Source organism: Myiozetetes cayanensis, unplaced genomic scaffold (assembly GCF_022539395.1).
Source record: "Myiozetetes cayanensis isolate MyiCay16 unplaced genomic scaffold, myiCay2020 scf23, whole genome shotgun sequence".
NCBI lineage: Eukaryota > Metazoa > Chordata > Aves > Passeriformes > Tyrannidae > Myiozetetes > Myiozetetes cayanensis.
The window spans coordinates 6,384,309-6,491,937 of NW_026087445.1; the positions used below are offsets into that span (position 1 = coordinate 6,384,309).

The window sequence follows — 107,629 nt, forward strand, 5'->3', positions numbered from 1 at the left end:
AGGTATTCCTGCCTCTCCCGAGGCAGCCGCCGCTCCTGCCTGAATACCAATCACTGCTCTGAGCTGAGACCACTACAAACCATGTTTGGGGCCGGGGTCTGCAAAAGACAACGGTGTGTTTGCACCATTCGGGGGTGGCTTTCCTGGATGCAGAAAACTTCTGTTCTTGGAATAAACTTTGGATGCTGCCAAAACCTGAGAGGGGTGAAGGGCTGGATGGAAATAGCTGGAGAGCCGGGAAGGATTGCCAAGAGCATCAGGCTCAGCTTGTGAGTCAGCAGCATTAGCTCTCACCTCAACAAGCAATCTGCAAATTGTGCAAATCTGCTTTTCACAGTTCACCTAACCTGCGAAATGGCCTCAGATTTACAGCCCGGGTGTTCACGCTCAAAAACAACTGCGTTAATGAAGGAGCAGAAGGGAGGGGGGAATTACACAAACACGGGAGTTTGGGGTTCACTTGGAGCGAGGGTTGGTGCCATCCCACGTGAGGGACGATGCTGGGTTTGCAGTTAGGCCCCCAGAAACACCTGAGCCTGATTCCTGAGCTGGGCATCCCTTTGACCTCCCTGTTTTTCCACCTGCTCTCTGCAGCCCCCACCTGAAGCCCTCACCGTGCAGGGGGATTCTTTGATAAGGTAAAGATTTCCAATCCTCCTGGATTAAAACCCTCCCATCAACAGATGCAAAACGGACAAGGGGATCAGTCTCTGCAAGGAGAAGATGAAAGGGACCGTGTTTCCCCTCCCTTTGTAAAGTGGCGAGATCAATACCACGTTTCCACCGGGATAAAAGAGCCAGCTTGGCTGTGGGGAAATTGCTTGGGAAGGAGGAGGCAGAAGCAGAATGAATCGGTGGAATGAGCCACCCCAGGGTTTACCTTTAAAGTATTTTTAGCACCGAGCTTGGAAGAAAAAGCTGCAACCCAGTAGTTCAGAGCAGAACAAGTAGAGGACATCTGCAGATGGAGGAGTTACCTTTGTGCACAGGTCCTCCAGCAGAGCTGGGAGTGCAGAGGGAGCTGTGGAGAGGAGAGAAGGTTGTGACAAGTTCATCTGCTTCTTGTGCTGAGCTTCTGGAAAGGGTGTGAAAGGAGGATGGTGGCTTGGGAGCGTCTCTTGGGAGATCTTTCAAGATGGCTTTTAGACCTTTAAAAGAAAATCCATCAGCTCTTCACACAGTGTGAGAAGGCACCTGTTAGTCCCATGCCTGTGAAATCCCAGTGTTCAAGAACTCCTGGGTGATGTGCTGGATAATCTCCAGCATTTCATGGAGCTGTGCCACCACTTGGCCCCTTCATCCCCATCCTGGCCTCAAGGCTGAGCCACCTGAGCAAGGCACAGGCGCCCACACTTTGCTGCCAACCTGTGCACCAGGGGCTTTTCCAGGGGAACTAGCAGTCACTCACCTTTTCCCACAGAAACTGGCACTGTCAATCCCATTCCTATCCCAACTTCAAATGGCATTTGCTCTCTTTCCAGATAATGTCATCTCAGTGTTCTCCCAGGGGCTGTTATTAATCTTGTGCCGCAGACGGACGGATCATTATGGATGGGGGAGTGGGGGATCTGTAGCACAGACTGATCAAGCCCCTGACAAAAAAGTGGTGCGTGATTTATGTCCATATTACACCACATATCTGGGTATTTCTATAGGCCTTGTATTGCCTGAGCAAACACAGTCTGTGCCCCCCACACACTGGTGCTGTTCCTTTAAGGAGCTGTGTCACACAAGGTGGAGACATTTCATGGGGTGCCACCAAATCCTGGCTGGAGAAACACCTTCCTACAAACAGTGCTTGGAGAAGAGGAGAGGCCAGTGCTCCTCAGCCTGTACTGGGGACCTGACACCTCTCCATCCCAGTGCTGCCTGTGAAATGTGAGGGATGTCAGGTGGATCACCCCAATTCCTCTTCTTGAGGTCTGGACCCCTTCTCTCTTTTTCATTTCCCTTCATTTCCCCTTCCCACACAGTGCAACTGAGAGATGAGCATCAAATAGTACATCCCTTCTCATCCAGCATCCCTGATCCCAGACCCCATGGAGCACACCACCCCTCCCATGTCCCAGTGTTGCAGATTCCATCCCCCTCTTGCCTGTGAGCCTCTGTGTCCAGTACATCCCATGCTCAGATAGAGGCCGCAGGGATACCTTTGGAGGGGTCATTAAATCAACAGTGGGATCCAGGCAGTTCACCCAAACCCATCTTCAGCCTCTTACTATTTCTGGGGTTCACAGATACAACCTGTGAGCCACCTGTATTTTATCCAGGCTGATAAAGCACCTCCTCTTGTCCTAGAGCATCACCTCGTGAGGTTTAACAGCTGCTGCATCCCCTCCAGGGATCGCTGCATTGCTGCACCCTGGGCCCAGTCCAAGATCTATCAAAGCCAGAGGAAAACTCCCATCGACGTCAATCAATCCGAGATTAAAAAGGGGTTGTAAAGCCTGTGATGCCTCAGGGGTGAAAGATGTGAACATAACTATTTTTTTCCAAAATTTACATTTTAAAGAAAGTCAGTTTTCCATGACCAGTAAAAAACTGGCATTGCCTGTTGTAATGAGAATCAGGAGATCGTTCTCCTGATTTCAGGAGACACTGAGCACAGGGGGAAAGCTGCTGAAGTCTGAGCACAAGCTGAGCTCAGACTGAGAGAGGAGCACACGTGCCAAAACCCACCTCAGAACTCAGTCTGAAGGATACTACAAGTCGGAGACTCTTCAGCCCCAAAGGCCTTTGAGTACAGTAAAGAAAAACCAAGAAAATCTACTTTTTTTGCAGTTTCCTCAAAATAACAGGAGAGGACAATACCCCAAAGTTATTTCTTTGAACTAGGAGCCTAAAAAGGAGTAGCTTTATCTAAAGGTTGTAAAACAACAGAACTCAAATGGCATTCAAGCAGACCAAAAGCATGTTACTCTGTGCTAAGAGCCTTAGAGGAGAAAGTTCTGGTTGGCAGCACCAATTTAAAGTGCAGCTTAAAAATCAGTGACTTCAAGGTGGTTGGGTTTTTGAGGTTTTTTCCCTGGTTTGTTTTATTTAAAAATTTAATTACTTTGCCTTTTGAACGCCCTTCAAAAGCTTTACTTTCTCTACCCAGCAGTTCTCACACGGTGCTTTGTGCAGAGCCCTGTCGGCACTAGACTTGGGAAAAACTAAAGCAAATCCACTTTTAATCTCAAGGGCTGAAGGTGTTAGGTTTTGTTTATATCACCACTATTTAATGTTGAATATTTTCAGCGCTTCTGATACACCCTGGGTGAGGGTGTATCGATTTCTGCGCCTCGTGCTAGAAGGTGCCTTGTATTAAAAAAGAGATAACTCAGCTCTTTTCTAGCTCTGAGTCTGAGCCTGCCCATGTTTGACTGCTTTTTAAGTAGTGCTGAACCACCCCTCTTTCCCAAGAAAACCCTCTAAAAATGTTCATAGACGAAAATTAAATACCAACCTCTCTGCTGAGTTTTGTAACAGTCCACGGACAGAAAAACAGCCAAAAGGATTACTGACAGCAGCAAAATAAATCAGTTTGGAAACTGAGATGTCAAATGTGGGACTATACCTGGGGATTAAAGCTGAATTTGTGAAGACAATGTACAGTTTTAAAGCCTCTTGAGCAAGTTTGGGAATTTCTGTCTTGCAGGGGGCACCAGCCACAGAAAACCTTCGAGCTCTACAGGTATCAGCTGTGATGATATCAGAGCTCACCTGATTTTCCCAGCACAATTAGCACAGCTGACAGGTGAGTTTGGCAGGACTTCCCTTCCTTACTGATCCCACACTGCTGCTTTAAGGAAGGCAGAATGTCCTGTCACAGCAATTTAAGTGTTTCCAAGCCCGGCCTCTCCACTCTCTTACCTCAGCAATTCGCAGCTTTAATTTCACGGATGTCTGTAATTACAGCGAGGGGCACAGTGAAAACAAAAAGCAGATCTGAAGAGCTTATCAGCTTTGCTTCTTGGAGGGTTTGGTTGAATACTCTGGGTTTAATTTCCTCCTGTTTTCCAGTAGGAGAAAAATATTTAATACAAAGACACTGATTTGACTGTAACCTTCCATGGGTGTTGCCTCAGCCCCGGGTGCAGTGGTAGGAACCTGAAATGAGCAGGGGGGTGAGACCAGGAGCACATTGTGCAGCAGCATCAGTCACCTCATCCACAGGTACAGGGGGAACAGCCACCCAAAGCTCAGGGAATTCACGCAGTGCCTGAGCAGAGCAGACCTTGATGTGAAGGACCCGGTACATTTTCTCTCCCTCCCCTCCTCTGGGGGCACATCTCAGCTTTCTGTCAGAAAACCAGGGCTTGGAAAATTTAGGAAGAGGCATTCTGGAAGCACGTGAGCATTCCATCAGAGTCACCTCTTGGCTCAGGGGGAATTTATCACACGAGTAGGATTTATAGAAGAGCTGGGTAACACCTCAGAGAAAGAAAACAAAATATAATTAAGTCTCCTGTTAAGGTCCTGTTTGAGCAATTTTTGCTCAAATTCAGCATTTTGGGACATCACCTGCCCTTGCCTCACCCTGCCCCAGGGGCTGGGCTGCTCTGTCCCTCCCCACCTTTATTCCCTCCCGTGGGATGCAGCACCATCCGGCGCCTCGGCAGCGCTGCCATTCTCATCTGACATTTCCCTTCCCTTCAGGTCCCCCAGCAGGTTCCAGCCTCTTCAGCTCCAGGATCTGACATCTGGCAGACTTTTTCATCCAGCAGAAAATGAGCAGTGGCCACAGGTCACCCCTGCCCATGGCTGCTCTCTGGATTGTTCCGAACCGAGGGGAACCCACAGCCCATTGTCACCCCCGAGCCCCAGCTGGTGACACCTTCAGTGCCTTTAAAAAGACACTCCTGCTTTCTTCTCAGCATTTTAAAGAGGGATTGTCAACAGCAGTGAGGCTGTGAGGAAAGAAAAAGGGCTAAAAATACCTTAATAAACCCAAAATGCACGGAGGAAGCTCAGGTGGCGAGAGACAAGGGCACGGCAGCGCTGCACAAGCACAGGCTGCTTCTCCCCTCTATCAGCTTCATTTTTATACCAAGGCTGCACTGAAATTTCCTGCTCATAATTCTTCACCTGAGGATGCCGAGCGAGCAGCCTGTTGTGAAAACTCGATAGCTGCAATGTTGCTACCAGGGGTTAATTGTAATTGGGTACATAAACCGCAGCCCGCGTCACCGTCCGCGAGTGCGACTCTTCTAATCACATCCTCGGCGCAAATATTTGTTCTCATGAATTCGAAATGATCTCACTGTTAATATTTTTCCACGTATTTGTTGTTTTTGGCAACATTCCTGGGCTGATCTGCATGAAATGTTGGAGATGTTGAGGATCAGAGAGTGGGGCACTGAGGCGTCTTTCAATCACTCTCAGCACCCGAGTGACAAAACTTCCCCGTCCTTGATCCCGGCCCTCTGGTTTTTGGAACAACTTTTTGATCAGCACAACCCCCTCTATTACCAACTACAAGGACTCTCATTTTAAATTAGCCTCCTTATTAACATAAAAGAGTAAATAAAATGAGAAACGCTCATCTGTCCCCGGGTTCTCCCAACTCAACAGACAATAAGAGCCAATTTACATTCCTGTGCCAAACTTCCTTGTTTTTTAATCCTCCTTTCATTTTTAGGACACAAACCCACTAATCAGGTATTAGTGCTGTTGTTGAACTTTACAGAGGATAATATGCCAGATGATAAAAAACCTCACTTGCTGCAGAGACACCCCCCTGCCCTCCCAGAGGGTCACCACTCTCCTCGTGTTAACAAGGGCACTTCTAGAAACGTCTCTCGTTTTGATCATTTGCTTTTAAAAGGGAAGGAAAAAGACAACCTCAAAGATTCTAACGAGTTCATGACACACACGTGTCTTTATAGGAACTAATTATCTGCTGTTGGAATCCCTGTCCCTCAAAGCAAGAGAGGCAACACAAACCCCAGCGACTCGGAGCCAGCTTTGTTTTGGGGCTGCTGCTTAAAAAGCAGCCAACTCCATCCATACCCCGGCTGCTTCCAGCCAGGGAATGGCCATGGGAAAAACAGCTGATGTGTGATGTGAAGAAACCCAGCCAAATTGACACTTCCCATGTTTACTTGCAGCAAATCTCCTCAGTTGAAGGACACCAGGTGAGTTTGGAGCAGAAGCCCTGCCTGGCTGTTTGTGATAAGCCAGGGGAATTGGAGACCTCGGCACAGCCTGTGGGATTCAGCCTTGGTGAGGAGAAAGTTCCCCCCTGGAGGGAGCCCAGGACATGGATTAAGGCCCTATTGCATGTATGTGAACCAAATCCACCCACAGATCTGTACAGGGGTCACACCGCTGGAGGTGTGGGCGGCAGGAAGGACATTTGAGGTTTCCCCAGCGTTTGGTAAGAGCTGGAGTGGGACCTGGAGCCTCCTTCCTCACCCCTTCACTGCCAGCACCTGCAGCCACATCTCCCACCTCCAGGGGCTCAGCTCTGCGTGTCTTGTTCAGAGCAAGGAGTGACTAATTCCCAGATAAATGTTAGTACAAAGACCAGTCACAGGGGGTGAAGGTGCCTGGTCCTGTCACTGCTCACATGCAAACTCTCCATGGACAACAGCTGGTTCCTTTGGAGGGTTTTGCACATCTTTGTAATTCACACATCTAGAGACACCAGAGAAGCTCGAAATGGGGATCCTGACGCACCTACAACCCAGTATTCATGTTCTGCCTAGAGGACCAGCACCTGAGACAGGGCTGCAGCACCACTGCACAGCACAGAGCTCCAGGGCTGCCAGTGAGAGACAAATATCCTCATATTTAAGCTGCATTTTTACCTTGAAAAGCAATTTGCAAGCGCACGGAGCGATTCTGACAAGCCTCACTGAAACCACATGCACTGAGTTTGCAAGAAAGATGCTTTTACCGCCCTGCCAGCCCTGGGATTCGGGTTGGATTAATCTCCATTCACTTTATCATCATCATCAGGGCTTCAAAGTGCTCTACAAGGCAAACTGGGTCTCGGGTTTGCAGAACTCCAGTGGGTTTCAGAGCGTGGATCTGGGTTTGGAATGGGACAGCACCTGGGCTTCCTGCTCTCCATTACTGCATTTTTGGGTTAATATTTCCCTGTGGGTTGTTCTCTGGGGTGCACAGTGCCAATTAACCCAGGGACTAATTAAAAAAATGCATTTGTTTCCAAGCAGACATTAAAAACTTTAGAAGAAGGCAACAAATATCCAAGAAAGGAAGGGGAACTAAAAGGCTTTGGTTAGAAAATTAAAGTTGTTTGCCATGGCTTGATGGCTTAATCAGTCGATCAATATTGTTCACAGGGCAGGCAGGGAGGGAGCCATGAGCTGTGATGAAAAATGCATGAGGGGACAAGGGAGACCTGGGAGTAGAAAATTAAAAAGTCAGCCTGTTACATTTGTCCAATATTGGCAGAGAAATTAAAGTGGTTTGGGGAGGGGTGCGGGGAGGGAAAGGGGAGCGGCTGCAATGTGCTCTGCGAATCTGCTGCGGGTTCCCTTCACCAGAGAAACTTTCACATTAATTAAGTTGCTTTCTTAGCAAAAAGATGGATTTTGTAACCTTTAGCACTCGCAAGCACCTCGAGCGCAGCAGGAGGGGTTTGCACGGGGGAAAATAAAACAGGATTTTCTTGCTGTCAGGGATGTGAGAGAGGAGCACGTTGGGCTCAGGGCAGGTGACACCAAGTGACAGTGCCCAGGGTGAGGGGCTGCACCTCTCCTGCAGCATGAGGGGAGCTGGATGTATTCCTGCATGGAAACAGCCACGCAGGGATGATGCAGCTCCACCACACACAGCCTGAGCCACTAAAGCAGCTCTTGTTCCTGCATCTGGATTAGTTTCCTCTCGTGTTAAATTTGGCCACTCCCGGTTCCGCAGCAGCTCTCACCTTGCAGGAGAACTGCGGGTCTGGAAGATGCTCTGGAAGAGGTGAGAGCCAACCATTCCTTACGGATCACAGTCCTTGCTGTTCGCCCTGGAGATCAGAACTGCTTTAAAAGATGCAACAAACTTCAACAGTAAAAAAGAGACAGGTCACCCATCCTGCAATTTAAATCACTTTTGGTCACCCATCCCTTCTAATTAAGGCTGAAGAATAAAATAATCCAAGTGACAGAGCTGAGGAAGAACACTGGAATGTTGGACTGTGAGAAAGGCTCTGCAAATAGAAGTAACCTCCCAATTTCTATCCTTCACATTCCAACAATGTAGGAGTGACCTCCCAATTTCTATCCCTCACATTCAGAACTCAGAGCAGCTTCTGCTTGCCTTGGAAATCCACAATCTCAGGGATAATCAGGCACTGCCACTGAGCTCATGGGCTGCCAGGACAAGCAGCGCAGGCTGCATCCAAACTGCTGGAATTCCTACGCTTTGCAAGAATTTAGACAGTTGAATTCCACTCCCCAAAAAGAAAATATTGCAACCTGTTGCCCTTAAAGGCCTACAGGGACAGAAATCCCTGCTCCTCCCAGGGCCTCAGAGAAGATTCCCCTCCGCTGGAGGGAAGGAACGTGACAAACAGCTTTGTGTTGCACTTCAGTAAGACAATTATTTTTGTGCCGAGGTACCTACCGTGAATTGTGTGACTTTCCATCAGACTCCCCAATTACAGGTTTAAAATTTCAGGCTCAATTAACACACAGACTTGGACGATCCTGTTTTGCTGCAACTAATTATCTCCAAGTGCCAAGACACGATTCCACGTGAAATACTTCTGTGAACTTCAGGATTTGCTTTCTCCGCCATTATTTAAGCATAAACAGAACGGAGCAGCCAGCAGTGCCTAAGGCAGGCTGGATACAGTATTATGACCTTTATATTAACAAAAAAAATTGCTTACACTATCAGAAACCCAGGCCTTCTAATTAGCACAGGAACAGGATGGAGAGAAGGGCTGTTTATTTCCAAGGCTCGGGCTCATCGAAGATGCAAAAGTCGTTCTGTCTTGGGTGATCTTTGTACTGAGGGGGCTACTTGGGTCAAATAATAGCACAGAAAGTTTCTATTAAGTAATTCAACTGCAGCTGGATTTGAAATGGCCATTATCCCGCTGCTATGGCAATTCGTGTCCGGTGATTGGGAGTATTATTATTAATAATGATAATAGGGGGAAAAAATAGAATTAGATCTCATTACCAATGTCCTCAAACACACACACATGCTCAAGTCTTCACACACAATGTTGTACCTCTGAAGTCATACACGTTTTCTTTCAATTCCTCTTTCGTAGGAGCCAGTCCTGCACAGATTTCTGTGCCTAAAAAAGCTGAAATTCTCACATCACACTCTTGTCCCCACGGGAAGGAGCTGCTGGCTTTGGGAGCTCAGTCTTTTATGTTACCAGCAAACACAGTTAATTTAGTACCCCACAACTACACCCCCCAGACTGTACACTTTTCAGTTTCCACAGCTCTGAAATGGGCTGTTTCCAAATGCTGTGTGTTCAAATTCAATTTTTGCCCCAGGAGGAGCAGCTTTTCTTTCTGCAACAGAAGCTGGTCCACAGGCAGAAGGAACCTTGAAAATTAGTCTGCAGTACTGTACCTTAATGCCTATTTATTTGAAAATAAACACAGTGACAAAGGCTGTCCAGAGCTCCCCTTCCCAGCTCCACAATCCAGATGATTACTGAAGACTCTGTGGCTTGTAGAGGAAACAAGGGTGTGCTGGTGGGGATGACAGTGGAGTTAATCACATTTGCCTTCAGGAAAGGACAGAGGAAACGTGGAGTCCTCAAACAATATGAGAGAAGGCACTTCATGTGATACAACCCCGGGCTGGGACAGGACCAGGGACCTTCCCTGTCTGTGGGGGAAGGAAAAACATCCAAGGCTTGTAAGAGCAGAACTCTCCCATCCATTCCAAGCACAGCAATTGCTGGGAGGGATCCTGCTCTCCTCCAGCGTGTTCCATGTACATTTTAAATCATTTAGGAAACACGCTGTATGTCTGTGCTGCAGAAACTCTGCTTTAGGGCTGAATTATTTCGCTACTTTCAGTTCTAAAACACGACTGTCACTGCTCATCACACGTTTTCTAACCACTTAATACATGCAGATTTTGTTAACATTTCTCATTACAATTTTAGTAAAGGGAAACATCTGTTTCCCCCCGCCTTAGAAAGTACGTTGCATCTTCCAAGCTGCCACATGCCTTTGAAATTCCACGTTTAATCAACGCCATAATCTCTTCCACAAAAATACCCCCAGCACTCAGATAAGCAGCCATGCAACCAACCACCAGCCCCCCACCATTTCAGCATGGGTAAATGTTTCCAGTTTCCTAAAGAACAGAGCAGAGCTGAAAAACCCACACCAAACCCAAGGGTTTTGCTGATCAAATGACGAAACAACCAGCACGAGTTTGGGAATACAAAATATATTTCAAGCTTATAAAAGTCTTCAACGTTGCAAATTCTGTCTCAAACCACAAACTGTACATGGATATTTTCATTAGGGAGTAGATTGTTATGATCAGATCTCACTCAGTCTCACATGTGCCCTGCAGACCAACGGCTTTTAAAGAGTCAAAGGTATTAGTGCAACCTCAGTGCTTCATACAGGTGAAAGGTTCAGAAATGGAACCACCTCCCAGGCCACCAGTGCCCTCCCAAGAGCAGAGTGTTGACTCCTCACGGTCTCATCTGGGCTACTACTGCCTGCAGGTGTCATGAAAAGCTTCCAGCGTTCGGAAATCCCTCCACGTGGGTGGAAGGCCATCCTGCAGAAACTTTCCGCAGCGCTGGCACGGAGCCTGGAACAGCTTTATGTAACTTCTTAACCAGGTCTAAAAGGAAAAGGGAGAGAAATTAAAGAAAACTGGCTATGGATGTTCCCCTTTGTCATCATTCTTGTCAAACAGCAGCAGCAAGGACAGAGGATGTACTCTGGCGAGGCCCCAGCGAGGTAGGCGCTGATTTTATAAACAGAAACACACCGAAGATTACAAGGTCAGTGAATAGCTGAATTCCCACTTTATCAATCATCTTTCGCTTTTTTAGTCACTTAAGCAGATTTGTTAATAGAAATTCCTGCCCTCCGAGTCTGCAGCCCGAGAATCACAAGGAAAGGTGGGTGTTGTAACGCGCCTCATGTTTTTACTGGAATATAATTGTTCTTGATCAGTGCCTTCTCCAGCCAAATATTGGTTTGTTTGTTCCTATGATCATCCATCACTCCCCTGATGCAATCACACTGTAAAGGGCTGGACTCCTCAGAGCTGGAGACAGAAGGGCTCCCACATCCAGCCTAACGAACTTCCTCTCTAATGGGATTTTAGGATCAATACTCATTGGTCATAAAAAGAATGAACCATTTTAAACCTGATTACACTGATGACTGTATATATAAAAAGGCTGAACAACACAGACTAAGCTCAGGTGTTCCCAGGTAAAGTTCCTGCCTCTAAGTGGGTTGTTCCCATCGTCATACACAGCGATGAGCGTTTACATAACCCAATTCCCAACTCCAGGAGATACACAGCTGAAAACCCCCCTAGACCAGCAGATTTATACTGTGAAGGATGCACATGAATCTTGTCATTTAAAGTCCTATTGAATTACATCGATAAGAGAAAATTGTTCTCTGAAGAAGAGGTCAGCTGAGTTTATTGAAACAAATCCTTCCATCTTCATCAGAGCCTTCTCTATAGCAACCAAACCCTCAGCCGTCAATAACTCTCCTCCAAAAAGAACTGGATCTTCTCTGGGTTTAGCAGTAAATACAGGGGCAAGGGCAACACAACTCTACAAGTAAATTGCTGTTATTTACTTCAGCTTGGATAGGCTTTGCTTGCACTACAGAGAAATCGAATTTTCTGAACCGTAACACAAAAATAGGTAAATGAAGTTAAATTGTGCACTTGAGACATCTGTTGACAGGAAAAGAAAAAAGAATGGGTTCTTCATTGCCACCAGAGAATTAGGGCTTCAGAACATCCTGCCATGTGGATTGCACAACTGACATGTGAAAGGCCCAACATATTGACATTTGTGCTGTGGGGCTGGTTTTGCTTTGTCAGAAGTTTTAGTGTTTTCTCCAGTCAATACGGGGGGGCCTTGGCTCATGCTCTGCGAAACATTCATTTTCACAAACATGTTGAACATGGATCTCACCAGTTACTGCTGCTTTCACCTTTCAAAACCTATTATTTTGCTCTCCAAGAGAAAAAGGCCTTTGCAAATCTCTCATCTCAGCGGCCTTTTCATTAAATAACCAATCCAGCACGGCTGGGAGGGGAGTCAGATTGTTCTGCAGTTACACAGTGGAAATTAAGGATGTAAAAGAACCAGTGCTGAACACACCTCAAGACTGGGAATGGCAAAATTAGATTATTGTTTTACAAAGCTTCAGTTGCACTGCTCCAGGTGAAGGGGTAACATAAGGGAAGGCAATGAAGGAAAAAGTCTGAATTGCAGAGAAAACAGCAAGAGTCTCCACTGCCAAAATTCATCTTGGTAGAAGGAATTCTGAGCAATAAACACTTCTTCTCACCCTCTGATTAACAGGGCTGCTTATACACAAGTTTATTTCACAAATACAATTCTAAATACAAACAGAATTAAAGGGGATAAACTTAAATCTGCAGGTAAAGCAGAACGGTATTGGATTAATTTTATTCAGTAAGAAAAGACCTGAATACTCCAATATTTCCTTGATTCTCCAAGGCACCTGCTGCTCTGTTGGGCAAGTACATGCAATTCCATAGGAACAAAGTTTGGGCTGGATGTGGATACAGCAAAATGAAACCTTCCCCATCCTGTTCCTGCCTCTCACCATTCACTAAATAATGCCCATCACTTCCCATACTGGACAAGCTGCCTCAGCTGGAACAACCAATTGGGAATTTCCTCTTACCAGGGAACTTCCAGTGGAGCATTCTGTACATCCAGACCTCGGCTCCTGGCACAGTAGGAACAGTGTGAAAGGGCTGGGCCATAAGGAAAGAGTTGGGTTGGGAGAGTTTTTTCCCAACATTAATTATCCCAAGGTAATGAGAACCAGCCCTTCATCCCTACCCAGATAGGAGAGACAAAGAACTACAGTCTCCACTGTCCAGCTCCTTTAAACAGGGGAAATCACAGCTCTATCAGAGCTTCCCTTAAGCAAACTCAAATCTAGCTGGAAAAAATGTCTTTTCCAACACACTCACCATGAAGGACCTGACCACCACATCTGGCATCTGAGGCAGCTGGTAGTGCAGCAGGGCAGTGGTTGCATGATCTGTCACCTGCATCAGGCAAAAGGAGAAAATACCTTTATTCATTCACCTGTATCACACAAAGCAGTGTTAACCTGCAGAAAAACTGTATGGATTCCCTGGGGAAGCAGCAGTACAAGGATTACTCAGTTTCATTTCCTCTGAAACCAGGAATCAATTAATATGATTATGGTTGATAAATACTTGCATTACTAAAGCGTTTGTGATAGAAAGCTTTTTTATTTCCCAGACAGAGCCATAACAAGATCACACATCCAGGAACTGCAGCTGGACACAACAGACATAAAATAGGTATTATAAATATACATTTACAATACGTAAGAATAATTACAAAAAAATCAGGAAAACTAACCATTTCTTTAAAGAGACTCTAATTTTTAAATTATTCTGGAAGGGCCCAGTTTCTGACAGCTATGATACAATTCTCTAACAGTATTCAGCCTGTCAGCTTCCTCACTTATCAGTACAGTCAACAGTTGCTGCTTCTTAGAAATTCTAGACTAAATGGAAGAAATCACTGGAAAAAGTCCTTGGGCTGGACTATTAAAGAACTCAAACCAACAGAACCACGAGAGCTCTTTCACATATTTTAACTTGAAAATCTCATAATGGTCCTCATCAGTAATATCAAAGTATCCAACAAAATACATGACTGCATAGAGAGGGATTGAATTGTTCCAGTTCTAACATGAAGAAGAAGTGCTCTTCTCAGGGCTTGTCTATGTACTACAGCAAATTTTGAGTAAGACAAAGTGTGAACTGAAATTCCCATTGCTATTCCCAGCTAACTCCAGCTGTTCCCAACTTGTAGCTGGTCTAATTCAGCAACGGGAGTTGTGCTGCAACACTCCCAACTTTCACTAGAGGAAAGAGAAGCTCGTGCTTGGAGCTATTCAGGGAGGTGAATCTGTCAGAGAGATATTCCTGAATAAATCCATGTATAGCCAGGCTCTAATTCACACTGCACAAACTTCCTCCACAGAGCACCACACCACCTCAGTGTGGCCCACGCTGGATCCAGTTCTGTGTTCTGCTGCTATTTTAGAAACAGGATCTGCTCCCACAACCGACTCCCAGAGCTGCTCCATTCAGCAGGAGCAAGGACATGTGACTGACTCTGACATTTGGAAGGGAAAACTTTTGGGACTGTGCACATTCTGGTGAGTTCAAATAAACTGTTCACAAAGTGGACCTCAGCCTCTTTTAGCCATTTATATGCTAGCATGTAAAAAATGAATATGAGAAATAATGTGATTAAGAGTGGATTAATAGCACAGCACAACTCCCACCAGCCATCTCCTTTAAACACATCTCGTGTAGTGTGCCCTACCAGCTATCTGAATTTTTTTCTTTTAAGATGCTGTTTTTACAGGATAGTACCAGACATGTCAAAGAATAGAAAGTTCTGAAGATATTTATGAGCAGCCGCTCTCCTTCTGCTGTATTTCTACTTCTAACAAACTGTGGTTTGTTTTTTTGGTTTTGTTTTGTTTTTTTTTCCCCCAAACAACAAAGTTGTTTTCTCTTGGCACTGAAGAAAGTTGCTTAAAAAAAAAAACAACAAAACTGCTATTAACAAATTTAAATTGACTGTCCACTTTGGCAAAGTTACCCATATGCTGTTCCTATTGTAATGTGGAGCTAATGAGATTCCTTGGGGAGATAAAAGCCATCCCAGCATTGCTGGAACACTAATAATGCTTCCTGAACAAAAAGAAGGCGATTTCTACCATAAGCAACTGCTGGTATCCAAAAAAAGATCAAAGTGGGTGTCAAATCTGAGGAAGAGGAGTAGGGGAATGACCCCTCCCTCCCTCCCCAACCCAGAAAAGAGCTGGGCAAGGGATAAACCAGGAGGGCATGGGAGTGAAGAGAGAATTAACCCCCCAAGATAACAGAGATGATGAGAGAAAGCACAAACCAGCCATGATTAAAAAAGAAAAAAAAAAAAAAAGGGAAAAAAAAAAAAAAAAGGAGGGGAAAAATAACCCAAAAAGATCAATACCCAGCTTTACTAATGGCAATAGGATTTCACACCAAAGCAAAGCAAAACAAACTGCATATGTGCCAGCTCACTTCGGGGACACACTTTTCTTCCAGCCAAGCTGGAATCAGAAACTAATTTATTCTGGGTGTAGGATGATATTTTGTACTTTTCAGGGTTTTATTTTATTAACTTCGCTTTTATGGCTCTGCTGTACCCACTGCTATCTAAGTTATGGGTCACTTTCTGATTTCTCTGCCTGTTTTTATAGGGGAACAAATTCTGGAGAGCACACATCGATTGGGACTGAGCTGCTGCTCTGGACCTTGAAATGGATTTTCAAGAGATCTTGCAGAAAAGTTCAATATTTCACAATTCCTCTATTGAAAAGCACTTGCATTTCGTGTCTGAAAAAAGGTAAAACAAGACAATCTCCTGCAGCACAATTCTGCTAAATAAAATAGCTACTGTTTAACTAAGCACCTGGAGAGTGAGCAGAAGGGACTTCAGTGACATGGGAAAAACAAATTCTGGCAAAGAGACTCAATTTTTCACAGAAAGGGTTGCAATGCATTGGAACAGAACTGCTCTGCTGGAATGGGCTTTCCAAAGATGACACATCCAAAAAATGACTTTATTGGGCTTTGATGACACTGGTTAGCCACACAGCATTCCCAAACCTGGAAAATCCATTAAAAAAAATTACAATTCTACAATTCACAGGTGGACAAAGCTGAGCAAGTGCTTCCTGTAACTGGGATAAGCAACATAAAACCAAAGGCCTAAGACACAGCTTTGCTCTACCACAGACCAGGTATGCTCCATGGATGCATTAAGCTATAACCTGACCTAAAAACTAAACAATAAAAACACAAACATCACATGACTAAATTATAACACCTTTCTCTCCTAGTATTTTCTCTCACTGCCAGGAAATGCACTTTTCAAAAGTAGGTGCAAAGCTTCCTTTAAGAGCCACAACTTTCCTCGCCACTTATTACTGGTTTATTCCCCTGGCAGCACTGACGACTCCTTCTCATATAAAGGGATTCTCTAAATCCCCTGGAAGGTTTTTAATTTTTTTTTTTTTATCCCTTGTAAGTTCATGGCCTTAACAGTAGCCTGTAGCAATGAGCTCTGCAGGCTGATCACAGCACTAAGAGAAAAAAAGAAAAAAGAGGAAGTTATTTTATTAGTGTTTAGACCTTTTACGGTGTGGAAAACTGCACGAGTGCCTTTGCTCATTTCCAAGGATTCCCATTACTTAATTTTCTCTCCAAGAACACATCTGAGTCTCTCTGGAGGAATGTGGTGCCAAGAGGTGCAGGGAAGGATGATGGATGGAACGGATGCTGATGAACTCACACAAATCCTTCCCCACTCCCAGGTCAGGAAAGCACTACCAGACCTCTCTGAAATGTAGGATTTATCCTTCGTTTTCAGACCTCAGAGAATGTTTAAGTTATTATTTTGCTTGTTCTGCTGGTCTGGACTGGGTCAGTGAGGTTTTATTTTGCCCAGGGAGGTCTTTGAACAGAGCCAGGGACCGATCCTGCACAGGAGCATCCGAGCAGGTGACCCTGGAACAGCCCATCTCCTCTCCTTGAACAGCCATCAGCAGCAGCCCAGAATTCCTCATGCATGCATTCATCCTGCACGTGATTTCACTCTGAGATTATTGACAAGAATACATCTTCATACATTACAATACTTATGTGCCCTTGTAGTGGTGAAAGTTCCATCACTGGGATCACGCAGCCCACAAACAGCTGGACAGGCACAAACAGCTCCTCAAAGTTTTGGTTAAATAAAACGTGCTTTGGGGAGAAGCATATCAAGCCAAAGCAAAACCTGTTTGTGACATGATAAAACTGGTAGGATATCTAGGTGAAAATCAGGATGGGACTCTGAGATCAGAATGAAATATATGGGTTTAAAGCCTTTACATATGACTTAAACAGCCAAACTGATCACAGGACCCAGCAACACCAGCTATGTTGCTCATAACTGAGCAGCTTGGTAAATGACAATTAATGTTTGACACCACCTCCCATTTTGATCCACTCACAGCAGTTCCACTATTCAATGTTTTTCTCCCTCTTGAATGCAGAAGTATGAGCATTTCACCATTCTCTACAGTATGTATTTTTTTAACCCTCTGCACAATGACCTGCAATTGTGCAGCCCTCATGTGTCCCATTCTGCCCACCAACATTTAAGCCCCCAAATCATTCCTTATTTCCTGTTTTATGCCCCTTCTTGCGTTAGTGGATCAGCAGACACGAGGTGTTAAAATAAGGAGGTTTAAGATGAAAACAGTCACCGCTCCTGCGGAGCTTAAATGTCACCCCAACATGGAAGCCTGAAAAACCTTTTCTTTGCTCCTTGTGCTTCTGCCCTTTCAGCCTTTCCCCCCTCTTTATTTCTCAGCTCCATTCTCTGAATCTAACCCTGCTGGTCTATTCAATGCCAATAAGGCTTATTCACCCCAGGACCAGCTTCAAGGAGTCTCCAGGGAACTCGGGAAATGACTGCACACTTTAACAGTAATGGGCCCTCGGGGAGCCGGCCCCCATCAGGTTATACACACTCGGGTATCCTGCCTAATAAGAAGCAGAGAGAAAAGCCTTGCTGACACAGCCAATGTTTGCAAACAAAAAAGTCAGGACAAATTTAGCTTCGTTTGACAGGGTTGGATTGAAGATCAGAGGTCTCTGGTCCTTAACCTAGAAAGTCGTGCTGCAACCCTGTGAGAGTTTGACAGGCCTGCAGCTCCCTCCCAGGCAGGGATCTTGTGAGCTCCAGATGTTGTTCTATTATCACTGAAAACAGAGACTGAGAACTTGGTGCAGGTTTTAAAGAGAAATGGCCCTGCCCTTCAGAGGGGGGATGGATTTTACAGCAGAGTGAAAGCGCTACCCAGCCTCCTCCTCAAGGGGAGCAGTTACTCAATCCCTACTTTTCCTTCTCAGCACAGCACTTCCACATTGCCATACTGGTGACTGCCATGAGAAACACATTTCAGGAACATTCAGATGTGCTGTGACACATTTACCGATGATTTTTTAATGGCATGAAAACCTGAAGATGCTGCAGTACAGATCCTACACTACTAACAGAGTGTAATAGTTCCTGTAACGCTATTTTATCTTATTTCCTTCATTTTGCTAATGGTAAATCATCACTCCTGGGTATTATAAACAGACACAAGTGAAGCTTCAGAGAATAAAGAGAAAATCAAACCAAGCACAGCACCACAGAGAGAAAACTTACTATGCTGAACCACAGCACTTTTCGTCACCTGGGTGAAAACCCGACATAGGTCCTGGACTTAACTTCTTCAACTATCAGCTCAAGTGTACAGAATCTATTGATTAGAAAGTGCCATCCCCTTGCATTTTTATCACATCTCTCAGGCAAGAATCTGAGAGCACTGTGGAAGCAATTCAGTGAGAGCTCCTGTGAAGTCAGCAAGTATTTATCCCAACATAAGGGATGCAGAAACTCATCCAAAGAGAGGTTAAGTTGTCCAAGGCAACAGTGACAGAGCTGGGAACAAAATCTATAAAACTACTATAAAAAAACCCCACAGACAGCTGTTCAGCTGGGCACAGGCCACCCTCCCTCTGAAGCCTTTCTGGATTGGGGTTGTTCTTGGTAAATATTGATACATTCAGTGTTGTTAATCAAGAGAGAACTGGAAAACAGGAACTTAATATTAAGGTCTTATCATATTTTAGAGACTTAGGAAGAGAACAAGCAGTCTTTTATCCACTCTGCAGCCACAGAGGCATGAGTAAGAGGGGTATTTCATGTTTTCTCATTGACCTTTTACACTCCTGATCTGAAGGAATCACTTGGACCTGAAGAGAAATCTTCTCTACTTATTTATGCTCCCCAAGTCCTGAATTGGACTAAGCAAACTCTACACTTACTCTACTCTGTTATCTTACTAGAGATAACTAAAATTATATCATCAAAACCTCATGATTTATTATCATTTAGCACAAATTACAGCAATTCCATTTTACCCTTCCAAATTGTTCTTAAAAAAAACATCCAGGAAGACAATCTGGTGCCCAAAATTGAGCGTCCAACCAATGCACACAGTGGGAAATGGAAATAATGCAGGTAATTACAGAACCTTCAATTCTTCCACTGCAAAAATTGCTTTAAAGCACCCTGATAGACAGATGCTGGTTTACTTCCCACTCGTATTACCCTGCTCGATGCTAAAAAAGAAAGAATATTTAATCCACTAATCTCTGGGGTAAAGAATCAACTGCAGCAAAGTTTGGCTTTAATGCTCAGCAGAGAGGGAGAGCAACCAATCCCCCAAAAACTGTCCTTTGATCTCCAGCAGGTTAAAATCACAGGTCAAACGCCTTCCCTGCTGACTGCAACTGAAATCTTGGAAGGGAGGTGCACAAATACAGCCCATATGCCCCATTTCTGACCCCTGTTTTTATGCCCTTTCGAGTCCCTGACCCCCATTTGTTTCACAAACCACAAACACAGATGAAAGGAAAGCTGGAGGCTCCAGCTCCTTGAACTGTGGCTTGAAGGTAAGGAAACTGGAATTTAAACCAGGATCAATCTGAACTTGTAGCATTTTGACAAGAGGCCTTCAAAAGAAATCTTGTATTCCTCGAAAATAGCAAGATATAGATCTTTCTAAAATACACTTTAACCTTCTTAGTAGTTTTATTTTTATTGCTCCTGTTCTCTCATTGGTTTTTTCTTACTTTCTGGCATGGAATTTATTCCAGTAAGTGGCTCCTTTTGCTTACACCATCACGGGAAGAGGAGCAGCCAAAATATCATCATGGAAAAAATCTCCAAACTTATTTTGGAAAGTGAGTTCTGCTGAGTTATTAAAGTCAAGCCCCGAGGAGAGGGGGGCAACTTAACCCCAATGAAAACAACAAAATCTAAATAAACCTGAAACAGCCCTCCCTTCCTCACAAGGTTTAAACTAAAGAGAGAATGCTTGAAGATTCCTCGTGAAATTTTAAAGTTAATGTAGTATAATCTCCAGCTTCCTATTCCAAACCATGGACTGGAACTGCGATGGGAAACAAATCCACATTAAACAACAGCAGAAGTGATCTTCTTTTCTACTCACAGGTTTCCATCATTGCAGATTATTGTTTGTCATTTGCAAGTTGTGATGACAGAGAATAAATTCTGAATTTTTTAACGTGAGGCCCCAGATATTTAAAATGAACTCCACATATCTCCTGTATGCCTTAGGTAGAGAGAAATGGTGTGAGACTTACCTTCTGAAAAACTTGATAGTTGGATTTAGACCATATGTCAAGCTATGGGAAAAAAAAATAAATTATATATTACCACACATAAAGAAGCAGCTGTTCAAATTAAAAGAGCAAACAGATCGACAGAGATGAAGCTCTCAGTTCACTCTTTTGACCCAAGAGCCTTCACCTGCTGCAAACCAAGAAAGGGAATTAATAATGTACGATGTCCTTTGTATTGCAGTGAAGAATGAACATAGTTCAGCACAGTTTCAATAGAAAAATTATATATACGAGACCTGTTGAATTAATGTGTTCTCTTTAAAAAGCAAAATCTTCATTTGTATGGGGTTGTGGCTGATCTATGCAAATATTCATCAGCTTCAGTCTGTTTCTAAAATGAGGGCATTTTTACTAAGTTTATGCTTGTCTTGTGTTGAATAAGTGATTCAGTTACAAACGACACAAAGAACGTTTAGCTGAATTAAGCCAAAGCTCTGGTCTGCTGGGGCTAAATAAAACATCCCTCAGGAAACTGCATTTACATTTGCAGACAAAAATCACACTAGAAGAGATTTAAGGTCGTAGATAACTGCACACATCCATGACTTAAATGTGTGCTCAGCTATACACGAACTAGAGGAACAAAACTGAAATGTAAATTTTATTAGCCCCCAAAGCCAGAAGGTAAGTCTGGGTTAACAATCCTTGTTAAGCAACCCAATGGCTCAGTGTTAAACAATTACTACTGACCTGCCAATGGCTCAATTTGCCCTGTGCAATATCTTGTGTTCTAACAAGGAAAAGCAGCAAGGAGAAACAAGAGAAATTTCCAGTCCCAGACTTGTAAATCACTTCTTTTTTTTTTTTTCCTACAGATCCCACTATACCCAACAATCCTGTGTGCACAAAACTTGTCACAGCAAAGGTGCTTGATACAGCATTAACCTCAGGAATCTCAGACTAGACAGAGGAAGAAAATATTTGGAGTGAATTTATGAAGCAGGGATGACCCCTCCAGTGCCCTCTAGTTGGACATGTATTCCCAGATTGGGGGTTTATGTCCTTTACTGGTACAATTCATTATTTCTGACTTAGGTACCCATTAAGTTCTAACTGACATTACAAGTCTTTTAAAAGGCACAAAAAGAGTCTGAAATCAAGGAAATCATGCAAAGTGAGTAAAACACATTGTAGGGGAGAGAAGAGGGAAGAGACAGGGAAGGCTCTGAACCCACATGATTAATTCACAACGCTAAAAAATGTTCAGAATGCTAAAAGCTCTCATTCTTTTAAGAGTAACACTATTAAGTGGCCCATGTCCAACTGCTGGTACAGCTGAGACTCTTGTATCCCCAGCCCTCAGTCTGGACAGGAGGTGATGTTAAAGACTTCACAAATCCCTTCAGGATCGATGTTTCGTGGCTCAGCACCGCTGACCTTGCCAGGAGACAAAAGGCAGCTGAGGTCTCAATGCCTTTTCCAGGCTGGATGAAGACACAAGTACCCTGAGGCACATCCCTCCAAACCTTTTTATATTCTGGTTCTTGGGGTGGGATCAAGAACCTGTGTGAACACCAACACTCAGAGGGTTCAGCCCAGACTTGGACCCAGGATTGATTCACATGGTATTGTTCAACCTGGGCCTGCTGGGAAGGCAGCACTGCACTTCCACAGTAGAAAAATCTACATTTGAAAATAAAAAAATAATGTATATTTTAAAAAAACCACCGTTTTCATGTAATCTAAGGCTTCCTTTGACCACAGAGCTGCTGTAATTGGAATATATATATGGTTTTGCTAATCTCCAGTGATCAAACCAAGTATGTGATCCTCTCTAGTTAGACTCAAAAAAAGTCCACTTCAGATGCTGCTTTAAGATGAGTCCAACAGGTTCTGAATGTTCATTAGTTGGCAAGGAGATGGAAAAGCTGAAAAAGTAATGAATGTCAGTCTTACAGACGTGATGTTCTCCATGATAAAAAAAGAAAGAAAGAAAAAAAGAAAGAGAAAAGAAGAAAAGAAAAAGCCACCAATCCCCCCCCTCCATACATACATCCTAAATGAGTGCCCACCTTTCCCCCTGAAGCTGAGGATTAAGGCAGAGGCAGATTAAAGAATGCATCGTTATAGGTCTATTATTCTTCAACTTTTCACTTTCAATCAAGACACACATTTGTAACTAAAAAAACTGCTGAAAGCACAATTTCAGGGCATCCTCTGCATGTGAATTAAACTGGGGCTTTTTTTCCCAGTGCCCCCTCTCCCCACCCACCCCCAGCAGCTGTAACAAGAGGCCACTTTCTGAAGGTCGTCTGAACGATTTCAAAGGCGATAACAAATCAGAACGTTCCTGCATCTGATATCAAACAGGTCCGGTGCCAACACTTATTAGAGAAATCGGATTCAACCCCCCCTTCACCCAAACATACACACATCCAGCTTTGAAGTGGTGAGAATGCAGGGATCAGAAATTACCCGAGAGACAGCTCTGCCTGTCTTTGAAGCTTTCCTTTGATACGACTATTTCTTTTCCTCTCTTACGCTAGGAGGCTAAAAGCTGCCTTTTCTTATTGATATGGGGTAATTAATGAAGCCATAGCATTAACATAACCCGAGTTCCTTATCATGAGAATTCAACTGAGACACTTGTGTTTCTTTAGCTAAGTCTAAGGGATGCAAAAAACGGGAATTTGGCAGTGATGTGAAGTACCCACTCCAACTACGCCCTGTCAAGGTGGTTCTTGGCCTCGACTTACAAAGGAAAGCATGGAATTATTATGCCCAAGATTCCCAAGATGTTTTTATTTTTAGTGGTAGACTAGGGCTTCTAATGGCTCAGCTGACCATCCACCTGCCCCTGTGAGACATGGCTTCATTTATTCCAGAATTGGGACAACACCAGTAATTAATTTACTACCCATGGTTAAATTCCAGTGCACAATGAGCATGTCACAGTTTGAAATTAAGGGTGGCACTGTGCCATCACTAAAATCACGAGGCTAATTAAAATGCATCAAGTCTGTGGTGGACATGATGGGTTAGGATGGTGAGCAAGAGACTGCAGAGCGAGCAGGTACAGCACCCAGACATGTCACAGCCTGCCAGTTCTCACCTATTGTTTTTGCAAAGTGTCACCAAAAATGTCAAAGTTATGCAGCTGGCAGCTTGGCAAAGACATATTCTGCAGGGTCTGTGAATAATTCACGAGAGAAGTACACGAAGCACTTAAGAAATGCAACGATTCTGTCTGTATAAGCAAAGCCTGAAAATAAAACCCCAGAATGGAGTGTCTTGTTTTACTCGCTGCAAGCTTGAAATTTCTATTTTTTCACCTTAATTCTGAAAGTATTTCAATCCATAAGAGGGAAGACCCAATTTAACCAGACTTCACAGCAGAAACCACGTAAAGCTTTCCTGTAAGTACCTGTCAAACTACACAGCACAACATGTGAGGAAACAGCAAGATAAAGCAATGTGGAAAATGCAGTGTCACCTTTCCTGGGTACCTGCTGGTGTGTCCCCACGCAGTTCCCCAGCTATGAGAAACTCCCATATTTGTGGACTTTTCTCCTAGATTTGCCTGACTAAAGGACCAGAAGGCTATAACACCTCTGCTGTTTGCACTCATCTCTTTCCTTTTTCTTCCCAATGATGCAAAATTTGCTAAAACAGTGTATTTTCAGTAAGAAATGATGACTGCCTTATCAGCAAGGAAATCTTTGGCCTATTTAGCACAGTCCCTTTCTCACTTACTGTCTGTGTGACCAGTGATTCCCAGTTCCTCTTTTGTTGAGTACCACTGAATAAACATCTGGTTGCCCCAAACCCCGCTGTGCTTGGACAAAGTCCCCCACTGAATTTCATTTTTTTTTTACTTAAAGGACCTTCCAACTTGTGCAGTTTGGAGGGTGACTCAACAGACCTTCATCCAGCTATTTTACTTAAAAAGCACAACTACTTATCCAGTGTCACTTCTTCAACGTGGCTCACAGAAAAGACAGGCACTTCAGCACTGCCATATTGTATGATAAGCACCTAGTTCATCTTCTCACTGCTGTTTACAAATATTAAATGCTTCCTGGGAATATATAAGCTAACTCCCAATTCGACAATAACTGTTTAAACTGCTCACTGGAAAAACGATCACCTCCTACTGTGTTCCTGAGGGTTCTCCATATTTCTGGTATTTAATAAAGATGATACTCACTGATGTTTTTCTTACTCTTCCGTGTCTCTCCTGAATGCTAGTGCATTTTTCATGCTACCAGGCTACAAACTGAGAAGTCAGAATCGTATGGTGAAACCTCACTGAAGTACTTTCCCAACAGCATCTGTTGTGACAGGGGAGGAATTGCAATGGACTGTGTTTGTAACTCACTGTAATCGCTCATTCCCAGCAGGCACAACGAGGAAAGCAAATCATTGCAAGAGCACAATCTTATTCTTATTCTCCAATTACCAGTGTAGTTAATTAGGGGAAAAAAAAAAAGGAGCTCACTGTTTGTCAATATGTGCTCCAGTTGGCAAAACGAGCAAGCTACGCATTTATTTAATCTTCCAAGCCAAATTTACTCATGATTTAAGCGGCTGCAACTGCAATTCTACTTAAGTCAAATGAAATGTTCCTATTTATACCTGAAGCACAGACCTTCAGGTTTGCAAAAGCCCCGGGATGCCCAGTGGAATAGCAGATTGCCACGGAAAGGTCGAGGGAGGGACGCCCCTGAGAGCAGCCTCACAGCCCAGGGTTGGACACAGAAAGCTAAATCAGTAGAAAACAGACTCCCTTGCAGACTGGCTTAAAGCAAGAAGATAAGCCAGGTGTTAACACTGATGCTCTGGAGGAGCTGAGCTGCTCCCCACTGACAGCAGGCAAAGGTTAGTGCCCCGTGCCCAGAGCTGGCCTTGGCAGGTCCTGCTCTCCCCACGCAGCAAACGGCGCCAGAGGAACAGTGTGGGGCTCTGGGGAGAGTTAACCTTGAGCTAAACAGAAGCCCAACGCCAGATGCTGAGTTTCAGAAAGGAACTCCTTACTTAGCTTTTCAGCACATAGAGCATTATTGTATTTCAAGGGAGCTTCAAAGGAAACTGGATTCATCAGAGAAAACGAGCACACCCAAATGAAGCGTGACACAGGAGTCCATCACGCACTGTCACTGCTCTTTTGGGAGACCATCATTGCCCTTCTGTGCAGAACTTGGGGTGAACAGGGGCTGGGGCTGTAACTCTGTATTTATATGCTAATATAGAGGGAGTGCAGAGCAGCTGCTTCTGTGGCAAACTGGTATTTAAACCTGCACATTTGAATAATGCAAATCAAAATCCAGCAGTTTTTATTTTACGACTTCTTAGGCCAGTCCCCTGCCCTTCGAGGGAGAATCTCTCACCTGGGAAATGCAGCTGCACTATCTCCATCAGCAGCTCAGCTCCTGGCCTTTTCCAGAGAACAGAGGCTCAGACTCAGAGCCACTGAACTCTGGGTCAGTACACAACGTGATTCTGTGTGCTAAAACACAGTTATCACTTCTGAAAGGAAAAGAAGTCTCACCTCATTATAACATGGCCTATGGGTGCCAAATACTCATCTTGACATAATGAACTTTTTATTTTAATAGGCTTTATAATCAGAAGGGAAAGCTCCAGAGAGACCATGTGAAACATGGAGGTATTTAGTGCTGTCACTGGCAACGGAGAGTCCTGGCGGATGTCCCTGTAAGAGAGACCATTCCACCCTGGAAAGAGAACCAAGCGGAGCTGAAGGCCGTCAGGTCCCGTTAACATCTCCTGATGCACTAAAGAGAACCATATGGAGTGTGTGCAGGGTTCAAGCAGGGTGAACTGTTCACAACACAAATCACTTGTGGAAGCAGGTAACACTTGCTTTAGTAGCTGCCACTGACGGGCAAATTAGTGGGGACTCACCTACGCAAGATCCTCTCTTGTGTTTGTTGAGCACAAAACCAGCCCAGGATTCCCCAGTGGCTCCCAGAAAAGAGAAAGCTGAACCTTGGGCTGTTGATGTGCTGCTACACTGCAAAAAGGTTTTCTCAGCAGACACTACTAATGCAGCAATGGGGGTCTAAGGTGATAAATTAGAAATTCAAGCAAAGGCTTCGGTGCTCAGAAAGAAGCCAGAGATTTGGGTATGCAAAATTCAAGCAAAGCACGACAAACTGAAACCAGTGCATTCTGCAAACACCCACAGCCTTTGCCAGCTTTATGTTTCCAGGGTACTTGTGAGGGGATCCCTGATTTCTGCCATGTAAATACCAGGTAAAAATGAGATGTGATGTGGCCGGATGTGCAATAACCCACCTTGCCATCTTCAGTGTAGACATTCTCGTTGTACCCTTTGACGATTGTCCGGTCAATGAAGAGGCTCCTCATCACCACTATCACTTTTAACACTTTTCCTAAGGTAACCTGGGAAGGAACAGGAGAAGGACAAAAACAAGCTGAAGGCGAGTTGATGGTGTCTGAATTCATAAGACCATCAAGCTAACAGCTTAAGTTGATGCAATTTCAGTTTTCAATATTTTATAGAGAGACCAAAATAAAAGATCTAAAAGCAGTGTGTGTTATGAGGAGGAGAGAGACTATAAAGTGCAGAACAAACAAACATTCATTTGCAACTGAAAATGTATGAGTTCACAGAATTCCCTTGTGCAGACATGACACTGCCAAGCAATTCTCTCCATTTTATTAACACCACAACTCAATAACTTGTCAAAAACAATGGGCAAATGTGATTATTTTCGATGAATTTGATATTCTCCAATATAAGTCCACTTAGAGAAGCACAATTTGAAAGAAGAATCGGACTCTCCTAATGCTGGCTTGTAAAAGCATGCCATGAGTTTAATGGAAAACATTTTTGGTCCAATAAAAATGTAAAATTATTTCAAAGGAAACTACAGCTTAAAGTAAAAATGTTACATTTTCAAAGGTTTAATTTTCTCCTGTCAAAGTGCTAAAGTGCAAAGCATAAAACTAGTATCATGGAAAACATATAAGGTCAGTTGGAGTGTAACAACAGAAATAAGCCTAAATTGTATTATTGACAAAAATGCAATAATGAAGGCATTTTAATCTAAAAATCAATTTACATTTCAAAGATGAACTTGCACTTCAATATGGTTAAGATGTGTGTCTAACAAGAATTCTTTGTGTTTTGTTATACAGAGATTATTAGAGAGTTTTTCCTCACCCACAAAAGCACAGAACCGAGAGAAAAAAGAAACAATTGGTTCATTTTAATATTTCCCAACCAGCAGCAGCTCATTTTCTGTCCATGTCACAACATTTCATCCTGTAGAGATTAACACACCCTAGAACAACTGTGGTTTTTCACTGCTGACCTCAGCAGACAAATCCACACCCGAAGGCACCAGTCAATATTCATCTTTAATGATTTGTTACATGTTTTTGCTTTCTAACTTCTGCAATTGCTTCCTTCCCAACACCTTGTTCCAACACAAGTAACCCCAACCTGGTGCTGAATAACTTAAAGGCTCTGAAGTGCCAAGATGCTTTTCCCTCTAAGGAGGAGGATGGAAAATATGGCACGAAGGCTCCACTCAAACCAGATGCAGGAAGTCCTAGAGGAGGGTTGGGAGGGGAAATGGGGGTAGGAATGAGGTGACCATACAGAGGTTTGCAGAAGTTACCCAGACTACTGTAAATACTGCATTTATAATCACAAAACAGCAAGGCAGAGCTACAAATCCTGATGGGAAGCCTTTGGCCTGGGACAGGGAGAATTCTAGTACAGAGTCTAAACTTTGTCAGTCAGCTCATGAACTAACCCTCAGAGTGAAGAGTGGAATGTAACAAGCTGAAAAATCCCGTGTGTGGCACTCCAGCTATTTTGTACCACTCCTGCCCTGAGCAGGACTCCCATAGATTTTCCGCTGGCTGGGAGACAGATCAAGACTTTCAGATGATTTTTGTAGGACTGCATCATTAGTTAAGTGTGACAGAAGCAGAAATTTTGTAGAACTAAGCGTAGCTCAGAGAAATTACAGTTCATCATTTTAACAGCACCGAAAGAATGAGGGTAGTAGTACAAAGAATGAACAACAGCCTGTCACCAGACCGGAGGATGCTGTTGGATTTCAAAGCCAAAAGCATGTTCCACAGCTATTTTCAGGGTGAAAACCATTCCATATTGTATACACAGTAAATGCAACACCCTTTATTTTTTCCTCTAGTAATCAAGATTTGTAACTATTCTCAGGACTTGATGTTTCTGTTCGACTCACACATATTTTTCAGATCGTGTTTTTCAGCAAACCATTTTCTTTCAATTCCTGCTCTACGTGGCTGCTTGGGCTCTGTGTTCAGAAAAGATCTCTGTATGGAATCAAATTTACACGACAGTCATACAACTGTGTCCCTATGGATCACCTGAAAGAAGGCAATAACAAACCAATGGCTTTGGTAAAACAGTAATTTGATAGCTCTACTCCAAGCTCCAGCAGTGCAGGTTTCTCCTGGAGGTCAAGACTCATCCAGATGGTCCCTATTTAACAGGCACTGAAACGTCCCTGCATTTCCACAGGTACCAACTGAAAGAAATTTCTTTGCTTATACAGAAAAGATACCTCTCAATTGTGACAAAAAGGCAACAATTTCCTTTCTAAGCCACCTTTTCCTATTAAATTTCAACTTCTCCTGTCGATATCCTGTTAAGACAGCACTTGGCTTTTTAATATTTTGCCTGAAGGATATATGCCAACTCGTCCTTGATGTACAAAATTTTAATTCAAATCAATACATGTACAAGGTCACTTTAAAATTCAATTAATATGAATGAAAAAATATGCCCCACAGTTCTGTGTGCTGAAAATGGAACAGTTGCAAGTTAAATACTTCTGCAGCTTCTGTTTTGGGCTCTGTGTAATAACAATGTATTTCTAACTTCCTTTTAACTAAAGTATACTAAATTCAGGCAGTTAAGTTATTCATAAATCCCCTGCTTCCTAAAATGGAAAGCTCCAGAAGAAGGTAGGACAGGCAGCTGATTGAAATCTGCAATATTATGCAGCTTTTCTGACAAAGATATATAAAATAAAAATCTTCTTGAAATATCCCAGTTTTAAAAATATTTTGTCTATCACCAAGATAAATCTCAAGGAGCATCTGACAGACACAGTATGCCAAGAAAGGGGGAAGGGGAAACGGAATAATCAGGGAGGATGACTTAGATAATTTCTTGTAAGACTGCTAAAAAAGTTCCTATTTAACATCACTTATAATGGGAAAAGAAATAAGCACCTTTCCAAGTAAGGCAGAACCAGGGTCCAAATGAGAAAAGGATGAAAATCAATTTACCATGGCACAACAGCTTGACCACCTCCCCTCCTTTAATTTTGCCTCCTCACTGAAACCAATAGCAAGTGAAAAGCCCTTTTATGAACCATTTAAACAACGCATTAACAAACGTTCTTTCTTAAAATTCATTTAAGTTTGGTATCAGGAAAATGTGTGCTGACAACACCAAGAGCTCCAACACTTTGCAAAAAACTCCCAAAGCTGCAGCTTTCCCCTCAGCATTCCAGGGAATTTGCTGCTGATTTGAGCTGCAGATGCTCTGCAATGCAGAGCTAAAAGAAAGAAAACATTCTTTTCGGTTAACATGGGCACCTCCCTGCTTCTATAAAAAGGAGCACAAGTTTGTGTGTGGTTTTTATTCACCTCAGAAATAAGGCAACATCCAAGCAGAGACAGAACCAAGCTACAGATTTCCAGCAAAAGGCCAGACACCTGCTCCTTGCCACAGAACCAGCCAGAAGCTCATCCTCCCACTTGCAGATCTTTCTTACTAATCTCTACAATGCGTGGAAATCATATTTATACACGCTGAAAAATAAGGTTTTGTATTAAAAATAAAGTTAAAAAACCCCCCAAATACCCAGACTTTCAAACTAAGTTATTTTTTCCCTCATTTTTTTATGTCTCATCTGCTGCTGGTGTGAAGGCTGAGCTTCCCCTCACATGCTCATTATTCTTTAATGATGCCTATTTGTAAATAGCAAGATAAGATGCAATTAAGCCATTAGAGTCTAAATAAACAAACATACTAATTAGGTTCTTTACAAGGATTTCTTTTTTTATGCAAGGGCTGGAATTTACCTTTCATTAGCCTAACCTAATTGCAATAGTGCCTGATAAAAAGTCAACATAAATGAAGGACTTTAAATGATTTCACCATATTAGGGATGAGCTGGTGCTCTTCTCCCTCGGTAACACTCCATATTCTCTTAATAAGGCACAAAAACCTGCCCCAGGATTTTGTTCAAAGGTTCAAGGACAGATTTTGCCAGTGGCCAGTGACATTTACCAAAGGGTCACACCAGTCCAACTTTGCTAAAGGAAATGAAACTTTTTTCCATGCTAAATTACAGCACACTGGGAATTTTACAGAGATGAAGCCCATGTTTGATCTTGCACAGTGTAAATCTATGGGAATATCAATACACACCTGTGAGGCTTTAGGCACAGTAACCCCGTGGAGGGAGCAAAGCTGAGGACACTTCTCACACGCCTTGTTCCCTTTCCCATCAAAAGGTCATTCCTCATCTTACTCATTCTTATATTAGACAAGCAAAGAATGATTTACAATTTACTTGACAACCTCTTTGTTAATTCAAGACATCCTTGCCCTGCATATTTCACCTCAATTGCTGGTTTTAATGCTGTTCAAATGCTGCTTTTCCCTCTTAAGGCACAAACTCTGAAGCCACTGCAGTCACGAGTCCCAGTGTGAGCTCAGGAGTGATTCCTCCAGCTCACCCAAGAGATCCTGAAACATCCCAGGAGTTCCATCAACCACCACAACCAAGCTAATGTCTCCAAGGCAGTAAATCCCTAAATGAATATTCATCCTAAGGGACTAAAAATGAGGTGCTTCAGCCACCAAACATGACCATCAGATCCATATCCCTTCCATGAACCTGCCTTTTATCCAGTGCTCTGGTTTTCCTAATAACCCATCCTAATAAACAGGCAAGGAGAAATGCTTACACTGCAAAGAATTTTGGAGAAAAGATTGTTTTGGAAATAACAGCACTGAAGTGTTTCCAACCAATACAACACCAGTATTGATTTCAAATCACTTTGCAAATCCTCCCTCCCTCCTCCCCAGTTCTCCAACATCTGGGTCTCCTGCACAGAAATCAGTTTGGAGCCTTTCTTAATGAGCAAATAATAAATTTCAGGATCCATTTTCCCAGCAAAAATAATGATTTTATGTAAAACACTGATAAACAAAAATGAGACACAAGGAATTATTCAGTGAACAGATGTCTGGCCTATTTGCAATTAATACAACCCACTGCCATACAATCAGACTGCTTAAAATGCTGGGAACAAGATCTGAAAGTTCAAATGCAAATGTGTCTGATTTTATGGAGAATGAATAAAATCGTATAAAAACCTGTTTCGTATTTTTATATGAGAGGTCTATTAAAAATCTCAGCAGCAACAGCAGAAATTCATAAAAATTAGTTTAGAATCAAAAATTTTTAAGACAACCTGAAGAGAAGAAATCATCATTTCTGCCATGACTTTGACAGAAACAATTCAGTTTTTCCAACTGGAAGTTACTTACACATATCATTATGCTTTAGAAACAGAAATTGCAGAAAACAATTCAGTTATCTCCAAAACTATTTACCCAGTTTGTAACTTTTGTAGGAGTTCTTTACAAATACTGGGGATACAAAGAACTGAAAGACAAAATAATTCCCAGATGTAGACAGGAAAATAAGTTTCTACCCCTGAGCAGGAGTAGCTGGGTACATGATGTTAAGGAAGTCATATTTGTCAGCTGGAAAAGTAGGGCTAAATTTTACTGTTTAATAAAGCATTTCTGATATGGATGAATGAATTGTACCCAGGATTCTTTTCACATAAAATAATATTTTAATTTTGGTAACAGAAACAAAGTGTGTGAAACAATCCAAATAATTTGATGGTGTGACTACTGTATCAGAAAAAAAGTAGTATGTATCTAGGGATACAACTAATTATTAACTAAAAGTAATAATCTAGGTGTTCTTTGTTAATTAAAAATCAGTTAATGTTTTCTTAATATATAAGATGAAGTTTATCTATTTACAATCTGGCATTTCACCAACGAAATCTCACAAAAACCTTAAGGAGTCCACAGTTCCCTCTGCTGCTGCTGGAAATTAATTTTGCATAACACAGTTCTTAAAGCTGATATAATTCTATGTTTAGTCTATTTTATACTGAGTGTGATTAAAAGCTTAATTGAAAAATCACTCCTGAAGATTGGGATTAAACAGCACCTTGAAAAGCCACGATAAACTGCCTTTAAAATCAGCCCAGGATTTCACAGGGCTCTGAAAAGGTTCAATTATTTATGTGCTTGGCCTGTGCAGCACAAATCCAGAGTAATGAGGAACAATTGCTGCGTGTAAATCTGAAACATAAAAACCCTCCTGATTGTCTGAGGAAGCAGAAACCTTCCAGGACTGGCAGGTTGCAACTTTTCAGGACACAGCATTCATGATCTCAGAAACAGTTTATTTTGATTTTTGCTTAGAGTTCCCAGTGTCTGTGAGAGCTGTGCCCTGCTCAGGAGAGCCCAGCTGAGCACAAGGGTCACTCATCAGCAGAGTCTGACCAACAGGCTCCCAAAGCTGCTGATTGTTACGGACTCACAGAATTTTTGGGGTTGGAAGGGACCTCTGGAGATCACCCAGTCCAACCCCCCTGCCAGGGTAGGGTTACCTGCAGCAGGTGACACAGAACGTGTCCAAGTGGGTTTGGGATGTCCCAGAGAGGGAGACTCGACGCCCTCCCTGGGCAGCTGTTCCAGTGCTCTGCCACCCTCATCATAAAGAAGTTCTTCTTCACTTTGAGGTGGAGCTTTCTGTGTTTTAGTTTATGGCCACTGCTCCTCATCCTGACACTGGGCACCACCAAAAAGAGCCTGGCACCACCCTCTTGGATGAGATGATTAGTGAGATCCCCTCTCAGTCTTCTCCAGATGAACCAGGCCCAGCTCCCACACTCTCTCCAGTTCCTTATTCATCTTTGTGGCCTTTGCTGGACCCTCTCCAGTAGCTCTTTGTCTTTCTTGAAGAGAAACACATCCTCTTGAAACACCAGATGAATCTTACCAGTGTGCAAGTCCCACCTCTACAGCTGAGGACGTGAACTGATTTCCCTGTGCACGTGAAGCTGTAGAGCCCGGGGATGGAACTTGCTGTACTGGGTCTTTTCCCTAAAGATCATTTGTTTGGCAAAGGCCCCAACATTTCTGAAGTTTCAAGGAGTCTCCCTTCTTCCCCATCCCCTTCCAATCATTTACACATTCTTAAGACATGGATAGTGCTTACCAGTGCCTTTGAAGATGAATACATGTTCTTTTTTCTGGTAGCTGGAATGATTGTGTTTGAAGATGTCATGAAAACCAGACTTTTTACATCAAGGACTTCCATGAGCAACATCAGGTATGACATGAACAGTGCAAGGATGAAAATGGCTGAGATTATACAGTCAGTTAATTAACTCTGGGCAAACAGGATGGTTGTCAAATATTTTTAAATAAAATGAGCGCTATCTGAACACTTTGGTCTTGTGGTAAACCACCCTGCTGCAAGGGAGCAGCTCCAGATGTAACTTGGGCTAAGTTCAGAGTGAGAAATCACAAGTGGTGATGAAACCTTCCTCCTTCTGGGGGTGGTGCTCTCACACTGCCCATCCTGCAGCACCTTTTCCTGAAGGATCTGTGCCTGAAAACAGCAAAAGCTTTTGTAGCAGTCAGGGCCAGATGGAAAGTGCCATATTGGCAACATCAACTGAGACAGATGGGGAAGAGGGAAAACCTGCCTGAAAGAAAAAATGATAAACCCATCACACAACCACATACAAAAATACTTTAAAAACAATCTTTTTGATCTCTGATCCAAGGGAAATATGCATAGCACTGGTTCAACACGGGGCTGCGATCTTGTAGCAACAAAAATGTCCTTGATTTAGGGAGCAACTGCCACATGGAATTCACTCCATTACTGCTGCTGGAAAAAGGGGCTTCCTTTACACTTACCACCCTACCTTATTCCTTAGTCACATCCAAGATAATTTACCTTATGTCCTAATTGTGCCTGAATCTTGTACAGCATCATCTATCTATTTTCTGACCTCAAAAAGCCATCAGAAGTACAAGGGACTTCTATATGCAAAGAGGGGCTCTCAGAGAATGGAAAGGGTTTCCAAAGAAGCAAACCCAGACATTTTTCTATAGCAAAAAGATGAATATAAACTCAGCTTAAGCAGAAATGCAAAAACTCCCAAGACTTATAGCTTCTTAAGGCTGCACTGATGGATTCCATTCTTTTCTGGAATATATTGTTCCACTCGGTGAATCCAACAATTGCAGATTAAATGTTTTAATGCCAGCTGTTTATTTTAACCTCTGACTCAAGTTAATCTCTTGTGAATTTGAGGCTGTTCAAAGAAAGTTAATAACGAGATGTTAGACAGTTGATTAATTAAAACCAACCACAATTCAAAATAATTTAAAATTAAAATTAATCACAGCAAGACTTACTATAGAGAAATCAACAGAGAAAAATACAAGCAAAAATCTAACCATAGTAGTGTTTTACAGCCAATAAACTCACAATATAAAATTTGAGGCGCAGTCCTAACATTGACTTACATCGACTCATCAGTTTTGTTTTGACAAAATATCTGTGTATATGGTGTATTTTCCAGTTTCATTTAAAATTTGGCAAAAGATGTGACTACTTGGAGAAAATCAGCATCCACCTGCCACACTATGGACTCCACTTCCACGCTGCTGCCTCAGAGTAGGAGCTTTACAGACTTCTCCTGTATGAGAACAACAGCTGCCCATGGAAATGGATGTGAACAACGGGTTCCTCTGGAATGAAATCCTGCTTGGCCAGGCAGAAATAAGTCGAATGTATTGGTCTTGTTTATCTCTAGACCAGCCTTTACTGCTCATTTACTTCAAAGGCAAATTCTTAACTTCATCATAAAACAGAAACTCACTGACCCGAGAACAATGTGAACAAATTTAAATCATACTGGTTTCCTTCTTCTTTTCTTCCTCACAACACTCTCTTCCTTCTTAATTATCATGATTAAGACTCACTCATTGCCAAGTCTGCTGAAAACCACGGTGAATATTTGAGTTTGTGCTCATATTTCTACAATCACATTTAACAATAAAAAAGGCAATAGATCTTTCATTGAAAGGGGAAATTCTTTTTATCACTCATTTGCCTAAGAGCAAGAAAGAAGCTGCACTGCTGTGACAAATAAATTGTATGTTTCTAAAAAAAAGAAAACAAAAGGAATTATCTTTAATAACCAGCATTTTAGGGACAGTGATTCAACCTGTTCAGAAATTCAACTCAAGGGGGGATTAAGCGATCCAACTCACCAGAAGCATTGCAGAGGTTCCATTTGGCCGGGATAGCTGGATAGACATTTCAGGGAACATCCTATCAATCCGACTGATCACATCATCAACGTATCTGCCAACCAAACCAAAACAGCAGCATTAGCACACGGGCTCCTTCTCACACACAGGGATTATTACTCCTTTATAACAATGTTCATGGGACTTTCCTGAATTAATTCTGCTTGTTTTTCAAAAGCACATGCCAGTATAATTCAAGGAGTCATTGATAACAGGAAACAAACCAAAGCCCTACGCAAGTGGTTTTGAAAATTAATTACTCTGCCCTTAAAACCAGGCAATTTTTAGTCCAAATCTGTCAGACTCAAACTCCTGCCACTGTATTTCTATACCTTCTCCTCAGGGGGGTCGAAGGACACATGATCAAAATTACTCTTCCATCATAGGAATGCAGAGGCTGTCACGTCCTTACTCTCTCTTTGATGAACTAAACTGATAGAGGTTTTATCAAAGTCTTTAGACTATTCTTCGGGGTGCTTTTTTTTTCCCCCGAATCTTTCCAATTTATTTCATGCACTGGTGACTCTGAAATTGCCAAGCACATTGCAGGAGTTCCTCTGGAGTGATCAAACACAAAGGTAAAATAACATCCTTCCCTGCTGGGTATAACCCTCCTGCTTCTGCAGGCCAAGGTGAGCCAGCATGCACTTGTCTTGTTCCCTGAGATCAAATTAAGAGCTGACATCCATTAACACTTAGGGAGACCTGGTTTCCCAGGGCACATCACCCCATCCCATGGGCAAGCCTCAGATCCTTCAGCCACTCCTCTGGGCACATTAAAATCCAAATATTTGCTTTAGCAGAGAGTATTTACAGGACAGTCTGTGCTCGGACCTGTCCTCTGGTACTGTTTTTGGTTCTCCTGAGGTACCCAGCAGAAGGGAGGAGCACCTCCCTTGTTATCACAGAAACACAGAATGGTTTGGTTTGGAAAGGACCTTAAAGCTCATCTCATTCCAACCCCCTGCCACGGGCAGGGATGCCTTCCACTAGAGCAGGTTGCTCAACATTCATCTGCAAACTCTGCAGCTTGATCAGATGCATGAATAAATTCATCAATAAAACTGTTTTCATGCTAAGCCACATTTGTGCTCTGGGAAAAAAAAAGAAAAAAAAAAAGAAAAAAGACTTTGGAAAAAATTGGTTGCCCGAGTTAGATTAACAGTAAAACTAAAACATCTAATTGTTTCCCTTTAATCTGTTTAAATAAAGGCCAAAAATATTGAATTCTTGCTCTTCAGTGTAATTCAGTTCTAATGTTAGTGCTAAAACCCCCTATGCTCCAATCGCTGCTTTACAAAGCAAAGGATTAAAATAACCAGAAAAAAATAAAATCAAATCAGGAAAGCTACACTTCCACAGCTGGTTAAATCAGCCCACTTTTAAAAGTAACTAAAGAATGAAATGAGTTATGACAACTTTGCATAAAATCCTTAATCCACGCTGTGCACAAGAAAGTTCCCCCATTCGCTGCAGTGACTCATTAACACTTGCTGCTGATAAGCAAAGCCAAAACACCCAGAAGCCAAGAACTTCCTCAGCACTTGGGAAGAGGAGGCACGAAAGACACTGCTCCAGGATGAGCAAACTACACATCAACAGCACACACCCAACTGACTGGAAACGTTACTGAACCCCACACTTAGTTTAGAAAGCATGAGAGTTGATGTTGTTTTGTAAATGCAATTACTCCAGGCTCCACAGATAAATTAATCTCTTGCTTGTGGGGAGTGGACAGAGATGACTGACTGTGGTACAGGAGGGAGAGGGTCTGTGGTTCTCCATCAGCACAGCCTCACACACCACAATGCAGATTATTGCACACCTTAAGTGTTCCAAAGTTCTTCCAAGCTTTGGGCAATAAGAAGTTAAAGACAAACAAAATATGAAGTTGCATAAAACGAGACACTGACACAGTGCATTAAGGATGGAAAATTCAAGTCATTTTAAATCACGTGAACAACAGCTGGACTCAGGCATTTCATCTGCTTAATCCCAGCAGACATCCTTTGAAAATGGGATCCAGGCTGGGTGGAGGTAATCAATTCTTCGAAATCTTTCTTAGATAGGATTATTTTTAAAATGTAAAACTTGTCTTGACCACGAGGCTTAAAACCTGACCCAAACCCAACTGTCGCCCTGTACTACCTGAGCAGTATAAGGTGGAACAGGGAATTCACAGAGAGCTGTGAAGTCTTCCCTTTAAATGAAATCACACATAGAGCAATCCAAAAATCTTTTCATTTGTATTAATCAGCTTCTGAAACCACTTACAGGTGACTTACCACAACCTTCTGGGCTCAGAAGCCTGTTAATTTTGTACCACTTTTCACAGATCAGCTGACAAAAAAGAAAATTAAACCCAGGTGCTTCAGGAAATACTTTGGCAACTCTATCAGGACCATCCACACTGGGAGCATTTTCCTTCTCAGTCATTGGGATGTCAGAGAAGATCCAAGGCCAATAGGATAAAAGAGCATGATACATGTAGCATTGTTTTGCCTTTTTTCCAAGTAGACATCAGGCTTTCCTGAGCACTCATCAGAACAGAAGGATTCTTCAAAGATCCATATATAATTACTAAATTAGCCCGACTATGTGGTGGCCTCAAATATAAAATGACAAACAACCTAATCTAAGGCAAAATTCTTCTACAGATTTGCCCTTCAGAGAGGACATCTGGTAAAACATCTTGCGAAGGGATGGATGGATATGATAAATCAGAAGCAGCAAAGTAATGTAAAAGTGTAACTAGTGATGACTTCAGAGAAAAAAAACTGAGGAACACATGATAAAGACAAGATAAAGTGCACTCCTGAGGCTGTCTGGAAAAAGGGTCAGAGAAAAAGATGCTGTCTGGAACTTATTTTGCAGAACTGAACCACGCTAATTTAGTGCCAAAATAAGCAGAGTCGCAACTTACACATCTCTGTCCAGTTTTAGCTCAAAAATATGATAGTTCCTATTTATGTTCCAGAACCTCTTGCCCAGTCTCAGAGAAGTGAAGCACTTGAGGATGGAGAAAAGTCTAATTTTACTTTGCCAATGAGCACTTGTAAGTTCTGACGTCCTTCCCATATCTCAGCTCTCTCCTACATACAAAAGATGCTGGTTGGAAGGAGCATTTACAAACCCAGAAGGAATAATTCAGAGCAGGGAAAAGCAAATGGAAATAGATTTGCTCAAGCATTTGGCCTATTTTCCTCTTAAGAAAAAAGGAATTAATGACATTCTCAGAATTAAGCACAAGCTGAAATTTTGTGTACTAGAACAGGCATTGTTTCACCTACAAAGGGCTGAACAGAGTGTCTAGACACACCTCCTCTGATGCAAAGGGTGCTCAAAAAGGTCTGAAGCCAGACTGCAAAGGATCATACCCAGTAATTCCTGTGTTACAGCACAGTATTTAAACTCTTTACAGATAGAATTTCATATTATTTATTCTTCTAGGCCTCAAAAGGCAACTTGTTGCAACACTCAAAGTTAGTCCCATTCAATTCAAAAAAGCTTCCAGTAACTTCATTAATGCCTGAGTCCCACTCCAGATCCATGTGCATCTCCTAATCCAGATCCATGAGCATCCCAGTCACAAAAGAACAATGGACTTGACCAACAAGACTCCCCTCATTAAATCTTACCAAGTATTAAAGCAATAAAGTAACAGAGACACTCATTGAAAAATATCTCTGCCATTTTTCCAGTAAGTGCATCCATAAATCCTCTGGTCTCTATTAGAGGAACAATGCCTGGACCAGACAAGAAGACATTTCTGAAGCCAGTTAGAAAATACTGTTTAGAAAGGCCTAATTATCTATGCAAAACACTCACTGAGAAGTTTCAGTGCTAAAACATCAGGCTGACAATGTAGAAATAATCCAGGAACCATTTCTGCAGATAAATGGTCTGGTGCCATCACTTTGATTCACATAAAGGCCCCCCCAAAAGACATCAGTATAGAAAAGGAATTAATTATAAATGCCTTTCAGTTCCACACTGGACAGATGGCTTAGCTCTCTGATGTGACCTCTTTTTTTTTATTTTTTTTCTAATTTTTACTGGATTAGATCCAGCAATCCAGTGTTAGTGTGATGTTTAACAGCTTAGACAAGACTTAAATGGCATTTATCCCACAGTGTTTCACTGGCATGCTGTTCACTTTATCCACTCAACACAACAATTTCCAGATCAGAAATACAGGTATTAATAAGCATTTTCCAAGGAGGTCTTTTGGAAGAAAGAAAACTTTGCTAAATGATCTTGGTAAGATGGAGAAAAAAGGGTGGATGGGGAAATACTCACTTGTAATATGAAAGAGGGTAAACTTTCCTCCACACTCAATGGAAAACATCACATTTGAGATGAAAAAAACTCCACAATTCTGTTGAATCAGGATTCATGATATTCTGGAGAGCAACAGGGGTAACTCTCCACACATTCTCTCACTTACTAGCACAGTATTTACTTGCTCCAAGATTTTTTTTTTTTTTTTGGCTTTCAGTTACTATTTTCAACCCAGCTAATAATTTCTTTTCATATGTGTGATATTTCAGAAGCATGGGCTGCTGAAGGCATCAGGACACAGAGCCTGCCTGCACTCATTCCAAGAACCATGGAACAGCAATTTTTTGCAGAACCAAAACTCAGCATACATGTAACCTAAAGCTTTTAGCAGCAACAGGATTTAAAATATTATAGATTTTTACAAAGAGACTCAATAGTTTTCAGGCAACCTGATTAGAGAAATAGTCCATTTTAACACATACAAGGTAATCACAGTTCTAGCGTGATTTATTCATCATGGAATTAAAGTTTTAATTTGATTCAGCTACCTGCTAGGCAAGTCTCTGCAGGTAGCAAATTCAAGTTGATAGAAGGCTTTTCAGAAGCATCAATTAGCAACAGTTATTAAAACAGTGACCTCTGCCAGCTTTGGTGAGATGACACTTCCTGCTTGGATAGGCAATGAAGAGTGTGAAAAGAAATTCAACACCACTCACGCTGCGAGAGAGACTTCAAGCCTCGAGACTAAATTAGACAGCTGGCACAATCCCTGACATCTGCACAACAATCCTGGAAGTCTCTGCCTCGTCCCACAAATTCCACAGGTTTTGCTGGTTGTTTGGTTTTGTTTGTTGGTGTTTTTTTTAATTTGTTTTGTTTTAGTTTTTTTTTCTTTTTATTATTGTTAATTCAGGCTCTTGCTTTTTAGTTCTGTAGAACCTCTATAAGAATGCTTGTGTTTCCTGGCTCCAGTACTAAACTTGCTTGTTTTGAGCAACTTCTCCTCCAGCTATGTTTCCCTGCCAGGCTGTTTTCTCTTACAGTTGTTACCACCGTCCTCTTGTCCTTTTCTGAACAAAGTGCTTCAGCAGTTTTCTCTCTCTTCTCACCCAATTTTTAAGTTTCTCCTGGTGGAAGGCTCCAGCCAGGAGTCTGTTTCTTCTCATCCCTTCTCATCTGCACATTAACTTGGTCTCTGCTACTCCTTCAATGCCTCTGCTCCCCCTGTAAAATCTTTATTCATGATGCATTAAAAAGGGAAAACGTTCTCTCTCTCAAATAACTGACTTCTAACTACCACGAGGTAAACTGAGGGCAGAAGGAGTAAACCTGAGCCTCTAGAGTTGTACACAGTTCTTCAGTCTTGGGGCTAAAACAGAATGAGCAGGAGGGAGTTCTGACCAAAGTCTTGGTAATATGAAGCCAGAAATGTGGGAATAAGTAAGGCAGAATGTGTGGACTACAGGGAACTGATTTGCTCAGACACCCTGAGCAAAGGTCCTAAAGGAACAAATTTGCTAAGATTCATGCCCAACATCAGCTTGCCCTGCAGAGGGAAAGCAAGACAACATACATTTGAAAGCACTGAAAGACCCAACCCCATCCCTGAGAGAAGGCACACTTCCACTGATTCTTACAAATTCACTTGCCTTCAACTTTGCTACGGATGTTATTTTGGTCATAGAGGAGTTTTATTATTGAGTGGATGCAAAAGATTAAGTTCTGTGCCTAAATAGTCTAGCAGTGTTTACATATAAACACAGGGTGGTCTGCTGCAAAAGCATATGCACACAGAGCTGTATCAAACACTTACCATCTGCACTTCTCACTCACAAAAGGCCAAACCTGGTACAGCACTTAAGGATGCATGTGAAGTCGTTTGGACAGTTCTCTAGGAGCCAAGGCAGGGTGTTTAAGGGTTGGATTTACACAGGCATTTAGAAACCTGAGGCTGTGATTCAACAATTCTCAGCCTTCAGCACCACCAGTGCCATAAGGCACTGACACATCCCCTCCTGCACATTGCAGCGCTCAGCCCCCTCAGCTGTGCTGTGCTGGAGGAGCTGGAGCTCACAACTGAGCTGGCTTGGAAAAAAAAAGAAAGTACTAGTTTAAATCTAAACCAGTTTCATGACTCAAGTCCCCACGTGCCAGCACAATTCCTGCTGGGATCACGCATCACCAGGCCAGGAACACGGAACACCAGGGTCCTTCTATTACAACAACAAAATATTGGTTTATGGTAAAAAGTGTTACTTAAACTGCGTTGTTTGTACAGCAAACACGACTCTGAATTCTTCAGTGCTACCGTGAGTCCACTGCTAAGAGACATAAACCTGCAAGGAATGTCCTCAAAGGAATGAGCTGACACTGAGGGTACAAACACGTGCAGGTTCTCCCGCTGAATGCTCCTGGAATGCAAACCTGCTGCTGAATCAGTCTTTGGACACCTGCACACCTACATTAAACATGAACACTTCTGTAACACACTCTGAAAACACATGTTGTCAGTGCATAGTTTGTTTCTTAGGACAGAGCAAAAAGACAGCTGTTGACGACACTGAATTCCAGTGAACCACCCTGAAAAGTGTAACTTTAATAAGGAAAAGTAAGTTACAAATTGGCCTTGCAGTCCAATTCCCAGAGCTATTCTGTTATAGTATTGGAATAGTTTTTTCTTTGTACTTATGTGGAATGCTCTTCAAAGTGCCTTTAATTCACAGCAGTAATCATGAAAGGAATATGGATATTAGAATGTGTGAAAACTGGTTAACAAAACAAGCATGAATCTACTTTACAGTCATCACCAGGATCCTGCCTGAGCCTGCACAAGTCCGTGCTTTATGGAAAACATTAACTCCTTTTATACATACCTTGAAAAACAGCCCTCCCTTAACCATGCAGCATCAGTGATAAAATAATTTCAGAACCAATCCTTCACAGCACATATGTACTGTTTATATTTCCACTTCTTCACCAAACTAGATGTTGCTCCACAGCCCAACAATAAATGCTAACAACAGTCATTTTCAGGGGCTTGGATAAGAATCAGAGTTATTACATCAGTGTTTATCTACAAGATGGTTCTTGAATTATTCCTGACTTGTTGAGCGATTTGTGCCCTACACATCAGCCTAAAATTGCACGTGCACATAACATGTTTCCATACAGTAAATATATATTTCCATGTAGCAGAGCTGTGCCAAAATTCCTCAGAAGCTGCCCCCCACCCAGTGTTTCTGAGCTGGGTAAGGTCCACCTTCTCCACTACCTGTGGCTGAGCAGGTCACCTGAGGATTCAGTCATCTGGGAAAGGTCCCACTGTGTGGAGAGACCACCTGATGGGATGCTGACACTGTGCACTGCTCCACACTGTCAGTCCCAAGTTCAGCCTCCTCAAGCCAAAATTCAGTATTTTATAACATGTTATTTTCAGCTCTGCTATTGAAAAATTACTGCAATAGCAAAGCCTTCTCACTTACTTTCTTTGTACTTTATTTCTCCCTCAACAGAGCAGAAATTACAGTACTCACCTCCTTTCATGAACAGAAGATGCATGATACCTATTATTTATTCTACATCTATGAAAAGCAGGAAGATTTTACCTCTGGGTGGAGAGACTGATGAACAGGAAACAGAGGATGTTGTGCCCAGTTAGACCTTTCTTTACACTGTGTTTGACCATGACAGGCACTGCTGGAAGGAAGAGATCTTTGTGATCACTTCTGCCATGTACAGCAAGTCCCAGAACTTTGTGAAGGCATCAAAAATTCCAGAGGATGGGAGGAAGGAAGGATTAAGGATATAACCCCCTGGAGAACAGCTAACATATCAAATCAGGAGAGCAGAACAGACCATTTCATACACAGGACTGAAATACACAGAATTAGCAAGTAAAAATTCAAATTTTAGGCCTCATCAATAGACTTCAAACAGCCACTCAAAACAAGCATCCACTTCAAGATCTAGTGCTTTGTTAAAATTATAAACTGTGATAAGAACAGGCAAGTCCTAATAGCACTAGTTCTAAGGGTACTTAGGATACTTGATATCAGCCTTTAAGGACCCTTAAGATCGATTTGTTATTCTGTAATTAAGAGAAAAGTAAAGGCAAAGAAAAAAGTAGGAAAGATGAGATACAAATGATCACTTGCACAGCCCAGTGCAATTTATTACATCACCTTTTACCAAATACACATTTCAACTTTTGTGATCACCTACTTCAAGTTTTCCTTGGGGGAATTTCATAATTACTCCTGATTTTTAGCTCTTCACAATTATGCTCTGACCAAGTATTTTGATCTGCCTGTGATACTGCAGAGATAAAAATCTACCTTAAAACTCAGGGGTTTATCAAAAGACTCCTTCAAGGTCATCTTCACACTCCAGTACAAAAACTGGAGATAAGAAGTACAATTAGGCATTTATAAACTCAAGGCTCTCCCAGTACAATCATTCAGGAGAGAGAAGCCCTTCAAAACATTATTTGCTAAAAAATACATTTTCATCACTCCTTCCTCCAGCATGACAAGCTGTTCCTCAGGTTGGGAGTTTTTATAGGGCTTATGGAAATTAATTGCGTGGCTTCCGCTGTAAGTCAGCGTGGGGGAGGAGGGCGAATTCCCTTGAGGAAACTCTCTGGAAAAAAAAAACCACACCTTTCTCTTTAAATAAGAGTTGGTTAAAGGACAGGGTTTATCATGGCAGTTACTCCTGGGCTTGCTGAACACAGCACGGCAAAGCGACCGCAGGAATTCACGGCGCCTTTTTGGCCGTTTTCCCGCTCTTTTGGCCATTTTCCCTCTCATTTGTTATTTCCCCTCTCACAAGGATCACTGTGCAGCCACCACGGAGATCAGACAGGCTGTATGTTCACTATGGCTTTCTAAATGCTGGAGCCTCAGTGCTCCCTGTGTTCTGCCTCTGCCCTGAACAGGTAGAGCAGAGTCTAAAATCTTTCCTGGGGCTGAGGCCTGGACTGAAGCCAAGTCCCACTGTAAGCAAACACAGAAGTTCAGAAGTGTAGTTGTTTTACATTACCTGTAGAGGTTCCCTGAAAAATAAAACATAAACTAGCATTCATGCCAAATGTATCTACCCCTTTAGAACCACCACGTCTGCAGCTATCTGGCAGAAATGTTCAGCTTATTAAAAAATAATAGCATTCTGTTTATGTAAGTGTTCTAGCAGAGAAAAGTGCCTAAGTGACACCCAAGGAATGAAGATCTCCTTAGGTAAATACAAACACGATTATTAGCACTGCTTAGCTTGGTTCCTAGTTATGTTTCCCTAATTCCGAGCAACCACTTCATGAATATCGAGTTGCAAACTTGTGAAGAGCAAATTCCTTCAAGGTGATTATTCAAAGTAAAGAAATCCCAAACTGTCAGACAATTTCCAATAGTAAATAGGTACAGATTAAAAAAAAAAAAAAAAAAAAAAAAAAAAAAAAAAGGACAGTCTTGAGTGGCATGAAATAATCCACCTGTACCTGGGACTGTACTTGGTCACAAGCCAGAACTCGGACTCTGCCAAACAACATCTCAAAAGTGCTGCTACAGACAGGCAAATAAAAGATTTCTTGCAGCCCCTGCAGACACCACCAGCCTGATGAACCTTCCCTGATCTGCAGCCGGGGTGTCTGGCCCGTCTGTCAATGCCAGTGGCTCTCAGCAGGGAGTGCTTTATTATTCCAAAAGGAGGCTCCAATAAGAGAGGGTCAGCCCTGAATCACTGCCGTGAGAAGATTTAATTAGATTTTTACACTCACTAAAGACAGTCCCTGCACACACACCAAATATTAAATATGGAGATAAATGATAGTCTATTTTAAGGCAAGGTTACTTCTGTGTTCTGTTTTAAACTTCCTGTTTATATTTTTCCTTTTCCTGAGATGGCTCTTTACATGATCCCGTTACACTGGCCAAGCTTAAAGGTTTCTTGGGAAAAAGAGTTCAGTGATTTTTTGATTAAAACCTCTCTAGGCAGATCTGCTGAAGTATTCCACCCAATACAGAGCTCTATCTTTTCCTGGGAAAAGCTCTGATGCATCAAAACACCCCAACCATACCAAACTAAAGAGAAAAAAACAACAAAACATCCCAAATCTGCATCATCACACAGTAGAAGCTGCAGAATCATTTGATACCAAACACAATATATACCAATGCAACATTGTAATACAGTGTTTTAATTAAAAATGTACTGGATAAAGAAGAGAATGGGACTCAGCTATATTAATACACACAGCTGCAAACTATCTGTATTAGCAGACAGAATGTTCATTAAGAGCAAAATTATATCAAAGATCTTTCTAAAAGCCACCAGAGGAAAGCTGAAGTCAACCACGAGGGCCAGGGCTATTAGGGCTGTTTCAATCATTAGGAAACCATTATCTCAAAATCATGCTGCTACCAGGATACAGGTTCACCCAGCAACATGACAGTAAATTATATGATTAATTAGCTCCCACATAGCTGCTCTGAGTCAACCAGTTGAAACTGATGCCCTAAAGAAACAGATAAAATATTACTAAATGGTACCTATTGCCTCAAAAGGCTGTCCTGCAGTCATACTTCCAAACATCAGTGGAGTTGCAGATGTTTTATGGGGGCTCTCCATCCACACTCACTTTGCATTCACTGCTCACAGCCCTGACACCGATTGGCATTTCTGTCTTTGATTTTGCTTCCACCACTTAATTATTTTCGCTTTTTGCCTAAAATTGCAGTCATCAAGTTTCCTGTAGATTCAAAACACAAACTACACTTGCATTCATCCAGTGTCAGATCCATTCTTAAGAGCACTTCAGAGGCATTTTTAAAAAGGAGACAAAATATTTGCCATTGATTGCATTGTGTAATTATTTGGCAAAAGACATGAGACAAACATTGCACAATATCTCTGAAAAGAAGCATGAACGTGGGAAAGCTGAAAAAGAAAGCTTGACTGAGAACAAAACAAATGTGGCTGAAGTTGCACCCACCACTGAAAGCTTTACTGCTTTGACTGGTGTCCTGCACCCCATCCCATCAGACTGAGTCAGCTGCACTCAGCGAGAGGGCAGCAACAGCAAAAGCAAAAATATGGGCAAACAAAACAAAGGGCTCATTTTACTCTTTCCAAAGGCTTTAAAAAAAACCCCAAACTCCTAAAGCATGAGCTTAAATGCACGTGTGTACAAACATTTCCCAGCATCACTGACATGCCAGGAGAGGCTCTGTGCTCACCCAGAGCATCTTCTCCTTCACACTGAGCATGTGGAAATGAATTACTTGATTAGGATTCGAAAGCAAAGAGAGTCGACTGTGGACAGACCTTATCTGAGAGGAAAAAACCTCTTTACTGAAATTCTCTGAAACAACCAGCCAGAGCAGGTTAACCTGAAAATGAAGGACCATCCAACACCCAGGTTCTCTATGTACCTTCTTCACACCAGCATTCTTAAGATGTGTCAAGAATTTCAGCACAAGGTATTTGAGAGATATTCAAAACACAGACTTTTAAGATCTAGTAGATGCTGACACTTTAATAAAGCAATTAATGCAAAACCAAACAGTGGCTCACTTGCATAAAAGCTTTTTGGGGGAGGACTAAGACACACAGAATTAAATGGCTTAAATACATATCAGCACAGAAACAGCTGATCCAATCATGGCACTGCAGAGAGAGGCAAAAGCACAGAGCAGGAGAGAAAGGATATTACAACACTCAGGCTTCAATACTGGAACCTCTCTCTGCCTGTCGATGACTTAATAAAAAACAGAGGGAAAACAGCAATTGTAGAACAACAGAAAGAAATTAGTAGCAGCAGATAATATTTTAGTTGTACTGGCAAAAATTATAATTGATTTTCTGTCTGTGGTGTTAGAGCTGCTATCTTTGCACTGAAAATAAATTTTCATTTTTAAAGCGTAATCACATGTTAAAATAGTTCTACCTGGCATTTTCTGTCCACCAGTTCATTTTACAAGGGGCATACAAGAGCCACCATTGCTCTGTCATGTCAAGAAATCCATTTCACTTCCTTAGGAATATCCAAGATTAGATAGCATTAGATTTGCTTATCATCTATTAGGCTGTAAAATCACGTTGCTGAAGAAGGAACCTTTTTGTCTAAATGAAGAGCAACTTTCACAGCAGAAAAGATCATGGAAGTATCAACTCAATGAACTGCTTTTAAGTCAGATTTGAGATTTAAAAAAAAAGGTCATACAACTATTATTTTAAATGCCAAGCACTCCTCCTTACAGCACTCCTTTTAGTTAACTCATCTGCTTCCCATTGTGGTTTTTTAAGCAGGCTACTCTAATCTACATTATCACTTAATGCAGTTTCTCCAAAAATATCTGCTTTTTCCTTCCATCAGCCACCTCCCTCAAACCCTCCTTCCCAAGGGTTCGCAAGAAGTGGGTTTTCAGCAGACAAGAAGCACTAACTGGACCTCCAGGACTGCTTTGGTGACAGCTACAAGTGCAGCCTTCCATCTCTGGAGGTTTCAGGATTCAGCTGGGCAATGTCACGGCTCATCTGACTGAGCTGTGACAAAAGACCATCTCTGAAAGGGAGGATGGACTCGATGACCTCCCCAGGTCCTTCCAACTCAATCTCCAACTAGAAATCAGAGAGGACTCAGAGTTGAGAGGCTGAAGCAGCCACTGCCACAGCACATTTTTCCATTAATAGCTACTTGGCTGGGAAATACAAAGAGCTGGAGCAGGGAGAGGTTGGTGGAGGCAGCACCTGAAGAATAAACACACAGGAGAACAGCTGGAATTACAACTACAGAGTCTGTTCACTGTGCTCCATGGGCACATCACACCTCAGGAACTGAGACACCAAACCAGTGATTATCAACCAGGAATTATTTCCTAAACTTTCAGATTTACAGGTTACTTGCTAACAAAACACCTCAGCGACAGCCACCTAGTCAGCCTTATACCTTCCTGACTTCAATTTAAAATTGAACCATAACAAGAAGTTAAAAAGCAATAAATGTTTAAGCTTAGGTATCATTTGTAATAAAGGTAATACTGTTAGATATGACTATGGCTCTTCAAACTGTGAATCTGCCATGCAGCTGATTAGCCCTGAATTTAGATCCAACTTCGATTTGTCTTTCAGTCCTTCACTAAAGGCTCTTTTTCAGACCTGTCTACAAGGCTCATACAAATCTGTCATGAGCAAAAGCATCATCTCTGCTGAGCAACTGTCAAAATGCAAAAGCCAAAATGAAAGAAGGTTCTGCATGTAAAACAGGGAAGTAGAAAAGCCTGGGTTTTGGCTTCAGGGGAGCTCAGTTTTATAGTGCTATTTTGGACGCAGATATTAAATTCTGACTTAAAATGCATCAAAACAGTCGGGTGTTTTTTGCCACTTCGAGAGCACGTTTGATTTTAACACCAAACACCGACAACAATCAGCAAAAGAGCCCAACAGTTTAGAGACTGCAGAAGTTTAAGGAGCTCGACACAGACTGACAGGCTCCAGCCAGGCTCGGTGTGTAATTATTTCATGTGTCGGCACTTTGTCTTCCATCAGTGAAATGAACACCTAAAGGCAAGAACACAAAGGATACAGGATAATCCATCAGCACTCATTTATCAGAACAAACCTGACAGTGGATACTGGGAGCTTCCTATTAGGCCTTGCAAGTAGGAATTATCTGGTCATTCATTCCTCACAGCGTCTCACTCGCCGACTTCGGGTTTTGTAAAAAATTAACTGGTTTTGAACAACTGACAATAAAAGACAAAAATCCAGACTCTTCCCCTGGATGAAAGCATCTGCCTTATGGTTAATGCCTTCTCTTATCTCTTCTCTTATCCCAGCTTTGTACCAATATTACTCGAGGCACTCTCAGCATCCCTGCACAGTTTCCAGATGATACAATTCACACCCTTCACGTGGGGAAACTGAGGCATAAAACAACCCTAAGAAACAGTAATCTGCTCTGCAAGAACTTATTCTGGAATCTCTGTATCTTAAAGTGCTTTCAAACACACATGATGCAGAATGAAAATGCTGAATGCTACCCCACAATCAATGTGAGGGATAGAATCAAAGCATTTCAGGCAATAATGGAGCATAATGATCATACACAGAATTTAATCTTTATTTCACTTCATTCCAGGAAAGCTCAGTAAAGGTTAAATAAGTGATTCACTACTTTACCTCTGTACCAAACTCTTACTTTCTTTCCCAAAAAGGAATTTGTAAGAACAATCTTGAGCAACACAAAAGAATAAATTCGATTTCAATGCAAAAACTGCTGCATGGAGATGCTTTTGGTGGCTAAAATTAGAAGGGCTTACTACAGGATTCCCCTGGCCATGACTCACAGACAATAAAGAAACTGCAAGCAGCCACAGGAAAAAAGTCAAAACTAAGTCTGCCAACGTTAATAAGGTCTTCCCTGTCCAGTATTTCACTCCTTATGTTACCCATGCAAAGGTAAGAATCAGGTAAATAAACTAATAATGAGGTGAATGTACCTATGTCTAATTAGAAATGTGCATCACACCATTAATACACTTGTCTTCAAAGTAATATACACATTCTGCTGAGTAACATCACTGAAATGGAAAGGATGGTGTTACTCTTTAATAGGTAAAACCTGCACAGCAAAGAGAAAATGCCTTGAAAAATTAAACCATCAGGAATGAAAATAACAGTAGAGCAGCACCTATAAAGGGATGAAAAACGAGTCACTTCACCCAGTGAAACTTCTAATGGTGCCATTTCATTTATTTTTCCCACTGGCAGTTGGGAAAACAGGACTAGCAACATAAGTGCACCAAAATACTTCAAATGATTACAAATGAAGATTATATTTAGAGGGGAAAACTATGAAGTCATCAGCTGGAATTTGCTACCCAAGCTTTTTTTCATTTAACCCATCCATAGGGTTCCTTGTAAACACATGAATACCCAGAGAATGCCCTAAAGTGAAATTAAAAAGTAATAACAGTTATTTTTAACATCAGGTAAAGAAAGCAGAGCAAAGCAGTTCTACTCTGTATCCTTTGTAGTTAGAAAGGGCATTTAGGTGTCCCCTCAGACCCCATCGTGCAGTTCATCACTTGGAAAATGTTTCCCCTTTGTAGAGTTAGTGCTGAAACTCCAGGGGACTTTAATTGCCTTTATTTCCAGGTATGACTTGCATTTTTGAGATCTTTTTACTGTGACACACACCAAGGGCTTCCTCCTCCTCAGTGGCTCACATTTGAAATCACTTTTATCCCCCCTCCCTGTGCAGCTGTTTAGTTTTCCTCTCAGATAACCAAAGGTTACTTGGAATCATGCAGAGGTAAAGATATAAAGCCATTAATAAATACACTCACAGTAAGTGCACATCACTTTATACAATAGGATTATACAATAATGCTGGTCTGGTTAAGCCACCAAAACATAGAGATCTTCTCCCTCCACCTTATTCCAGCTCTGCTCCTCGTCTCTGACAAGGGAATATACAAGCAATGCAGATGGAAACACTTGCTGTAATGCATTTCTGAATTTGGCAAGCAGCAGTTTTAATTTATTCCTTTCAGATTGATTGTCTGCTGCAGCAAAGCAGCCTCAAATCCCCATCCCCCAAACAGGAAAGCTAAAAAAACACAAAAAAAAGAAGGGGAGGTTAAAGCAATCAAGTTATAAAATCACAGCTTTAGCTAAAGCTTTGATATCATTATTAGGTTCATACAAATTTCCTCTCTTATCCAACTTGTTCTTCACTGTCTTAATTAGTTCAACCACTCATAGTTTGTGTTCTCCTTTTTATTTTTTTTTTTTTGACACAGAAACAAGCAGTTAAACTAGTATTTGCACTCTTTAATTACACATTAAAATCTTCATCCTTAACTTTCTTTTTTTACTGAAAGTACAGGGATTCCCTACAGTGCAATATCAATGTTCTGCTCTAAATGCTGCAAGGGCATCTTCTAATAGTAGGGACTGTGGAACAACTTTTAATTAATTGCCACCTTTTAATGGCACAGTTTCACACAAACATTACCTTTAAGGCAAACATACATCAAAGAGTCACAAATTTATTCTTCTACAACAGAGCTGCAGATCCCCATCACACTAAACTCACTAAGGGTCTGCTCTGGATCTGTGCATGTTCTGGAAAATGATCATGTAGATCAGGTAAAACATGCCCCAGAGTTTCCAAAAAGGTTCAGCTTTTTCACTTCCCAGCTACGGAGTGTTCCAACTAATCTTCCCCAAAGTAGAGGGGAATGATTTCAAATCACTGCGATCACTCACACAGGGCTGCACATCACACTCACAGCAATCCTATTTGGGGGATTATCTGTGGAATATGACACCAAAATATCAGGAGTCATCAGCCCCAGGTCCCTTTTGGCTCACATCTCCACAACAGGCACGTGCACGGAGCCGTTCACATCAGCCCACAGTGATGGCTCACAACCTGCAAGTGAAGCTCCACGCACTGTAAAGGAATCATGAAACCTCAATTTTACATGCACTCTCTTTCCATAAGTAGCTGGTTAGAATAGTTGCTGACAAGTGAATAAATAAAACAGGTTTTTGCTCCATGTTAAAATGCAGTGTAAAGTTTTACATCACAGCTGATGTTTGCTGCCCAGAGCAGCTGTGGCTGCCCCAGCCCTGCAAGTGTTCGAGGCCAGGTTGGAGCACCCTGGTCTAGTTGGAAGATGTGGAATGAGATGAGCTTTAAGGCCCCTTCCAAACCAAACCAGTCTGTGATTCTCTAATGGATATTTTAATAATTAACTGCAGAAAAAGCAACATCCAAGATCCTTGTCTTTCGTATTGTATAGATAGAAATTATTCTCGTATTAATGAATATCATAAGGGACACCTAGTTTTAGTCAAAGTATTTCCTTTGGACAATCTGTGTTGATCAATGCCTGCTGGTTTTTTTGTAATTACTTTGTAAGAAACTATGCAGCTGTATAGTACTTAATGGAATGAAATTAAATTCAGCATATAACTACAGCCAAAAAAAAAAAAAAAAAAGGCATTGGTTTGGCATAACAAAACAAAGATTACTGCAGAACCCCCTGCTGTCAGATATATCAACATATTAGGAGATTAAATCAAGATTAAAATGTTTAAAAGAACTGTAGTTCTGAAGATGCACAAAACAGCAAAGGTTGTCTTCTGTATCTTTAGCATCTAAGCAGGTTCCAAAGCACCTGTAAGGTTCCAAAGTTAACACGACAGATAACCCAAGTGAACAGCACTGAAAACAAAGCAGAGACATCAAGCAAATTAAGAGCAGCTTATTTTAAAATTTATCTTTTACACTGAAATAAAAAGTTCAACTTGAATTACCCCCATCTCTCTTTTTTGGAGCAGAGTTTAATAGGACATTTTAGGCTACAAATAGTAAGATGACCAATGTTATATCCCTGGTATGATATTGGATATGATCTCCTCAGAGTTGTCTGATAAAGCTCCTCATGAATTAGAACTGCTCTGTGCATTTTTTTCTTTCCAGTTACATTATATTGAGTACTAAACAGTAAATACCACATGACACAGGGAGACAGATTACCATCACATTTAATAGCAGGCTGCTTTTCTCCCCCCCAGTATTTACACAAAACACACACAAAGCAGCAGGATAAAGGAGCAGCCGGCCCATCACTGCCCTGTGCCTGAGAACAGCTCTGGAAGCTGGAACAGTTGTCACTGCTGTTGACATGGGCCAGGAGGAACAGAAAACATCTGCCTTTAACAGCTTAGAATCATCCCTTATCCAAATGACAGGGAGGGGCGGACTCACCTGTGTTACATCTGAAATCCAGACAGGAAAACACAACAACCCCCCCAAACACACACACAGCTGTTCTCTTGGGAAATTCAGTTCAGGACAGGTTAACTGGGTGTTGTCACCTTGGAACTGTCCCTCATGATTTGTAATACAGGTGGGTTCAGTCAAGGCAGATGCTTCCCCAGCCTTAGGATCTGAGTGTTCTGGCTACTGAATCTGAAAGAACCAGATCCAAGCTGTCCATAAATGTCTGCCATTGAGTCTAAGAGTAACTTAGATCAGAATTTCTAATACCGTACTTTGTAGTAATCCGGACTTCTCAGCTTTCAGTGGTGGGGAAACGCCATTAAGAGGAAAATTAACAAACTGGGATTACAGAATTACAACTTTCCTCCTGTGCCCCAGGATCCAACCTTAATACTTATTACTGTGCTTCAGAGAACCAGAAGTACCCAAGGGTCTCACTAAAGCGAGCCTTTCTCTATAAAGGTCGGGTTTCTTTCCTGTAAAACAACTTGTCTAAAAAGCAATTGGTGTCATCTCTGCTTGGGAAGCAGCAGGGAAAATTGAAGAAAAAATCCCAAACAAACCAAACATGGCTGTATCATAAAATAACTTGGAACAACCATAGTTTCAAGAGCTGCCGAAATTCATTGTGATCTGAATTCCTCAGCACTTATTTTCCTGTAACAAAGCTGTCACAATGCTGGTTCCTGTTTGCTCATTATTCTCTATTATATTCTACATGGTTTGGAATTTCACTTGAGGATGCTGCTGCTCTCTGAAGCAGAGCTGTAGGTGGCAGTTTGGATATTCTGCAGTTTTCCTTTAGAGAAACTAAATACTACATATACACTATTTGTATTGCTGTGAAAAATTCCAGAGGAGCAGAGACTGTCCAAGCACATCATTACACCAACCCCCTCCAGCACCACTGTGTTTAGAACAGGAATGGAGCAATAATCCAGCATGGATTTTAGAACTGAAACACATTTGCCTCCAGGGAATGGACAAAGCTCACAAACCCACCTGCTTCAAGAGCACAACCAGTTTTTTATCAGAGGTTACAAAGAACTGGCACTCTACCTAACTAGACTAGCTTAGGTAGATAAAATACCAATATCTGAGAGGGGAAAGCCAGTATTTTTGACATGGGCAAAATTAGGAAGCTTAGTAAAAAAGCAAGACAAAGAAACCTTTAACAAAGACTGACCACATATATCAACACCAAATATATGGGCAGGAAGGAAAGAAAAAAGCAAAGAACCAATTGGCTGAGATTCTTTGAAATAAGGGAAAGTAAGAGTTACTTAACAAGCTGGTGAAGTACAATATAGAAGGTACTAAAGGTATTTTCTATTTAATTGAAGTATGAGACTTGAGTATCAAAAGATCCTGCATGTAACCCCTGAGCCCGCTGAACAGAATGGCAGTGAGGGATAAATGCAATGTCAGTGCATGGCAATACCCTGGAACTGCCACTGAAACAGCTCCACAGAACAGCTGGGGAACAGGTGTTCAACAATTTACTAAAAATAAAAAGAAAACAGCAGAATGGTGTGATCCAAACTGTGCACAAGACATCAAGTACTAAAATTAATGTTCCGCTGACACAGTACATGGCTGCAAAGTAATTAAACTTATTCTTGTAAATATAATTGTCTTACAATATAAAGAACTAATTTTTAATCTTTTTTCCTTCATATGAAAAGGGATTAATTTCTGGAGCAAAAGGGTCACATGTTTCAGCAACACATTCTTTTACAGTTCCTGTTGCACTGTCTTGCTAAAACCAAGCTAAAGGAATTCCATGAGAAACTTAAACATGAACAGGGATATGAAATGAGCTCCCAGTATTGAAAGTTATTGGAAACTGATCTCTTCCTTATTAATACAATTCCCCATCATGTACGAAAAGATATCTCCATGTTCCAGAATGCAAACAGAGTTTTAATCTTTAATTATATTCTCAACCTCAGCTCTTCTAGTGAGAAGTACAGATGTGGGCCTGAGGATTATTGCTTTATTACATTATCATCTCCATGGTACTTAATGAATATTGATACTTAATGCAGCTTTGCCAGTACAGGGAATGAAGAATTTCACAACTGCACGAAAAACTTCGGATGACTTTTCCCAAAAGGGAAAATACAGCCCCACACTTGGCTCTTCTACTCCTGAATACTTCAAGAAGAGGCTCAGAGGTTGGAGTCCAGCTCACAGTACTGAATTACTGCACTAACAACACTCATATGTTAAATATAAATAATCCCACTGCCCACAGTGGAACCGGCACATCAGACTCATCACAGAATCACAGAAGGTTTGGGTTGGAAGGGACCTTAAAGATCTTCTCACTCCACCCCTGCCACGGGCAGGGACACCTTCCACGAGAGCAGGTTGTTCCAAGCCCTGCCCAACCTGGCCTTGGGCACTTGGTTTCAAAGTGTGAATCCCCAGCTGGCATTTCAGATCTCTAACACAGCCAGGTCAGACTGGAGAAGCATATTTTAAACCATTTCTCTTAAAAAATACAAAACTGATGAGCATTTACTGCCTTAAGCATGCTTTGTCATTACCTTTAGAATATCCTGCCTTTCTTTCATGATGAAAAGCCCAGAACCTAGGAAGCAATTAGATGCTGTTTATAAAACAAAATGATGAAAAAAAAAATGTTTTCCTTCAAAAAACTCTTGGCAAAGGAAGAGAAAAAAATCCTCACCAGGATTTTTCCTTAACACAAAAATGATAAATTATACAAGCTAAGTTCCAAATAATTTCTTCTGGCACATCTGATGACTGAGTGTATAGTTTATAAATATATATATGTGTGTGTATATATGTATGTACACACACACCTTTCAGTTAAATGTTAAAAATAGCAACAGAATTGACAGTGCACAATTCTATGTACACAGTACACAAACACAACAGAATCTGACAGTAATTATATGATAGAACCATTAAATTGACAGGGAATCAATGCTATGACAGAACAGCCCTTTGACTATGCTGGTATTGAATCAAGCTACAATAAACACAGAGTTTGGGATATCTGCACATTTCTTTTCCAAATCCAGATGAACAGATACCTGCTGAGCCAGTAAATTAACTTTGTTTAAGAGACCACTCACATCTTTAGCTGATGTAGTTCCAAAGGATGGAAAAAGCACAGACTTCTTTTGGATATATTAATCTCTAGAAGAAGAATCCAAATGGATTCTGAGATGTAGAGAGCAGATTACAGACCTCTCCCATCTCACCCAGAACAAGTGGTAGAAACAACGTGGCTGTCCAGAGTCTCTGTATCCTCAAATACATCCTTACTATCTCCTAAAAGAAAACCTTCACAGGTTTTTGTGGCTCATTTATCTAGAACAATGTCATGTCCTTTTTTTTTTAATAAAGGAAAAGTAATTTTGCTGGTGTGCCCCCAGCAATAGAGTACAAATTCACAGATATTTTTACTCAGTCTATTACAATGTTTTCACTGTCAGGTTGTGGCATCCATCAGACCACAAGAGATTTACAAGACAAGTTGAAGAACCTTAAAATAAAAAAAAAAAATTGGACTCTCTTTTACTCAAACCTCTCTGTTCATTGAGCCTGAAGTTGTCAAACAAGAACCAGACTTCCACTTGTTTATTGTTTATAGTGTGCTTATTTCTCCAAAACCACAAAGTGACAACAAATGACCCTAAAAGGTACCATAAAGGGCAAGAGTCTCAGTACCTTTTGCTGTGATCAAGTTCTTGTTCTGGCAATTTTCTTCCAGACAGAGAAGACAGATGATTAATCTGGGAGCACTAAGAAGGCCCCAGACAACAGAGCTATTGAAGTCACAGGGTTTCCAACTGAGACCCCTAAAAATTCCCATTAAAACTAACTGACCCTCTTGTGTGGGACAATGAACTCCACTGCAAAAATACAGTCAACATCCTCCGCTTCCTCTTTTCTTCCTCATCTCACAGTGACTCATTGCTGTCATTTTCCAGCTGGACAGTGACACTCCAGAGTCTGCTGGGATCCCAGGAGGGTGTTCCACCAGCAGGGACCATCTCTGTGGGCAACCCCAGGGAACATTCTGCTCCCTTAGGGTCATGGAGACAACTCCACAACTGGGAATCTGCTTTGGAGAAGTGGTGCCAAAGCAAAATAATACAAGATTAATTAACTGCATCAATTACTACATTTCAAGAGGAAAGGAAAAACCAAGCTGTCATTTCTTATTATCCTTATTTATTGATTTCAAACCAGAGGCAGCCACCCTGGTTTTCACAAGGGCTGCACACAAACACTTCCCCAGTCACTGGGAAGGAGCTGACAGCTTTCAGCACTTCAGCAAACACTGCTTTGAGACTCCTTAACAGAAGGAAGGGACCAGCAGCCAGATGAGAAGCATGTGAGGGAACGCATCTATTAACACGTACAGGGAGATGTCTTGTTAATAGAAGACAGAAGGAGGGACAAAGCAGGCAGAGAAAGCAGCCAGCAGTTAGTCATTTTCTCACACAGATCATTTGGCTAGAAGTGAGACACTCATCAATCCAGCCTTCCTTTCTGCACTTTCAGAGCCAGTGAAAACCACTACTGAAAAGCAAAAGGCCTCTCTCTTTGAAACTGTTCAGCACCTTGAGGAGCAAGAAAATGTAAATTTTCCTGGTAGTGGTTGCACAGGACAAAGACCTTCCATATTCAAAACCACCTTTTTGACTCAAAATTGCTGCTGTTGTTTCCTGTATTAACTGGTGAAAAACTAGAGCTTCTCACCTCCAAGACACCCTGAGGTTGTCACAACTCACCCTGAGGCTGGCGAGAGACAAAGGGCTGGGGGCCCACCAAGAATCAGCTTTGCCATTACTGAAACCCTTTCTGTGAGTTTAAATAAAGAAAGAGATGGCAGAGCCCCCAAGACAGACCAAAAGGTTTGGGGTTTGGTTTGTTCCTTTTTTTTTTTTTAAAGGCATTTTGGAGAGGAAAAAAGAAGAAAAACAGAGCAGAGAGAGAGACTGAGGGCTCAAGTGAACAGTGAATTGACACAAAATTTGATTCTTGGGTTGTATCACCACCCTTATGAGAAGAAACAGCATTTGGGTATGTTTAGTTTGTGGAATACAACTGGAGTCTCACCACAGCAGTAAAGATCAAAGATAACTGCTCAGCTTGCACCACTGCCATTAAGAGGGTTGTGCAATAGCCAAAGTTACTCATGCAGCTTCTTCAAGAAGCAGGAACATAAATAAATAAGGAGATTAGTAACGTGCTCTCTAATGTTGCCTTTAACTCAAACTAAGACATGTTTACAGTCAAACTACCCATGTGCAAAATCTGCATAAGATTAAAACAGGTTTTAGAAGACTCCTTTGCCCAAATCATCACCTATGATACCTCCTGAGCAAGTGGTTCCTGCATTCCTGTGCTGGCAGAAAGGAATGACTGCAGTGTCGCTGTTTGTTCCAATCTGCTCTCCTAAAATGACATTTTGGCATACAGCTGGTCTTGACTACTTATGTTTAAGGAAGGCTCCAGATAATATAGCTAACTCTGAACAACATTTAATAAACACTTGACTCATTGTTACTCAGCTCAAAGACTTGTCACTGAACTTGGTTTTAATAGCACACATCAGAGCAAAGACAGACCAAGAAATAGTTACCCCTTTCTTGATGAATTAATAAAGCTTAAAAAAAAACCCTCAGTCCTTGAATTACCATGGGAATATTAGTATTCAGGATGCCCTTTCAAGGAGATCTGTAGTTTTGCACCTGGATGTTTTCTTCTTTTGCATTTTATAGAGAATGAAGGGGGGAGAAATATCACAGTATGATTCATCATTATTTGCATGAAACTACAGTAAAATCAAGATATTAAAATCCATTTGTCACACTTCTCTCTTTTTTTAAATACTTTTCATAAGCCTATTTTCATAAGTCTTTTCATAATCTGCTTCTGCCCTGTGTTGGAGACAAGATATTGAGCTCAACAGGTATTTGATTTGACTTAATATAACTATTATTCTCTTAAGACACACCAAGATAGCAAATAAGAACAAATATGGAAAGGGCAAAGAGAAGCCAAAGAGGAGGAAACCAGTGACAGACAAAGGACCAGCTCAGCAGAAACACATTTTCCCTGTAAATAATGCTGGAAGTGGTAATAAGATACTGAAACATAATTCAGCTACTGGGTGAAGTTGAGCAACCACATTAAAATTTCTAGGTAAATGCCCCAAGGAAGGAAAAATCACTTGCAGATGAAAAGACATACAATACTTTTAAAAATGTATATTATGTATCTCACATTAAGATTTATACAGCTGCAGCTGTTGAAGAACAGATTTTTCTGTACAAGAACAGAAGCCAGCTCTTTCTCTATATATATTTCTAGTAACTAGAGAAGCCACGATCAAAAAAAACCAAACAAACCACCAAAATATTTTACAGACTTTCTGAAAAAACTGTGGCAACTGGTACCACAGTAATCCAGTTTATAGACTTCTTGGAGAAGTCCATTTGAAGTTCCAGATACCCCAACAGGGGGAGAAAACTGTTTGGCCAGTTTTGTCACAATATCCCCCCACAGTTCTTTCACACCTATCAGAGAAACAACATCTGGTTTTCAAACCTCTGCTGAGCCACCCTCCTAACTCTCCTTTGTCTGATGTATTGGAAAAACAATAGAACATTTTATGGATTCTTGAATTACCAGCACTTTAAAGTTAATATACAAGGGGAAAGCTCTATTGACTCTGATTTTTTTCTCATTTCCTTTAAGAAAAAAAAAAAAAAAAAGCTAAACACAGGTCTGTGGGCTCTGGTGACAACAGGGACTTTTATTATTGCAACGACAAGGTTTTTGGTAGCACAGTGTTTATACATCAGTGACGCTTGTTCCATGAAGAAAAGCAGGCAGTTTCCACAAACTACAAGGATGCTCAGTACGATGAACAATTGCTTAGCACTTCATTTTCTACATAATAATCATTTTCTTACATGTAACTAAATAATTTAGGCGAGTTTATTAATTTATAAGCTTAGCTGTGGACATCTCTGTGTTTTTGGCATCAGCACACAGGCTGCCTCAAGTGTTGATACCCTCTGTCCTCAAATAGTTCCTAAGTGTCCTCATAATTGCTTGTCACCTGGAAAAGAGGTTCAGATCCAACGCAAAATTAACATATGGTGAACAGATGGACTCGGAACAGACGTTTGCCGAGAAAGTACTCACACCAAAGACTTTCTGGCTTCATCTTTCAGGACCTTCAGAAAAGTCCTCCTTGAAGCTCCAAGTCATACTAATCAGGGGAACATCGTTCCTCAATGACAAGCTCGTGCTGCAGGAACTTTTCACGACCTGCTACAAAGAATCCTCGCAGGTTTTCTGCTGTGACGGTGCCTCCACCAACAGAGGAGACAAAATACTGGTTCCATAAGGTACCCACCCATCCAACAAGAGTAAGCTATAGTGTATGAAGCAAGAATACAAGCACGAGGGTGCTATGATGATGATTCAAGAAAAACACGACCAAAAGTTCAAAATAAATCTGTCCCCTCCACCCCCCACAATGGAAATTATTCCAGATATTTCGTAACTTAACAAAGAGATAAGACAAGAATTACAGTAAAAAGTTTAAAAGAAACAATCTGGCCCACCCACCATGGAAATTCTTCCACTTATTCCCTTACTTACTGAGGAGGTAAGACAAGAGTTGTTGGCTGGGCTTTGGGTCTGCGCTTTGCAGAGACTCCCATCTGGTTGGCCGAACGCTTCAGGGACTGCTGATTCAAAAGGCCAGATGCCAGCCCAGCATGGTACTGCAGCTGGAGGAGAAAAAAAACCACATGGGTGTATTAAAAACCACACCACTGCAGTACTCTGTCTGTGTCAGTCCTCTACTACCTGTTCCACATGACTCAAATTACAGCCCGTCAGTCAGTTAATATATGTATGGGATTTTGGGATTTCAGATCTACTGCTCGGATGGAAGATGATGGGAATAAAAGCACAGGGAAAAAGTCTGCTGTGAAATAGGCAATAGGAGGAAGTTATGCATTAGGGCAAGTAAGATGATGAATCAAAGGCTTCCTCTCAAGCCTAACTCTCCTGAAACCTGGGCTTGCTTTTACATGTTAAGGCTGTTTCTCCCTCCCAAGGGACCAAGAACTCTTACTTTTAGGAAGATGATAAGAGGAAGATAGAGGCAACCCTTTCACTGTATAAACCAGCTTTTTAGAAATAACACTCATCTTTTCTTCCTTAAACATAAAAACCACAAAACATTCACAAAGAAGTTTCTACCACTGTAAATAAAAACCTCGCCTTTAAAATACCTCCTCACACATCTCCACAGCACTGCAGAAAGATTCACATTCAGTACCTTTCTCCTCTAAACTTCTCTTTTTCCTTGCCAATAAAAGACAAATTTATGAAGGACACAACGTGAATCTGCAGGATTTTGAGTGCCCTCCCACAGCTCTCAGATTTAAGAACAGCCACAGAGCTGTGCTTGCCCTGAAACCAGCTCCAAGTGCAACAAGTCACAAGTTCCTCTCTGAAAACTTCCAATTATGTTCTTAGTTTCCCATTTTTAAAGCAGAAGATTCAGACATGTACAATTTCCTTCATCATTCCAATGCCTTCCTCCACATGTTCATTAAATTGTCTGAAGATCTGTCCTGCTAAAGGTGAACCATTTCACACGTTAACACCTCCAAGCCCAAGGTCTGCAGCTAAAAAACAAAAGGGGTTATGGTTAGAAAACTGTGACTTAAAAATGTTCAGAAAAATAAAGTGGTCTCAAGTCAAGCTGCTCTGCAGGAACTGATTTAAAAGGAGGGAAACAAAGTTTAGAAGTGATCCACTTGAAAATGGCTCTGAAAATGAGGGAAGGGATTCCGTGAGCCAATCTGCCTCAAATGTCAGTGCTCAGCACATCCAGAAGGATTTCTAACAGGCTCATCAGAAGGATGTTCCACCAGGAACAGGGAGGGGGGATTGTGCTGCCCCAACCGATGAATTTTGCTCAAATTTGTTTCTCTCCGACAGTTTTCTGAAATGAAAAAAAATCAGTGGGAGCGACGGAGGGTCCGTGCTTGAAAGGTGATGTTTCAGTGTCAGGGGTTTAGTTTTCAATCTTCACTACCTGGATTTGCAGGGAATTTAAAGGAAAGACAGCTCTGGTAGAAGACCCCTCAGACTCCAGGAATATGCTTTTCCCTTTTCCTCCTGCAGTTCTCCCTCACCACTTGGTGCTGGTGACACCATTCACTGATGCTGCCTGTGCAGAACGACACTGCCAGGTATTTCAGGTAAATCACACCATTTGGACACCTGCTCAGAAGAGGAGTTAATCACCAGGGCTCATCAGAGATGGATTTTAAAGGCAACCTTTTAAAAATATTTCATGACCTCCCAGTCTGACATTTAGTGGTCAGGCATTAAAAAAAAGAAAAACACAATAAAAGGAATAAAAAAGAAATACATTTCAAAAAACAATTCTGTCCTTCAAAGTTAACTCCCAGTGATTAAGCTATTTTTACTAATTTTAAGTATTTCTTCATAATCTGCCTTTGCTCCTAGGAATGCAGATCCAACTGTCAAAATCTATAAGGGTGATTAAATATTTACCAAACCATCTTTATATTGGGAGAAAAGGTCAAAGTTAATAAAACTGACAGGTAGCTTCTGTCCAACTTGATTTATGCATTATTAAAGTGTCACAGACTGCACTGCACAGGATGCACTCCTTTTTGGGGACAAGGGGTGTTAACTGAAGGGACTGGGAAAATTTCTTCATCATTTGTTCCAAGGAGCAGAAAAGAGACTGAAAATAGTGCCAAAGCTGGACCACAAGCATCAGAACTAGAGCCAAGAGACCCTTCAGTCTGATGGATAAAACACGTGCCATTCAGTCCCCTTTTTCCTCTTGCAAAATAAACCCCTTTGCCTGCCAGCATCGGCCAGGAGAGAAAAATCTCAGCTAAAAACAAACCAAATTTTTGCTTACTAATACTCTCTCCACCTCAGGGCATGCAGGTGAAATGTCCTGTCAGAGGGTGCTGTGGGTGCTGGAGGGTTCATGCAGGGCAGTTGAGATGAGCTCACGGGACACAAACACTTTGAGGGTTAACAGAATGGCAAACAGCCACGGCTTCATCCATTAAATATGGTAAATACTCCCTGAAATGAGTATTGGTGCAGCACAACTAGTGCTGCAAATCCTTCCTTTATCAGCTGCAAAGGAATTCCCCCTCATACAGAGGCTTTATTACAGCATCCATGTCTTTCAGCTTTGGGGAATTCCAACTGGTTGGTGTGTCTTTACTGCCTAATGAAATATTCCTCCACACAATTTCAATAAGATGGATCTTCCCCCCCCCCAGTACGTGGAGATGAAACAAAATCTATTTCAGAAAACCAAGAAATCAAAGACAACGACAACAAAAATCAATTTACAACATTTAGCAGCCAGGATTTACCCCAGTGCCAACCTGCAGAGTTTCATGATGAGTCTCATGATAGCTGATATTTTTCTTAAAAGTACAGTTCCAAGTAGATGTGTGAATTCTACATTTTAAAATCAAAAGCGACTCCAGTTCTCAAGGATGTATGAAAAGTACTGAAAATAACACTTCAGTATATACAGAAGCTTTAGAGGAAAGGTAAATAAAAACAGAACTTGGATTACTTTTAAAATGTTTTTAAGATTCATTATTTTTCTACTTTAATGGTCACATGGCCTATGTTTTTTAGAAGAAAATACTATCACTAATGTTTTCCAGGTGCCATAATTCACATTTTCAGTGTTCCTGAGTATATATGAAAACTACATTCATATATTAACAGCTGTCAATCTTCCTCACTAAGGGAAATACATCACAACAGAGAAAGCACTTGGGAGTCACTTTTCTCATGGCTGTAACTGTAAGGAGGGCAATTTGATCAATCCCATAAGATTTCTTTGGCTTTCACATAAACCTTAAACAGAAAACATGTGTTAGAGAATCACAGATTTGATTTAGCTCTGAAAGCATTAATATTTTTTAAGATGTTAATCACATAAGAACTTTTATTTCTTCCACCCCGTTGACTCTTCTTACCAGAAATAAGGTAACACTCCTCCTCAAACAATCAAAACAACAAAAAAGAACCCCTCCATTCCCCCAGAAATCCCATTGTGAGGGGGGAAAGAAGAAAATTTCTGCTGCAGCCAAACCAGAACCTGCAGAAAGGCCCCTTCTTTTAACAGAAATGCCCTGAGCAGCTCGTGACAGGTTTGCACCTTGGCCTGCAGGATTACCCTGCAGCGCATGTTATGAAACTACAGATATGGACATCGGAAAACTTTTAAAAATTAAAGCTCCACCATTAGAATGACTCTGGGTCGAGAGGTCTTCAGTTTACATAATTCATGGGCTGGAGGTTTTGCATGTGCTGAGTGCTGAGCAAACAAGTCAGGGCACTGCACTTACTGCCAAGGCCAAGCAAAGCTGCAAAATTGGTTGAAAGAAGGTAAGAATCAGGGAAAAGAAACCACCTCTTCCCCCCCCAAAAAAAAAGGGAAAAAGAAACAACCAACCACTTGGAGCATTTAAATCTGATCACATCAGCTCACAGTTACACATTACATTTACATATTGCCATTATTTAAAGCTTTTTAAGCACCAACAGGTTTCCTTTAGAAAGTGAAATCTGATGTTCTTTACAATCACATTACCCTGTTTTTTCCATTCTTATGTACTTACTGACCACAACCATAAATAGAAAAGCATTTTTCTCAGCTATAGGTAATATAAAAAATGTTTATTTCCATTCCTCTAAGAAAGGGAATTTCACAGATGTGGCTGCCAGATACTTACCCCTGGTGGCATTTTCCAAGTTCACTGAAATCCTGGGGATGCACATTTGCCTCCTTTAAGATGCTCTGCCCCTCATCATTAAACTATTTCTCCCCCCTTCCAGCTAACAAGGGATTTGTGCATTATGAAAAAACTCTGCTTGTTCTTTTGAAAAAGCGAGCAGGACACTCCCCCAGTTTCATCTCTGCACACTAAAGTAGGCAAGAGAAAAATTACACCACCTTAATTGAGATTTTTTAGTTTCTCTCAGATAATGAGGCCGGTTTGGAAATTCTCTTTCTCTCCAAACAACGTCTGATCATTTTAGCATAGCTGAATTCTTGACTTGACCAAAACAGCATCAATAAACCAAAAGAACTGTCTCTGATTTCTTTACTCGTTGGTTTTCCTGTTGTGGAACTGAGTTGCAGGCTTTTCAATTAACAGGAAAGCTAGACATTTTGTCTTTATTCTAGTTTACAGTTTAATTAAGACACTTTTTCCAATTTTTAAAAAGTATTTATGCCCCCCAAAACAAGAACATTTAAGCAACAAATACCTATCCATGACAGGAACAAAGGCTGCCCCCCATTCCTTTTTTTTTTTTTAAATCCCTCTACAAAAGTTACTGCATGTTTCCCTAAACATCCTGATCTGACTCAACTGGGAAAGTAATGAGCTCACACTTCTCTTCAAATCCTCTCACATGCCCCAGCTGGTACTTGCATTGCACCAAAATGCACAGAGCCAGGGCCTCATCCTGCTCAATAAATCAGCACGTGGAGCAGCCTGAGAACATCAGCCTGCATGGACAATCTTGCTTTTCCCTTAGGTCTCTCCTGCCTCCCTCCCTCCCTCCCTCAGCTTGGGAGTTCAAAAACAAGTTCAGACATTTTTCTTTATGTATATATATATAATATATAGGATATATATAGGATAGATAATATATAGGAAATGCACTGATACATATCCCTGTTTCTTTTAACAGCCTGTCTTTGCTAGAGTTTTCATTCCATTGTCTTTGAGTTCGGATTTTCGCTGAGGGTGCTGTTTTAATTACTGTCAGATTTCAGCCTCCAAGTGTGTTCTTCCCATACTTTTCTTTCGAAAACATTGAAGTTCTGCTGATGAATGACTGCTGATGAATGTTCCCTCACTCCAATACTGCTTGCAAGTCTTTGGCTTTTTACCGTGCAGAGATAGCAAATTTGGCAGCACTTTCTGCAAGGAATTGGTCAAAACTTCAGCATCTGCATCCTTGCTGCCAATAAAATGACCTGCACTGTTCAAAGTCTCTGCAAAAGCCACTACTCCTCCTCCACACTTTTTTCTCCTAAAGTATTCTGGGATCCATTTAATAGTTAACAGCAGTGACATATTCTTGATTTTTTTGGATAATGTCAACACAAAGGGACACCACACAGCCAACAGGCTCTGAGTTTTAGAGAGATCCAGTCTTTGAAATGGGTAAAGAGGCAGAGTAATCACAATCTGGGGTTACACACTACTTAATTTACCTCTTTAGAAGGATAACTATTTCATGCTTGAGATGTTTATACCTCCAGGTGTTCTGAAGGGCTTGAACATACATATTTCCTGCATGATAACTCAATGAACTGGCACTTATTTCACTGTATAGGCAGCTACAACCCAGACATGACAGAATCACAAAAAGCAAAGTCAAATTATTACATTGTGCTCTGCATTTCAATGACAGAATGAAACCACATGCAGTAACAAACCACAGCATTTTCAAGCAACCCTGAGCTCAAGGCAGGGAGCTGGTACAGGATAATGGTCTCAGTGTGGTATATTCACATTTGTGTGTTCACTTCAAATCCAGATTTCATTAAAATCTAAAAACCCAAGAAGTTCATGTGATCAGTATCTCACAGAAAACCCCTAACTCCTTTTTGACAGAAGTATTATCTTTGTACAGGACAAACAATCTGTAGCAGAGGGAAGTCATCATTAGAACTCCAGACTGAGGAAGGACACAATTAGTACCTTCCTCCAGTGCTCCCTTAAACAGCCACCAGAACTCTGAGGACGAGGCTCTCATGCTAAAATTACTATTTTCTAAAGCCTCAGACTAAATCTTTGGTGTCAGGGGCTCAGGTCAGCTATGTCAGTATAAAGAATGACCTGCTGCCTCCATGGAAGGGGTTGTTCAGGTGCTTAGATAAGAAATGTGAAGATACTTTAAGCCCAAGTGGTGGAATAAAGGGCTGCAATCAGGTACAGAAACACTCCTCAAACTGTCCAGCAGCACTGCCACCATTTGCAGCTCTGTGGCTGGGCTTCACTATAACAAAGTACTTCTCAGACAAAGAAAGGAATGGATATTGTTCTTCAATAAAATGTCTACGAGGTGCAGTTGATGTAAATCCAACCAGTCCAGGGGCACAGTCAGACAGGGGGAGACCGACGGTCAAGGCACAGATGAGGGAAACCCATTAGTGGGCAAGAATGGAACAGTAATGACACCAGGCAGTACTTGTGCTGCTAATTGATTTTTTCCCTTAACTCATTAAATTTAATTGTTTCAACTTCTGTTAAATGCCTTTGGTCGCTTGCATAGTAATTAAATGCACAGTATATTTAGAGCAGCAGACACCCAGTGTCAGACAACAGCTATCAGCCCAGCCCAGGGTCTTTCTGTCAGCACATGGAAACCTGGCTTTCCTCAGACTTCCACGGCCTTCCTGAAGGGATAATTGTCCTGGAAGGTCAGTACCCAGCACACAGTTCATCCCCAGGCAGGGATGCCGTGGGTAGATGGTTACACCCTGACAAAGCTTCTACTAGAGGTGACCACCCTGCTGTGCCAGCAGAAAGGACTGCAGGAATACTGTTTAAACTGGAAATACCTCTTCCTTAAATGGTTACTCTTGCTAATATCTATCTTTACAGCCAGCAAGCATCCTGAAGCAAGGCTGCTGGGAATGCTAAATTCCAGCCCGCTGGCGACAACCAATTAAAGCTTGAAGCTGGAGTGTGAATTTTGGAACAGATGCACGTGGCCCATTTCCCTATAAGAACATTCCTACTACAGCTTCACAATGTTCACAGTCAGGTTAATTTATCCTTCTTTTCGAGACTGTACAAAGTAACCCAGAGAAAACAATTCTCCACAAACAAGAGCAAATCTTAAATTAAAGGCCACAGTTATAACTGGTTGGAGTAGGAGGTTTAAACTCTCACCCTCACCTGTAACACCACAGATGGCTGAAGTCTGACATGAGCTGCATTCTGGAGGAGGAGGTCAAAGAGAAACAACCACAGAACACCTGTGGGAAAGGACCATAACCACTGTGCTGCAACCAGAACACTGAAAAGCAGTGGTCAACAAAACCTGGAACTATTTTACTCCCCCCCCACAAGGCAATTAAAAAAAGAACTTTTCTGCCCTTACTCAGGTTTTCTGTGATCAGAAAATAATGAGAGATATCTTGCCTTCAATCTCAAGCTGACTTCTGGGGGGCAGAGCAATCCAGATTTTCCTTCTCTGAGAAGTTTCACTGAAAATTTTCTCCAGCTAAAACAGTATTACACATTAACCAAGAACTCTAGACTCAACTATCTTTTTTCAAACCTCTCAAAATAGCCATTTATGGCTTGCAATTTGAACTTTGAGGAATTTTACCTGAAACACCACCAGATATAAGAAAAAAAAAATCAGCAACATATGGCCAAACTTTTTTAAAAAAATAAATTCCCTACCCTTAGTGATTTTTGACTATCTCTGCCTTTAGGTGACCAAGCTGCAATGCATGAAAAAGGCAACTTCTTAAAAATCAGGTTAAAGGTTCAAGTTAGACATCCCCAAAAATAAGCAGACATTTATAAAAGTCTTAGTCAAATTATCTCTTAAGATTTTAAAGAGTTAAGTTATGAATGCTTTTAGGAATGAAAAAAGAATCTATCAGGTTTGATTGATAAAAGTGTAGCTTTTAACTAAGACTGAAAAAACGGAACACTGGCAACATTATTTTCCAGAATAATATGCTTCCTCTGCTTTTTTTCAGCACAGAGCACATAAATCAAAGAAATGTTAAAGAGGCCCATACATCACAAGCTGGCATTTCTAAACTATTTACAAAATCTGTAATAGTCAAGAGGATGGAAAACACAGAAGTGTGACCAGCAAAGTTCCTGAAAGAAAAAAAAAAAAAAAAGGCAGTTCTGCCATCCCAGCAGGGCTGAGGTTGGAAACAACTCTTGATTGTAGACTTTAAGAAAACACTAAACCAAACCAATCCTGACAATGGAGGGTTACAAAGAGCAAACAGGACAGTGTATCAGCCAAACCAGAGGGAAGGCAGATTGGAGCACGATGCTTGTTCCACCACTGAAGACACAACAGAATCACGGACTCATTAAGGTTGGAAAAGACCTCTGAGGGTCCAACCTGTGACCCATCATCACCCATCAGCATCCATCACCCAGCCCAGAGCACTGAGTGCCACGTCCAGTCACTGCCTGAACACATCCAGGCACGGTGACTCCACCACCTCCCTGGGCAGCCCCTTCCAAAGCCCAACCACCCCAACAGTGCAGAAATTCTTCTGATGTCCAACCTGAACCTCCCTGGAAAATGCTCTCATAATGCCTAAAGTACACACAAAAGCAGGGCTGACCTTGCACCTGCAAACAGACAGTCCCAAAAATATCAGCAGCTCCAGTGCTGAGCTGTGTATCCATCAAATTTTCACATCCCCACATCTAAGCACACAACAGACTTAGACAGAGTAGGTTTTTTCCTCAACAACTTTTACAAATGAGAAGCTCATCTCCTCTTCTGAAACGAAAGGCATGGATTATGGGAAGTTTATCTGTCCATCTGTTGGAGATGTCACACTCTGACTAGAGAGTGCAAAAAGCACAGAGATGTTTTACAACCAAATCCAAAACTCGCTGCAGTCTGAGCGAGTGGAAGAGCCATATGCTTTGCAAAAACACCTCTTTTGCTATACTTTTTTTTTTTTTTTTTCTACCACAGCACAAAGAGTAACAGTTCGAAAGCTGCTGTAATCTTTCCTGCTGAAAATAGATCACATATTCTTACTCTCATCTGCCACGCTCGGGTAAGGGAACCGATGGGAAACACAAAAAACAAGGGGAATACTACTGTGGGCAAGGAAAGCTGAGAAAGACACACTGCACTGCAAGGAGGTACCTGCAATTCCAGGGAAAAGGGGCAGCTCGGAGAGCCTGGGACCGGAATGAGGCACAACAGGAGGTTTGGTGCAGTGTCACATGAAATGTTTTTACAAGTTGAACACTTGCAGTAGGAACATTTGAGCCGAAGCCGGGGGGGACCTCAGAAATATCTTCAGGAGCAAAACAAATGGAATACACTTCATCCTATTTTCATGGGAGCTTGTAATGATATTATAATTAACTCAATTACACCACAAGATTAATAGCCTTTAAAACGCTCCCAGTCATTCATTACAGGCCTAATTAAAACTCTCTTTTGGTGCTGAGCCAGCAAGAAATATGAAACAACTTGCTAAGTAACCCCATAGAAGTATATAAGGTATTTTCTTTGTTGTGCTGTTTGTTTCCATGGTCACAATTCAGTGAGAAGTTTAGTTTACCTTTTCTTTTTCCCTTTTTTTTTTTTTTTAACATCTCAAAAACAACAGGAAAAAAAGGACAAGATGCCACTTTAGAGGCTTCAACACCTGCAACAGCAGATCAGCTCCCCACAGCTAACCAGCTTATTTCTAGTTTTGCTGCAACAGTTAAGGGCTTCTACAATAGCAGATGCCTTTCCTCCCACACATCAATTAATTTGCAAATGCACTCAGGTTGTAGAAATAATGAAGTGCTGAATGCTTCTCTATTGACAAGTTTTGCTGTCAGGAGGTGGATGCTGTGGGCGAGGCGCTAAAATCCGCTGCTTCTCCAAAGGGAAGACACTCCACACGAAACCTGGTCCACAGCGAACAGGGGGCACGTCAGTTATTTCATTTACTCCTCTCTCCCTGGAACCAGAAGGAAGAAATCCTCCCCAAAAGCTTTTTGTTGTATTTATTGAGGCATCTGGAACACACCGTTCACGGGGAGACGTGAGGTTTGGTGAAACGCTGAGTATCTGAGGAGGAAAGGAGTGTTTTTTCAGGTATTTTTATATATGCTAAAAAAGTGACATTAAAATTAAGGTTACAAATGAAGAATTCCCTAACTAGGAAATGCTTCATATTGCCTATCCAATCTAAATCAGGCTGCCTGTGCTAAGGATTCAGACTTTCATTATGTGCTTCTTTCCAGACCTCAAATTACCACAGTCTGCAGGATCACATGGATGAAGAGGCAGTTACTCAGCACCATTTTCATGCACAGAATGTTATTTGCAGAATCTCACACAATGCCCACACTTCTCCTCTCAGATGTCTTCTATCATATTTTCCTGCTTTATCTTGCTTCTTTACAAATACTGTTAAATTTACCTTCACAATTCTTATTCTGCTCATGCTGGGTGTGGATCTGAGGAATCTCAGATTTTTAAGAACACTAAATGTTTTTACTACTTACTATATTTGTAGTAGAGTTTCTACAGATAATAATTGCAGTCAGGTGCTTAGGAAGTCTTTGAAGCAGCCAGAAAAGGCTTTAAGCCAGGTCATGGCGAGGTTGGAATCTCTACCCCCTCTTCCATCACTTGAAATAAAGGATTAGTTGGTGGCAGTTCACTGGAACTTTCTGCCTTGACCAGCCACTAATTGGAAATAAAGCTCATCCTGCCAGCTATTCTCTGAAAACAAGTTAAAAATGGAGATGCTGAACTTCCAAATGAAGGTCAAAGCTCTGGAGGACAGAATGTTTTCATGGATACAGACCCTTCTTGTTTTGGAGTCCTCAAATTAGAGGGCACAGAGTTAGTGAGCACAGAACAGAGTAAAAAAAACAAGAAAAAAAGAGGTGTGACAGTTAAGTGCCTGGACAGCTGGACCTGATCCTTTCCACAAGCTTCCTAGGAAATATTAAGTCAATTTAAAATAACTTTGGTGAACATTTAGTCTTGTCTCTCACCTAACTAAAGTTATTTCTGTGTTTATAATTTAGCAAACGCAGCTAGAAAAAAAAGAATATACACATACTCATCTTCCAAGTCTTCCAAGGAAGGCCAAGTGCCACACAATTCCTTTCCAACTCTTCCAGTGCTTAATTACCACGAGTGTTTAAACCATCCACCTCAGCATTGGCCCACATTTGTTAAACTTTTTCAATTACTGCTTTTAACTTTGTCTTCTATAATGAAAAACCCTCTAATCCACTTCCCCCCCCCCCATCAATAAAAATGCTGATGCAAAGTGAGCCATCCATTTCTTTACTGAGGGAAATAAATTGAACTTACTTGATCACACTGAAGGAGCACAGGAACCCAAATGTTTCTGCCCAGTTCTCGTGTCTCTCAACTAGAAACCCCCAAATTAATGGGGCACCTGAATGGTAACTAAGTGGTTTTACAATTAAAATCATGTTTAAAACCATTTTCGAGTGTTAATAACTGAAAATCTTATTAGTGGAGAGGTACTAACAGGTAAAGAAATTTGCTGTAAAAAATAGATGATTTTCTGCTCTTTAAAATATGCAATTTTCAGGCTGACCTTGTTCCTTTTAAATTTTTATAGCATCTTCAGTTCCAATTTGAGATTTTCATACGGGGTAGGCAAACCTTCTGATGTTCTGTATTAAATGCAAGACACCTCCCTGGCACGATCTGCAATATTAATAATATAACAGTACCAATTTCAGGGGCAGCACTGTAGCATCAACACATGCATACCTACAGGAATCAAAATTTAACCATGTATAGCGTGGAAATCTTTAATACATGGCCAGAAACAAGCAGTTCTGAGACAGCTCCAACGCTGTTTGAGATCTCCTCTTTTGCCACTCAAACGCACGACCTTGTCACGCCTCCCAAGGTAACACCAACGTAGCTGATGCAAGAAAACATATGCTTCTCTTCTTCACTGGGCCCAAAATAGGAACAGAGGGGAAGGAGAGCGGGACTCAGGGCCAAAGCCAGGTTTCTGAAGACCAGACTTGCAGCTGTCGCTGGATTCAGCATAAAACGTCCCCACCCACACGAGCCCTGCGGTGCTGCCGTAGTTGAGTGCCACCACACAGCTGGGGAAGGGCTTCTTGGGAATGATAAACACCAGAGAATCATCATTTAGCCAGGAATTTGCACTGCTGTTGTCAGAGAGTTTTAAGATTTTTGAGACTGAGGCAGTTTTACTTGCTGTGGGACACAGTTAAAGCTGTAGGAAAACATAAATTATTGGGGGTTATGGATTTCAAAGGAGACTGCCATACGTTTGGCTTTCCATGCTCTGGCTGTCTTGCAGGCACTCTTCAATAACCCAATTACCACTTCAATGTCTGCCCACCTAACCCACAGACATTCCAGATCCTCATCTAAATCTGCACTTAATTATTTCTACATCTTGATAATCACTAAGAAAATCCTACCAGCTCAAAACCCAGCAGTTTATCAGGACCCCGGTTCAAGGCACCAAGTAAACAGACATTCCTCTCACTGCTTCGTGGACTTCATTATTAATGAAGTAAAATTTGCAGACATCAACCTATTGCTTCGGGTGGCCACCATCAGAAAAATAAATAGAAATGTGGCTGGTCAAAGCAACTCCTCAAAGCAGTTCTGAGTTGGCTAGAAGCAAACTCCCTGTGCCCATCCTGCACTACCATGGGTACACAGAACTACTGCAAAGGGTTAGTTTAGCCTGAAATTTTACATTTGAGAATGTAAAAACATATTATACATATAAGGAAAAAAAAACCAAAACACCCAACCTGTATATTTTTGGTCTTGAAGATAGACAAGGAAATAATATTTAAAAACCCAGCCCCGTTGTTACATGACTGGTAATTTCACATGACAAACACAACTTTGAAACAGACACAAACTGATCAATGTTAAGTTTTCCAAAAGTATCCTTAAACCTTCAGCAGTGCATGTACTGACAGACCCAAAAAGGATCTTTCTGTATGAGCTCATCCCGCCAGCAGTTATGACAAACTGGTGTTGCATTTAAGGAAACTGGGGCGGTGGGGGAGCAAAATACTGCTTTTTGCAAAGCATGATTTCTTAACTTGTTTCTATCGCTTCTCCAGCTACAAAATCCTCCTGTAAATGAGGACACTAGCTACCTCCCAAAGTTCATTTTATCAAGCCAATAATTCAGCAACACGAACGACTGACAATTCACCCAACTCTAGTTTCTGCCTGAGGCGTTGACAAAAAAATAAAAAGAGCAAGGAAAACTTAAAAAAAAAATCCTGCTGGAGAGCTGAAGCCTCTGCTGCTGGCACACTGAACAAACAGAACAATTGGAAGGTACGGAGCAGTTAGTAATTTATACTACTGAGCCTAATGCCTGGACAGTAAGGAAAACAGATGGCTCTGCAATATGGAGATGGCTCCATGAAAAGCAGTCGGCACAGGGATGCTGCAGTGCCACAGTAGCAATAGTTTGCCTGGTTGTAACAGCCCCCAGCAAACTGAACTGCACCATTTCAGAGGACAAAACCAAAGAAAAGTAAATGAGAGTAGAACAAAACAGAAGTTCTTAGGCGGCTGGTGGATATTCCCCGATAGAGAGTGGGCTCCTTCCGAGCTTTTCCCACAGCCCTGCTCAATCCAGCGGGCAGGAGCAGCATTCCTCTTCCTGTCCCAGCCCCCTCCCAGCAATTCTGCATCACACCAAACGTCTCTGAACGTCAGCTATTTAGTTCTACTTTTAGCCCTGCTTTAAATAAAAGTGTGGGGAGTGAAGGCTGCATAATGAAGGCTCAACACCATGGAGATGGCACAGACTGCACTGGGCAGCGTCGCCAAGCTGAGGGGGGTTCGTTTTCTGGGTTTGTTTCTGGCAGAATTATTTCATTTGTGGAACAAAACCAAAATTGGCCAATCAAGCAGCTCGTTGAGAATGGAAGGCCTGTTTCAACCCTGAGGACATGCCCGGAGGCAATGGCAGAGCACACATGAAGAGCAGGTGAAGGACTTCCTGACAAACTCATAAAGACCTCAGAACAATTTTCTGGAAGTATTTCAGTTCAAGGCCATCGTGACTAAGCAATACACCAGTCAGGCAAGGACTGTAACCTGAAAATCTAACCTGAAACTTTCCAGAAAGGCCAAATCATTACAAACCCTTCGACCACAGGAACCTCTTAAAATAAATATATACTCACTGTGGAATCAGAGCACAGGTGAAAACCTTGGTTTGAAGCCAAACGTAAGATTCCTCTTCCTCTGCAAGTTTCCTGTGATAAACCAGGTTGTCTAAAGGGCAAGCTCAGTAGATGGAGTTAACAGAGGAAATATTGCCCTGCACACCCTGACAGGTGATGCTACTCAGCTATAGATTATGCTGACACATTCCTGTTTTACTTACAAGATTATTTTAATTTAAAAAAAAAAAAAAAAGAAAGAAAGAATCCATTAAAACAAGTGTTTTACTGTAGAATATGTCCATTATTTTTCTTACATCAAAACTCACTGACACAATTGCTGACACTGGTAAAAGGCACTGGAAACCAAAACCCTCAGCACACAGTCTGACAATATGGTTTAGAGCCAGGGAACTTTCAGCAAAGCATCACCCCACCCCCCCCAACACTTCTGTCAAGTATTTTCCACATCCAAAACTTCCATAGTTCAGGAATTTGAGTAAAGCAATCTCCAGGTATTGTTTGCTCGATGACATTCCCTATCAGCGTTCCTGAAAACGAGATGTTTCTTTAGGAGGCTGCAACAACTTCTGGGATGCAAATTTCAACAGAAATCCCCCTGAAGCAGAGAAAAGTGAGATTTGTAGTGAGGAAATGCACCAACATGTCGTTACAGATTACAACTGGGGGCAACTGGAGCTGAACAAAAAAAACAGAATAAATTGGGCTGAAGCAGCTCCAAAGTGCAGGGCCAGTGCACTGTGCGAATGCTGATGGGGGTGGAAGCTCTGCACTGTTCTTTAAAGTAATTATCAAGTAGGAAATTAAAGCAAGGTCTTTTTAAGGAAGATGGTTTCAGCTACATCCCTCTTTTTCCAGACTTAAGATTGAGACATTGTGCAACAAGAATTAGAACAGAAGCTGCAGGTACAGTCCCAGCATCCTCCTGCCAGGACTGCTGCTCCTGGCACTGCTCTTCAAGAAAGCAAACTATTAAGATTGATTAAACATCTACTTTGTTTAAGTACTCTTGATAATAAAGGGATTTTTCTTTCCCATTTCTGAGGGTTATTTTATACTAGCAACTGATGGATCCTATATTCAAACTGTTTTAATTCCAAGCAGCAATCTGCTGCACCAATTACCAAAGTGAAGAAAGAAGGGATACAGAGCCCTGGGCTTTGCAGGGAAAACAAGAGGGGGGAAAAAAAAGCACACGGTCTGCATGACACTAACAATCCCACTGACAGGTTTTTCTGACTTTGCAAACTTCCTTTCACTCAAAAGCATTCTTTTATAGCCTGACAATTCCCTGTAGCCTGGAAACTTCACGAACGTGTCATGTAATCTTGTTTTCAACCTCTTTGAAGTCCCTGCAAGAATCTTTCTAACCTACTGATCAGGGTGACATGCAACCACAGACAGCAGATGAGTACTTGCATTTGCAGTACCCTGCTCGAACTACTTCTGCCCTTCACAAGACTCATTGTTTCCCCACATACCCTTTTAAGGAAGACAAACAAACATCAACAAGGGTTAAAAAAATAAACAGACTTAATGACTTGCAAGAAAAGAAAAAACAAATCGTTCACTCAAGGCACTGCTTGACTTCATCAGCCACTGGGGAAACCACAAAGGGTGTGCTGCTCCCTCGGTTTGATCATGCAAGTCTCTGAAAACTTTCCCTGGTCCATTATTTATTTAAGAAAAAAATTCTTTCCATATTTACCATAAGAGTAGTGAACAGGAGACATTAGTTTTCCAGGCTTCACACAGTGGCTGACAAAGCAAAACAAAGACTGAATTTAGGCAGCCATCAGAGCAAGAATCTCTCGAAAAAGGCCACCTTAAATAAATGCACAGTAAATGCCTCCTCAGCCCAATGAAGCAGAGCCTTCAGCCACTGCTCTGTGTCCGTGTCTACTTTGAAAGCAGGTCATGGATGCTTAAAGAAAAGCCACAGACCCTGATTTGCATCCATCTGGGAATTGCTACATTTTGCAAGGCAGCACATATGAAAATCCACTAAGGACAGTACTCTCTGAGTTAATTTAGACTCAGGGAGTTCTACTACAAACAACCTTTGTAAAACAGTTAACATGCCCTACAACACAGATTTTGGGGTAAAGAGACTCTAAAGAGAAGAATCTCTCTCTACTAATGCAACAAACCCCCTACCACAGCCTGATCATCAGCAAATATGCATTTACTAGCCACAAAAGATCACAGTTACTTTGAAATTTGTTTGAAGATCAGCTAAAAGCATTTGTGATGCTGTATTCCCTGATTCAGGAACAGTTCCCGTGCCATTAAGTCTATTCCATTTTAAAGACTTTTCCTCCTGTTGTTCTATGGAAGATCCACACAGAAGGACAAGTTTATCAGCACAGGAAAAGGGCAAAACTTTGTGAATAAAGTCCTGTCAAATGAATACAGCAATAATATGGTTGATGAGGGAACAAACTTGAAGAATACTGTGTTTTGTTTATTACCTTAAATTAAATCTTTTTCCCCACATCAACCTCTTTTTCAGGACTCTTTTACAGGGAGCAGGTCAACGCTCTATGTCCCTGCTGCTTTTAATTCACACAACCTGATATGGCAAAGCAGTTGTTTCTGCTTAACAAGAAATTTCTTCCCCTCAGTATGCAGATATTGTTGCCTATTACATGGAAATACGACTTTGAAACACCACATTTACAAACATATCATTGCAAAGCTGCCTGGTCTCTATGGACATCTGTGTAATGCCAAGATGGAGCAGAAAACACGTCTAGTGAGATGTTCTTTTGAAGGTCTGTCCCCCGTGAAGGGGGTTATGGTGACTCTCTTTTCCACTTGTGCTGACTTTGAACGGACCAAATCATCCTTTGGATGCACCAACTCCAGCAACTGAGTGGATCATCCAGCAAGACAGTCAGGCTGCAGCTTTCCTCCAGGCTTTTCCCTGGAAGAGGTATTAGTTCCCTCCACATCTGTAGGGTGTAGTGGATGACTCCTCTCTGCTTCAGCCCTTCCAGAGGGAAAGTACTGGCCTGGAGGAAACAACAACTAACCAGCTCCCTCATCGACAGCAGAAAGCGAGTGCATTGACTTGTGCCCTTTATGTATTGATGCTCTGGGTGAGTAAATTAAGATATACAGGGGGAAAAGCAAAGAGCACCAGAAACAGGTACACGACCCAGAAAAGCACAGTAGCAATTTTATATCTTCTTCCATCTTCCTGAAATGTGATTACAGTTGACCTTTAAATCTAGTGGATCAACCAATCGATTCTGCTGGAACAACCCCGTGGATGTGATCTAAGAGAATGCCCACAACTTAAAAACCTTCCCAGGGTTGCCTGGCATAGTCATCTTATTTTGTTGTAAAAGTTACCAAGATTTGTCTGAATTGATTTTACTTGCAAGAAAAACACCCCAGCAAAACTGCAGCATCAGCAGACACTAAAGGTCTTCGACTCTTGCAGGATGAATGCAATATCAATAGTTATTAGGATGTATTCATACAAGGCACACAAGAGGAATGGAAAGAAGATGGCAGTAATCTCACTTAATCCTAATGCAGCCCCGAGTCAGGTTCTTTAGACTGTGGGAAAAAAAATAAATACAAGGAAAACTATAAACACCCCAAGGCATTTGCCAGGGAAAACATTGAATTTGGAATGGGAAACATATTTAACAGCTCTTTAGGAAGTAAAGCTTTCGTTTTGGATGTTAGTTGTATTTCAGCTGATAAACTGTGCTTTAACAAATAACCCACGAGATTTCAGGATGATAATTGTCCATAGTGGGCTTGGAAGTGAGGATCAGCAACCACCAGTGACTCGTGTGCAGCATCTCTCTGGTGTCTCAGAGAGCACAAACCCTTGTTTTATAGTTATTATATATTTTAGAGATGGAAAACAAAGACGTGCACAACAAAGCGACTTGGGAAACCTCACCCAGCAACTCCAGCGTCCCTCCAGCACCGTTACAAACTTGGCAGCACTGCCTGAAACCTCCATCCTCCCCATCAGAAGTGCTCTGAGCAGTCCACTTGTGTTCACAGACTCATCTGGACAGCAAGGTCTTTTAAGCAGAAAGTCATTAACTTCACTCTATATTACATGCCAGGGTGTCCAAAAGAACCAGGAAATTGGAGACGAGAGGTCAGATTTTGTTTTAAGTTCTCTTGTGCCTCATACAGCTCTGTGATCTATGAAATTTCTACAAACAGCTTTGGAAAAGTCACCAAGACAGTGCAGCCAACTCAAAGAGATGTCACTGAGCAAACTGAAAATGTTACACTGAAAATTCTGAAAATACAAGATCTGACTCCAGAGTAAAACCAAAGCATAAGGCAAAGCAGAGAACTTGTTAAGTCTGAGTGCAGAGACAACTGCAGAGAAGACTCTAAATAGAACCCAACTGAAAGCAGATGGGTAGGGCAGGGAACATTAGAATCAAAATCTAACTAATGGTAAAACACACAGGGATGTTTTTTCCTAAAACAGAAACACATATCCACCCTCACTGAGGGATAACCTCAGAGGGAGGAGGAGCCATTATCCTTTTAACTGCAGCTTATTTGATATCTGAATGAAGAATTCTTTTTCCATAAAGAAAAGCCAACATCTGAAACGAGGTAGAGCCCAGTAACACTGCAGTAGTTGAGAAATGTCATGATTTCCATCAAAAAACTGTTTTGCAGAGATCAGGAACAGCTGTTTCAAACCGAATTAGACTAAACCTGGAAACAAGTTGTCAAAACCCCAGAAAATGTATTTTATACATAAAGGAATGTATTTGATTCAGCTGTTTTACCATGGTGGTCAGCCAAAAGAGAGAAATACAGTAACATTCTGAGATCCAGACGTTGTCACAAAGACTCATTTCAACACTCTTTATGTAGATTTATTCCTTTGAGCATTTGGAATAGGAAAAATGTCAAACAGCTCATATCACAGATTCCTGAATATTTTCAAACCATGGGCAGCTTAAAACAGTTTAAAGACACCTGAGGACTCTTTCTGCTCCAGTCGACATTCTCTGCATCTTCTGTAGCAGTAACAGGCTGGTGCAATAAGCAAAATACACTCAATTGCTGTTGACATGGAAAGATTAAAATAATTCACTATAACCTACCACTTGTGGGTAACAGCACGTGCACCCAGCTCCTTTTGTGCATGCCTGCAGATCCTGGGAGCCTTTTAGTGGGTATTTTCAATATTGATTTCCACGGGAATTGCAGTTTCACGTAATGAGAAGTAAATACATCCATTTAAGAACATGCTGTAAAATGTCACATCCAGACACAACTCCTTTGTGTCTAATGGCCCGTGCAGTACACAAAGCACCTCTAATACTGTGTCCCTGCCACTTAGAGAAGCTTAGAAAAATCCAGATACAACAGCCAAAATGAATCGAGACTGGTGCTGGTTTTGAACAGAACTATTTGTTCCAAAGCACAGCGCTGAACATCAAAGACCCCTGTGATTTTATTACATGTAAGATGTGGCCATTAGACCCTGCTTTCCAAACAAGTCAGAAGTAATCTTGAAAATACCCTTAGCATTTCAACATGGTCATTACTTCTCATAATGATGATATGTATTAATTCAAACTAATAAGGATATTAGTTATTACTGTCAGCTTGTCAGTAAACGGGCTTTTGAAGAAGAGGTATCTGGGAACAAGCCAATTCATGGGTTTATTAAAAAAATGTACAACTCCAAGAAATGCATTTTTAACTCACTAAAACACCAGGCAAATGTGCAACTGCAGCCATGGGCCATTCACCTTTCAGATTACTCACAGAGTCTGGTTTTAGGCATTTAACTTGAGTTCTCAGCACACTCAGTAGCTCCAAAGCCTGACTGAACGCTTCCCATTAAGCCAAGAAAGAACACAACAAGGTAATGCTGCTCAGGATACAGAAACTTTTGATCTTTCCCTGTAAAGATCAAAAATGTGAAAGACTAGCACCTGGTAGAATCAATCAGCTTTCATTAAATCTGCTTTTACTAATTCAGAGGACATCTTTTTCTAGCTCTACCGTAACTGAACAAATGTCAGTAGCCAAAAGATTTTATTCATGGTTTTTGTTTCCTCTGCAAGTGGCAGCTTTGCATTCAGGCATTTAAAATTAGATTAAATGAACTGTTATACGTGCCTGGGCTAATCTTGTATCAGCAAAGGAAGTGACAACATGTACTGGTACGTCGCCTTTATTTCCAGAACTTCAGGATTTTACAACTCCAGCAGATTTAAATGTTAGCTCATACCAAGAGATATACCAGTTAGGAGTTAGTAGTCAAGTAGTACTGAGTGTTCATATTCTGATCTCTCTTTTACTATCAACCCCTAAACCTGCCTGACCATGGCACTACTCAGATTCCTGGAGAGCCAGGACATGTTTCTGAAACAACTCAAGAAGCCTGACAGTCATACACAGAGTTACCCAGGCTTAGTCCTGATGTCCTGGCCTGTAATTTCTTATTCAAATTCTTCAACTCTCACAGCATCAGAGCCACAAAACAGCCCCACTCCTCCAGGGCAGGATTATTCTTCCTTCCCAGGAAAATAAAAACCAGTTTTCAATTGTTTCCCCATGAGGGAAGAGATTTCAAGGATCACCACGGGTTACACACCTTCAACATCAGCAACTCAGTATTAACTGTTGAGTATAAAACTGCTGCCACATTTTTGCCAAATGTACATTTCCACCAAGCAGCAACCAAACCCGTGGGCAGAACTGCACTTCTGATTGCAAACAGCTCCTTACACAGACTACTCTCAATTTTACTCCCTTTTAGGCCATCTCCATGTTTTGCAGCCCAATTACCAACAGCATCTGATTAAGAGACAATGGGGAAGAACTGAGTATTGCTTATATGCAACTCAAACAAATCACTCCGTGAACTGTCTGAGGGGGCAACTTCAATAACTTCAAAAGAGAACTCCAAAGAAGAATAGAGATGAGCACAGCTCTGCATTAAAAAAAAACCAACAAATAACAGTCACACAAAAAGACCTGACAACAATAAAAGTAGAGAGCAACAGGGTGACATCATTAAATTTTCCATTTTATTTGATTTCCTCTAGAAGCTACAAAACCATCTTTTCCATATAAAGAATATCAGTGGGATGCTTATCACCTGCATCAGTTATTTTATATTAGTGTTGTATTCTTTGAATGCCCTTCTATGAAGGTGACTGAATGCTTTACAAACATCTTTAATTTGCCTCAAAGAAAACAAGACAGAACTTTTGAGTCTCTGAGAAAACATCCTTTGTGCTTTCATGGTGGCCACACCATCCACGAGATGGTCAGGTTTTCATCACCAGCAGAATCAGTCTGAGGCACCCAGAGCTGGGGTAGCAGCAAACTGGAAATTCAAAGGAATGCAGGGTCCAAGGGTTTCTCACAACTCTCTCGTTCTGCAGTCCTACATATTCATCAATTAATCCCCAGACAACACATGGATTTCCTGCTGGACTTTGTTGTATTCCTCGGCCTCTAAAAGTAAAGCCTTTCCTACTGATCCAGTGGCTGTACCACGAGTTACTCACCTACAGCCCACGTTTCTGGGCCTGTGTGTGGCTTGGCTTGACTCAAAACTCCATTAAAACAAAGCAATGCAGTTTTAACCACTTTGGCTTGATGATTACATCATACAGTGATGACTGACACACAAATTACATAACTGAGCCATCCACCACGACCAGTATGAAGAGTCCTTGCAGAGGGGAAAAAAAAGAGTCAGGGGAGGAAGAAGCAGGAGTTGTGCAGAAGTGTTTTGGTTAAAGCAGAGCCACATCAATCATTTCCATCCTGAAATAGGCTAACAGCTAGAACATTAATACCTATCAAAGAAACAGGGAAAAAAACCTCACTCATTAGCAAATAAAGGTGTTGCAAAGCATTAAATAATTCCCACCAGCTGACAAGGGGGCTGTGATTTATAATAGTGTGTATTGATAGATCACTTCCCATAATTAGGAAAAGTGAGACTGGTACTGCTTACAGCATTATTTTGATCAGAGCCTTGAAAAATACTGCTGAATAACAACAAACAGCAGGCACAACAACAGAAAATCACCATATCATGCTCTCAGGCTGCTTCACATTTGAAACAAAGTATTCTAACAAAACTCAGTAAGAATGGCAGTTTCGGTTTGGACACGCAGAATCTCACTTCACAATAGCAGCCTGGAGTGAATTATTACTATGATAACTCTGGGAAGATCACAGATATAGAACATTCAAACCATGTAGCAGACAAGTCAGAATCAAAGGGTAATTACTTCTCACTTTTTTTAAGCAAAAAGTTACTCATCATCACTCTTCTCTTCCTGAAGTAACAAACTACCCTCAGTCTACTAAAATATCAAAGAAATTCAACTCATCTCCCTACTGGCACAAGGCAGAATGTGGCAGATTCTCCCCTGCCATAGCATCTTTCTGTAGTGCACAGGGAAAAAAAAGACACTGGTCATTTTAACTTCCTTCCATTCAGATTATTAGATGGCAAAAACACTTTTACAGCTGGACATGGTAGCAATAAAATAGCTGTGATAGCACTGGGTTGGACTTTTGTTCAAAATCAACAGAGGAACCAAAGGCAAAGAAACACAAGAGTCCAAGAACTGAAGATTCCAGGGATTCACAGGCGAGGAGGGAAGATGCATCCTCCAAAAAGATGGACATAACTAATGTTATCCATCCCTAATGCCCCTCAGAAAAATTTCATGTCCCACCTTCTTCCTTCTCCAGTAAAGTAAATGTAGAGTACTGGAATTCATGGTTTCATTCTGGTACAAACACTTTCTTCCTCATCACTGTAACATCAAGGATAATTTGCACACCACCTGAATTTGCCATCTCTGCCACTGCTGGTCACTAAAAATCAACCCTGCAATAATACAAGTCAGTATTCTCCAGGCAGACGACTGAGCAGCAATTAATAACTGCAGCAGTTGGAAGCAGAGAGGTAACCACCTGTTTCCTAGTCATATTAAGGAAAAAAAAAAAGAGTAAAAAAGAACATTAATGTAATTCTCAACAGCAAGGGCATTTCACCAAAACATTTGCCTAAAATCACATGGAATTAAGAGCCCATAAAGGGCATTTTTCCAGACTGCCAGGCAAACAACATTAGTCACTGGCTATATTATACTTGGCATCTACAAGGCATTTCTGTCCAAAGAACCCAATGCACTTGAGACACATTTAGACTAGGGAAATAGGTTAAGTATTATTATCCTATTTTATCTATAAGAAAAATGAGGCACAGAGAAAAAAAAAATCATGCATCCTGTTCAAGGTTACAACCACAATTAACAAGAAAAGCAGGAATAGAATCCAAGTGGCCCAGCTCCTGTTTTGTGTCCAGTTTACAAGAGAACACCAGTTTGTGTATCATTCATTTCTCCAGTCACAGGAATATAAATTCCCATGGTTTATCTGCACAGGAAAGGAGTCCACAGCTGGCAATCCCTACAAGCCTTCCCAATGCAGTTCCCTCTGGGAAGCACCAATTCTGCTCCTACAAAGCAGATTAAAATGTGCTCTTTGGTGTCCACCAGGGAAAACTTTATAGGGACTTGTCACTTCAATTCAAATCCTATTTTATATTTTCATTTGTTCCCTTCTGTGATCAAACCAAGGGATTTTGGTCAAATCCTTTCTTGAAGTAACTTTTTCAGGGCTCACTGAGAGCACCAGTTGCACCACTAACCTTCCCATTCCTATCCCAGCCTACACAGGTGATCTCCAAAAGCCACTTCCAGAAGCCCTGGGCAGACAGATCCAGTGGCCATGGCCCAGTTTCTCCTCAAGGCCACACGTCTGTCACATGGAAAGATCGTCTTTCCCAATTTGGGGCGGATGAAATCTCAGCAGAACAAGCCAGGTCTCCACGCAACAGGATGTCACAAAATCATAATGCTGCATTTTTGCAGAAAAAAAGTCCTGAAAAGGACAAAATCTTGGCCATCTGCCTGAAATTCCAAAGAACTGCCAACACAGTAATTCAGTTACATTGTCCATGCTACTGTAAAACTACATTAAATTCAAAATGTTTGAGTACATCCAAAATTCAAAATTAATGTTCCTTAGAATGAACACTTCCCCTTACAATCAAGATGAAGTAATTTTTTTTTTTTCCTGTTCAACAGTGTTTCTCTACTATCATGGTTAACATTTAATGTCACTTATTGTCATTAAACTCAATATTTGTGTCTAATCAATACTAAGCTACCAAGGGCAGTCGTAACAAGTCTGGACTTTCTCTACACACTCTATTGATTTCTCTTTTTTTGAGTCCTACAACAAACACAATTTATACAAATAATTTATCAGGGAACACATCAAAATAATTTAATAAACAAAACCTATATATACCTTTTCTCTTCAGTCATGTGACAGAAAATCATTTTAACTCATTAACGGTAATCTTAACAGTTCGATTTTGAATTTATGCAGAAACAAGAGGAAGCTATGAAGCAACAAATTTAAATCCAAATATTTTTTAGTGTATTTCCACATGCAGAGCAACAGTAATTTTTATTTCATTTTGTATTTGCCAGGATATTACTTTTAAATAAATTTATGACAGCTCCTGTTCAGCTTGTTCACTTGGAAAATTTATAATGCATGGATACTGTAGAGTTTAAGCAAGTTGCCAAAATCATCTTCTCACAGATGAGTAAATTAAATAATGTGATCTAAATTCTACTCCCCCAGAAAGTCATAAAGTTAGAAAAGTTGATTTTTTTGCCTTCTGCTTGAAGCAGAAAACAGCCTTCCCAAACATACAATTGTAATGCTTTTTAAGTGCCATCTCATGAAGATAAAACCAGACCACCACCACTCACAGACATCTACACACACAGGTTCAGGCAGGGTTGAAATTGGAGTAAAGCACGTGGACAAATACAACTCTGAAAACAGCAGAGAACACAACACTGCACTTGAGTGAAGTTAAAATTCAAGGAAAGAAATTAAAATAATATCACCTGGTCAAGACCACAAATGCTGTAACTTCTCCCCACGTCTATTCTGTTAATAATATTATTTAAAAGTCTGAAAACAAATCCCTTCCTGCAAAGAGGAGGGGGAAAGGAAACACAACTTGCAGAAGATGGTTTTCACTTGGGCAAGTGGATTCTGCTAATGCTGCAGCTCAGGGAAGACCAAGTTTGCTGTTTTCCAACACACACAGGGTTTCTGCAGTCTGGTAGAAAGGGTCACTCCAGAGCACTGGTTTGGGGGTTGGTCCATTTTGCACAACCCTTCAGTTAAACAAATAAAAGCAAACAGGCAAAAGATACCTACAGTGATTACAGCTCAGACGTTGGGCATGAGAGCAGCTTGAGAGCAGCTCATCAAGAGGGGGGAAACTTTCCCATGCAAGCACACAATGGACATACAACACACTGACTTTCTGTTCCACTGGAGCCAGGGGGAACACCTGAACAGACACTGCCTGGGGCACCCACGGGGTGAGGGCACCAAACGCTTTGCCAAGGGCAGAGAGGATGCAGAGGTGCAGAGTCCTGGCAATAACCAACCTCACTGAGGCTGCAGGAGAGAAACCACAACGTTTGAACCACCCAAAGAATGAGTTCACACTCCTGCATCCCAAAAATGGGCACCTACTCTGAACACCAGCATTACTGCAGCTGGACCAAGCAACTACTCCATCACAAACTTCATTGAATATTTTATATATGGAGAAGTAGCTAATATTGGTTTAAAGTACTTTTTCCCCCACAAAACCTCTTTGTCACCAAGCATTGAGAACAAATATCAAGAAACATGCAGTTGCTTATTAAATGATGCTCTTATTCATGAGCTGATGGTCTCATCTCCTGCATAAAATAAACAGCACCAGAAGCCGGCACTTGCCACAAAAATGTCCTGAAGAGCAAGAGAAGAGAGTTCTTCCAATGTTTGTCACAAATCAGAGGTTATTTTAAATAAAAAAAAAAAAGCCAAATCTTAATCAGTATTTCAGTCCAGTAAGTGACTTTTAAAATCTCCTTTAATCTAAACTTAGAGCTGATGCCTTTTCCCCGTGGTGGTTTCCCTTGAATTCCAAGAGAATGCAAGAAGCAGGCACCTGCTAATGAGGGCTAAAGCAGCAGCACTACAGAGCCAGTCCTGACTGTTCCAGGCAGTATCAGGCCACTCACACAAAAACCAGAAACCCTCCTGACTGCTACTGCCAGCTCAGATTTCACCTGCTCAGGTACAACAGTATATTTATTACCAACAAAAAAAACCAAACAGTCAAGATGTACATAACTACTAAAAGCAGAATTCAAGTACAATGACTAAACAGAGACAGTCCACCAAAAAAAACCAAACCTACTGCTATCTACAAACTCCCTATCTTACCCATAATACTCTCTGCATTACCCTTGCAGAATGATAGCTCATTTTTATCTTATCTAATATTGTACCTTCAGCATTACATTAGAGGGCACATATGGATCCTTCTGGGAAACAGCACTTCAATTGTAATAAAGATAACCTCTTTTCTTAACTAAAATTGAAGAGAAAGGGAAAAGAAATGTATCAAGTAGAGCTAAATACTGTTCCATGGCTACTACATGTCTCCATGCACCCCACAGTCAGCCAAGTAATTTACTTCTAGGATTTCTACTGGTACATAAAAGAAGTTAAAGCAAAGCAAAGAAGAAAAACCACTTAGCTGCTGCTTGCAGTAAAATAAACTTGCTGTGTTTTCAGCTATAGCTTGGTGAGGGCTGTTAAACACCTGGAAAAGGAAAGTTCCTTTACAGCTGCATGTGTATGTAATTAATGCATTTGACAAGCTGTTGTGTTCCCAAACAGCTGCTTCCATTATACTGACAACTTTACCATCTGCAAAACTATTGGGTAAACTAAAGAAAGTAAATATCAGGAGAGCAGGTGCTAATAAATAACAAGCACTGCCAAGAGAACACACTTCTGGAAGGGAAGTTTTCATTTTTCTCACCACACTTTTCCATGCTCCTGGAGCAGGTAAGATAGTCAGAATTGGAGGAACTAGTGTGTGGCTAAGAGGAGTAGTAAAATAATGTTCAGGGCAAGCAGCTGTGAAATCACAATTAAATGCAGCCCCTCTCTACTGCACTTAGCCAGAGAGGTCAGTGAATCTGTACCTAAAGGTGGGTCTTCTCACAAGACATACCCAAGCACAGCTACAAGTAATAATTGTGGTAAATAAAACAAGTTGATTAGTGTCAGGTCAGTCTAATCTCTCTATTAACAGTCTAATCTCTCTATTAACAGTCCCATCTCAAACACATGTTTTCTATTTATGTCTGACATCTTCATTACACTTAACACCCAGCGCTGCTCTTTAACCCAAAAACTTGCCCATGTATCTAAGATCAGAACAAAATTGGACATTTGCTGGACCCAACACCAAAACAAAGCTGCAAATATAAAGAAACAACTATTCTAACATTCAGCATCTCATGAACCACAAGGAACAATGATTAGTAAAGCCTTAGCCCAAATTTAAGAAAATAAAACTAAACAAGCTATTATTATATGAACAATAACGATAAGGCTCATACAGGTAGATATTATCCACCTCCAGATTTACAAACTTGCTTAAGTTTTAGGTTCATTCATACACTTAAAAAAAAAAACACAAAAACAAACAAACAAAAAAAAAACAAACAAAAACAAAACAAAAAAAACCAACAACAACAACAAATTTGGTAGCACTATGCTTTAAATAGGTTTATGTGGTTTATGATATTGGTAAGGTTACTGCCACTATATTTTCCAAAAACTGGCTGAGACTCATCTCCAAAGCAAAAATATGTGGCCCAGCTGAAAATCTCAGCTTTTAAACAGACTGTAAAATAACTTCTGAAGTGCTGGGGGTATTTTGTTTGGTGTTTTGGTATTTGGGTAGGGTCTCTTTGACCATTTCGGGCCTCTGATTGTCCTTTCAATGTTAGACAAAAATAATGCAGCAAAGTGGAGGGGTTTTTAAACATGAACAGTGCTTTCATATATTGTTCTCATGAGATAACCAAATTACCAACCTTACTTATTATTGTCTTAAAAGCAACTTCTAACATAGTCTCTCCATGTCTTAAACATGTCACAGAAAATCTGTGTATTCATTTGCCCTGTATTTCATGAGTGTCCTTTTGGAACTGCAGCACAGCCCCAGAACTCTCCTCCACCTCTGTCCTCCCCTGGCAGCCACGGGGCCACTCCTGCCATCAGCAATGCAGGAACAATCAAAGGGAGAGCAAAATGCCCTTATCTCAGCTCATCAAAAATACAAGCCAGGCGAGCCACGAAGGGGTCACGAATGAAAAATTCAACGCAGGCAGCCCTGAAGAGCATTGACACAGCAGCACTTCTGAACCCTCCCCGAGAAGCAGCTGAAAACAACAGGCATGTAACAACAACAAAAGGTGGTCAAAAGGAGCCACGAAATAACACTTCTTCCAGGAGTGTCTTTAGCAATGAGCAACTCAGCAGCAATAAACAGGAGTATCAGAGTTTGTGGGGAAAAAACCCACCAACCAATCAACTGGCTTTCTCCTGCAACATTTCACTGTGCGTGTGAACTCACAGGATACTGAAACTTGCAGCTTTCTGAAACCAGAAGCCAGGATTACAAAAAATTCCTCTCCAAAGCTCCGTAACACTCTAAGTTAATAAAAAACGACATCAGAACGGCTCTGTCAAAGCTATTTCATTACCAACTGAGTTTACTCTGATAATGACCTAGAGAAGTAATTAAATCCCTGATGACTTAACTGCATTACAAGTTAGAAGTTTTCATACTTTTATTTTTGCTGAAAGTAGCATATGAATTCTTTTTTCTTCAGTGCCAATAATCTGCTGCTAACAGCAAGAAACAGAAGCAAACATGAAATATTTTCTCAATTAATAAATCTCTACTTAAAAATCTTTCCTATCCTCCACTTTCCAGTCATACCAAATTCCTATAAATGCCAAATTCTGCTGATTTATCTGTATTCTGAAACATGACTATACAAATATTATTGTGGTATTCATACAAACTTTACTGCAGTATTCTAATTTAAATCTGAACAATATTGGATTGGTTGGCTCAAGGTAGAACAAGAATTTGCCTATGAAGTATTTGTGAACTTTCAAAGTCTTCCTGGCTCACGTAGCTTAATAAATAATTTAAAGTGGAACTGTTTCTTTTAATGCTCTAAATATTTTCAGATTTATTATTCCTGCTTACTCCTGCTGTCTTGCACAAGGGTATTAAAGGCTTCAGGATTTCTGATGATGAAGACTTCCCTACGTGATTCTTTCCTAGATTTTTCTAGGAAAATTCTAAAAGGGTTCCTAGATCCAAAACCCCTAGTTTGGAGGTGACACAAACTGTTGATTCTCTGCTCCAGTATCCCACTACCCTCTGCTGCAGCTTTTTACTGCCAGATGCAAGGACACAATATACTTTTATATTGTATTTACCCAAGATGCTAAACATGGAAAGTATTGTCTTTCTATGTACTGTTCTGCTTGGAAGTTTGAAAAACAAGGTCTTGTCTCAATTAAAACACCAATTTACCCCTGAAAGTGTATTTAGGCAGACATTATGCTTCTCAGCTCTGTAACAAACTCAGCAAGTTTGCAGTAGTCTGCTGTGTCACAACTCAAACGTGCTACGGGAATACACAACGAAATCAGATCAATGTTACCTTGTTTGACCATTTGTAGGCTTGAAGAAGTTGGCTGTAAAGAGGGGTCTTGTCCTGCACAGGGTCAAGGCTCAGGAGCCCACTGTTGTGCAGGGGGTGGTTCTCAGAAGGTTTCCCAACCAGGTTGCTCAGACGCTCCAGTTCACTGGAAGAAAACACAACTGCATTTTGTGAGGTCAGATCTGGGAATCTGAGCTGTACAATCCTCCTGCAGGGGCAGCCATCAAGCACCAACTCTATTTTAGTATCTCAGTGATACTAAATACCTCCCCAATCTGATTACAAACAATCACTCTCATTACCTAAACAAGTTGTCTGTTAGTTGTGAAGCTCAGGAGAGAAAGTGCAAGTCAAGAGTCTTTGAAGACAACCTGGAAAGAGTCAGGTCCTGTTCATAACCCAGAGCATCTTCTGAGCAATGCAGACACTCAGAAACTCCACAATTCTGACTTTAGCATGGCCTTTACCATCAAGCAGGCTGATGGCTCATCACCTCATTAGAGCACTCCAGATTAACACTGTCCTCATATCAATATACACAAGACCTGGCATCAGTCCTAAGCCTGGTGATGGTCCTGCAAAGTTTGTGATCACTCCAAGCACCTATCCACATTCCAGGTTCTCAGGGCAAGGAAGAATCTTCTGATTCCCATAAGCAATTTGTACATTTGTCCATAAAATACTCAACTGCAGCATAATAAGCACCATTTTCCCATGAAGAAACCTCACTGTGAAATGATCTATCATTGCTTCATATCTCATTTGTCAAACACAACATTTAATCATAACAGAAGTTAAGCAATTTTTAAAACTTGCATTAATCAACCGAAGAAGGAAGACTGGCCACTTTGCACAGATTTAAAATGCAGTTTTTCAAGTGGCATGACTAATCAGGTGCCTTTCCTTTTGACTTCCAAGTGTTACATCCAATCTGAACTTCAGAGCTTCCACTAAATTAAAAGCAGGACCCGGGCACTTCAAAGAGCAACTTCTGAACATCTCTGTAAAGAAAAATCCCAAATATCTCCAATTGCATTTAATGAAGGCTACAAAAACAAACTGTAAGAACTGACAGTAAAGAAACTTCCCTACTTTACTATCACAAAATTCTTCTTTATTAATCATCATTCCTACAGGTTTTCATGGACTACCTTCTTTCTGGTTCTGTGAACACTCACAAATCTGCTTAAAACTTCTTGTCAAAAGAATACACGAAATAAATGTGCATAGACATCATAACTGAGGATTTGCTGAACAGGGATCCCAGTCAATACTTTTATGGTGTAAAGGTCCACTGGCAGAATTGACTTCAGTGCACCTTGGAGTATTTCCTTGCTAATTTATAAAATATCCTGAGTTGGAAGGGACCCACAAGGATCAAAGTCCAACTCCGGAATTGTCTGGAAACAAGATTTTTGGGGTCATAATTGATAATCCTTCAAAAAATCCCAGAGTAAGACAAGAAGGATAACGAAAGGAACATCTCAGCTTCCATGGAAGGAGCCGTGAAACCTCAACCTGGAAACTAAAAACCAAAGGGATAAACAGAAGTTTCTAGAGCTGGGTACAACATCATTCCTGAGAATGGATATCCCCCACCTTTCCCAAGACAAGGGAAGAAGTGGGTAATGAATTATATCACCACAACAAGAAGTAAAAATCAGCGAGGCCCATCAGCCAGCAGGAAACAAATTCCTGTACGCAAACCCCTGAACGCTAAACCCCTGGAGGCCAAAAAGATGTTCTGGGAAAGGGTGGTCAAGTGCCTGCCCTGCCTTGGACACCTCCCTGGACGGTGCTGGTGGCTCCCAGGGGGATACAACCCAACCCAGCAGCCCAGTGGCAGGATCCACATGGACCATCACAGAATCCATCAGGTTGGAAAAGGCCTTTATGATCACTGAATACAAACCTAAACCTCACACTGTCAAGTCCGCCGCTAAACCACATCCCCAAACGTACATTTAGTACTCAGTTCCTGTGTCTTCAGAAGGAATTTCATTTACAATGAACAAAATTGCTGAATGAATGGAGGTGGACCAGCCTTTCTCTTCTGCCCATAACTTTCCTCTGCATCTTCAGCCTCAGCAGTTTCTGTCTGCTTACACAAAACACACCTGCTGGCACTAAACAACTACACTTACCTGGGCTAACTTTGCAGCCTGACAAGTTTTGGTAGGAAATGGTCACTCTTGAACCCCTTGGTTGCTACTGAATAGTCTAAAAAAAGTGGGGGTTTGACCAAAAAAGTGTCAAAAAACCAGAGAAAAATCTCCCTGCACCCGAACGCCTTCACCTTGCCAACACGACCCCACCGACAGCTCCTTCCTTAAAGCAAAACGAGAACAAGAAACAGGTGAATACAACGAGGAATACTGCGAGCACACCCAGCCCTTTGGGGACTCTGGAACGGAACATCACGAAGGGGCAACGCGAGCAGTGCTGGGGGAGAAGAAACCCGGGCATTTTCGCGTTTATTTGACTAAAAACTTCCCCCGTGGGAGTGTAAATGACCCCGCCGGGACGGGACCCCCATTCCCTGCCCACTGTGGGGGGGGAAAGAACCCGGTGCGCTCACCCCAGGTCGCGGCTGACGGAGTGCAGGCTCTCCTGGAAGGCGGCCATGAAGCCCTTCTCGCGGCCCTCCAGGGTCTCCTTGTTGCGCATCCCATCCTTGAGGCAGTCGAAGACCCTGGTGACGCTGGAGCGCAGGGCCTGGATGGCGGCGATGGCCTGGGCGAACGCCTCCAGGTTCACGCCGGGGCTCAGCGCCCCGTCCGCCATCTTGGAAGAGCCCCCCCAGCCGCGCCTGCGCGAGGGCGCGGGGCACGCCGGGAAATGTAGTCCGGCAGTGCCAGGGGCGGGGGCTCCCGGTGGCCACAAGTTATTTCTTTTATAGCCTTTTACGCTCTTTTTTCCACCTGCAGGGGGTTCTCCGGGGCTCTGCCCTCCCCCGCCCCCCCCTTCAAGAATCGCGGAGTTGTCAAGGTTGGAAGAGAACATTTAAGATCGTCGAGTCCAACGGTCCACCAGCACTACCCGCTTTGACGCCCAAATCACATCACCCAGTGCCAAATCCAGACACCTCAAAGCACAGAATAGTAGCATCGTAGAATCGTAGCGTCGTAGAGTTACAGAGCCACGGAATCACAGAGTCAAACACTACACTGAGCTGGAAGGGACACACAAGGATCATCGAGTACAACTCCTGGCCCTGCACAAGATCTACCAACAATCCCACCCTGTTCCTGAGTCCAAACACTCCTTGAGCTCTGGCAGCCTTGGGGCCATGAGCATTGCCCTGGGGAGCCTGTTCAGTGCCCAACCACCCTCTGGGGGAAGAACCTTTTCCTGAGTATCACAACCTAAACCTCCCCTGACACAGCCTCACGCCATTCCCTTGGGTCCTATCACTGGTCACCAGAGATAAGAGAACACGAGGAAGCTGCAGACCATGATGAAGTGTATATATATGGCATATTCCATTCTCTGGATGCTCTGTGGATTTGTAGGGTGTTTCCCAGGCACAGAACCAGAAACAAAACCATTTAGAATGGCAAGCAAGGTCTCCGCCTGCTGCAATAACTGCGCTGAGCTTGAAGCAGGCGAGAGCATTTCCATCATCGTTGTGCTCCTGGGAAGACTGAAGATGTGCAAGTTGAGTCCCATGTTACAGTTCCATTCTCACAACTGGGGCTTGGAGCAACCTGGTCTAGGGAAGATGCCCCTGCCCATGGCAGAGGATCTCTAAGGTTCTTTCCAGTCTGTGATTCTGTCATTCTGTGTTTCTATACTTCAGTCATGATCACTTCTGAATCCAACAGGACACGGACCAGGCCCTCATCACCCGACCTTTACAAAGCACTGTGAAGTTTGAGTACTATCACAGCACTAAACAGTACTAGTTTGGTTTTGTAGGAGCTACTTGTGTTTCCAATGCCACCAACAGCTCCTTTCACCCTCAGAGTGCAGCTAAAATAAACAGAGCTAAAGTAAATGAAGCGCTGCACAGGCCAATAGTCACTACACACAGAGCAAACTGCAGCACAAGGATGGGGTTTTTGTTTTCTCAGCTTCTAAAGTAAATAACAACCCCTTTCATAACGGTATTAATTAAATTCAGTAAGCAAAATCCACACAGATCCTTTAGTCAGAGGTGACTTTTTTTAGATGTAAAATGGAAATGAATCCGACAAGGAACAGCTGAGATGTCAGTGGCCAAGTGAAGCGAGGCTGTGCCCTCCACTCAGTGACACTTTTCTGTCTATCACACGACGGATTCTGAAAATTGCATCCAATCAATTAAACGTTCTCAGACAACATGAGAGGTTATCGGTAAGTGAAACCCTATTACTTAGCATGAAGAATGAGAAGATGAAAGGGCTGCGGTTCCTCTTCTCTTGAGCTTAGTGATGCTGTTGTGTCTGAGCAGTGAGGTAAAGCAAACCTGGAAGCAGTACTTGAACAGTGAAATAGATAGCAAAGTGCTTCAAAGGATCAGCAGTGGGCTGAGCACACTTAGTAAGGATAACAGGAACAAGATAGGAATATTTCTTTATGTAAAAAAGCACTGAATCAAAGAATAACAGCCAGAGCCAGAAGAGAGAGGACTATCTCAGCCAGACTGGCAACCTAAGCTGTTTATAGATCTATAATATTAGTTATTTAAAAAAAAACCAACCTTCTTTTGGACTATAATAGATTGGTCAAGAAGGTACTATGTCATAAGGGAATACTTGCAGGGTGAAAGATCCTTCCTGCATTGCATTATTCTTTTTTCCTCTCACTACAAGGTTTGGACTTCGTGTGCACATTGCAGGTGTCTGTAACTTGTTTGATATATTTCCCCTTGGAAGTGGATGATTATTTTCCATTTGAGATTTACTATTTTTAAACATATATTTTCAGCTGTCAGTATTTCATTTATTTTATTTATCTCTGAGATCCCTGTCATTGAGGTGCCCAAATGCAAGGAGTTCTGATTTTACATCCTACCTGGAAGGGTAAAAGGGTTTGACAGTTCTTTTACTATTTTTAAACATACAACAAAACAGTGGCCTGAAAACAAATCCAAAAATGTATAAGGAACCATTTGGAACTTGCCCCTGTGGAACAAAGAGCACAGCACAGCTTTGCCTTAAAAACTTAAAGGAGGGCATTCACATTTTTTGCTCCAGGGATCTGCTTTTTCTTGCATAAATGAGGAGCCAAGTTCCCCTAAACAGACCACAAGCAATTCAGAGCACTAAGAGCCCCACTGGCTCCGTGGGGAGTTAAGGCAGACTCTGCTTCAACATCTAAAGATAATGGCTGGAGAAGAGAGCAAGAGTTCCCATTCCTCTTGTTATTTCTCCTCCTGTTTTGCCACATCTGGAAGGAAAAGACTGCATAATTTGGTGTGCTCATTTGTAGGGCATTGCCATGCCTATGTTTCTCTCTTTTAAAAATATTCCCTAAGTGGCAGCCTGCCCAAACCAAGGCAGCATGCTGATTTAATTTCTTTATAGGTACACTGGAAGTGGGCATTATGGATATAAAATGTGTGGAATCAGGATATCTCCAAGGTACTGATAAAAGTCTTCTTGCCTTAAAATCATTAATAAAACATAGAAGCAAGAATACAGCTGATGTTCAAAACATCCAACAATCTTATTATCTGACAGCTGTTGAGTTTGGCCTCCTGCAAAATCATTGGGGTGGCTCAATATGGGCATGAATTCACACCTGAGCAAGCACCAGAACTGGTATCTTTTATCCTCTCCACTTGAATTTCAAGGACTTAGCGATCTCCCTCCCCCAAAGAAAGGTCACATTTAAAGCATATGGGGTATATCCACATGGCACAACTCGGTGTGGTGGAGAGAGGTGCAAACAGCAGCCCGGGGAAGCAGCCTGCTGTGAGTTCAGCATCCTGCCCAGGCTAATAAACCTGCCTCTCAGCCTGGCTAATTAGCTGTGGCAGAGCCCTGTGCTAACACAGTGATGCTACAGTTACCCCCCTGGCTCCTGCTCTGTGCCGAGCGGAGAGACTGAGCTGGGAGAGGGAAGGCTGTGCTGAACTGCCAGTTCTGGAGCTGTTCTGTGGCTAAAGAGAGAATTTCATTTTGGGTGCTGTCAGTCTCCTAAGGTACATAAGCTCTGAGCTCCCTCAGAGAGAAGAGGGGGGGAGAAAAAGTAACAACTCAACCTGGCATCACATGCAGCAAGAGAAGTTCAGTTCCCTCCTCAGGCTGGGGAGCGTGTAATTAAGATGAACCTTTCACAGCAAAGTATGTTATGGCAATTTGACTCAAATTGCAGCTACTAAGAACCACGTGGGCTGTAATTAATCAAAGCAACATCAAAGCAAAGGGATGACTTCAGACTCCTTGCAGAGGTACTGTAAACAATTTGTTAGGGAAGAAAGTGCCCAATTAGAAATGCATTCTCATTTAAGAGAAATTAATTTTGTTGTCAGGAGAGACAATTAATGGTGGCTGTTGGGCTTCATAGCAAGTGCAGATAATCTCTCATGCCATGTCTGAACAGGGCTCAATATTTGAAATAACTCACATCATAAGAAATTATCTTTATCTTCCTATGACATAGATAAATGCTGATATTTTTTCTATGGCAAGCTGGACTGATATTCATCACCAGAGCCTCTTCATTTCTTTATACTTCATTGCTACATTCCTGACAGCACTTCAGATAAATGCAGTCAACTGATTTTGTTGGTGGTGGTGGTGTTCAAATAATCGTGATGCTCAGTAATGCGATTGGTAAGATATTCTTGCTATTTTTACATTCCTATTAATTTCTTTCAGGTTTTCAGTCTTCAGTTAGCCACAGAGTTTACTACACCGTGCATTATTGAAACAGAGGAGCAGCTGGGGGTTTATCGACTCATGTTTGAGGCTTCTGCCAAGAGAAGGGAATTCTTCCTGCCTCCTTTTAGAGAAGGTTGGAATGGCAAGACATTTTCTGATGTGGGGGAGACTTGCTCTTCAGTGCTGTTTCTTTCCTATTGTTCCCTGAATGAGAATCCCCCACTATATCCAACAATAGTGAGCAAAAACCTTATCTGAACACTCCTGCCAGAAGAACCAGTGAAATAATGAACTGAGCTGACAATGATGTAGTTATCATCAGATTTCCTGGGAGATGAATAGACTCAGCTTCCTATTGTTTCATGCTCTCAGGCGACCAGGCTCACATTCGAAAAGGATCTTCCCCCACATCGTGGTGCACGGAAAACAGACCTGGAGGCCTCCCAGTCCCCTTAGGGGATCTCTGTAACTGTAGGAACTGCAATTTTCAGGCAGCTCTTCAGTAATCCAGAGTGTTCTCTTTCGGTTTATGGTTATAAAGTGTCCCCATCACACAGAGAAAATCCAGCACGTAACAGATTTGTCTGCAGAACCACCGCGGACTGGATGGATTATGACTCTTCGATTCCCTCTTGCCTGATGAAACTGGCACTCTTGATATGAGTTTCAAGATAATTCAAAGAGATCTGCTGTTGGGTTGTGATGCTTCTGGAACTTCAGTCCCTGGAGATGTCAACTTAACACCTTATCCCAGCACTGAATTTACATGAGGAGTGTAAAGCAAAATACAAAAAGTAAACCGTACCCAGCAAAACTCATGGTGTTATTTTATGCATGCAGACTTCTGTCCCAAAATATGTCAAATTTTACTTGCAAAAATAAAAGGCTGCTGTTTTATTCTCTGTGTGTGCAATCTGCAGAGAACCCGGCCACTTCTTTTCTTTAAACATTCAGCGATCAAGTGGGGAATCTGATGTAAAACCGAATGGGAAGAAAGTACCATTATTTAAAGGCTACAGAGCTGCTTAAAATTAGAGCTGTGAAGGCATCAAAAAATACCAGAAATCACAGATGGTTTGCAGATAAATTCACATTGCATTTAGTCCACTCGACATCTAAAAAAAACCCCTGTGCTTTTGCCTTGCTTTTCAGTCTATCTGTTGATGGCTGCTCAAAACATACTTTCTTTAAATTGGGCTTTGAGTCGTGTTCCCTTGCCCTACACATTCAGATCCCCAAATCTGCACAAATATGTATTTTTAAATGAGGCAGTTAAAATTTAATATGTTTTGCATATTTCCAAACTGACAACTATCCTGAGCAGGTTAAATAAGACATTGGCAGGGATGAAATAGTAGCAAGAACAGACAAGTAGTTCTGCAATATGCAAGTGACTGAGACAGAATGACCCAGTTGTTTCTTGTTGACTACACTGATGATTCTGCAGTATTAAGAGACAGTTAAACATTGTTTTCCCTATCCACAGACTGCAGAATCGGGCTTTTACATAATTCTGGGATATTTGTGTATTCTCTAATTTAACTAGTTAACGTCTGTTTGTCTTTTTTTAATGCCTGGGCTGTGTTTTCAAATATTCTGTGTTGTCCCCTGGGTTTTCTCTCTGATACTGGCTTGCTCTGGGGAAAATTCCGCTTCCATTATCATGAAAGATCAGGATTTGGCACAATCATTCCAGCCTCACTGCCTAGCAGCAGTCAGCAGAATTTGTTGAATACATAATGCTCGATCCTCCTCCTTACCAGTCCCTTGCAGAGGTAGGATTTTGCAGCAGGCAAAGGGGAAGCTTGAAGCACGAGGGTTATTCAATACCTGCTTGAGCACATCCACTCAATATTGCTCTCCATTGAACAGGCACAGGGAAGTTTGAGATGGCAGCGTATCCAGTGTTATGACAGTAAATATGATGGAGTTCAGGGTACGATATATGGTATTTCTTCTTGCCAGGAGCAAAGTCTCACCTGCAGCTTGGAACAGCAGAGGCTGCTTTTCCCCCGGCTCATTAAAAAAAAAAACCACGCAGCAACAATCCCTAAAACAAGTTCAAAGAGTTCTCAAGTCCCTGATTAGGAAATGTTACTCGTGGAAAGCGTAATCTCAGGACAATAAGGCCTGACATGAACCAGGTTCAGGCATGGTTTTGGCACTCTTCAGCTTTATTCCTTCTAAATACAACTGCAGCATGCCAAGCAACGATCCTGCTAACTCCTGAGCTTAGCATTCCCCGTTCCACCAGCCACTTGCCAAGAGTCGTTTTCTCCAGTGCTTCTCACAAAAGCCAAGCTACTTCTCATAACTCTCCATCCTAATTAAGCTACTTGCTGGCTTTTATAATCACCTCTCCACACACCCATCAATCTCGGCAGGATATTTAACAGATGAAACTGGGCTGATTTCCCCTTAAAGCAGCAGCCATCCTGAAACAACAAGGTCGTTTTCTTTACTCTTTGCTGCTTTTCTTGCAGGCCCTTTTTCTTTTCCAGCTGTCAAAAGGGGAGGCCAACAACAAAAATAAACCTGGTCAAATATGCTTAAGGCTGAATGAGGGTTTTCCAGACAAGTCAAGCATTTCTAGCAACTGCACAGATCAGTATTTTCCTTCCAGCTGTTTCACACTCACTGTTGTTCATCAATCCATCAAAGAGGACAGACAGCCATGCTTTTTAACAGATATCCAGACAAAACAGGCAGAATAAAGCAAAGTTCTGGGACATTCAAAACTTCAGCATTTCAGAAATTCAGTACTTCATCTTGACCTTTATTGAGGAAAGAGGCTGAACTGAACTTGGAGTACATACAGAGGGAGCTTTCAATCGATAAGCCTCTCTACACCACTGCTGCCTTCTTCAAGACCCTGCTTTGGAATCTGCAGGGCAGCTAAGCAGAATTAAGCTCACAGAGTCCACAACCAAGAGAGCATTTCCACTGGAGAGGGAACATATCTGAAAACTGTACAGAGCATCCTCGAGTCACTGCAGCACTCTGCGTGTTAGCAGGACCTGACTGGGCTCAAAGTGCCACTGGACTGGGTTCACCCAGAAGCTTCTAATCCCTCAGACACTGTTATGGAAAACATCCTGCATGAGGGGGAAAATAAAAGGAAAAAAGTTAACCAATTTGTTGTCAAAGGCAACAGCGTATTTGTTGCTGTCTCATAAATGAGATAAAAGGGACATCAATACTTGGAGACAGTGGAGGCGCCAGATGATGTGGAAATAAATTGGCTTCAAATAAAAGCCCAGCTTTGTTTTGTCAGGACAGAGCCTGGAGCATATGCACGCACAGTGGGGCCACAGACCTACCATCCACTTACCAGCACCCCCAGCCAGGGTCAGCCCATCTGGGTCTTGCTCCACCAAGAGCTGCAGACCCAAAAGGCAGCAGGGAGGAGTGTGAGCTGGAGGTGCCAGCCTGATGCCACACTGGTGTGCCAGCTCAGTGTCCAAGGGATTGGGATGTGTGGCATGGGCAGCGGACATGGAACAGATTGGATTTTTTCCAAAGGCTATTATACGAAAAAGACTTTGCTTTATGCTTGGGCCAATATGGTAAACTGCATCCAGTTAGCTCAGGGAAAGGTCAGACATATTTTAGAGGAAAGAAAGGCCATCTCTGGCAGGTGTATCCAATTCAGAGAGATTTATTATCCCCAAAGGAACATGAGGAAAAAAAATCCCTATTTACTTTATTTATGCATATTCCACTTACAGTTACCCTGGTGCATTCATGATATGGAACTGAGCAATGTTTTCAAACAGAATCCAGCCAGACTTTCCTAAAATGAGACATAGTTTGTCTAAACAGACGTTCACTTCCTGGAATTTGCCATTCTAATTCCATACTTCAGTATTTAAGGTCTCCAAAAAAGTGGCATCCATCTTCCCTCCTAACAAAAAGGGGGAGAAAAGAAAGATTTTCCTTCTATCTAGAGATTATTTAGTGCTCTGTTATTGACACTGCTTCTATTGAAAGATTTATAGATAAAAATGCAGTGTATTCAAGTAGTGATCATTTTTCATCGTCACTTAGTGACAGAACAGCCCGTAGTCAATTCCAGCAGATTTATCTTCTCTATATTGATCGTTCGTGGGGCTGAGCTGTGTGCAGGGACCGGGCTTGTGTAGCTCCTGAGCTGCAGCAAGAAATGCAAAAGGAGTGGACAAGAGAGGTGCCACGCAATTTTGTTTCCACTCTAAAGATGTTTAATTAGTTCCCTCTAAGTGGTGAGACAAGCTGCTAGAAGATAACTTGTTTACAGACACAAGGCTCTTCCTGATGGACAAAGGGAACAGCACATAAATGCCATTTCCCTCCCTAGCTCAGTCTACAAGGTGTCCCAGAGCTGGGTTGGAGACACTGGATGCAAAGGAAAACTTCGGATACCGGAGGGACAGATGTTTTGTGAAAAGTAAGAACTGCCAGTCAGGTTCCTCAAGGAAACCTCCCACGACCTCCTGTGGAAAAAATGCTCTCTTGTGCTCTCGTGAGGATTCCCATCACATCATGGAAAGATTCTTTCCGCTTTTTGAAGCCCACAGAGAATGGAAAGTATTATCCTGAGGGCTTGGAGCATTCCAGCTCTAAAGTTCCATGAGCAATTTTTCTGCTTAAAACACAGGGATTAATTCTGGTCACCTTCAGAAGTGAAGCTGCAGGGGAGAAAAAACAACCAAACATTTAGATGCAAGGTAGAACCTCCTTATTCTCAAGCAATACAATACTGGATCCCAGACTCTTGCCTCAAACACATCTACTATTTTAAACAGAGCCAGACTTCTACATATGCTCTTCTTCACTTAAGCCAAATCCATGGGTAAATGCTGATACAGAGGCTGTGAATTTGATGGCTGAATAATATTTGCAGGAATCCTTCAGAGACCAAGAAAGCTTTCTGCAGAAGCTGTCATGCACCTCCCTGATGGATCACCGCTCACAAACCATAAATGCACTTAATGTTGGGAGCAGGCAAGACCAGATCTCCTCCTTCTCACAGCACCTGCTCTGCTGGGGAGATGAAAGGTGCGTGTGTGCTTGTTTCTCTTACCAGGTACTGGCTGAGATGTGGCCCAGACACCTCTAAAGTTCCTATATATCAGGTGTAAGTTTAAAATATCAACTGGAAAAGAGGCATACAAAGAATCTGAGTGCTATTTGCAGCTTTCTCATCCAAATGATGCCATTTATCCACAGTCCCCACTGTGTTTTGGGTCCCTTTTTAAAATATTATCCATATGGATTTGAAAAGGGAAAGGCAAGCACTGGTCACTGCCTGGATAAGGAGACCTGTTCTATTCCTTATGGCTGGGGAGACCCAGCAGATTAATTCATACAACAGCAGAAAGCCCCAAACGTTGTAATTGCAGGAACTACGTCAAGACAAAAATCACATCCTTTATTCTACAGGCAGTGACTTAACCAAACCCAAGCAAACTATAACTATAAAACACATATATACCAGTTTACCTGAAGCATGAACTTGATGATGTTCTAGCCCTTCCTGTTAATCACATGCTTCTGATGTTCATTTTCTAATCACTTCCATGAAGGCAGACTTCTCCTACAGAGACCTAGTCTTGCACTCCTCTGCAGCTACCTCAGACTCCCTCATCATTTCCTGATCCAACTCTTGTGATTAATCATCTCTGAACAGGTTTATCAATCTGTTCCTGCACACAGGAACATACATGTTCAGCAGATATTTCCTCTATAACTTTCCCTGCTACACTATTTTGGAGAGCTGTTCCAAACTGTGCCAGCTGACTCTTGCTATTTGCAGACATGGGAGATGGGATTCTAAACCACGAGGATTTGCCAAGGTAGCTCTCTGAGTATACTAGCAAAAGGATATTTCTCCTACTGTCAAATAAACTGTACTAGTAGAAGGACTTCTGCCTCAGCAGAAGGGTTTTGTTCAAAGATAATTTCACCTCCTTCACTGCAAACCAATATAGGAGTGATAATGCAGCTTTTGACCAGGGTGAGTTGTTTTCTCCTCAGTATTCACAGCTGCCAGGAAAAGGAATATGATCACTGTCTTAAGGAATAACAAGTGGCTCAATTTTGTCCCCAAAAATAACCTGCACTTTTGATCCATTCTGAATTCTTTCTCTTGCAAGGCTTTCCTGCACAGGGAATAACATTAAACAAATTAGCAAATTACTCTCTCTGCAAGAGCCAGGTCATATTTCACCATTAGAGAAGGAGTCTGATTGTGGTTGGGTGAAAATAAATCCACAGTAACACTATTTGCTATCATTCATGTCTCAACATTCCCCCTCAAAAATAGCTTCATATTGTTATATTTAATGCTGAAGCATTACATCTTAAAATAATGCCAATAATTACAAATCTCACTGTTTTATTTTAGGCACTGTTCTCCCGGAGTGACAGAAGCACACAGATTGAAAATGTCACTGAGAGGATTGCTGGAAGAGAGGAAAAACACATCTAAGCTTTGCCTAAGTGGTAAAAAGGAAAGAAATGCTCTTTGGACGCAGCAGCAAGGAGATAAAAAAGTTTCTAATGTTTGTCATTTGCTTAAAGGCTGAGCAGGATTCTGGGACAGTAAATGAAAGCACTGCAGTGTCGTGGGTTCGTGGTGTAATATTTTGGCCCTTGTGGGATGTTACACTGCAATATTGAAATGAAGGATCATCCTCTGAAGTCTGCAATCTGGTGCCCCTCTCTGGCTGTCAGACCCAATTTTAGGCAGAAGAAACCCAATAAAGCACATTGATCGAGCTGTCTGATGTGTCAGTTAAAAAATAGCCCTTCATATGTAAACAAAAAAACTATGCAGACCAAAAAAAAAAAAAATCTTCAAAACCCTCCTCTTCTTCAGGTTATTAAAGCTCTTTCTGTTGCTATACAATGAGAATCTTTGTGTAAGTTTTATGAGCTCTATCACTGATCTATTCATTTTCTAACGCCTAAAAAATCGCAGATCTTCTCTCGCCCATTGAATGAGAAAGCAAAGCCCTTTACAAGCCTATTAGGAAAACAATATTTACAACAAAGCACCGAGGAAAATATTCCCATTAAATTTTACAGCAATTTCCTTGGAAGAGTCCTTTCCACTGAGAACAGCTGGACTTAATTGCAGATGAGCTGACTGAAGGAAGTACATCTGATTGCAGATGTAATAAAATTCATGCTTGACACCTTAATTTTTTTAATATATATTGGCCACCATCAGATCCCTGCATTTGCTGGTTTGCAGGCTAAATCTATCAAAGTTCTGGCAGGAGAATAGACAGGGAACGGAAAAGCTCGTGGAGTCCTTCAAAGCTTGGTGCTTAAGACACAGCTTTTTAATGCTATTGATTCCTAACAATCAATACTTTTTTCAATAAGAAGGTCTCATATTACCCCTTTTCCCAACCACCCTTCACAATGAACTTAGTTTGGATGAAAAAGCACTTAATGGTTTTCTTTTGAGGTATTTTTTTTTTCCATGTTCATTGCAGTTTCTTCTTCCTTATAAAGTTCACCTTCCTCAGCCCTGCTGGTTGATACTATATGGTTGTGGAGCAGTTGACCAGATGTTTTCCAGTGTAAAAACCTGCCATCAGGTTATAATTTGACCCAGAAGAGGTAATTTCTTTCAAATTAATGACATTGTAACTACATCAACCCATTCCCTTTCAGATTATTTGCTTAGAGTCTACCATAAAAGCACGTGCTACCATGTGCTTCTTCCTCACTCCTGTTGTACTTCTGTGGATAACTTAATTCTCAATGAGTTCCATGAACAAGGTTTTTAAGTTTAATTACATTAAATTTGAATAAAAGTGGTGATTTCTGTGGGGAGTCTTAGGCAGTGACTTTTCAAAAAGTAGGGCTTGTCATCTCCTGTTGGCAGACACAGTTCTTCTGCATCATGAGGGTATGAAACTTGCTCAAAGAGAAAACTGCTCCCTTCGACCTGAGATTGCCCAGGAACTGAGCTGCATTGCTGATTAATTGCAGGCAAATTGCTTCTGCTGGAAGGTATTGAGTGAACAGCAGCAACAGTGCTTGCCTGTAGAGCAGAAAGTTTAATAAGGATGGAATAAACACTAAATGCTGCCTGAATCCTCCTGCAGTGGAGGAGTACATAATCCCCTTCCCTCCTCAGTCCGTGATATGGGAGTGTGGGATCATCATCCCACTCTCCACGTTGTTCCATTTTCTGCTGAAGAAAACGTCGGGAGACTCTTCCAATTCTCTCCTGTCTCCTGACCTAACAGGATAGAAACACACAGTTCTGTGAAAGGAAAATGGTTCTCTGAAGCTTCTGCTCAGGGCTCATTACAAATGGAGGCTGCTCCTCCTTCCTGGTGTTTGGTTTGTTGTTTTTTTTTTTGCAGACTAACACTGTGTGTGGCATCCCAGCACTTCAAAACCAACCTGCTGCTCCTCAGGCGCCGAGCATGGCACTGGTAAGAGCTTCATGTAAGGGATGCTGCAGAATTTATAACAAGAAGCTCCATTTTTTAAAAGGAGTAACATTTGCTGCTTGTTTCTGTAAGTGGCTGTTTAACCAGGCCTGCCAAACGTTGCAGATATACACACAACTGCATTTTAATCAACCACAAAATCACTCTGTAGCATAAGTAGTTACCCAGCTATGCCCACAAGAGCACAGGTAAGTGGGGCTAGTAAATATTTAAACACCATTGTTGCACGGGATAGTAAACATTAATATTTAGTATAATGTTTATTTACATTTATATCCTATGTTTAGAATAATATCATGTTTAAAGACAAGTATACATTCAAATGTTTGGTCTGGTAATACTACCCATAGACACCTGCTTAGGTAAGATACTTAAAACAGTGTCATGATGCAGGCAAGAAAAGGAAAGGATTAGTTTGTAAGATACATCCACATAACTATACACATACTTCATTTTATTTGTAAAGTAATTGCACTATAAGAAGAAAATACAATGTACATATCAGGATCTCTTTGCAAGGTGGTAGATGCTGGGTTTTTAACATCAGACCTGTCACCTGGCAGGGAATGACCTTGGAGGGTTGCATACAAAGATGTTGGACTGGCACGAGGGCAGATTTCCAAT

At 41.6% G+C, this 107,629-nt stretch overlaps 1 protein-coding gene across 1 annotated transcript; it reads right to left on the bottom strand.

The window, feature by feature from the left end:
* Positions 1 to 10,355: 10,355 nt before the first annotated feature.
* MED27 (mediator complex subunit 27) lies at positions 10,356 to 94,544 on the bottom strand. The gene is made up of 8 exons (XM_050320265.1): positions 94,319 to 94,544; positions 91,741 to 91,885; positions 61,674 to 61,804; positions 35,900 to 35,993; positions 26,770 to 26,877; positions 20,476 to 20,517; positions 13,144 to 13,221; positions 10,356 to 10,779 (listed from the first exon to the last, which is right to left on the bottom strand). Exons 1-8 carry the CDS (start codon positions 94,522 to 94,524, stop codon positions 10,645 to 10,647), a joined length of 939 nt encoding a protein of 312 aa, XP_050176222.1. The 5' UTR covers positions 94,525 to 94,544; the 3' UTR covers positions 10,356 to 10,644.
* Positions 94,545 to 107,629: the final 13,085 nt, after the last annotated feature.

What these genes read in the sequence shown, in the direction of transcription:
- MED27 (XM_050320265.1), bottom strand. Translation starts at nt 94,524, where the DNA reads ATGGCGGACGGGGCGCTGAGCCCCGGCGTGAACCTGGAGGCGTTCGCC. An exon ending in TCCGTCAGCCGCGACCTGGG is followed by an intron (nt 91,886 to 94,318) that starts GTGAGCGCACCG and finishes GTTTTCTTCCAG; the next exon opens with TGAACTGGAGCGTCTGAGCA. An exon ending in TCTACACTGAAGATGGCAAG is followed by an intron (nt 20,518 to 26,769) that starts GTGGGTTATTGC and finishes TTTTTCCCATAG; the next exon opens with CTTGACATATGGTCTAAATC.